Source organism: Crinia signifera, chromosome 4 (genome assembly GCF_055691185.1).
Source record: "Crinia signifera chromosome 4, ASM5569118v1, whole genome shotgun sequence".
In the NCBI taxonomy this organism is placed as follows: Eukaryota; Metazoa; Chordata; class Amphibia; order Anura; family Myobatrachidae; genus Crinia; species Crinia signifera.
In genome coordinates this window covers 12078663-12214529 of record NC_139220.1, presented here as the reverse complement: position 1 = coordinate 12214529, position 135867 = coordinate 12078663, and the positions used below count along the sequence as shown (strand labels likewise).

The 135867-nt window shown below is 49.2% G+C and overlaps 5 protein-coding genes and 1 pseudogene across 6 annotated transcripts in view; 4 read left to right on the top strand and 2 right to left on the bottom strand.

Moving 5' to 3' along the window:
• The first annotated feature begins 26356 nt into the window (after nucleotides 1-26356).
• LOC146073716 (aldo-keto reductase family 1 member C2-like) lies at nucleotides 26357-69134 on the top strand (annotated as a pseudogene). The gene is made up of 10 exons (XR_014473299.1): nucleotides 26357-26488; nucleotides 62034-62233; nucleotides 63069-63236; nucleotides 64449-64565; nucleotides 64690-64767; nucleotides 65988-66110; nucleotides 66469-66578; nucleotides 67032-67197; nucleotides 68330-68412; nucleotides 68993-69134. The product of XR_014473299.1 is annotated as an aldo-keto reductase family 1 member C2-like (transcript).
• Nucleotides 28565-56353, bottom strand: LOC146073711 (aldo-keto reductase family 1 member C1-like). The gene is made up of 9 exons (XM_083181107.1): nucleotides 56032-56353; nucleotides 54761-54928; nucleotides 54175-54291; nucleotides 42335-42412; nucleotides 41040-41162; nucleotides 38841-38950; nucleotides 31221-31386; nucleotides 29233-29315; nucleotides 28565-28768 (listed from the first exon to the last, which is right to left on the bottom strand). The coding sequence occupies exons 1-9, from the start codon at nucleotides 56116-56118 to the stop codon at nucleotides 28726-28728; spliced, it is 975 nt and encodes a 324-aa protein (XP_083037233.1). The 5' UTR covers nucleotides 56119-56353; the 3' UTR covers nucleotides 28565-28725.
• Nucleotides 69135-73452: 4318 nt separating the features above from the next.
• Nucleotides 73453-88759, top strand: LOC146073715 (aldo-keto reductase family 1 member C3-like). The gene is made up of 10 exons (XM_083181112.1): nucleotides 73453-73597; nucleotides 79858-80012; nucleotides 83267-83434; nucleotides 83755-83871; nucleotides 84004-84081; nucleotides 84719-84841; nucleotides 85585-85694; nucleotides 86633-86798; nucleotides 87355-87437; nucleotides 88605-88759. The coding sequence occupies exons 2-10, from the start codon at nucleotides 79926-79928 to the stop codon at nucleotides 88645-88647; spliced, it is 975 nt and encodes a 324-aa protein (XP_083037238.1). The 5' UTR covers nucleotides 73453-73597; nucleotides 79858-79925; the 3' UTR covers nucleotides 88648-88759.
• Nucleotides 88760-96744: 7985 nt separating this feature from the next.
• LOC146073710 (prostaglandin-E(2) 9-reductase-like) lies at nucleotides 96745-108293 on the top strand. The gene is made up of 9 exons (XM_083181106.1): nucleotides 96745-97036; nucleotides 97846-98013; nucleotides 98095-98211; nucleotides 99938-100015; nucleotides 100344-100466; nucleotides 100691-100800; nucleotides 104702-104867; nucleotides 107335-107417; nucleotides 107881-108293. The coding sequence occupies exons 1-9, from the start codon at nucleotides 96950-96952 to the stop codon at nucleotides 107921-107923; spliced, it is 975 nt and encodes a 324-aa protein (XP_083037232.1). The 5' UTR covers nucleotides 96745-96949; the 3' UTR covers nucleotides 107924-108293.
• A 1369-nt stretch (nucleotides 108294-109662) lies between these two features.
• The window catches only part of LOC146073717 (rho crystallin-like), a 50301-nt gene continuing 24096 nt past the window's right edge, over nucleotides 109663-135867 (bottom strand). Inside the window, exons 2-9 of the mRNA XM_083181113.1 lie at nucleotides 118207-118374; nucleotides 117305-117421; nucleotides 116300-116374; nucleotides 114843-114965; nucleotides 113215-113324; nucleotides 111932-112097; nucleotides 110623-110705; nucleotides 109663-109896 (exon numbers count right to left, since the gene is read on the bottom strand). Of these exons, the coding sequence (XP_083037239.1) occupies nucleotides 109854-109896; nucleotides 110623-110705; nucleotides 111932-112097; nucleotides 113215-113324; nucleotides 114843-114965; nucleotides 116300-116374; nucleotides 117305-117328 (624 nt within the window). The 5' untranslated portion in view covers nucleotides 117329-117421; nucleotides 118207-118374 and the 3' untranslated portion in view covers nucleotides 109663-109853. The remainder of the gene's footprint in view (nucleotides 109897-110622; nucleotides 110706-111931; nucleotides 112098-113214; nucleotides 113325-114842; nucleotides 114966-116299; nucleotides 116375-117304; nucleotides 117422-118206; nucleotides 118375-135867) is intronic.
• The window catches only part of LOC146073714 (aldo-keto reductase family 1 member C1-like), a 27025-nt gene continuing 13954 nt past the window's right edge, over nucleotides 122797-135867 (top strand). The window contains exons 1-3 of the mRNA XM_083181111.1: nucleotides 122797-122930; nucleotides 134671-134838; nucleotides 135364-135480. Coding sequence (XP_083037237.1) covers nucleotides 122844-122930; nucleotides 134671-134838; nucleotides 135364-135480 — 372 coding nt within the window. The 5' untranslated portion in view covers nucleotides 122797-122843. The remainder of the gene's footprint in view (nucleotides 122931-134670; nucleotides 134839-135363; nucleotides 135481-135867) is intronic.

The window sequence follows — 135867 nt, the reverse complement described above, 5'->3', positions numbered from 1 at the left end:
TGGGGGTGCGCGGGGGGTCCGTGAATTGCGGGAGGGGGGCACAGGGCGCGATAAATCACCTAGTTGGTTATATATTCTTGTAGAAGGATGGTAGGATGTTGCTGTCATTCAGAATGCATTTACATAAACAGTAATAGTAAGCAGTAAAAGGTCTGACTTAAAACACCTACAGTAAAACAGAACAGGTGTTATATATTATACAAAGAATTGGTTGGTGATGTCTAGGTTGACGTGAACATAGTTGTCACTGGAACAAAAATTGCCACAAGAAACACAGAAAGTTTAACACATGTAAATGTTGACATAAGTGTGGCACTTCATCGGTGTCCATGTCGACACATGAGAATGAATATGAAAACATTCAAAAAAAGACAAATAAATCTTCAAAAACTCATGTCAACCTTTTTCAATGTCGACCATAGCCGTGCCAGTGTTTTGCATGTGCCATTTAATCCTGGGGTTGCCGTGAATCATGCGCGGGGTGGGGGGGCAGGAGGTGAGAGGTGTCCGCGAATCATGGGAGGAGGGGTCGTGGGTGGATGCCGTGAATTGCGGGAGGGGGGGTCGCAGGGGGGGGGGGGGGTGTGGGGTGCCGCGAATCATGGGATGGGGGGGCGCGGGGGGTTGCAGTGAATCGCGGGAGGGTGGGTCACGGGGGCGGGGGGGTTGCCGCAATGACAGGAGGGGGGTCAGGGGTGGGGAATCGCGGTAGGGGGGGTCGTGGGGGGCACCGTGAACCTCGGGAGGGGGGGCCCGGGGGGTTGGCGCGAATCGTGGGAGGGGGGGTCGCGGGGTGCCGCGAATTGCAGGAGGGGGGTGTCACGGGGTGGGGCCGCAAATTGCGGGAGTCACCGGGGGTGCCGCGAATTGCGGGGGGTGTGCTGCAAATCGCGGGAGGGGGTCGCGGGAGGGGGGTCGCGGGGGGTGCCGCGAATTGCCACAACAAAAAATCAACACAGAAAGGTCAACACATGTAAATGTTGACATAAGTGTGGCACTTCATTGGTGTCCGTGTCGACACATGAGAATGAATATGAAAACACTAGGGGCGAAATGTAATAGAGTGCGATTTTTTAGACATGTGCGATTTTTGGTCAAAAACGGCCGAAATCGCACATTTTCCGAAAATCGCACATTTAATAGGTTAAAAATCGCGGTAAAAAGCGCACTTTTTACCGCGAAATCGCACATTTTAAAGATGCGATTTTCAGTCACACTGAAATCGCATCCAGATGTTTTCCCATAGGAAACTATAGAACTCGCATATGTAATAGGATGCGAGTTCTAAAGTCGCATATGGGACCTTACCAAAAACGCAAAAAAAATAGACCAGCTTCTTGCTGGCGATTTTTACAGAACCATGCACAAATCTGTGTGATCTGTGCATGGTTCTGTCCAAAAAAAGGCTAAAAGTTAAAGTAAAAAAAAAAAAAACGGCGTGGGGTCCCCCCTCCAGAGCATAACCAGCCCCGGGCTGAAAGAGCCGGTCCTGGTTTCATAAAATCACAGGAACAAACAAGTTGGGGTTCCGTGCATTTTATAAAACCAGCACCAGGCTCAAGGGCCGGTCCTGGTTCCCAAAATACGGGGGACAAAATGACTAGGGGTCCCCCGTATTTCAAGAACCAGCACCGGGCCCAACCAGCCAGCAGGGTAATGCCACAGCCGGGGGGAGACTTTTTATACAAGTCCCCCCGGCCAAAGCATTTAGCCCTCTGACCGGTCAGCATGGGCAGGGGTCCTGGGGGAGTGGGGACCCCCCCAAAGAAGGGGTCCCCCCCCTCCAGAACTTACCAGCCCATGCTGAAGCCCGGGGCTGTCCTCGATGCCCCTGGGCGGTGGGCATCGAGCTGATATTTGGTGTAAAAAAATAGATAAACTATTGTTTTTTACTGTGGCACTACAAGTGCCAGCAAGCCTCCCCAGCAAGCTGGGACTTGGAGAACCACAAGTCCCAGCCTGCTGGGCATTAAAGGGCCCGCTGGCACTTGTAGTTCCACAGTTAAAAAAATAGTGCACAAAACACACTGACACACATTTTAAATAAAACTTTAATACACACATTACACACATACTAATACTTACCTATCTTCTTCCCGTAGGTAGCCCTGGTCCTGATGTCCTCCGGTCCTGTGTCGGCGTTCCTCTTCATGTCGACGTCCTTCTTGAAGTCGACGTCCCTGTCGGTGATGGCGTCCGGTGTCCGGGTCCGACGAAATCCATGGAGGAAGCTGTGGAAGGAAACCATACTCACCTGTCCCAGCGCGACGTAGTCCAGGTAAGGGTCTTGGAAAAAAAACAAACCGAACACCCCGAAACCAGACCGGACTGACGGAGACGCACGTGTGTTTGTTTACATCGTGCGGCTCCGCCTCCCGAATGCCGCTATTGGCCGCCTTGCGGCCTAGCGGCTCCTGATTGGCCGCTAGGCCGCAAGGCGGCCAATAGCGGCATTCGGGAGGCGGAGCCGCACAATGTAAACACCGTGCGGCTCTCTGTCCGGCTGGATTCGGGTGTCGGTTTGTTTTTTTTCCAAGACCCTTACCTGGACTACGTCGCGCTGGGACAGGTGAGTATGGTTTCCTTCCACAGCTTCCTCCATGGATTTCGTCGGACCCGGACACCGGACGCCATCACCGACAGGGACGTCGACTTCAAGAAGGACGTCGACATGAAGAGGAACGCCGACACAGGACCGGAGGACATCAGGACCAGGGCTACCTACGGGAAGAAGATAGGTAAGTATTAGTATGTGTGTAATGTGTGTATTAAAGTTTTATTTAAAATGTGTGTCAGTGTGTTTTGTGCACTATTTTTTTAACTGTGGAACTACAAGTGCCAGCGGGCCCTTTAATGCCCAGCAGGCTGGGACTTGTGGTTCTCCAAGTCCCAGCTTGCTGGGGAGGCTTGCTGGCACTTGTAGTGCCACAGTAAAAAACAATAGTTTATCTATTTTTTTACACCAAATATCAGCTCGATGCCCACCGCCCAGGGGCATCGAGGACAGCCCCGGGCTTCAGCATGGGCTTGTAAGTTCTGGAGGGGGGGGACCCCTTCTTTGGGGGGGTCCCCACTCCCCCAGGACCCCTGCCCATGCTGACCGGTCAGAGGGCTAAATGCTTTGGCCGGGGGGACTTGTATAAAAAGTCTCCCCCCGGCTGTGGCATTACCCTGCTGGCTGGTTGGGCCCGGTGCTGGTTCTTGAAATACGGGGGACCCCTAGTCATTTTGTCCCCCGTATTTTGGGAACCAGGACCGGCCCTTGAGCCTGGTGCTGGTTTTATAAAATGCACGGAACCCCAACTTGTTTGTTCCTGTGATTTTATGAAACCAGGACCGGCTCTTTCAGCCCGGGGCTGGTTATGCTCTGGAGGGGGGACCCCACGCCGTTTTTTTTTTAATTTTATTTTTTTACCCAAAATCGCATATATGAAAATGCGCACATTTTCATGACTGAAAATGCGCACATTTTCATGACTGGAAATCGCGGCAAATCGCATTTTTTGCCGCTAATTCGCATCTCATTACATATGCGAATTCGCGGCAAAAAACGCGATTTTTAAAGGTGCGATTTGGTGCGATTTTTTTTTAGTCTAAAAAAACGCACCCTATTACATTTCGCCCTAGGTGATTCATCGCGCCCTACTGGCGCTCTTCACACCGTCGTAAGGGGCTGCGCCCCCTTAATTTGTGAATGTTTGTATTGTGAGAAATATGGTTAGAATTGTATGAAAGATGCCTGTATTGCAACTTGAGTTATAGGTGAAATGTGTTAAATAGAGAGCATATGATGTGGAAGGGGGTGTGTATTGTTTTGTTTAATTAAAAAGCGGTTACAGAGTAAGATGTACATTGATAGTGTGGATGGTACAGTGACATTTGTGGGGGGGCTGTGTGTGCATGTTGTTTAGGTGTGTGTGTGCAATAGTATAGTAGGGTATTTCTGAGTCAGCGGCTCCCCACTGGCGGAGGTCACGACACAGGAAGACAGGAGGCTGGGTAGTGATAGGGGTGTGTGGGCATAAGGGGGACTAAAGAGGAGGGTGGGAGATACTGTGCTGCTTCTGCCAGTGGGTGAGGGTCCAGCGTGGCAGTACAGGATGGTGGCCCTTAGTGTCTCCTCCTACTGGGTGGGAGTTCAGGTGCATGAGAGCAGGAGGCTGGGCTATGAGGCATGATAGGGGCATGTGGGCAAAAGAGCATCAGCGACTCCCCAGTGGTGGAAGTTACAGTTCAGGAGAGCAGGAAGCTGGGTAGTGATAGGGGTGTGTGAGTATACGGGGGACTAAAGAGGGGCTTAGGGGTGCCGTGAATTGCGGGAGTTGCGCGGGGGGTGCCGTGAATCAAGGGAGGGAGGGTGCGCAGGTGTCGGCGAATTGCGGGAGAGGGCGGGGGTCCGCAAGCGTGGGAGGGGGCGTGAATTGCGCGAGGGGGGGTTGCGAATCGCGGGAAGGGGGGTGCGCGGGGGGTGCGCGATTTGTGGGACGGGGCGCGATGAATCACCTAGTTGGTTATATATTCTTGTAGAAGGTTGGTAGGATGTTGCTGTCATTCTGAATGCATTTACATAAACAGTAATAGTAGCAGTAAAAGGTCTGACTTAAAACACCTACAGTAAACCAGAACAGGTGTTACAGTATATATTATACAAAGAATTGGTTGATGATGTGTAGGTTGACGTGCACATAGTTCATAGTTGTCACTGGAAAAAAATTGCTACAAGAAAAAATCAACACAGAAAGTTCAACACATGTAAATGTTGACATAAGTGTGGCACTTCATCGGTGTCCATGTCGACACATGAGAATGAATATGAAAACATTCAAAAAAAGAAAAATAAATCTTCAAAAACTCATGTCAACCTTTTTCATTGTCGACCATAGCCGTGCCAGTGTTTTGCATGTGCCATTTAATCCTGGGGTTGCCGTGAATCATGCGCGCGGGGTTGGGTGGGGGAGGGAGGAGGTGAGGGGTGTCCGCGAATCACGGGAGGAGGGGTCGTGGGTGGATGCCGTGAATTGCGGGAGGGGGGGTCGCGGGGGGGGGGGTGGGTGGGTGCCTCGAATCGTGGGATGGGGGGGCGTGGGGGGTTGCAGTGAATCGCGGGAGGGTGGGTGGCGGGGGGTTGCCGCAATGACAGGAGGGGGGGTCAGGGGTGGGGAATCGCGGTAGGGGGGGTCATGGGGGGCACCGTGAACCGTGGTAGGGGGGGTCGTGGGGGGCACAGTGAACCACGGAAGGGGGGGGCCCAGGGGGTTGGCGCGAATCGTGGGAGGGGGGGTTGCAGGGTGCCGCTAATCGCAGGAGGGGGGTGTGTCACGGGGTGGGGCCGCGAATCGCGGGAGTCATCGGGGGTGCCGCGAATTGCGGGGGGTGTGCTGCAAATCGCGGGAGGGGGGTCGCGGGGGGTGCCGCGAATCGCCACAAGAAAAAATCAACACAGAAAGGTCAACACATATAAATGTTGACATAAGTGTCGACACATGAGAATGAATATGTAAACATTGAAAAAGTGAAAAATAAATCTTGTCAACCTTTTTCATTGTCGGCCATAGCCATGTCAGTGTTTTGCATGTGCCATTTAATCGTGGGGATGCCGTGAATGGGGGGGGGGGGGGGAGGGAGGGAGGTGCATACCTCCCAACATGACCCTCTCCAGGAGGGACACATTGCTCTGTTTCTGGACTTTCTTCTTAATTTATGGGTTACCATCACCTGTGCTTAAACACCTTTCTTATCAATTACCCTGTTTAAAACAGGTGATGACAATTATAAATTAAGATGGAAGTCCACAAACAGAGCATTCTGTCCCTCTTGGAGAGGGTCATGTTGGGAGGTATGGAGGTGGGGGGCGCTCACCTGGTGTGTCTGGTGAGTCTGGTGAGTAGCTGTGTCTTTGCTGTGTAACATGCAGTAGCGCACGCAGGGGGGGTTTCTGAGTACCCAGAAACCCCCCCCCAAGAGTCTAAGTGGCCTAGGCTGAAAGCTGAGGGTCCCCTCTTTCCATGGGTACAAGAATTTTAAAAATCGGCCCTTGGGAACCGGAGATATCTGACTTCAAAGCAGTGGTCCCCATCCAAGCTTGTTAATTGCTCTTTCCAGTCAGATATTTCAGGTTCTGTCTGACTTAGAGTTTTTCTGAGGATATATTCCAAAATCTGGGACTCCCCCCCTTTGATGGACACTAGTAGCTTGTCTCTACTGTACCCAGAACCAGAGATATCAGCCTTCCAGCAGCTGGTTACTGCTCCAGCTCCACACACCTGTATGTAGTTTTATATAAGGCGCCCAATGGATTATGTTGGTTACCTTGTGTTGTTACCCTTACATTACTTCCTAGAAATAATTCACGCGGACACCTTATCTAAAAATAAGACTCAGACAACCATGGCATAAGTTTAAATTGGTCAAGTTATTTATTTAGGTGGTATGACCCTTGTTAGTCTATCAAAGGGATGGCCAAGAAAGCACTTGAGACCAGCACCAGTCAGAGGTGTATGCCAATGGCAGCGATTGCATCGCTCCAATCTAACAAACACACCCCTTACGTAAGGTACAGCCTGCACCGTGACGGCTCCCCGCCCCCTCTAAGGTAGGGCGCGGACACCTCAAGGAAGTGCCCACCGTCCCCGCTCAGTTCGGGACTCGCCCACCGTCCTGGCAAGGGGGGGTAATACCGCACGGTGACCACCTGACACCTCACCCGACTGCTGGTCAAGAGCGCCTTCTCGCCACTGCCGAGGTTCCCCAGACATAACACAAGGTCGCCCGGGACCAGGCCCGCCACCCCTCAACTAGACCTACATGCCTAACTATTGCTGAGTTACGCAAGAAAAGATGTCACCCAGGAAAACCTCCATGCCCGCGTCAGACAGGTGAACCTCGTCAGACCTAAAGAGATGGGCCGACTCCCTGACTATCGTGGGGTGCCGTACTGTGCCGTATGGCGTGTACCCTCCGGGAAACAGCATGGTTAACCTTCCGCCTTGCCCTATCCATGGCAACTGCATTCCTGCAGCCCCGCCACTGAAGCCGGGGGACAATGTCGGACCACACTATCAACACACCTGGCCAAAGGGCCGCAATGCGCTCTAGGTCCGCAGTTATGCTGCAAATGAGGGAAAGGCCCTTATTTCTAACCAGGTCGTTGCCCCCTAGGTGTATTATCAGTGTGTCGGGGCGCCCTGAGCTGCGGGCCTTGTTAACCAGGAGGCTATAAAGCCCACCCCACTGAAGTCCCCTAACCCCAAACCACTGAACTGAGTCGGCTCGGATTAGGCCTGACGCCTTGGTGGCCATGGGATGCCTGGCCGCCCAAAAAATATAAGAGTGACCCACGACCCAAACTATCCCCCGAGGTGGTGAGGAAAAGGAAGGGGCTGAAAAAGAAGAAACCTAACGTTAACATCAATGTAATATATACTGTAACACAACCGGAATACATGATACAGCCCAAATGAAGGTGAAAAACTTAAAAAACCTCCGGTGAACTTTGGTGACAGCCGAATTGAATTAGTTCCACCTCGAAGGAAAAAGTAAAAAATTCACTCCACACCGTCGATTCCAGAACGCTAGCCGTTCCAGAACCGATTGTAAACTTGCGTTTTTGGGCTGGCGCAACAGGCGCATACTACCACTTATCTACCTTATCTATCTTATCTAATCTTACATATCTCTTATAAGCCGATGACTTCCACCTCCCGACCCTCTGTATGGCAGAAGGTGGATCCCCGCCGCCGCTGCGCACGTTGCAGCCCCTATGCGAAAAGAGTGTGTCCCGTAGTCTTGCGCCCGCAGGCCTAATTCGGTCAAGCACCGCCGAAATACAGCCCCGAACTGAAACCGGGTGAGGGGCACGCCATCTGTGTGCACCAAAAACTGCATGGCTGAAACCGGCCTGCGGGACACATAGTCCCTGCTCAATGCTACGGGACAAATGGCTTGGTCCACACTGGCTCGCAGGGTAGCCCAACTGCCCCTCCCCAACTGGTCAGTTTTGGATCTCTGAATCCTACACAGGACATGGTCCTCATGGAGAACCACGTCCTCAGACCGGAGACCAGACTGGGACTTTTTACTCGCAGCTACTAATTCTCCGATCCTGAATGCCCCAAAGAAGGCGAATGAAAAAGCGACCTTCAGCAGCGCAGCCTCGAAAGCGCTATCAGCCACTTTATCCAGACAGGCTACTAATTCCCCTAGCATGCGCTCATCTATCGGCCGCCGAGTGTCAGGAGGCACTGGCCGCTGCTTAGCCCAGCCCCTTAAAGCTTTAGTCAAAATAAACGACCCTGTGGGATCCCGCTCCCCTCTCAGACGGGCGTGGAAAGCGAAACTTGCCAAAGCCGCCGCCATAGCCGACTTTGACCTGCCCCTTATGTAATGGCCCCAGACAAATGCGAGCAACCGGTCCTCAACCGACTTACCGCAAGCGTCCGGTGCCGACTGAAACTCCTCCCAGTCCCTCCAGGCCGCCGTGTAAGCCCTGCGGGTGGAGGGCGCCAGTGACAGCAGTGCCAAACTCGTCATGCCGATTCTATGATCTGCCATACAAGATTTGGACACCTAAGCCCCAGGGGTGACGCTTCAGGAGCCAGCTCCCGAAACTTTGTAAACTGAAACCTAGACAGGGCGTCAGCAATAGTGTTCTCTATGCCGGGGACATGTCTAGCCCGGAAATGAATGTTGTTCCTCAGGCAATGGAGCACGAGGTAACGTAGTAACCTAAGTGCCTCCGGGGAAGACGACCTCTGATTGTTGATAGCATGAACCACCTCCAGGTTGTCGCACCAGAACACTATGTTCCGATTCGCCAATCCTGCTGCCCATAACTGCACCGATACTATAATGGGAAACAGCTCCAACAGTAAAAGATTGACCGTGAAACCCCTGTCAATCCATGACTGCGGCCACCGCGAGACACACCATTCCCCTTGGAAATAAGCTCCAAATCCCGTGGAGCCAGCAGCATCTGTGAAGAGCTGCAGTTCCTTGCTGGATTCTTGCTCTGTGGGCCATATTAGTTCTCTATTGAATTGCCCGAGAAATGCGGACCACACTTCCAGGTCGTCCCGCATTTCCCGCGACAGCCTGACCGTGTGGTGGGGGTCCCGTACCCCCGCCGTGGCCCTCTCAAGCTTGCGGCAGAATACCCTACCCATGGGAATGATGCGGCAGGCAAAATTAAAGGATCCTAGCAGGGACTGCAATAGTCTCAGCTGTATCCTCTTCCTTTGCAAGCACTCAACGATTAACCCCTGGAGCTTTGTCACCTTATCTGCAGGTAGGCGGCAGCACCCCGCGGCCGAGTCTATTTCTATACCTAAGTACGATAGGACCCTAGTGGGGCCCTCCGTCTTGTCTGCAGCTATGGGGACCCCCAGCTCCGCCAGCAGGGAAACCGCCCGGGACAATATATTTGCGCATGTGCTGTCGTCTCCTGGTCCCACAAAGAGAAAATCATCCAGGTAATGGGCTACGCCCGCACATCCAGTACTGCTCTGTATGCACCAGTGCAGAAACGTACTGAATTTCTCGAAGTAGGAGCAGGAGACAGAACAGCCCATCGGCAGGCACTTATCAATGTAAGAGCCCCCATCCAACCTGAAACCCATGAACCTAAAGGAACTGGGGTGTAATGGGAGGAGTCTAAACGCGGACTCAATATCCAGTTTGGCCATAAGGGCTCCCTGGCCAAAACCCCGGACTATGTCCAGCACCTCGTCAAATAGCTGGTATTGCACACTGCAGAACTCGTCTGGGATGGCATCGTTTATTGACGCGCCGTGGGGGTGTGACAGGTGTTGTATCAACCTGTATTTACTTGGGGTCTTCTTAGGGACCACCCCGAGGGGGGAAAAACACATGTCAGGTAGGGGGTCCCCCTGGAAGGGGCCCGCCATCCTGCCCAGGGCCACCTCAGCCTGAACCTTCTGGCGGACCACATCGGGGAAATCCCTGGCGGACTTGAGATTCCTGATGGAGGAAACTCTGATTCCGTCGGGGATAGGGAGGGGAAAACCGAAACTAAAACCATCTAATAAAAACCGTGCGTCTGCCTTGTTGGGGTACGCCATTAACCTGCGGGCCAGTGCTTCTACTACAATTGGGGACGGGGCCTTACTTTCCGCTAGTGCCGGAGTCCCCCTGGTCACCGCCCTTGCCTGCTGACCTGCAAGATTTGGAAGGGTGCCCCCCCCCCCGCAGTTGCTGCATTCGTGACGGAAGCGGCACTTGGCCCCCCTGTCACATTTGCCCTCGTTAAATGCAAAGCACTTCCCTTTGCCGCCGGCTTTGGAACCGGGTTTCGCCGCTGGAAATGGCTTCCTGCCTGAGCTATCTGAGCTATGCTGCCCCTTCCTGATGACCTCGAGCCATATCTCCACAAGCTTGCAGCCCATGGGCATGACCCTGGACCCAGCATGGGCGAGGCGGAATTTCTCGTCGTAATTCCGCCATGCCTGACCCTTATAGTCCGTGAACGTCTTGTTCACCAGGAACAGGTAGCGCAAGACGTTCACGTGCTCACCCGGCCGTGTGCTTAGGTAACATGAGGCGAAAATCAGGAAACCTTTAAGCCAATTGTGGAAGCCTTTGAAGGCCGCCTCACTACCGCTCCCCGCCTTCTTGGCTGCTTCAAAATCTTTTTTCATGTCGACTGTCAGTGTGAAAAAGTCGACAAACTTCCCCCTCTTGATTTTGTCCTTTATTCCCTTACGCAGGCCCCGAGACACGGCGGTATTGGTGCAATGGACCATATCGCCTGCCGGGGGAACTAATTCCTGCTCCGCCTCCTTCCTAACCCGCTTAGTGCCACCCACTTTCTTAGCTACCGCTCGCGCAACCATTTTTGCAAACTTGCGCGGGCGCTTGGGGGACCCAGACTCGTCACTGCTAGCCGACGAGTGGGAGGAAGAGGATGCACACTCTGAAGTATCATCATGCTCACCGTCTCCTGAAGCCTCGCCTTGAACCACGGGGTCCACCCGCGGCGTGGCCACCGGCCTTGCGGGAGTAGATGCTTCTGGCCTGGACGTAGAAGCCGGGGTCTCGATCCGCGTGGCAGCGGGTGCTGGACCCCTGGCTGGGACTGGAGCCGCCACTGGTGTTGCTAGCCGAGATTCAGGAGCCCTCCTGGACCGCTCTGTGTCTTCCTCAAGAGACGACCCTCCGAAGACGACACTCGCACCACCGACTGAGGATACCTCGGGAGATAGAGGGGCAGTGTTAGGACCATATCCTGAACCCGTCACCCTCCCCGATCCCCCTGCTGTTGTACCAGAGCTCCCCGGGCCCCCAGTCGCATAAACCTGGTTGACCTGTTGAGCCTGGGTGTACATGTTGGGGTGTGTATAGGCCACCCCTTGAAAAGACTGCTGTTGCCCATCCGGGACCTGGGGGTTTGGTGCACCCGCACCCTGCCATGCCCCCCCAAAATACCCCCCGGGAAACCCCCCAGCAGGCCCAGCTGTTTGGGGGAAGTAGGGAAAAGGGGCCGGTTGGCTCCCTGCGTAGGGCCCGTACTGTGGGTTAGGCATGGGATACCCCGCGTACCCCCCTGTATTCGGGGCGGGAAACGCCCAATGCTGCTCCTGCTGCAAGGGGGCTTGCATATAGGCTTGCTGGGCCCTTACCGAAACCTGCATGGCCAAACCCCTGGGGTCCCCCCTGCCCCGCCGGAGCCCCGGCGAAACCCTGAGGGGCCGCAGGGAAGGGCTGCTGGCCCTGATGCCATTGCTGCTGCGAGGCCTGCCACCCCTGAAAGGGAGCGGCACCGCCATCTACCCGGCCGCCGGCGAAAGCGCCCCCACGGCCACCGTCCCAGCCCAAGGGGAGGAGCGGCCCCCTTACCGGGGCCATGATGTTTGCCAGGGAAGCCAGGGGGCCCTGACCTGCTTCGCGCTGACCCCCTGTATTCACCCGAAGAGGGCTCCATGTGGGGCCCCCTGTTATGAATTGTAGCGGGCTTCCTGGCCCCTGTGCTAACGGGGTACTGGTCCTGGGGGGCACCCCCCCATCCCCCCGCTGCGTGAAACCCCACTATCACTCACCCCGCTGCCTGATGCGCGCGGGGTGACCATTACAGCCTGCCCAGCCTGCCCTGGCGTTAGGACGCCAGCAGATGGCGCCAAAGCGCTGTCCCCAGCAGCGCTACTCGCTGATGGGCGCACTGTGCGCGCTGAGGAAGCTGCATGCTCCCCGCTCACAGCAGAGCCCTGCTGAGCCGGGGAGCCGCTTCTGTGTGTGGGGGAAACCTGCCCCCCTGTGAAAGACGGCGCAGGAGATGGCGCGCGCACCCGCGATGACGCGGTCGCGGCCGTCCTGCTACCTCCCCTCCCGCCGGCGCGTGCTGGCACAGTGACCAGCGGGCGGGCGGCGTCTGCCAACCACCGTGGAGGTGGTGCAGATCTCTTGGGGCCGCTGGACATGATTGCAGCTAGCGAGGGATACAGGCTACAAACAAGGAAAAAGGTACTTAGCTTCGCGTGCTGCACTGTGTAGATCCGGATTCCAAGAGGAAGTTCCTACCCCAGAGCTGGACCCTATATACCCCGCTTAAGCTACCTCCCCTCTTGGTGCTGATTGGCCCAGATGCACCACATGCTAACCTGCCTATGAATCATACACTGCTCTGTGCTGCATTGCATCTGCGTTTAACCCCCAAATCCCCAGGCTCTTAACTGCACTCTGGCCTATGCTGCCCTCGTTTTGCCTACTCGTTGGCAGATTGCTCTGCCTCCTGAACTCTGATCCCCTAGCAGGGGCGGATTGGGAATTTAAACCAGCCCGGGAAATATATTGAGGCAGCCCTGAGGGGGGGGGGGGGGGGGGGGGGGGCTGCTGGCCCTGATGCCATTTCTGCTGCGAGGCCTGCCACCCCTGAAAGGGAGCGGCACCGCCATCTACCCGGCCGGAATTTTTTGTTGGTGCGACCTAGCAATGAGGAGGGTGTGGCCTATTTCAATGAGGCCACGCCCCATTTTGATGCTGTGGGGCCATGGCTATTGGCTCTCTGAGCTGCTGGCTATGTCCCCAGACCCTCAGGCTGCAGATGGGAGGGGGGACTCAGGGTGGCGTAGAATGCTAGGAGGGGAGATGCAGGGTGGCTGAGTACAAAGGGAGGGAGACGTACTCTGGGTGGCATAGGATGCAGATTGTGAGGGGGACATGGTGGCACAGGATGCAGTGTAGGAGGGGGAACGCAGAGTGACAGAGAATGCAGGGAGGGGAGTCGCAAAGTGGTGGAGGATGCAGGGAGGGGAGACGCAGAGTGGCGTTGGTTGCATGGTGGCAGAGGATACAGGGAGGGGGGACGCAGGGTGGCATAGGATGTAGTGTGACAGAGGGGAGGCGCAGAGTGGCATAAGATGTGGGGTGGCGAAGGATTCAGGTAGGGACGGGGGAAGCAGGGTGGCGAAAGAAGCAGGGTGGGAGGGGGTATGCAGGGTGGCGTATGTGTATATATATATATATATATATATATATATAACTTCGTACTTGCAGCGGCACTCAGGACCAATAAAGAAACACACAAAGGCAGCCCAATGTATGCCAACGTTTCAATAAGATTTACTTATTTTCCTCAGGGCAAAGTACAGATAAAAACTCACCATTATTTGTGCTCATGCCTTCACCAAACAGTCCAATTGAGACGCAATCCCTGCAGCCGCCGGAAGCCACCCGGAAGCGTCCCACATCGGATGACGTCACCCAGTGCACCCGACACCCGTACAAAAAACATAAACAAGGAATAATGCAACTGAAAAAAATAGAAATATACATACAAGTTAGTGCAAATAATACAATAACATGTGATCACATATGTCATGTAATCATCTATGAGAGCAAGACCTGTTGCCTACAAACATGGCTATAGAAATCACAAGAAGCAGCTAAGACCCATTGTCTCATTTAACCCTTTAGGGCTCAATGAATCTAATTTAAAGATCATTTGCGCTTCACGCTGTAACAAAGCTTTGGACCTGTTACCTCCCCTGGCCAATGGTGGAATGTGGTCGATAATTTTATGTTTAAGGGCCGTTGGTGAATGCCCACTCACAGCATAATGTCTTGCTACGGGCTGCTCGCTATTGCCCTTCAAGACAGCTGCTCTAATAGCAAGACGGTGCTGTGCCATACGTGTCTTGAAAGCACAGTCCGTCTTGCCGACATAGTATTTGTCGCACGGACATACTAAAACATAGACCACATATTTGGTGGAACAGGTGACACGATGTTTGATGGAAAATGACAGATTTTTAAACGGATGCTGGATGTCAGTGCCAGTCCACATATAGCTACAGGTTACGCACCCTGTGCATTTAAAACAGCCTATTTTAGGGGCACCTAAGAACATGGAGGGAGCAGGTTTTTCAAAATTAGTAATATCACTATGGACCAGCCAATCCCTGAGATTACGACCTCTGGAATAGCTGGTGACCAGTTTTTTATCTTTAAGACTAGGTAAGTCCTTGTCACTAGTTATGATGGGCCAGAAAGTTTTGATGGCTGATTTGGCAATTTTACTGCAGGTATTGTATCTATTAGGCCAGAACATCCTATTGCTGGATTCTTTGCTACTTTTACGTTTTAATGCTTTGGAGCGGGGTATTGCTAAGTCTCTATCCTTAGTTAACAGTAGCTGTTTATGGTCATAGCCACGCTCGACAAATTTCAATATCATGTTGTCCAGTTGTACATTTAAATCAATCTCAGAGCTGCAAATTCTGCTTACTCGCAGCATCTGGGAGTATGGTAAACCCTTCACTACGGACTGCGGATGGAAACTGGAAGGAGATAATAACATGTTGCGGTCCGTGGGTTTCACAAAAAGCGAAGTTGAGAGAGAGCCATCCTTTAAGCAGATTCGGACATCCAGAAACTCAATCTGACTTTCTGATAAATTACACGTAAGTTTGATAGGGCTGGTACTATCATTTTGACGACTAATGACCTCCATAAGGGACGTCGCGGAACCACCCCAAATTAGACACATATCGTCTATATAGCGTGAATAATATATAAAATTTTTTGAGATTGCCTCATCTGAGAAAAAGATGTTTCTCTCCACTGACATCATATAGATATTGGCGTACGATGGGGCCACTGAGGACCCCATCGCACAGCCAGTAACCTGCAGGAAAAATTGTCCGTTCAAAAAGAAATAATTCTTGGTAAGAACCATTTGCAGTAAATCACAAAGAAGGTAACATCGGGTCCCCGATATTGAGGATTATTGGTAATCGCACGACGTGTAGCCGCAATACCCTCACAATGAGGTATACTGGTGTATAGGGCATTCACATCTATACTACACCGTAAACAATTCGGGGGTAAATTGGTTAACCCCTTGAGAGCAATCAACAAAGCAGTGGTATTCTGTAAAAAGTATTCTGAGCTCTGGACAATGGGTTGTAAGTACACGTCCAGATAACTAGATACCGGCTGGAAAATAGACCCCCTGGCAGAGATGATAGGTCTGCCAGGGGGTTTATCCAGCTTCTTGTGAACTTTCGGAAGAGTGTAAAGGAGCGGCCTCCTTGGACACTCACAAGACAAAACACTTTTAATTCTCCCAGAAATAACTTTAGCATCCACTGCTGCTGTAAGATAATTGTCAAGTTCTCGTTTGAAGACAAGGGTAGGGTCCGAGGGTAACGGTAAATAAGTTGTAACATCCGCCAGTTGACGTTGAATTTCGCATTTGTAATCACACAAATCTTGGATTACTATTGAACCGCCTTTATCGGCGGCTCTAATGACGATGTCCCGTCTATTGCTCAATGACTGTAAAGCCTCGAACTCAACCTGGTAAGATTTGGGTAAAAAGCAGTAGTGTCGGCATCAGTCGTGTCGATGGAATTTTCAATAAGCCGTACAAAAGATTTTATAGAGCCATTAAACGATGGCGGATCATATTTAGATTTAGGAGCTAATTTCACTAGCTCAGAAGGAAGAGGATCAGCCACTGGTGTCACAACTTTGTTCCCAAAATGTTCTTGCAGCTTTAATTGGCGCTGTAATTTAAAAGTCTCTGTTTTCCACAAAAAAGGGGTCAAAACGGGTGGTCGGTACAAAGCTAAGCCCCTTCTACAGAACTGAACGTTCGCTCGGGGTCAGCGGGGTAACCGATAAATTGAAGATTACTTCTTGTTGATTGGGGGTTTGCGTCCCCTTAACGCGCCTCCATTGTCCACCTCTTCTACAGGGTCCCCGTCGCCGGCCCGCTGTGCCGTGTTCGCACAGCTAAAGGGATGAAACGGTTCCTTGGGCCACCCCTTTGGCGTCCTCTACCACGATAGTCGGTTTCACTAGCAGAGTTTGCCGACTCATTCGAGGAACCAGACTGGGTGTTCTGCCCAAACCTAGGCCGACCTTTAAAACGTCGCTGACTCTGAGTATTGCCGGTCAACCAACCATAGATGTTCTGGCTGTCATAATCGCGGCATACCTTCTGAAATTTTTCTTTCTTATATTTAATAAGATCCCGCTTGTAATTGTCGACTTGGACTTGGAGTTTATCCATCCATTTTACTGCTGTGTCGTTCTGCAGAGTGGTTAGGTGTGTATTCTCAAACACTGATAATTTTTCTTTTGTAATATTCAATTCCTTAGTGGATTCTTCCACCACAAGTACTAACAAATCAAAAGAACACTTGTTCAGGATTGAACACCACTTTTTGCAGAAGGCGACATTATGTCGACCTATGGTCGGAATATTGTTGACCCGAAAACCCCTAGGGATTTTCTTTTCGGTGTGATACTCAGATAGAGTTGCAGCGTGATAATAAAAATCAAGTTCTCTTTTCTTAAGGTTTAATAACTCGTAGTAGAGATCTGTAGAAGAGGTATTTTCAGGGGCGGAGAAAACTTTCTCTTTCAATAGAATTTTGTCCACCTCCACATCGGAATAGGAGTGGACTTTGCCAGGTTCCAACACCACTCTCTCAAAGGTGTTCTCCATCTGGAGTAAACGATTATGTATAATATATAGGACAGTTGCAAAGAACGGGGAATAAATCCCACTAACCCACCAGTGCGGTCAAAACCTGCACAGCTTGAGTAGTTCTGATGAAGACGATGAGGTAAAGTACAATCCAGGGTGCACTGAACATAAGCGGTTCTCTCAGCTTGCATAAGCAAATAGGAACCACACACACAGTTTCTAGTTCTGGCACTCGCTATAAGGAAACCAGTATCTTGCCTGTTGCCATCTGCCAAACGGGACAGCTCACTGTAGCCACCCACACAACCTCGTACTTGCAGCGGCACTCAGGACCAACAAAGAAACACACAAAGGCAGCCCAATGTATGCCAACGTTTCAATAAGATTTACTTATTTTCCTCAGGGCAAAGTACAGATAAAAACTCACCATTATATGTGCTCATGCCTTCACCAAACAGTCCAATTGAGACGCAATCCCTGCAGCCGCCGGAAGCCGCCCGGAAGCGTCCCACATCGGATGACGTCACCCAGTGCACCCGACACCCGTACAAAAAACATAAACAAGGAATAATGCAACTGAAAAAAATAGAAATATACATACAAGTTAGTGCATATAATACAATAACATGTGATCACATATGTCATGTAAGTAAGTAGCAAAGAATCCAGCAATAGGATGTTCTGGCCTAATAGATACAATACCTGCAGTAAAATTGCCAAATCAGCCATCAAAACTTTCTGGCCCATCATAACTAGTGACAAGGACTTACCTAGTCTTAAAGATAAAAAACTGGTCACCAGCTATTCCAGAGGTCGTAATCTCAGGGATTGGCTGGTCCATAGTGATATTACTAATTTTGAAAAACCTGCTCCCTCCATGTTCTTTGGTGCCCCTAAAATAGGCTGTTTTAAATGCACAGGGTGCGTAACCTGTAGCTATATGTGGACTGGCACTGACATCCAGCATCCGTTTAAAAATCTGTCATTTCCCATCAAACATCGTGTCACCTGCTCCACCAAATATGTGGTCTATGTTTTAGTATGTCCGTGCGACAAATACTATGTCGGCAAGACGGACTGTGCTTTCAAGACACGTATGGCACAGCACCGTCTTGCTATTAGAGCAGCTGTCTTGAAGGGCAATAGCGAGCAGCCCGTAGCAAGACATTATGCTGTGAGTGGGCATTCACCAATGGCCCTTAAACATAAAATTATCGACCACATTCCACCATTGGCCAGGGGAGGTAACAGGTCCAAAGCTTTGTTACAGCGTGAAGCGCAATGGATCTTTAAATTAGATTCATTGAGCCCTAAAGGGTTAAATGAGACAATGGGTCTTAGCTGCTTCTTGTGATTTCTATAGCCATGTTTGTAGGCAACAGGTCTTGCTCTCATAGATGATTACATGACATATGTGATCACATGTTATTGTATTATATGCACTAACTTGTATGTATATTTCTATTTTTTTCAGTTGCATTATTCCTTGTTTATGTTTTTTGTACGGGTGTCGGGTGCACTGGGTGACGTCATCCGATGTGGGACGCTTCCGGGCGGCTTCCGGCGGCTGCAGGGATTGCGTCTCAATTGGACTGTTTGGTGAAGGCATGAGCACATATAATGGTGAGTTTTTATCTGTACTTTGCCCTGAGGAAAATAAGTAAATCTTATTGAAACGTTGGCATACATTGGGCTGCCTTTGTGTGTTTCTTTGTTGGTCCTGAGTGCCGCTGCAAGTACGAGGTTGTGTGGGTGGCTACAGTGAGCTGTCCCGTTTGGCAGATGGCAACAGGCAAGATACTGGTTTCCTTATAGCGAGTGCCAGAACTAGAAACTGTGTGTGTGGTTCCTATTTGCTTATGCAAGCTGAGAGAACCGCTTATGTTCAGTGCACCCTGGATTGTACTTTACCTCATCGTCTTCATCAGAACTACTCAAGCTGTGCAGGTTTTGACCGCACTGGTGGGTTAGTGGGATTTATTCCCCGTTCTTTGCAACTGTCCTATATATTATACATAATCGTTTACTCCAGATGGAGAACACCTTTGAGAGAGTGGTGTTGGAACCTGGCAAAGTCCACTCCTATTCCGATGTGGAGGTGGACAAAATTCTATTGAAAGAGAAAGTTTTCTCCGCCCCTGAAAATACCTCTTCTACAGATCTCTACTACGAGTTATTAAACCTTAAGAAAAGAGAACTTGATTTTTATTATCACGCTGCAACTCTATCTGAGTATCACACCGAAAAGAAAATCCCTAGGGGTTTTCGGGTCAACAATATTCCGACCATAGGTCGACATAATGTCGCCTTCTGCAAAAAGTGGTGTTCAATCCTGAACAAGTGTTCTTTTGATTTGTTAGTACTTGTGGTGGAAGAATCCACTAAGGAATTGAATATTACAAAAGAAAAATTATCAGTGTTTGAGAATACACACCTAACCACTCTGCAGAACGACACAGCAGTAAAATGGATGGATAAACTCCAAGTCCAAGTCGACAATTACAAGCGGGATCTTATTAAATATAAGAAAGAAAATTTCAGAAGGTATGCCGCGATTATGACAGCCAGAACATCTATGGTTGGTTGACCGGCAATACTCAGAGTCAGCGACGTTTTAAAGGTCGGCCTAGGTTTGGGCAGAACACCCAGTCTGGTTCCTCGAATGAGTCGGCAAACTCTGCTAGTGAAACCGACTATCGTGGTAGAGGACGCCAAAGGGGTGGCCCAAGGAACCGTTTCATCCCTTTAGCTGTGCGAACACGGGCACAGCGGGCCGGCGACGGGGACCCTGTAGAAGAGGTGGACAATGGAGGCGCGTTAAGGGGACGCAAACCCCCAATCAACAAGAAGTAATCTTCAATTTATCGGTTACCCCGCTGACCCCGAGCGAACGTTCAGTTCTGCAGAAGGGGCTTAGCTTTGTACCGACCACCCGGTTTTGACCCTTTTTTGTGGAAAACAGAGACTTTTAAATTACAGCGCCAATTAAAGCTGCAAGAACATTTTGGGAACAAAGTTGTGACACAGTGGCTGATCCTCTTCCATCTGAGCTAGTGAAAATTAGCTCCTAAATCTAAATATGATCCTGCCATCGTTTAATGGCTCTATAAAATCTTTTGTACGGCTTATTGAAAATTCCATCGACACGACTGATGCCGACACTACTGCTTTTTACCAAATCTTACCAAGGTTGAGTTCGAGGCTTACAGTCATTGAGCAATAGACGGGACATCGTCATTAGAGCGCCGATAAAGGCGGTTCAATAGTAATCCAAGATTTGTGTGATTACAAATGCGAAATTCACGTCAACTGGCCGGATGTTACAACTTATTTACCGTTACCCTCGGACCCTACCCTTGTCTTCAAACGAGAACTTGACAATTATCTTACAGCAGCAGTTTTACACTGACGCTGTCATACATACATACACTGACGCTGTCATACATACATACACCGACGCTGTCATTCATACATACATACACTGACGCTGGAAGGCACCCAGGGCAGATTGCATATTTCGACAAGTGCCGGTTCGACATATATATATATATAGAGGACACTCACCAGTCTTCCTAATTAGCTGAAGAATTTATTCCATCATCCCAACATTATAAAGTGCAAGACAGTGGGCCAAGTATATATATATATATATATATATATATACTTCACTGAGTCCACAAATGGTTATAATTTTGTCCAGTGCCGTTTACCTGCCGCCGGCTGTGGCTGCCCTCAGGGTAAGACGCAGACCATTTTATGTCCTTTCTGAACCTGTTGCTGCCGCCGCCGCCCGTGGGATCCGGCTCCCCAGCGCAGCGCGCAAAACAGTCCTGCGCGCTGCTGCTGCTGGGGTGGATAGGTGAACAGCCCAGCCATCCGGACCGCGGGAGCAGCTGTGTGCGCCCGCTCATGCGCACCAGCCCTCCCGCGGCCATTTTAACTTGGGGAATAGAAGAGGCCAGCCGCGGCCATCTTCAGTTAGGGCACAGTGCCGCGGGCTCTGCACGGAGGTGTCCGTGTGGTGGGCCGCGGCCCCGTTAGGGAGGGTGGGCGGCCGTTTTTACTGTAAAATGTGCCGGACCACCGGGAAACAGCCCGGTTTCCCGCCAGGCCAATCCGCCCATGTCCCCTAGTCAGGGCCGGCGCCACCACTAGGCAAATCTAGGCATTTGCCTAGGGCACCGGCCACTGGAGGGCGGCATTTTGCCCCCCCCCCCGTGCCACGGGGGTACCGGTCCTGCGGCGCTGTGTATTTAAAGCTGGCGGCGGAGGCAGCGAGGGGTCCCTGCAGTCAATTAGAAATAACGAGCGCTATCCGCCGGGCGATGCGGAAGCGCTTCTGTTGTGAAAACACTGGCAGCACGGCGCACGCTGATCTCAGCCAATCAGCGTGCGGCCAGTGTTTTCACAACAGAAGCGCTGCCGCATCGCCCGGCGGATAGCGCTCGTTATTTCTAATTGACTGCAGGGACCCCTCGCTGCCTCCGCCGCCAGCTTTAAATGCACAGCACCGCAGGACAGGTACCCCCCTCCCCCGGCACCGGACTGCGACGCAGGACAGGTACCCCCCCCTCCCCCGGCACCGGGGCGCCCCCACCCCGACTTGCCTGGGGCGCTCCGGTGCCTTGCACCGGCCCTGCCCCTAGTCCACAATACCATCTGGTAGGTGGAATTCTCTAGTTTTTAATTCCATTAAAATATAAGAAATCTATTTCTGGGAACTGGAGATATCTGCAGTCAAGCAAGCTGTCCTCCCACCAGAAAATTATGAATAATAAGCCACTCCACTATACACCCCTCCTCTGCGTATTAAACATCCTCTACCACCCTGGAAGTTATGTATCAGGGCCCCTTCATTCAGCCCAATGCCCCCTTCTCCCACCCCATTTCCCACCATCTGTGCAGTAAAGGGGTAATTAGTGGAAATTACTGATCCAGGCCCTACATGCTGAGCGGTTGATATAATACCCCCTACCACCTGTGGGACATCAAAGCTTCCCCCACCCCTACCGCTGGAGGATCGGTAGGTGCCCCAATACATTGCTGGGGCACTGCTGTTGATGCCCCTGTGTGTGTGTGTGTGTGTGTGTATATATATATATATAAATTATTGTTTATATACATTTGGTCTATCTATAATACTTTAACTGACCCGAGCTATACTGGGTCACCTAAGTGTCCATCTCCGTGCTTTGCTCCGCCCCTCTCTGGAAACCCCCTTCTGAAAATCCTGCGTTTGCCACTGCTCCTGGTGCCGATCTCAGATCTCCTGCTGCTGGAGCCCTCCTTGCTTTCTTCTGCTGCTGCTCCAGTCCCTTAAATCTCGCTGGCACTTCTCTGGATCTCTTAGGATGGTCCATTGCTTCTTTTTAACTTTAAAGCTACTGGTGAGTCACAACAATCCTTCCGGTGTGACCTCTTGCTCTCTCTGATCCTCCCCCTTTTACCTGTCCTGTCCTTAAGTATGAGTCTACTCCCATGGGGAGGTGCCTACTACCTGCTTCTCTCTTACCTTCCCCCCTTTTATCACCCCCTATCCTTTCACTTCTATTTCCCTGCCCCCATCCTAATACCAGCAAGACATTGGTAGCACTTCATGGCCTTGGGAGCCCAGACTAATAGTTTACGGTCTCTCTCGGCTAGTCGCCGCTCGCTCCTATTTAACAGAGAAGGAAAAGTACCAGTAGCAAGAGAGAGATTGCAGATTTTAGTTAAGGTTGGAATAAGCACGAAGATTGTTTCTAATGCGCGGTCCCGTGCCCATAAGATTAGAGCTGGAGATCATAGTTACATAGTAGATAAGGATGAATAAAGACTTGCGTCCATCGAGTTCAACCTGGGTTTTAATAGCTTATCCCTTGTAAAAGACAGTGTGAGTCATTTTTAAAGACAGATTATGGGGTAGATGTAGTAACCCCCCCTTAGCGCTTCTCAAATAACGGGTCCCGCTACTCCTGCATAACGAGGAGAAGCAGGCACCCGTTATTTGCTAATGTATTACCCCCCCCCCAAGCCGATAAGGAGAGCCGTTATGGCCAGCGTTAACGGCTCTCCTTATCGGCTCCCCCGGCGTCCCGCGCATGCTCAGTGCGCTTCCCCCCCCTGTCCGGCTCTAATGGGCATGCGCGAGATCTCGCAAAAACCGCGAGATCTCCTACGCAGCCCGAGCCAGAAGCAGGGCTAGCGTTGTCCCCACAGTGGGGGATAGGACAACGCTAGCCCTGAGCTGGCGAAGCGGTCGGGGTGAATTAACGCCTTGAAGGCTGTTAATACATCGCCCCGGCCGTTAATCCCTGGGGGGGATTGCAGGGGACAGCCCGCCGAGCGTAACTCGGCGGGCTGTCACTAGCGCACGTTACGTGTGCTAGTAACACATTAGCATAAACGTAATCCCCCCAGTTAACCAGCGTTAAGTGCATTTTTGCACTTAACGCTGCTTCGTACATCTGCCCCAATGTTACTTATTCGTACCCCTGGATGTTTTTATCCAATAGATGCTTGTGTGACAAAGCCCCTGGAGGGGTGACGTGCGATGGTGTACCTGGACTCTGGACTTGCCGACTTCAGATCTTCACGGCTTCTTCTCGGAAGAACCTGTGGCAGGGGATGGCCACAACCCAAGGAGAACCCCCAGAAGCGACACTACTACAATTTAGCAGTGACAAATATTTATTTAACGAAACACCTGTGCTAGTCACTGCGATGCATTTGTACACATATGCAGAAATCAATAAGAAAGAGGTGCAGCATGTAAACATTTACTTTAAGGCATTAGACACTCAATAATCACAAATACATTTAAAGAAAACCATATCAGAGAAAGCAATATTACGTCACTAAAAACACTGTACTGTACATGTGACACGGTAACACCAAATGTCCGCCAGGTGGCGCTTCACACCCTGTGGATGCTGAACTACAGTCTCTGCCTTAAGCAAAAGTCATTGACTCAGAAATGGTCCCGCGAAGGAGGATCCTCACGAATAAAGAGTTAGGCCCTATCTTAGTGTGCACACTAACTTATTAAAAAAAACGGACAAAGGTGAACAGTCCTCTCTCTCTCCAGAGGGACAGGCGAGCCCCCGTTCCCTGGGGTGGCTCCCTGTAGGGAATACAGCGAACAGGTTGTAGGGGTCAGTAGCCACAGGATGTTCTGGTACAACCACATTTATCAATGTCCTGCTCAATAGCAAACAGCTCAGTCCCTGGAGCAGGGGATAGTACCCGTGTTATTAGATAGGTGGCCTGGGTAAGGAGGGGCCTCTCCAGTGGCTCTCCTCACTGGTAACGGGGGGTAACTGGGGATTGCTGTGACAGTATAGCGTGGGTCAGACTGAGGCTAATGATGCTCTGTACTAAGGAGCAATCTGTGGGATTGACTTAATAGGGATAGTCTCTGGCGTGGTGCAGACCAATCGTTGGGGCATAGGGCACCCCGGTACCTTAAAAGCAGCTGCAGGTGCCGGCTCCGGCCGGAAGCGACTCCCGCTGTGCGGCTCCTGGCCTGGCTCCTCCTCCGGCGCTGGCAACCTCCTCTGGCAGCATTCTCCCTGGCTTCACAGCTGGCACCCTGCAGGGCCTCCCTCTTGCATTCTCTGTGTGGCCAGCACTGGCTGGACATCACTCCCCAGCGGTAGCTGTCTCTCCCTGCTCTGGGCGGCAGCTCCTTTGATCCCTGTCTCCTCTCTCTGTGCAGCTGTCAATCACTGCCATGTGCTGCGGCTGTGAGCGGCTCCTCTCTGGTCTCTCCCGGCTGCTGTATTACTCTCTCCTGCCCAGGTGCCAGAGGTCACTGTCAGCGGGTCCCGTCTCTCTGCTGCATGGGTCTTTTAGTCTGCACTCAGTCTCTCAGCTCCTGCACGTGCCAGACCTTTCTCTTCCTTCCAAGCTGCTGGGATCACCTCTGACCTCTCTCTTCCTGTCACACTCTGCTGATGCTCCTCACTAGAGTGCTCCCCCCTCAGGAATGCAGGTAGGGACAGATACAGCAGGGTCCTAGCTCCTGCTTTGGCTGTTTAACCCTTCCTGTCCTGGACAGTGGACAGGGGTCTTCTTAGGCAGCGTTCATAGTTGCCAAGTCAGCTTGAAACAAGCGGATTTGGGCTTGTTTTTTTCGTGAGTTGCTTATTTTTTTTGATGGTTGCTTGTTGCTTGTTTTTGGGCTTATAATTTTTTTTAGTAGCTTGTTTTGGGCTTGTTTTATTTTGGGCTTCTCTGTAATTCAGTTATTCAGCACAGAGATAAGGGACAAACACAGGTGAGAACTAGGCTTATAGAAATGGTAATGACTCCCATTATCTATGTTGCGGCTTGTGTGTAGTCAGTAGGGCTAATCTGATTTTAGCAATGATGCTTGTAGTAAGCTTGTTCTATCTTTTCTTAAGATGTCCACGCATGGTACAATTTATCCCGCTCACATCGCACAGCACAAAAAGTATGTGCTCACTAGATTGCATTGCAGCACATTCAAAACGCATGCGATCTAGTACAAAACGTACATCGCCTATCGCACCGTGTATGGTAAATATTTCTCAGTGTGTACAAAGGACAATGTTCACTTGGGATTTTTCTTTAGAGAAAAAAATGAAAGTAAAATATCTCATATTGGGGCAGATGTATGAAGGCGCGCTATGGGGGAGAAGGGGGAATCAGTGCATGTTAAGTGCACTGATCCCGCTTCTCCCCCATGTAAGAAGGAGCCTGTGTGCATAGGCCGATATGTAAGGTAAATGTATGAACGGTCCACAGCGCTGACTGTCCCGCCCCCTGCCGCTATCCGCTTCAACAGCTGCAAGGTGACGAAGCCCTATACCCAAAACAGTGACATCACTGTCCCTGCTGCTGGCTTCAGGCTGCGCTGGGATCTCACGTGAGTAGCGAGATCTCACGCATGCCCAGTACAGCCGGCCATGGGGAAGGAGTCAGCACGCAAGTTTGTGTTCGCCCGCTTCGGCAGACAAGATGTTAATACATCTTGTCGATGTCCCTTCCTGCTTTGCCTCATCAATGAGGCGAAGCAGGAAGTGTTATAGTATTCTTTAAAAGCCAGTTTTGTGCTGATAAAATATCATTGTAAAGACATTACATGTAGATTGTATAAATAATACGTAAAATATCTACCTATCTATAGTCAAATGTAAGTTGGGCTTGTTTTTGGACTTTTTAGGATTAGATTGGGCTTGTTTTGGGCTTGTTTTTTGGTCATCAGTTGCTTGTTTTACGTTTCAGAGTTGGCAACACTGGCAGCGTTGGCTGCCAATGTTTAGGACCTTTGGGGCACAGGGGCACACCAGAGGTACCCTGGAGTGGGGTACTACACTTGTCCAACCATATTTATTGTGTCCGCAGACACCACCTCTCCAGGAAGAGAGTTCCACAGTTTGACTGCTCTGACCGTAAATATTTTTTTTCTTTTGAGGGAACAAAATCTTCTTTCTTCTAATCTGGAGATCTATGCTGCATATAAAATCTCTGTGTTGGAGCGCCTCCCGGTGGCAGGGAATGGGGATCGCATACAATACATCACATGCTGGAGTACTGCAGGTAATGTATCACATGCGATATTGCCACTGGGGCGGCTCAAGGGGGATTGGATGCGATTTCTCAGAGAATCGCATAGTGTAAGGGGACCATTCGGGTCACACTTTGCTGTTACCAATCAGAATCCATGTTGATGGTGAAGCGTGAAAAAGTAAAAAAAAATGTAAAAAACCCCATAAAAAAAATCATGTTGACCTTTTCATGTGCTAAACTTGGTCATGTCGACCTTTTATATGTGTCGACTTTTTGGTGTTGAAAAACATTGACACCGTGAAAAGGTAGACATGGGCTTTAAAAAAAAAAAAATTGGCATCCGATGCCGATACTTATTTATTTAGCACCCTCTAGAACAGACATTTTCAACCGGTGCCTTGGGTCACGGCGACTCACCAGCGGAGTTTCACTTTGACAGGGGGGACGGGCAGGCGGCTCGGCATCATACTGGACGTTGTGTGTGGTCGCACGGCGCAGAGTGGCTGACCTGGACTATACAATGTCCGCCGTCCGGGAATGCTTCCCCACCCGCCCCCCTGTCAGTGTGCGTCCATGTGCGCACCGCCCGCCCGCTCACGGCTCCCCCGCTGTGCACTGTCCGGGACTCGAGAGACGTGCTGTGCTGCTATGCAATAATCATATATCCCGCTGGACCACTAGCCAATGGCGCTTGCGGTCCAGCAGCCAATCAACTGGTGGCTGCTGGACCGCGAGCGCTCATTGGCTAGTGGTCCAGCAGCGAGAGATATGAATATTACATAGCAGCACAGCACGTCTCTCTCCCGTACATAGCGGGGGAGCCGTGAGCGGTCGGGCGGTGCGCACATGGACGCACACTGACAGGGGGAGGGGTCGTCGGTGTGTCAGCACAGGCAGGAGGGGGGTTTGCACATGGACGCACACTGGGAGGAGGTGGGGGGGGGGTGAGGTGAGCGGGCCGGCTAACCATCGGCTGGCTAAGTATGGTGTACTCCCTCCCACCCCACTGCAGATACCCTCCCAACCTACTGCTCCAACCCTCCCTCCCTGCCGCACACTACTGGCGGTGCATTGAATTGCAAATAGCGGACGGGAGCCAGGAGTGGGCCACTGCACAGTTCTGTCCCCCTTGGCAATGAGCAAATTCAGTCCACCTTGGCATCGAGCATGAAGCCCCTGGCATTGAGCATGTAGGTAAGTGGCACTTATGTGTCAAATGTGTATGGTGTGTTATATAGTATGTCATGGGCATTACGGTGTTATATAGTATGTCATGGCTATTGCGGAGTGTTATATAGTATGTCATGGGCATCATGTGTGTGCTTATGTGTAATCGGAATTACAAAGTTCACTAAAATGTGCAATGGGCATTACGGTGTGTGGCATAACATGCAATGGCCATTATAGCATGTGGTATACTATATAATGGGTGTGCGGTGTGTTGGCATTATGTTGAAAAATTTGCTGCGCGCCTTCGCCGCGCACTGTCCATATTGTCCCTCGTTTGCAAGAAATTTGTTGAGTCCTGGCATAATGTGTAATGGCCATTGCGGTATATGGCATAGCTTGTAATTGGCATCACGATGTGTGGCATAACTTGTAATGGCCATTAATGTGTGTGATATAACATGTAACTGGCATTATGGTATGCAAAATCAAGAATGAAATTGAAGCAAAGGTTTAAAAAAATCAACATAAGGCGGGACTGGGGCGGGTCAGTGGGTGTGTCAAGGGGTGGGCCAATGTCCGGGAATCTCTCAACAAAAAGGTGGTAACCCTACTTACAAGTGCGCAATATTTATGGAATATCTGATTAAAAAATGTTGGTGTGCCTTGGCAATTTTGAAGTCTTGTCTGGTGTGCCGCGACCTGAAAAAGGTTGAAAATCACTGCTCTAGAAGATCATAGATTGTATCTGATTGGTTGCCCTAGCAACATTCCAACTATAAAACGCCCATTTTAGTAAATTTCCTCCATTGTATCCAAATTCAGATGCAAAATAGCATGAAATGTTTATTATCTGTCTATAGTGTGGTGGTAGTAATAATAATAATACGGGTCCTGTGAGAGATCCAAAGATGACGAAATACCTACACAAATGATCCTTTATTTATTTGTTAGCTATAACATATTGTTGTTATGTTATATATTCAGTGCACGAGTCCATAATAATTTATTGGAGCGTCCGCAGCCGCACAGTAATTCCATCTGCTGTCAGCTGCTTAGGCCTTTGTCGTTGGTGCAGGACAATTTTCAGATCCATTCTGTTAATATTCCTCTTTATATGGGAACTTGGGGTGATCCTGCCACCTGCGGAATACACAACACGGGGTGGTTAGTGACTGACGGCTCAGAGACCAGATCTGTAATCCCTGACACTTCCTGCGTTCCTAGACATATGTGTGGTCGTGTCTGCTGTCAGCTCTTGTGATCAGCAAAATACTGCATTATCTCTTGGCGGCCTTTCTATCGAGGATTAATGGCATCTGGAGGGGTATTAAGTATGACCGTCACCCGTACACCGTGAGGTCACCTTATAGGGGTTGTTCCAATGTTCCACAGGAATACAGATGTCACTGCGGCATCGCAGCACTGTCTCCACGTAAATGGGTTAAACAAGATCCTGAGCCTTCCTGGGCTGTGATTGTCCAAATCAGGTGAGGGAATTTTACCGCTATGATAATTTATATCCATGAAACCTATATATATGAACAAAAGGCTGCTCCACCTGATCCCCAAAATACGTACAGTTCCGGTAACACTGTGATACTTACTGTGGAATAGTTAAATAGCGCATATTCTTGTTTAAGTTGTCCAAAGTCCTAATTTCTTCATCGCTCAACTGGAAATCCAAGACCTATAATGTGCAAGAATTAGAGTGTTACATGACAGCTGCACATACCATCAGACATGACATATAGACCGTACAGGACTTCATGACCCTTACATTTCCACCAGATATCCCGGTCAGAGGCACACATGGGGGATGGAGGACAGAGAGACCCGTGGGGGATGGAGGACAGAGAGACCCGTGGGGGATGGAGGACAGAGAGACCCGTGGGGGATGGAGGACAGAGAGACCCGTGGGGGATGGAGGACAGAGGCACACACGTGAGATGGAGGACAGAGGCGCACGTGGGATGGAGGACAGAGAGACACGTGGGATGGAGGACAGAGGCACACGTGGGATGGAGAACAGAGGCACACGTGGGAAGGGGGACAGAGGCACACCTGGGATGGAGGACAGAGGCACACCTGGGATGGAGGACAGAGGCACACATGGGATGGAGGACAGAGAGACACGGGGGATGGAGGACAGAGGCACACGTGGGATGAGGACAGAGGCACCCGTGGGGGATGGAGGACAGAGAGACCCGTGGGGGATGGAGGACAGAGAGACCCGTGGGGTATGGAGGACAGAGGCACACACGTGAGATGGAGGACAGAGGCACACATGTGAGATGGAGGACAGAGGCACACGTGGGATGGAGGACAGAGGCACACACGTGAGATGGAGGACAGAGGCACACGTGAGATGGAGGACAGAGAGACACGTGAGATGGAGGACAGAGAGACATGTGGGATGGAGGACAGAGGCACACGTGGGATGGAGGACACAGGCACACGTGGGATGGAGGACAGAGGCACACGTGAGATGGAGGACAGAGAGACATGTGGGATGGAGGACAGAGAGACACGTGGGATGGAGGACAGAGGCACACGTGGGATAGAGGACAGAGGCACACGTGGGATGGAGGACAGAGGCACAAGTGGGATGGAGGACAGAGGCACACGTGGGAAGGGGGACAGAGGCACACGTGGGAAGGGGGGCAGAGGCACACGTGGGAAGGGGGACAGAGGCACACGTGGGAAGGGGGACAGAGGCACACGTGGGAAGGGGGACAGAGGCACACGTGGGATAGAGGACAGAGGCACACGTGGGATGGAGGACAGAGGCACACGTGGGATGGAGGACAGAGGCACACGTGGGATGGAGGACAGAGGCACACGTGGGGTGGAGGACAGAGGCACACGTGGGGTGGAGGACAGAGGCACACGTGGGATGCAGGACAGAGGCACACGTGGGATGGAGGACAGAGGCACACGTGGGATGGAGGACAGAGGCACACGTGGGATGGAGGACAGAGGCACACGTGGAATGGAGGACAGAGGCACACGTGGGATGGAGGACAGAGGCACACGTGGGAAGGGGGACAGAGGCACACGTGGGAAGGGGGACAGAGGCACACGTGGGAAGGGGGACAGAGGCACACCTGGGATAGAGGACAGAGGCACACCTGGGATAAAGAACAGAGGCGCACGTGGGATGGAGGACAGAGGCACACGTGGGATGGAGGACAGAGGCGCACGTGGGATGGAGGACAGAGGCGCACGTGGGATGGAGGACAGAGGCACACGTGGGATGGAGGACAGAGGCACAAGTGTGATGGAGGACAGAGGCACAAGTGTGATGGAGGACAGAGGCACAAGTGTGATGGAGGACAGAGGCGCACGTGGGATGGAGGACAGAGGCGCACGTGGGATGGAGGACAGAGGCGCACGTGGGATGGAGGACAGAGGTGCACGTGGGATGGAGGACAGAGGCGCACGTGGGATGGAGGACAGAGGCGCACGTGGGATGGAGGACAGAGGCGCACGTGGGATGGAGGACAGAGGCGCACGTGGGATGGAGGACAGAGGCGCACATGGGATGTCCGTCAGATTACAGTGGCACACATGGGAAGGCCGCCAGACTACTCACTTGAAGGTTCTGCTTAATCCTGGACGGGGTGTAACTCTTTGCCAGGACCACAATCCCCCTCTGTAGCAGGTATCTCAGTGCCACCTGTGCGGGGGTCCGACCGCACTTCTCCGCCACAGCCACTAATACCGGATCCTCCAGTAGCACAGGGGAGCTTTGATCAATCCTGCAACAGAAAAATACGTTATTTTGTAATTGTAACATTTAAAAAAAAAAAACCCGGGAATAGGGCCGTTATCGATGTGCGGGAGTGCACGGCAACGACATTGAGTGTACACAGTACACATTGTTTTTAAAAGATATTGCGTAAAGGGACCCTTCTGAGCAATATACAGGTTGCGTATCCCGAAAATGAAAATAACATTGGCAAATACATTTATAACTCCCCCCACACTGCAGATATATGTTTGCAGGTGGAATTCGTGTGTGTAAGTATGTGACGTATAGGGGGAAATTTACTAATATGGATTCGTAAAAAATAGGTGTATTCGTAGGCAGAAATACACCTATTTTTACACATTTGTATTTTCGATATTTACTATCCCGAAAATACAGCAATTCGTATTCCTAAAGATGGGACATTCGTATTTGTATTTACAAATACGAATGTCTACACCATCGATAGAATATGACAGGAATCACCATTCAAAAGAATGGTGGTTCCTGATTTACTAAGCAGCCGTATTGATAATAGGGCTTCTAATTGGCGTGAAACAGCCACGAAAATACGACAGGAAAATACACCTTGATGTTCCTGTCGTATTTGCTTTAAGCCTGCACGGATCAGTCAGATCCGTGCAGGCTGCAGTGTAATAAAAAAGGAAAAATAAATAATAAAAAAAAAAAACAGCGTGGGGTCCCCCCCACAGCCGTAACCAGCACCAGGCTGAAAGAGCCGGGGCCGGTAATTAAAAATCAGGGAACCCAAAAATAGGGGTTCCCCGATTTTTAACAACCAGCTCCAGGTCCGGGGCTGGTTCCCAAAATACGGGGGACTAAATGACTAGGGGTCCCCCGTATTTAAGAACCAGCCCCAGGCCAAACCAGCCAGCAGGGTAATGCCACAGCCGGTGGGAGACTTTTTATACAAGTCCCCCCGGCCAAAGCATTAACCCTCTTACCAGTCAGCCTGGCCAGGGGCCCTGGGGGAGTGGGGAACCCCCAATAAAGGGGTCCCCCCCCTCCAGGACTTACCTGACCAGGCTGAAGCCTGGTGCTGTCCCCGGTGGCCCTGTGCGGTGGCCACCGGGCTGATACTGGTGTAAAAAATAGATGAATAAACTATTGTTTTAAACTGTGGAACTATGAGTCCCAGCAAGCCTCCCCTGCAAGCTGGGACTTGGAGAACCACAAGTCCCAGCCTGCGGGGCATTAAAGGGCCTGCTGGGTCTTGTAGTTCCACAGTAAAAAAATTGTTAAATAAATACACACTGACACCTGTAAAATAAAAGTTTAATACATACATTACACACACACTGATACTTACCTATCTTAATCCCGTAGGTAGGTCCCAGAGTCTTGATCCGGTGCCTTGTCCTGGTTCCGGATCCATGTCGTCATTCTTCAGCATGTCGATCTTCATGTCGGCGTCCGGTCCGGGGTCCGAAGAAATCCATGGTGGACCTGTGGAAGGAAATCCTACTCACCCAGGTCCTCCATGGAAGTTCTTCAGGCTTGATCCGATGTAGTCCAGGGCTTCTTCCATCTTCTTCCATCTTCTTCAAGCTGCCGGCACCTCCAGCAAGCTCCCCGCCGCAGCAGACTGACTGAGAGGCGCAGAGATCCTTCCTCCTTGGCGTCTCTACTCAGAATGAATTCTGGCCAATCAGGAGCCGACTAGCGGCCAATCAGGAGCCAAGAAAGTCGGCTCCTGATTGGCCAGAATTCATTCTGAGTAGAGACACCGAGGAGGAAGGATCTCTGCGCCTCTCAGTCAGTCTGCTGCAGCGGGGATCTTGCTGGAGTCGCCGGCAGCTTGAAGAAGATGCAAGAAGCCCTGGACTACATCGGATCAAGAATGAAGACCTTCCATGGAGGACCTGGGTGAGTAGGATTTCCTTCCACAGGTCCACCATGGATTTCTTCGGACCCCGGACCGGATGCCGACGCCGACATGAAGATCGACATGCTGAAGAATGACGACATGGATCCGGAACCAGGACAAGGCACCGGATCAAGACTCTGGGACCTACCTACGGGATCAAGATAGGTAAGTATCAGTGTGTGTGTAATGTATGTATTAATTTTTTATTTTTCTGTTGTCAGTGTGTATTTATTTAACAATTTTTTTACTGTGGAACTACAAGACCCAGCAGGCCCTTTAATGCCCCGCAGGCTGGGACTTGTGGTTCTCCAAGTCCCAGCTTGCAGGGGAGGCTTGCTGGGACTCATAGTTCCACAGTTTAAAACAATAGTTTATTCATCTATTTTTTACACCAGTATCAGCCCGGTGGCCACCGCACAGGGCCACCGGGGACAGCACCAGGCATTAGCCTGGTCAGGTAAGTCCTGGAGGGGGGGGGGACCCCTTTATTGGGGGGGTCCCCACTCCCCCAGGGCCCCTGGCCAGGCTGACTGGTAAGAGGGTTAATGCTTTGGCCGGGGGGACTTGTATAAAAAGTCTCCCCCCAGCTGTGGCATTACCCTGCTGGCTGGTTTGGCTTGGGGCTGGTTCTTAAAATATGGGGGACCCCTAGTCATTTTGTCCCCCGTATTTTGGGAACCAGCCCCGGACCTGGAGCCTGGGGCTGGTTGTTAAAAATCAGGGAACCCCTATTTGCCGGTTCCCTGATTTTTAATTACCGGCCCCGGCTCTGTCAGCCTGGTGCTGGTTACAGCTGTGGGGGGGACCCCACGCCGTTTTTTTTTTTAATATTTATTTATTTTTTCTATTTTTATTTACACCTTGCAGCCTGCACGGATCTGACTGATCCGTGCAGACTGCCTGAAAAAATTGTATTATCGGCCGTATATATGGCCAGCTAATACGAATGAATACGACATCGGAGGGTTACAAAGCAGTCGTATGCAGTCGTAGGGAAAATACTAATACGAAAAACTAGGTTTGGTACTTGTTTCCTAGCACGGCCACAATCTTGGGCATCGTGTACCTTTAAGTTAAACTACACGCCCGCGATGGACCCGATTTCCTTTGAAATCAGGTCCATTTTGCCGGCAAAGGGAAAATCCCGAGCATCGCGTCGGTCGGGACCATTAACATTGGCCCCAACGCGACCGACGCGATGCCCGCGATTTTGCCATAGACTTCAATGTTAAAATATTAACATATATGTGGCGAGCCCGCGAGGGGCGGCGGTGCGCGTCCTCCGACCTTTTCATTCCCCTACTATCCACGGCGGCGTGGAGTTGAGAATATAAAGTGTGGCGAGCGCAGCGAGCCACCGAGCCACCGAGCCCGAAGCATGGCGAGCGCAGCGCGCCCCGCGAGGGGACGCGTATACCTGTGAAGTTATACACTTCCCCTCGCGGGGCTCGCTACGCTCGCCACGCTTCGGGCTTGGTGGCTCGCTGCGCTCGCCACACTTTATATTCTCAACTCCACGCTGACGTGGATAGTAGGGGAATGAAAAGATCGGAGGACGTGCATCGCCGCCTCTTGCGGGCTCACTGCGCTCGCCACGCTTCGGGTTGGCGTCAATCGTGGGGTGGGGTTCAGGGTGTAAAATTGGGGGTCTAGGGAATATTTTACATTGAATCCAATGTAAAATCGGGTCCCAGGGACCCTATTCACATTTGATTCAATTAAAAAATCGGGTCGGTCGCTTTGGTCGCATCGCATGCGATGCGACCGACGCGATTTTTACGACACGACCACTCCGATGGAAATCGGTGTGGCCGAGCTAGGAAACAAGTACCCTAGGTTTTTCATATTAGTAAATTTCCCCCATAGTGACATAGCAGATAAGGTCAAATAAAGACATTTGTCCATCAAGTTCAACCTGTTTCACTACTAGACTCATTAGACTAATTCCTAGATATTATCCTTCCCCCCCCCCCAGGATTGTACAATATGATACTATCATCAGTATAACCAGTTTGTCGGATATGGCCTTTTTCTAACCCGCTGATCTCCCCACTAGACCAGATCTTGCTGATTATAGCCCTGAAGTACTTGTCCAGTCTGATCTAACATGTATGTATCTGCCATCACCACCTCCGCTGGCAGTGAGTTCCAAACCTTTACTGCCCTCACCATAAATAACCCCGTCCTCCTAACAGTACGAAACCTTCTCTCCTCCAGTCTAAGTGGATACAGTGGTGTAGCTAGGTTCCACGGTGCCCGGAGCAAGGGCATTTTTTGCACCCCCCTGTATAATAAAAGGAAACCACAGGCTGCTCCCCTGTATAATAATAATAATAGGACACCACCCCCGGCTGCTGCAATAGTGAGCTGGGAGCAAAGGATGAAGCCACAGCCCACTATCCTACCCTCCACACGCTGTCCAGCCTCCAGCCGCTCACCCCTTGACCCCTGGATAGGGACTTTGGTGCCAGGGATGCGGCACCATGATGTTGACGCCCGCTGTGCTCGGCATCAGTCATCACATCACGTATACGCCGGTTTGGGATGCCGGAGGCAGGGATGCGGCACCATAACGTTGATGACGTTGTGACATCATGGCGCCGCATCCCTGCCTCCGGCGTCCCAAACCGGCGCATGCACAGTGAAAGCACTCGCCGGGTTTTAATTTTCCCCACTGACTTGATGCCGGGCACAGCGGGGATTGGGGGAGCAGGGCGGGGGTTAAAGGAGGTAGATGTACTGCACTCACCTAGTGGGTGTGTTTTTAGGCGCTGCTTAGTGTATCCCGACCCCCTGTTGGTCATAAGTGCAAAGAGAAGGGTGGGCTCAAGAGCTGCCTCTGTAATGGTCTGCTGTACTAGAAATAAATGCAGGATGGTGGTGTGAGCTGATTGTGGTTCTCTATATATGCAATAATGAGTGAGAGGTGGATGAAGTAAATGCAAGGGTGTTTATTGATGAAAATTTATGAACAACTTCCAAATATAAATGTTTTTGCTCATGTGTGCCCTTGTGCTTACACTTGCTAAGAGCCCCTCAGGGAATGAGGGCATCAGGGGGATCCCTTTATACCATAAGCCCGGATGGGGTTTATGTTCCTTAGCAAGTGTGTGTGTGGTAATGTCCCAGGGCTGAGTCCATAATGTCTTGCACAAGTCTGCATATGATAGGGTTTAAGCAGGAAGCGGCGTCCCGCTAACCTGCTTCTTACCCTGTCAGCGATGAGGAGTTGGCTCGGCTGCTTGTTGTTTGCCCGCCTGCACTGTGCAGTCTCTCAGGGAGTTCTTCCTCCCTTCTCGTTTCACGATGCCCCATGTGCTGTGTGCCGGGAGGCGCTGCAGCCACAGCGTCCCACGTCCAGCTATGCGCGGCCGCCCGGCTCCACCTGTAGTGTCCGGATCGCGGCTTCCGGGTATCAGCTCTCATGAGAGCAACAATGATACCTGGCGCCGCGCCAACAATGATGCCTGGCGCCGCGCCAACAATGATGCCTGGCGCCGCGCCAACAATGATGCCTGGCGCTAGCAGGGGAGCCGGCGGCAGAGCTCCGGCGCCAGGTGACATGTCGGCGCCCGGAGCTAATGCTCCGCCGGCTCCGCCCTAGCTACGCCTCTGAGTGGATACCCTCTTGTCTTGGTCATTGACTTTCAGGTAACGAGGGTGCTTGATAGTTCCCTTAATATACTTCTACACGTTGAGCACGTCTCCTCTTAAACGTCTTTTTTTGTGTGTAAACATTCCTAGTTTGGCTATTATGTCCTCGTAGCCCATGTTCTCCATCCCTTTTATGACCTTCTTTGTCCTACGCTGGACCATCTCCAGTTCAATATTGTCTATTTTGTAGTAAGGGACCCAGAACTGTTCCCCAAACTCAAGATGAGGCCTAACAGGTGCTTTAAAAAGTGGCACAATGACAGTGTAGTCCTTTGATTCTATACCCCTTATTATACACGCTGGTACCCTATTGGCCTTATTTGCTGTTGCTGCTTGGCATTGAGTACTGCTCCCAATTTTTGTTATCCATTTGCCCTCCTAGGTCCTCTTCTGATGTTCCGAATACCCCTTTCACACCAGAAATGCAGGGACAAACCCGGGAATTCACTTCCCGGGACAAGCAGGGACATTCCCGGGTTTGGACCCATTCACACCAGAAATGTCCCTGCATTTTCTGGTGTGTGAAAGGGGCGGGAAGGAGGCCGGCAGGAGGTGGGGAGGAGGTGGGCAGTCGGCGGGATGACGTCGGGCAGTCGGCGGGATGGCGGTGGAGGTAGGGAGAATACTCACCCCGGTTGCTGGTCCTCCGCACAGGCCAGGGATCCACACAGGCGGCGGCGCAAATGACGGGACAGGCGGCGGATGAAAATGACGCAGCTCTCCGGCGCCCTCACTGCCGCTGGAGAGCTGCGTCATCATCATCCACCGGCTGTCCCGTCATTTGCGCCCGCCGCCTGCATTAATTCCCGTCGGACAGGACACGGAGGTAAGTATACCCTACACCTTTCACACCAGCCAGGTCCCCGGGTTGAACGGGGAACAACCATGCTACCTAGCAGGGTTGGATTGCCGGCAAATTAGCCTGGTAATTTGTCCCGGGTACCTTTCACACCAAAGGTAGTACCGGGTTGTTCCCGGACTTTAGGCTGGTGTGAAAGGGGTATAACTCTACCCCCTTGAGATTGTAGTTAGCACACTGATGATGTCTCCCAAGATGCAATGTTTTACATCTGTCAACACTGAATTATATTTTCAATGTATCTGCCCACTCCCCCAATTTGTTTAAATCCCTCTGTATACATCCTGTCCTGTTTAATCACTTTGCACAATTTAGTATCATCCGCGAAGGTGGACACTTTGCTTGATATCCCATCCTCTATGTCGTTAATAAATAAGTTAAATAAAAGTGGCCCTAACACCCCACTTAGTACTGGTATCCAGTTTGAAATAGGCACCAGTTATTGCCACTCTCTGTTCCCTGTCAAGTAGCCAGTTTTTAACCCATGTTCAAATTTCCCCTAGTTACAATATATCCATTTTGTGGATCAGGCTCTTGTGAGTCACTGTATCGACGGACTTCGCAAAATCCAGGTATAACACATCAACTGCATTGCCTTTGTCTAGGATCATACCAACTTCTTTGTAGAAGCTAATCAGATTAGTTTGACACGAGCAATCCCTTACAAACCCCTGTGGACTATTGCTGATTATATTATTTTGCACTAAATAATCCTGGATACCATCTCTTAGTAATCCCTCAAATATTTTCCCTGTGACCTTTTACCCTTTTTTTAAATATTGGTACCACTTCCGTATACTGATGCCAAAAGGCTGGACATATTATTGTATGTAAAAGTTACAGAGAAGAACCCATTTTGGTGGCAGATGGGACTTGTCATAGGGGTGAAGGCACGCCATTTTTGCGGGTGATTTGTTTAAGGTGTAACTTGCTCGCATTTTGAAGCTCATGCTGCACAGCCACACTGGATGAACTGAGATAAACTCAGCAAGCTACCGACCGTTGTTGATCTTGTGATGTGTAAAATATCACAGGCCTTACAGGACGTGTGTCACCAGCTTACCATTTCTCATCCCGGCTGGACCCCAGCACGCTGTACGCCACCAGCACTATGTCATGTGACTTGAGGAATGCCAGCAATTTACTCTGGTTCAGGTAAATGTGACATTCTACCTGCAGGGGAAGCAAATCAGCAGGTTATAATAATATAATCCTATTTATAGATAGATAGATAAATAATTATTTTATGCAAATCTGGAACAAATTGCGGCATGCATTAACCCAAAACAGCTGGCACACTTGAGCATCATTATTAAACAGAAAGTTTAAAAAAATTCTAAAGGTAGTTTCATAAATTACCCCCTCTCTCTCTCTCTCTCTCTCTCTCTCTCTCTCTCTGAAATCTATGGGCCTTATTTTGGTTCATTCTTTCTGACAAAATCCTTCTTAGATGGGCAAAACCATGTGCACTGCAGGTGGGGCAGGTGTTACTTGTGCAGAGAGAATTAGATTTGGGTGGGGTTTTACTTCAAAGAGAGATCTATATTGCAGTGTAAAAATAAAGCAGTCAGTATTTTCCCTGCACAGAAACAAAATAACTTACCCAAATCTAATTCTCTCTGCACATGTTACATCTGCCCCCCCTGCAGTGCACATGGTTTTGTCCATCTAAGAAGGATTTTGTCAGAAAGAATGAACCAAAATAAGGCCCTATATTGCAGTGTAAAAATAAAGCAGCCAATATTTACCCTGCACAGAAACAAAATAACTCCCCCAAATCTAATGGTGTGTACACACTTGTACAATCTGCATGAGATCCAGATGAGATTTTGACTATATAGTCAAAATCTCATCTGGATCTCATGCAGAAAGTCTTGGCTGCATAGACTATATAGTGCAGATCTGCACTATAATGTATGCAGATAGTCTAAATTGTATACATAGTCTAAATTGATACATAGTCAAAATCTCATCTGGATCTCATGTAGATTGTACAAGTGTGTACACAGCATAAAGGGGCATACACACGTAGAGATCTGTGCTAAGCAATTTTGCTAAGCAATTTTTCTGGTGTCAAGATCTCCCATGGAGAGCACATACACACGCAGAGATTTGTGCTAAGCAGGGTAGTGGTTCAGAATGAGAGTTTGCGATCAGTATAGGGGTGTACACAAGGAGCAAATTTGTGCTATTTTCTAAGCAATCTGACTAGATTGCTTAGAAAGTAAGCACAGATCTCTCTGTGTGTATGCTCCGAGAGATTAAATATCTCTTGCTAACTAAGTCAGTGCATGCAGTCAAAATCTAGTCAAATTGCTTAGCAAATGACTGCAAATCTCTCTATGTGTACAGAATGAGAGATACTGATCACAATCTCTCATTCTGAACCACTACCCGGCCTTTTTTTGCTTAAGCAAAATTACTTAGCAAAATTGCTTAGCAAGATTCTTAGCACAAATCTCTGCGTGTGTATGTGCTCTCCATGGGAGATCTTGACACCAGCAAAATTGCTTAGCAAAATTGCTTAGCACAGATCTCTACGTGTGTATGCCCTCTATCTCTCATTCTGTACACACAGAGAGATTTGCAGTCATTTGCTAAGCAATTTGACTAGATTGTGACTGCATGCACTGACTTAGTTAGCAAGAGATATTTAATCTCTCGGAGCATACACACAGAGAGATCTGTGCTTACTTTCTAAGCAATCTAGTCAGATTGCTTAGAAAATAGCACAAATTTGCTCCATGTGTACACCCCTTTACTCTCTTTCTCTCTCTTTTTTTTATATTGCACCTCCCCACCGCCTCCAAATGGCCATTGCCTGTCAATCAGGATGTAGGCGTTGGGCGCGGCGAGTGTGATCGCAGAACTCGTTCTGCGCATGCCCATAAAAGATCTTGCGCGCCTGCAAATCGCACACCATCGGAATTGTATGTAAACCATCGGGTTTGCTTAGAGATCCGAATCAGGCCCAATATCCGCAGTGTAGGACGGATTACATTAGCAGGAGTCAATGTTAAATGTTCTTTTTTTTTCTACTTTCTGTTGTTAGTGTTTTGTCTCATTTTATGTTTCTGTAATTATTGCTTTGTGATCTGTTCCACCATTCTCTATATAAGGAATACATTGGGCGTAGTGGCGTATGTGTTTGTTATACTGCACCCATTCTCTATTTGCTCAGAACGTCAATGACCGCGCCCCAGTTGTCACATGTTGTTTCCTCTATTGGGAATCTAGCGGGAGTTAATCAGCAGAACGTTACCTGATTACAGACCGGTTTGTACTTCAGGGTCGGACTGTTAAGGATCAGTTCTATCTGGCTTTTGCTGAAATTGGAAACTCCGATGGATCTTACCAGCCCCGCGTCCTTACACGCTTCCAAGGCCTAAACAAAAAGGCGTAGGTTATGAATGATTATCGGTAAATATTATCGTGTGATGTCTGCACATGTTTATACTGCACGGAATAAAAGCACAAGTTGCCCTTTGGAATAGGGATCATTGGTCTCTTTGTTAAATAGTGTGCACAGCACAGGGTGTGACATTATGTGTAATATGACAATAATAATAGTTTGGGTTCCTGACCTCCAACTTTCCCCTCAATGTATTCTATGCATCAGTTCAGCTTAGCACTTTCTAACAGGAATAAGTTGTCATTGCTCCTCCCTCTCCAAAAGTTGTCAATGCCTCTATCTGGATAATAAGTTGTCAATGCCCCTCCCTGGCACAGAAGTTGTCAGTGCCCCTCCCTGGTATAGAAGTTGTCAGTGCCCCTCCCTGGCACAGAAGTTGTCAGTGCCCCTCCCTGGTATAGAAGTTGTCAGTGCCCCTCCCTGGCACAGAAGTTGTCAGTGCCCCTCCCTGGTATAGAAGTTGTCAGTGCCCCTCCCTGGCACAGAAGTTGCCAGTACCCCTCCCTGGTACATAATGTTTTCAATGCTGGCTGATGTTCGGCCCCTCAGCTACCCCTACGGCCATAAATTGCAAGTATTAGAATTGTATTTCTATTTTCGACACAAAATGATACCATTTTTATACTTTTGCCAGTTAAGGAGATATTGGGGCTGATACTACTGGGGGTAGCCACGCCTATATAGGACACTCCCACACAGCACAGGCCACACCTCCTTTAATTCACACTATAGGCCTTTGTACACAGGCCTTTAATACACCATCCATGATTTAATACACCCGATCAGTAAAGAGGATTAATATATATCAAAGTCTGTATGTGACTTTACATGAACTATCAGAAGTATATCAGATTAACCGTCCTATCACTTTACAGATATAAAACATATATATATAGGTAAGTGGTGATGTCATAGCCATTTATATATCATCACTGGAACATCCGTGTATTAAACTTTCTTATTGGAGGCATCAAAACTGGCATCTCTACAGTGGGCGATGACTGATGTAATGCCAAGCTGTTAATGTCATCCCTACCCCCTCGGGTTGGCCAGTGTCATTGGTGGAACCTCTGGGTCACTCATATCTATAATACCCAGCATCCTAGAACAAGTCCCTGGCACAGTCTGTATTCGTCATACTGTACCTTCCATGTATCGCGGATGTCTGTATTGTGGTATATTAATTTCCCATTCTCGTCCAGGGGGAAGGGTTCGTCTCCAGGCTGCGGAGTAATGAGACAATACTACGGCATTAATCTGAGATTTACTAATATAAGTGCTAATTGCACAGGGAGGGGAGATTTAATTCAGTGCAATGGCTGCAAATTCTAATTCCAATTCTAATTTCCCGCCATCAAGGGTGTAACTACCATAGGTGCAAGGGGTGCAGCTGCTACGGGGCCCAGAGCTGAAGGGGCCCATCTTTACTGTCTAAGTAATATGTTTTACATACATTTATCACCATCAGTTGCATTTGCAATGGGGCCTACGAATATCCAGTTACGCCACTGCCCGCCATAGACGTGCGCAGGAATAATTAGAGAATTTGCCTAGTGTAATAAGCATTCATTTGCTAATTGCAATGATGTCCAGCAACACATACGGATAACCGGCGGACGGGATGCCAGCGGTCCCGGTACTGGATACTAAACCTAATACCCCGCACCTCTTCCATCACTAATACCTGTACAACATTCATGGACTTAACTTGCAAGCTCATTGTTATTCAGACACACTGTACTTTATTACATTTCAAGAGGCTGACATACCCGGGATTCAAACCCATCACTTGTGACATTACAGTCAGACACTCTACTCATAGAGCTATCTAGGACAGTAAGCAAGATAATTCCAACTATTTGATCTTTGTGAAATAAGAATCAGTATTGCAGCTGAGCAGATCCATGTAGCGTGTGGCTGCGCAGGATTGTAGTTATAGTTAGAAAACTCATAGTTTTGGGGGTTTTTTTGTGAGCCAACATGTATTGGGTATTTCGTGCCCTACCATCCACTATGGCGTGGTGGGAGAATAAAACAGCGGAATATGCCGAAAGCAGTGCAGTACACTTGGACCTTATTCGGATCAGTGAAACGTGCATACGGTCCGTCACACCGTGCGTTTCCCGTACGTTCACGGTGAGCGTAAGTCCGCCCACAGAACAGCCGCACACGAACGGTCTCAAACACCGACAATGGGGAGTGGCGTTCACTTGAGCGTACGCCACCGTGCACGGACGGATCTCCCTCTTAGCCACCGATACCTGGCGTACATCAGAGCGTACGCCACCGTGCACGGACGGATCTCGTCCGTTTTCACACCGACACCTTCCGTATATCTGAGCGTAGTGCAAGTAGAAATTGAGTCCAAAAACATCCTTGTTGCTCCTAGATGTGGTTTATGTGTCTTTTTCCTAATAAAAAACTGGTATGTTTGTGTTACAGTGAAAAAGTTGACACATGTCGACTTCTGTGAATTGAGTGTCCTGCTTTTTAAAGTATACAAAAACACTTTCTGTGGTTATTGCAGCATTGCTTATTGCATTCAGGTGTATGTAATTTACTTGTATTCGGCATTAATTAGCAGACCCAGGCGTCCGCTCTCATGCGGTATCTCTAGGGGTGGTCAGGAGCACTCTTTGGTGTCCGCCTGTTTTTTTGTCCAAAATGCACGGTGCGTTCGCCGATCGAGGCGGTTGTGGCACCGTGCATTTTGTGTGCACACCCCCGTGTACGCCCATGTTTACACCCAGTTTTCCTCATTATTCCGGCCGCTCCCATAAAAACGCCCACATGCCGCCCACAATGACCGTGTTCTTGCGGACAGGTTTTTTCGCACGGAGAGACCCGTCCGTGAGCGGTGTGAGGTCGCCGCACCTGCGCATTGCGAAAGCTACGCATGCGCAGATGGAAAAAAACTCTGAACCGACCGCGTACGGTCCCACCGCACCAAGCAGAATAACCCCCTTGTTGTCCATGTCGACTCTTAAGTGGTGGTTGCAGCACAGTTCAAAGTTTAAATAGCGGAGCCACATCGACTTCCACCAACTGCCATTCCAAACTGACTCACTGGCAGTTAGTGTGACTCCCCTATTTGAATTTTGGACTCTGCCGCAGCCTCACCTCTGGAGCTACCACTTACTTTACTTAGCGTTCTAACACCTTAATAAAAGCACAGGGTGCAATGCAGTGGACAGTGTGACGGACCACGTGTGACGATGGAAACACCATTTGTTTGTGCCCTGGTATTTATAGTAGGGGTTTTTGTATTATTCTTGGATTCTCCCCACCCGGAGAGAATCCCTTGTAATGCAATGTGAAATGGAATCTGTGTTTATGAGGAAGTTTCCAGTGAACGGAACACAGCAGATGAAGTCAGTCAGTCTGTCAGTCATTACCTCAGAACCCCATGTGAATAAGCTCAGAAAGTTGGTGATGCTGGAATTAATAATAGGGGAATATCGCTCTGGCTGTGGGGAATTCGCTGTCTTGGCAGTCCCAGACCAAATGGTTTAATTATCAGTCAGCAGCGGGAGAGGTAACAAATGCAGCATGGATACCATAGATTAGCACAGTTGGAGTTGTCGGATTTATTTTGTTTTTATCTTTACAGGCTACTGATATAAGAAAATTCTGTGTGGGCTGAGATCTATCTTCGTCTCTCATGCATTCAGTTATACCCCTTTTCCACTAGCAACCTGGGTCGGACCCGGTAAATTGTACCCGGTTCAAACCCGGGTTGGACACGGGTTGGACACACATTTCCACTACAGTGCTACCCGGTAAATTGCCTGATCATCCCCTTTTACACTTAACCCGGGTAAGGCATTTTTTTCCCTATAGATTACATAAGGAAAAAGCCTTTTTAAAGGGCTTTACCATGGGAGGTCACAAAATAGGGCCACCATTACCATTACTCTGCCATAATGAGCAGCAGCTCCTTCACTTCAGCATCAGACCAATTGCTGGCAGCCATAATGATGTTGTGCTGCGGAATGAACAGTGTCCGCTGGGGCAGCCTGTGGTGCTGGCGGCAGAGAGGAAGGTGGCTGCTGGAGCAGCCTCTGATACAGCAGGGGAAGTCAGCAGGACAGACATGCACCACATGTGCACAGAAAGCTGTCCTCCATGCTATGTGTGCAGTCTGCGGGGCTCTGAGTGATGACATCACTCACCAGTGCCCCAGCAGCACCAATCAGTGAAGATTTTAACATGCTCAGTCAAATAACCCGGTTAGGGAGCGTTTCCACTACCCTTGAATCCGGGTGCTAACCGGGTGCTACCCTGATCACGACCTGGGTAGGATTGCCGGGGAATCCAAACCGGGTTATTTGACAGGGAGCATTTCCACTAGCAGAAAAACCCGGGTAGAAGCGCGTCCCCGCGGAGATTACCGGGTTATTTCTTCTAGTGGAAAAGGGGTATAAGGTAGACTTGAATCTGTTATGCATCTGCAAAACTGGTGTGCGCCGATTAAAATACCCTGTGATCGAGCTTGGCCTAGAGGGGAACGCAAACTGCGTGCAGTGGCGATGTATGCGTAGTTGAGCGAATATTAGCTACATGTGAAAATTAGGTACTTCTTCATCTTTGCAGCCACCGCTACACTAGTTCCGTTAGCCACTATTTAACTGCTATGTAAGGATTTTTGGTGAGGAAGTACCCTACCCTCCTGTGCCCACGCCACCATCTATTACATTTAGTAAAGCTGTGGAGCCAATGAGCCCGAAGTGTGGCTAGTGAAGTGAGCCCGCGAGGTGGACATTGGTACTACTTAAGTTCCGTAGCGTAAGCGGTGGCCGCTAAGATGAGGAAGTACCGAAAATTGTTTTGAAAAACCACCGCGGTGAATGCGTTACCGCTGGTATCAAGTGATGGGTGAGGCATCTGGGAGGTGGCCTGAAGGTAATGCAATACAATTCCATTGGCTGGGCGTGTTATGGGAGTGTCCTGGGCGGGTCACTACGTTCAGAGCCGCTTCCATATTAAGATGGCCTATAGACAGGTACAAGTGTCAATACTGGTCACAATGATGGGCTGATGGTGGACTGTCCGGGGACCACTGACGGTGCTACTGCACAGAGCCAGAAAATGTGCGTACCATTGCTCGCACATAACGTCGCACACCAGCGCATGAAGGGTTCCATAAGGAGAAAGTGCAGAGAGAGAGTAAAAAATAGAAACATGCCCCCACTCTGCCGCGCCTGCATTGTTCAGGTGACCAGCTGCACAGCTATATACTACTCTATATTAATACTAGAGGAATGATGCTGCTGTCAGTGCTGATCTGTGCAGACTGTACCTACAGCAGCACAACATGGTTCCGCTATAGGAGATCAACGGCCTCTAGAGCGAAAACATGTGGTTGAACACGTCTAGGTGGGCGCCTAAAGATAGTCGACATCGTCTAGATTGACAGTAACAGAAGTTAGATTCAAGTGTTAGATCAACCGGTAGGTGATCGACGGTAGGTCGATACAAGTTTTTCATGTTTTTTTTTAGTGTCCATTGAATACGGTCACGAGGTCCACCCACGAGTTGCATTGGCTTGACCTCTGAGGGTAGACAGGGCTTGGGTTGACGACTGAGATGGATTGACGTTGTCTAGGGTCGACAGGGTTGGAAGCTTGACACAAGCATTAGGTCAACATTGGGAAGTATTTCATGCCCTACCTTCCACTACGGAGTGGTGGGAGAATAAAACAGTGTGCCGAGCACAGGGAGGCATTGTGCCCACATGGCGAGCGGACATGGTACTCTTTGACTATGTCCATGTCGACTGTGTCTACATTCGGGACCAAAAAAACTTGAAAAACCTCATGTTGACATTTTTACTGTCGACCGTCCGACCCTGTCGACCTTGGCCACGTCGATCCATTTCAGGTGTCGATCTGGGCCCTGTCGACCTTCAGTGGTCGAATCAATGCATGTCGACCTAAATTTGGTTGACCCAATGACTCATCCCCACTGTCAAGCGTGTAACTAGACGCCGTGGAACAGGTATGGCACAACTATAGTACTGCGGAATCGTTTCCTGTTTCAATCAACAAATCTAAACTTACGATGTGATCAATCATTGGTTGGCAGCCATCAATAGTCTGGTCGCTAGTCTCATCATTGGTGGCAGAGCCCTGACAGTTAGTTCCCGGCAGTGGTCTGCGCATGAGTAGGCACCACCGTCTCGTCTTCATGAGTGCAAAATGAAAATAACTAGCAATCGTTCATGCATCGATGGTTTCAGAAGAGTCGATGGGATCAGACTTTAAAATCAGTCAATGGACGTGGTTTGTCGATTTCACGGACGGATCTCGACAATTTACAGCCGTTTCCGCAGACACGCCCCCTTTTTCGCTGCTGGACAGGCCGAACATTGAATTCCACCTGCTGATAAATTGGTGAGTTGACCGAAAACGGGACAGATCTTCTGTTCATATTTATTTCCATTTATATTGGAATTGGACAGATTATTGCAGAATTCACAAAACGTACCAAAATTGCTTATTTTAGAACGTTGGTAAGCAATAACGTGTGCAGAAAGGTTTCTGTAGTCTCGATTTTATACAGCTTTTTCCAACTGCATTTACTAGTGTATTTTAGGCTGCATAGCCTTCTGGCTGTATAGCATTCGTAGCTGTAAAGTATTTTAAGTGTTAAGTATTTCATATTAATATAACTTTGGAGATACACTGGAGAGGAACAGAAGGACAGACCATTCTTCAATGAGTCACCTGATCCAGCAACACCAACAGTCTGCACACATTAATATCACTACTCACATTTTCTCTGTAACCATTTCAGTGTGCTAGATTCCACATCAGTTCTCAGTGCTGGGGGCGGAGCTATGCTCCATATCCTGGCACCTTGGGGAATAAGGTGGGAGAGGGCGACTTACCGGCACCCCGCTCTGGTCAACGAAATAATGGAAACATGACGACATAGTTTGTGGCAATTAAAATGGTCACAGCTTTATTTCACAAATCCATAAACATAACCAAACACTTTTGCAGGGCAAGGGATAGAAAGGGGAGCGGTGCGCTCTGTTCCTGCTAATGTGGTACCCCTGGGACGTGTCCGTTCCACCGCCGTGGGTACGCGACCACGCCCCCTACCAAGTTGGTACCGCCTGGGCCGTGCCAGTCACCACCATGTGACTCACATGAACACGCCCCTTACACGCTATGGGCCGTGCCAGTCACCACCATGTGACTCACGTGAACACGCCCCTTACACGCTATGGGCCGTGCCAGCCACCATCATGTGACTCACGTGAACACGCCCCTTACCATTATGGGATCAGCTACCATCCGCACCTCACCCTACCTGGCACGCAACCCGTATGGCCCCTGCCGTATTAATGCTGGAACCAGGCGTGCGGCCGCCTAATGGTGAGTATGCGAGGCATTCTGTAACTCCCCTACATTTCCTGCCTTGTGCACCGCTCCCTTCCCGCAATACTGTGACAACATTATTATTCAAGCATCTTATACACCGTAATGACAATGACAACCAAAGTCAATGTTACAATTACACTCATAGCCAATATAGTCCTCCTATACAACATAATACAACAAGTATGCAAACAGTATATACATATATATATATATTATATAAATTTCCCTTTTTTTTTTTAATTTTGTTTTTAATTAATTTTTTATTATCATTTTTTTTCTATAATTTTTTTTTTTTATTTTAATTTTTATTTTTTTCATAATTAAATATTTTTTTTTTTTTTTTTTTTGAAATATTCTATTTTTTTTTTTTTTTTTTTTTGAAACACAACATTTTGACGTGACAACTACAACATTTCTAAACATGTCCAATACAAGATTCACAACCTGACACCTGCCAAGTGCCTTTCTCCGGCTTTTACCAAAACAACTGGGCTGGGTGGGTGGGTGTTTCTGTCCTAGCTGGGTGATGAGTGAACTCAGACCCCCTGCTCTCTGCTTTTGTTCCTGCTGCTGCTCACGCCCCCCTCAATTAAACCTGTCCTTTCTCACTGGCCCTCCTCATGGCTAGGTGACAAGAAGGGGACCGGCTACCCTGGCTGCTGCCTCCCCCCCCATCCCCCCGAACCCAGGTTTCCCTCCGTTGACCTGCAGGGTGCCTAGCGCCCCACCCCCTTATCCTGCTTCAGGGGCCATTTTGGCCCCCTGCGCTCCCTTAAGGTGGGAGAGGGCGACTTACCGGCACCCCGCTCTGGTCAACGAAATAATGGAAACATGACGACATAGTTTGTGGCAATTAAAATGGTCACAGCTTTATTTCACAAATCCATAAACATAACCAAACACTTTTGCAGGGCAAGGGATAGAAAGGGGAGCGGTGCGCTCTGTTCCTGCTAATGTGGTACCCCTGGGACGTGTCCGTTCCACCGCCGTGGGTACGCGACCACGCCCCCTACCAAGTTGGTACCGCCTGGGCCGTGCCAGTCACCACCATGTGACTCACATGAACACGCCCCTTACACGCTATGGGCCGTGCCAGTCACCACCATGTGACTCACGTGAACACGCCCCTTACACGCTATGGGCCGTGCCAGCCACCATCATGTGACTCACGTGAACACGCCCCTTACCATTATGGGATCAGCTACCATCCGCACCTCACCCTACCTGGCACGCAACCCGTATGGCCCCTGCCGTATTAATGCTGGAACCAGGCGTGCGGCCGCCTAATGGTGAGTATGCGAGGCATTCTGTAACTCCCCTACATTTCCTGCCTTGTGCACCGCTCCCTTCCCGCCACACGAGGTTCCCGGCGCGCCGGGTACCGAAGCCCCCACCCTGCCCTAGCAACACCACCTTCCTCCGCAACTTATGCACTTTGCGGCTCCTCACCTGCACTGCATGGGACTCCTCCCACCGGACTGTGACCGTTCCCCACTGGTTGCCCCCCAGTAACCTCATGCCACCCGGATCGTGCAAATGCATCTAAAACCATAATCACCATATGGCCCTTGAAATACATTTAAATGCTGCTGCTATGCTGATCTTCCCAGCAAGACACTCATTTGCCTGCAGCTCCACTCTGCCGCTCCACATTGGTTACAATGGTTCAATGGTTTGGTTCAAAGATGGCGCTGATATTACACCAGTGCAGCCCACCTCACACACAATGATTCAACATAAAACACTTCTATGCATATAGAGCCATCGACCCTACTGCACCAGCCTATATCTCCTCACTTTCCACCAAATATCTCCCATCCACTTTGTCCAGTCTGCCCTGAAAACTCCCTCTCAGGCAAACCTGCCATATTTTGTCTGCTGTTACCAGCTTGTTTAATCACTGTCTACCAGTGTCAGGTGCCACGGACACAGCTGCACTATCTATGAAACCGTAAATAAACAAATAATTAATGAACTTGCCCGCATGTTTTTCCTGCCCAGCTGTTTGCTTCTAATAAACCAGCTGTCCCAGCCTTGTGAACAATGTGTACTACTCCGCCCCCCCCCTGGAGTGACCCTGCTATCAGCGTTTGGCCTCTCCTTTCAAAGACCACAAGCTGTGTGCCTTCCTGCCATAAAACCAACAGGGCTGGGGGGGGGGGGGCGGAATTGTCCTCAATTGGTATCACTCTAGCATCAAAGTATTTCCTCACCCTATCTGGGAAGGTGGGGGCTGCCCATGGGCGCTTGTGGAACTATCTCTCCCAGCATATCTGCTGTCTAGGACACCTTCTAAACAAAAGAAAGGGACAAAATGCCATACATTTGCAGTTTGCCCCAGGTAAATTTAACGTGCCTCTGCTCGCACTGTATATACAGTGTAAGCCTGTCCAGTGTGCCCATGTCTTTACCTTAAACCCACCTTCCCCATATCATTGCATATACCATGTAACCCGCGCTGGGCCAGACGGGCTTCCTTATAAGGACCCTAAAACCCTCCAGGAAGCCCTCTGGTGCAAAAACCCTGACTTCCCCGCCTCGGCTTGCCCTATTTTACTTAACAGGGCATCTGGCCCTGGCGCGGCTAACTTCTTAGTCTTAATGTTTAATCCTGCCAATCGCAGCCTTTCCCTCAGCTCCTTGCACTTCTCATCAAGGTCTGTACCTGAGTCGCTATCTCCCGCAATGCTCTGCTTGTTACGGCTGAGCGCCCCTGTGCCTATGCCATCATCTGCGGTGCTCTGCTTGCTATTACTGCACGGCAATGCCCCTGTGCCTACCGCTATGCTCTGTCTGCCCTCTCCAGTAACCTCGGACACGGAAACATTTTTCACATTGCTACCCAGCCAAACCGCACCAATACATGCATATACATTACAAACATTGCTTATCTCACCAATACCGTGCGTTGCCAATCCGATGCTTCCTTGAACCGCGCTTTTCTGGGCAATGGCCCCAGTCTCCACTGATTGTGTTGGCACCCTGCTGGCCGAGGCATGGGTCAAACTGCTTCCACCTGGCTGTGCTGCCGCCCTGCTGGTCGAGGCATGGGCCAATGTGTCCCCAATTGTTCCGTGGCAAGATCCCCCCGCCCCCCTCTGGCTTGCTCCAACAATGCCTGCGTCTGCTCCTCATCGGCAAGACATTCTGGCCCCTGCGCCCTTGGGGTATCAAATCTCTGTGCCCGCTGCCCATTAGCAGGGGTAGTGGGGCTGCAATACTCCCTCCGGGGGAGGGAAACAAAATGGGCCGAGTGGGCGAAATTACCCTGGCTCCCGCCCCCCGCCGCTGGCACCTGGCAATCCTCCCGGCCCCCCCTACGACTTGGGGTGAAATTGGGCTGCCGAGCAGAGCTATTGTAGCTCTGGGTTTCCGCCAGGAAGACCCACTTTCCCCGCACCCCTGGAGACCCTGATGTGCTCTCCCTGCTCCCCCTCCCCCCTGTGTCCCGGCATACCTCCCTGCACCCCTTCCGGCGTGTCCAATTGGGCCTGGTGCATAAAAACACTGTCCTGGCCCTCCACCCCTGATTCGTGCCCCTCTGATCCCGCGGCCTCAGGAATCACCTCCCCCCTCAAACGCTTGCCTTCACCCTGTAGCAATGCCCCGTCTGACCTGGCCGGAATTTCCCTTCTGTGTCCCCGTGTTTCTGTCCTAGCTGGGTGATGAGTGAACTCAGACCCCCTGCTCTCTGCTTTTGTTCCTGCTGCTGCTCACGCCCCCCTCAATTAAACCTGTCCTTTCTCACTGGCCCTCCTCATGGCTAGGTGACAAGAAGGGGACCGGCTACCCTGGCTGCTGCCTCCCCCCCCATCCCCCCGAACCCAGGTTTCCCTCCGTTGACCTGCAGGGTGCCTAGCGCCCCACCCCCTTATCCTGCTTCAGGGGCCATTTTGGCCCCCTGCGCTCCCTAAAGCAAAAACGAAACTATTCGTTTAAGCTTGACATCGATGGTGGAAAACCATCTCGTTCTCCCCCATCGATGTCAAAACTATTCAACATCGGCCATCAACGATCGATTTCTAATCATCGATGGCAGTGGCGTAATTTGGGGTCCGCAGCCCCGGCGGTGGCGGGGGGGAGCCTGTGCCACCGGGGCGCAGGTTTACAGTGTTCTGATGTAACCCAAGGGCAGTGGGCATGGTGGAAGGGGGAGCGCTCTCTGGCTGTCTGTGTGAGAACGCAGTGACAGGCTCCCCCTTCCTCCATGCCCGCTACCCTTTCGGCTTGCAATGCACGCTGCTAATGTGTATTTCTGGGCTGGGCTCCCTGGCGGCGAATGTACTCAGCTATGTACGGCGGACGCGGGGATGGCAGTTAGCAGGACAGCGCTGAGACCGTTTTTCTGCCTGCCTCGCTGCTCCTGGCCACAGTGATCAGATAGGCTGTCTGATCACTGTGGCCAGGAGCAGCGCGGCTGGTGGAAAGCGGGGGTCGGAGATGACAGGACGCAGGGCGAAGAGGAGGAGAAGAGGGCAGATGAGAGAGCACCAAGCCCCAGTGCTCACCTCCGCCGGCTATCATCCCCCGCCGTGTCAGCTACCAGCTTCCCCTGATCCCCGTGTGGAGCGGCTGGTGGAAAGCGGGGGTCGGAGATGACAGGACGCGGTAAGCAGGGGGGGAAAGGAGGAGAAGAGGTCAGATGAGAGAGCACCAAGCCCCAGTGCTCACCTCCGCCGGCTATCATCCCCCCGCTGTGTCAGCTTCCAGCTTCCCCTGATCCCCGTACGGCGCTGCCGCCACTCCGCTCGATCTAAGGTGCCTGCTGGCATTTAGGGGGGGGGGGGGGGGCGGCAGATTTTTTGGGGGGCAGGGGGGAACAAAATTGCTAGTTACGCCACTGATCGATGGCCATCCCTACTTATTAGAAGGCATCTAGTGCATATCTGTACATGTGATGTATATGTGTGATGTTTATCTGTACTGCCATTGTTACTTGTTCCTTGTACTGATAACCCTTTGTATTACAGTATGTGCATTGTTATTTTTATTGTCTGTAAAGCGCCTTGAGTCCTGTTGGAGAAAGTGCGCTATAATTATAAATAAAACTTACTTGCTTGTGACATTACAGTCAGACACTCGACTCATAGAGCTATCTAGGACAGTAAGCAAGATAATTCTAACTATTTGTACTTTGTGAAATAAGAATCAGTATTGCAGCTGAGCAGATCCACGTAGCGTGTGGCTGCGCAGGATTGTAGTTATACTTAGAACTCTCATCGTTTTTATGCAGGATCAAATAGCTCAATGAGTAGGGTGTGTGTCTGCAATGCAACTCGTAATGGGTTTGGCATGAATGTGCTATATAGAGGATTTGTGTCCAAATCCATTTTATTTCAGTGTTGTAGTAGGTGCCAGGACCAGGTCGAGAAAATCTAGGGTTTGGCCTATAAAATAAGTATTCCTAATGAGCACTGGTGTGATGACATCAGAATTCATGGCTAGAAACGATGACATCACAATGTGTTTATACAGATGTTATTTACAGGAATATATGCATATATCAACCTCACTTGGTCAGCATATACAGTTAATATATTTAATCTGTTGGGCTCTGTTCTAGGCTTCGCTACAGTCCAGTATCCGGGTGAACTGACCTTAACTTCAATGGGGTTGTGGATTATAAAGAGATCGATATAATCCAGTTGCAGGTCCTGCAGGGACTTTTCAAGTGCTGGGCGGACTCTGTCCGGGGTCTGGGAGTTTGACCAAAGCTGTAATAAAATATGAACTATGCGGCATTAATGAACATATGTGCAATATACAGTAATTGGTGCCTACACCAGTAATTAATATAACCTAAATCAATAAAATTATTACAGCCCCTATTATTTCACTTCTTAGCATTGTCCCTTCAGTATTCAATATATAGTATATTGTTCTCTTAGTTAGAACTTTTTTTTTGTCAGTATTAATTTGATCCCAATAATAAATGAATGAAATATTTGTGGCCCATAAATGTATTTATTTATTGTTTGGGCAGTTTGATGTATGAATTAGTGACAGCAAATACATATGTTTAATATGCCTCGTTATTATGTTTTGCATGGAAAAACAGATGAAACTACATGTAGTTATATGAAACGCGTCAGCGTTTTAAATTTCTTCAGCGGGTTTAAAAATGGATAATCAATAAAATATCAGTTCCATTAAAAGAAAAACCATTTAGTATACGTTCATTACCTTCCCCGTGTAGAACACGTCCTCTCTCTTCACCGTCCCATCCGCAATCTTCTCCCTGATGGCCCGCCCAACTTCAACCTCATTACCGTAGATAAATGCGCCGTCAATGTGGCGATACCCAACTTCTAGAGCCACTTTTACGCCCTCTTCCGCCAAGCTCTTGGCAACCTAAGAGCAATTGGATCATTAGTTAGGACGAATAGCTTTAATTCCACTGGAATCGGAACTACAGAAACACTTCTGAAAAAAATAGAATTCAACCAACGCATTTCAGGCAGCTCCAGCCTTGGCTATAGCCATACTTAACAAAAGTAGCTGGCGAAATGCGTCAGTTTCTAATACTCATGTTTTACAGACGTAAATGAAGAGGAGACGCTTAACTTTATAAACTCAATGGTCCTGGAAGTGATGACTTTCCTATATCAGGATCACTACTTGTCATAATAATAACAACCCCAAGCTGGGTGAAAGTGCTAGCATACGTAGCAGAGACCCATAATACTGGGAGACTTGTCTGTTTATAGGATCATGTGTGTAACTAGAAGTAACGTGTGTATTTTATGTCGTGTGTGTGATGCAGTGGCGTAAGTTTGTCCCAGTTGCCCGGAGGCAAGATGAATATTGGTGCCCCCACACACACAACGTTATTCAAAATATATATAGTCTGTTATGAAATATATATTATATACTGTATGTATATACAGAAAGAGAGGGTGAACACACATATATTTCAGAACTCAGCCACAGAAGCGATTTTGAGGGCTTTCAATTAATGGATTTAAACTGGCAGTGGTGGAGAGGTGCCCCCTTGAGAGCAGGAGCCCAGCGGCAGATGACTCCATTGCCTCCCAGAGTTCTGCCTCTGGTGTGATGTATGTCAACCTTCAATGAGTTGACTCTATAACCTGCACAGTACCCCTCCAGCCGGCTCCGCCACACACTCACACTTATTCCTGGAGGTAACGTATAAGAAGGTCCAAGGTCCATGCAAGATAAATAACAACTATTCTCTCACTAACAATACATGGAATCATTAACATTCAAATTATTCTGCTGTTTATAAAATGTTACCAGACAAATGGGGGGAGATGTTTCAAGCTTTGGAAAGAGATAAAGTGGAAATGTTTTCCCAAAGGAACTCCTAACTCTTGTTTCAATGTGCAAAGATAAATGCTTTGGTCAATTGCTCTGGTTTAATCAATCCAAGATTTGGAAGATCTCCCGCATAAACAGCCATAAATCAGCACACCCTCTTTCGTCCAGTCACCCACCGTCTGCGGGGCATATGTGCCAAAGCCGATCACTGGCATCTTATTCCCATCGTTCAGCACAACGTAGGAATCTTGCTTCAGTGCCATCTTAACTCTCTGATCTGTCAGGCACTTACTGAACGCTCTCTAACTAATAGTTCTCTATCAAAGGTGACTTCCAACCCCTCCTCCGTGGTTTTGTCACTATCTGCTCTGTAACATTTCTAACCAACCACAGCGAAGAGCGAGACGCCAAAGGAACTGAACGCTTTCCCCTGTAATCTCTGGGCCTTAGTATAATGACCGCTCCCACTTACAGTCTAGTATATGAGAAAACATTAGTTATGCAGAGTCACTATGGCCCTTATTCTGATCGGTGCGGTAATATCCGCGTGCGTTCATGCTGCCGATGTTTTGTGTCTGCGCATGTGCAGAGGCGTCTCTGCGCATGTGCGAGCGGGGCGTACGGCCAAATCCCGCATGAAATGTGAACACTCCGAACAGGGGGTGGAGAGGGGCGTGAAGGGCTATTTGGGCTCATTACCATATGCATATGCCCCGCGTTTCATGGGCGTTCCCATGCAAACGCTGGGCGTACGTATGGTAATGCGGCCGTGACGCACGTGTAGGGGCGGACATATGACATCGCCGGATGTCAGCTGCCCGCCCAGATCCCTGCTTTTGCACGGAAAAATGTCCGCGTGGTCTGAGGTTGCGGGTGCTGGTGGAGCACTCGGTCCTGCATTCGATGGTCTGCGACCATCGAATGATGGGGGAGGTTCCCTTAGATGGAGGAGGCGTATTCCGTGAAAAATACACGTGCGGTCCGTTCGGCCAGCTTCTTACCGCATACGGACGGAGTTGGCGATCCGTATGGAAGGCGGGGTTTCGCACGCACGGTCCTGGCCGCATAATCAGATCCAGCCGCACCGATCAGAATAAGGGCCTATGAGTAGTCGTCCCTTGTCATCAGACAAATGATCTCCTGTCAATAATCTATTCTTTAGCCATTCCTGTGTGTTTTTGTCCTGAAAGTGATGAATGAATGTAGTATAACTGCACTCACCTTTCACCTGATGCACTGTGGCCTGTCTTCAGTCTCTTCTGTATGGGAGCTGCGATGCCGCCACATAGTCAGTAGTGGATTGTATTCATCAAAAGAGAATTGCATCATAGTAAAAACTGGGCCAGGTTGGCTCACAAAATGCAAAAGCTCTCTCTAATGGACAAAACCATGCTGCACTGCAGGAGGGCAGATGTAACAGGTGCAGAGAGAGAGAGTTACATTTGGGTTGAGTGTGTGTTCAAACTGAAAACTAAATTGCAGTGTAAGAATAAAGCAGCCAGTATTTACTCTCCACAGAAACAAAATAACTCCCTCAAATCTAACTATCTGCTCGTGTTACATCTGCCCACCTGCAGTGCACCATGGTTTTGTCCATTAAAGAAGGAGTTTGCTTTTGCGAACCAATCTGAATCTCCCCAACTATACAATGGGATATATAAACCAGCAAAAATAAAATAATAAAGGTGGAAAAACATGGATGAGCTGGACCAAGACATCATAGGACCCGATTGTTGATATTAGGAAAGAAACTCATACTACTCCATCGCCTACTGCTTACATACATTCCCCACATGTAACTCCACAGCTCTCCCTACACATTATACCAGCAGCTCTCCCTACACATTATACCAGCAGCTCTCCCTGCATATTATACCAGTAGCACTCCCTGCACATTATACTAGCAGCACTCCCTGCATATTATACCAGCAGCTCTCCCTACACATTATACCAGCAGCATTCCCTGCACATTATACTAGCAGCACTCCCTGCATATTATACCAGCAGCTCTCCCTACACATTATACCAGCAGCGCTCCCTATACATTATACCAGCAGCTCTCCCTGCACATTATACCAGCAGCACTCCCTATACATTATACCAGCAGCACTCCCTATACATTATACCAGCAGCACTCCCTACACATTATACCAGCAGCTCTCCCTACACATTATACCAGCAGCTGTCCCTACACATTATATCAGCAGCTGTCCCTACACATTATACCAGCAGCGCTCCCTACACATTATACCAGCAGCTCTCCCTACACATTATACCAGCAGCTCTCCCTGCACATTATACCAGCAGCGCTCCCTACACATTATACCAGCAGCTCTCCCTACACATTATACCAGCAGCTCTCCCTGCACATTATACCAGCAGCTCTCCCTATACATTATACCAGCAGCTCTCCCTATACATTATACCAGCAGCGCTCCCTATACATTATACCAGCAGATCTCCCTACACATTATACCAGCAGATCTCCCTACACATTATACCAGCAGCTCTCCCTACACATTATACCAGCAGCTCTCCCTACACATTATACCAGCAGCTCTCCCTACACATTATACCAGCAGCACTCCCTGCATATTATACCAGCAGCTCTCCCTACACATTATACCAGCAGCCCTCCCTGCACATTATACCAGCAGATCTCCCTACACATTATACCAGCAGATCTCCCTACACATTATACCAGCAGCTCTCCCTGCACATTATACCAGCAGATCTCCCTACACATTATACCAGCAGCCCTCCCTACACATTATACCAGCAGCTCTCCCTACACATTATACCAGCAGCTCTCCCTACACATTATACCAGCAGCGCTCCTTGGACATTACACCAGCAGCTCTCCCTACACATTATACCATCAGCACTCCCTGTACATTATACCAGCAGCGCTCCTTACACATTATACCAGCAGCTCTCAATGCACATTATACAAGTAGCTCTCCCCACACATTATATCAGCAGCTCTCCTTACACATTATATCAGCAGCTCTCCTTACACATTTTACTAGCAGCTTTCACTACACATTACACAAGCAGCTCCCTACACATTATACCAGTAGCTCTCCCTGCACCGTATACCAGTAGCTCTCCCTGCACATTATACCAGCGGCACTCCCTGCACATTATACGAGTAGCTCTACCCCCACATTATACCAGCAGCTTTCCCTACACATTATACCAGCAGCTCTCCCTGCACATTATACCAGCAGCACTCCCAGCAAATTATACCATTGGAACTCCCTGCACATTATACCAGCAGCACTCCCAGCACATTATACCATTGGAACTCCCTGCACATTATACCAGCGGTACTCCCTGCACATTATATGAGTAGCTCTCCCTGCACATTATACCAGCAGCGCTCCTTACCAGTAGCTCTCCCTACACATTATACCAGCAGCACTTCCTGTACATTATACCAGCAGAACTCCCTACACATTATACCAGCAGCTCTCCCTACACATTATACCAGTAGCTCTCCCTACACGTTATACTAGCAGCACTACCTGAACATTATACCAGCAGCGCTCCTTACACATTATACCAGCAGCTCCCTGCACATTATACGAGTAGCTCTCACTGCACATTATATCAGCAGCGCTCCTTACACATTACACCAACAGCTCCCTGCACATTATACGAGTAGCTCGCCTCTAATTTTATAGATAAAAAAATCTGTGGCTGTTTTTTTTCTCTTTTTTTCCCATTAATTAATATTTTGGGTTATCTCAGTGATTATAGCATCTGGCTGCAGTTATATAACCCTATTACTTTCTTCGATAAGTTTTCATATATTTTCTTAACTAATAGCGACACCTAGTGGTCATTTTTTTAATGGTTTCACTATTTTAGCTTAATTTAAACCAGCCTGAACATCGAGAATCCAAGTGAATTTGGGCCCTGACTCAAGGGACCAGCAACTTAGCAAGGCTTTGATTCCAAAATGAGACACCCCCCCCCCCCACACACACACACGTACTACACATACTGATTTGGGCAGCGGCGTAACTATAGCACCGCAGCCCCCGCCACCGCGGTGCTATAGTTACACCTCCCCCCAATCCCCCGCAGACTTACCTATTTCGCTGCTCCCGGTGGCTCCGTTCTTCTGCCGAGGACCACCACAAAATGGCCGCCCCCATATAGCACACAGTTCTCTGAAACTGTCTGCTGTATGGGGGCGGCCATTTTGTGGTGGTCCTCAGCAGAAGAATGGAGCCGCCGGGACCAGCGCGAAAGGTAAGGCTGCGGGGGATTGGGGGGGTTTGCATGGGCGGCGGGGGGGGGGGGGGGGGGGGGGTGCGCCCAAAACGTAGCTACGCCGCTGGATTTGGGCAACATTTTACACAGGTCGCTGGAAAACTCTGCCAAAATCTCTCACTTTATGATTCTCACACCCTATTACATTTGGCCCCAACTCTCCAAATAAAGGGGGAACATTAACTTTTGGTGCACACTGGTGCTGTAACTGCCCATAGTGCAGCCCAGAGCTCCTAAAAGGTCCCGCTACAGCTGGCTTACCTACCCTCCCTCAATGGCCAGGAGCCTCCCGAAAATCAGGTCCGCCTCACGGCCCCCCAAGGAAGGAGGGCAAGTCTCCCGCTTTCTATTCATAGCCCCAAATTGCGGGTCCATGGTGAGGGGGCGGGGCTTAAATAACACGATCACAGGTGCAGTGAGTTAAAACAGTATGTAAAAAATATAACAATTAACCCTAAAGTTCTTTTGTGGGCGTAACTAGGGCAGTATGGACGGTGTAATGGTTAGCATTACTTCCTAACAGTGCTGAGGTCATGGGTTCGATTCCCACCATGGCCCTAACTGTGCAGAGTTTGTATATTCTCCCCGTACTTGCGTGGGTTTACTCCGGGTACTCCAGTTTCCTCCCACTCTCCAAACATATACTGGTAGGCTAATTAGCTCCCAACAAATTAACCCTAGAATGTCTGTGTGTGCGTGTACATGTGGTAGGGAATATAGATTGTAAGCTCCACTGGGGCAGGGACTGATGTGAATGTTTAAATATTCTCTGTGCAGCGCTGCGGAATATGTGTGCGCTATATAAATAACTGTAAATAACTAAATGTTTAAAATAATTGGAGGCTCACTTATAAGAAGAAATTAATTTAACATATTTGTATTTTTACCATTTTTTTTTGTTTTGCTACTGTATACAGTACGTTTGGAATATCAAAGTGATAAGAGGGTGGATCTCTCTAGAAATTCAACCTATTTAAACCAAAACACCCTAGCTCCAGGGTAGTCTTGAAAAAGTCTTGCTAGGAGGTGAAACGCGTCACCGCCCTCTTAATAGCTGCCAAATATATACTTTTTACCTTCACACTGCACCGCTCACACAGGAGCGCACTGTTCCCAAAGCCGACATCAGAAAAACCGGAGACGTTAATATATCAGACAAAACATATACAGTATGGGAGAAAGCAGCAGCTGCAGGTAATTGCCATTTTCTATTACTAGCTTATGTGCCCAGTTTTAAATGGGCAAAGATTTGCTGTGTGGAACATTTTAACCCTTTTTCACCAGGGTCCCTGCTTAGTGGGTGGCTGCAAATAACTGTCACAGTTTCCAGAAAACCCAGCAGGTCACATTCCAAGAGTTCACCAACTGTTATTATTCCAGAGCACAATGGTGAGGCATTGTACATGGCAGATGGGCGTTTTGCCACATAGCTCCGAAACAAAGTTACCAATTACAACGCCAATATAATTCTTGCCCCTACTCATCAGAACCTTCCTTATGCTATCAATAAGCAGATCTTTTCTTTTATCTCATTGTTATACTGTATATATTGAATATTTCTATATTAAGGTTTTCCTTTGAGCAGTTATACAGTGCTATATATTTGGACTTTATCCCGGACATATATGGAGTCGTTACAGTATATAGTTCACCGTTATATACATGTTGGGGGAGGGGAGGTGTAGGATATTGCTCTTTGACCTGTCACATTGAGCCCCGCCCCCCAAAGAAGCTATATACCTGGGTCATTGCACTTATATATGTAATCCTGTCTTCTAGCTGCAGACTCTGGAGTTATCTCAGTAAGTTGTGGGACCGCATTCTGTGCATATAGATAGGGAAGATAATGTATCATTATCCTGTATGCAGAATGCTGATTATTTCTGGGCTCCTCTAGGTATCTGGAAGCCGGTGGCTGGAGCCTGTGATTAGGGAGAGTCACTGTGCACCCCTGGAAGTAGTCACAGGCATCACCTGGAACTTTAGGACCACCTTCAGCAGCTGGCAGCGACCATGGCACTGACTCCGGATACCCGCGTCCTACTGAATGACGGTAACACAATACCTGTGGTTGGATTGGGCACTTTCGCCCCTGAGGTAGGTTCTTCCTTCTGCTGTAACCTTCTATGGCCGGGGCCAGGGCAGATTGGGAATGAAAAATGTCAATATATAAGCTTTTAGAAGTGGCTTCATGTAGGTAGGACCAAAAACAGTGGGTGGGGCTAACACACAAGGAGGCGGGATCAGCACACTGTTAGAAGACCAGGCTAAAGCAATACACAATAGTGTGTGGCGTTACAGAAACGCAATGGGGAGCACATAACAGTAGGCCAACCTAACGCAAGAGAAATATTGTGCAATACCCCAGATATATAATTACTGTGAATGTCACATTGTATGCTGTGCAGGAGAGAGAGACAGCAGCACATGATCACACAGGATCTTTCTATCTGTGATTTAGGGTTAGTCTGTCCATCTGGTGTCCATACTGATTTGGTTTATGCTATAATAGAACGGAAAACAGTGATTCCAATAAATATAGGTATTGCCTACAAGTTGCAGTGTTCACAATAAAATAACTTCTAATACACTGAAAACATAGTAATATGCTTAGGGATGAATTCACACAAGGTCAAATTGCATTTGGAATTTATTGCATAGCCATCACATTAATCATGTATACTGTCTGTGCTGTGTGAGAAGGAAATAAATATCACAGCGATTATATAGCTGCAAACAAGAAACTCCGTATAGCAGGCAGCAATGTTAGTATCAGTACCTGCAAAATTTCCAAATATATTGTTACTAATGTTATATAGAAATATCTCGCCAACTGGCGCTCGCCTCTAACTACCACTGGTCATGCGACCTCCCCCGGTCACATTGTCAGACATCATACCTCTTGTGTCTTTTACTATTGTGATATTCCCAGAATCCCAAGGCTCGGGTGGAAGAGGCCATGAAAGTCGGCCTGGAAGTCGGGTATCGTCTTATTGACTCTGCGTTAAATTACGCCAATGAGGCTGAGGTGGGCCGCGCCTTAAAAGCCAAGATCGCAGATGGGACGGTGACAAGAGAGGACGTGTTCTACACTACAAAGGTGGCTGTAACCTAGGGGCTTATAATGGGCATCACAACTGCCGCCATCACTTATCACTTTAGAAATAATTATTCAGACAGCGCCAGCTCGTTGTCAGTGCGGCTAAGCGCACACATGGCGCGCAGTGCTCCGGGTGTGACTTAATACACCGCAGCGCTATGTATGCTGTTTCCTATGGTGACGCATGTATACATGTACAGACAGACACACTAGCCGTGCCATATTTGCTGTGACGGCGCCTGCCAGAGTCCGCGCATGTGAGGTCAGACGGACCACGCTGCACAGTGGCCACTTCTGGGGAGGGTTCTAAGGGATCCCTCTTCCCAGTCAGATATGTGATACGGTCATTTGTTCTACAGCATGATGGTCGACAGTCATTAGGTTAACACCATTAGGTCGACATGGGAAAAGGTCGACATGGTTCTAGGTTGAAAGGTCATTAGTTCGACAGGTCATTAGTTCGACAGTGTCTAGGTCGACAGTCAAAAGGTCGACATGGGGTTTTTCAGTAATTTTTGAGCCGACATGTGCCGACAGGCGGTAATTCATGCCCTACCATCCACTAGGGCGTGGTGGGAGAATAAAATATTGTGCCAAGCGCAGCGAGGCACCGTGCCCGACGCATGGCGAGCACAGCGAGCGATGCGAGGGGATGCGGTGCACTTTAAACTGTGTCCATGTTGACTGTGTTGACATTAAGGTAAAAAAAAAACTGTGAAAAACCCCCATGTCGACCTTTTGAATGTTGAACTAGACATTGTCGAACTAATGATCTGTCGAACTAACGACCTGTCGAACTAATGACCTTTCAACCTAGACCCATGTCGACCTAATGGTGTCAAGCTAATGACTGTCGACCATCATGCTGTAGACCAAATTATCCCAACCTGTCAGATATGCAGTGCGGCCATCATTGCATTTCCTATAGCATCTTATGGGAATGGAGGGATCGCAGTAGGTCCCTTCTTCATACATACGGGGAGAGAGAGATGTATATACAGTATTGTATTTAGAAACAAAGGCACTCCACGGGGGATTTTAAAATAAAACTTATCTTATGGAAAGTAGATTTTGGCCCAGAGCAGGTTCGGGAACCCAGTTCATGATGATGTCATATTTACTTAGAGGTTCAGGACCTGAGTTCCTGCAGGTTCCTGCTGAGAAATAGCGCTGCGTGTATCCCTAATCTGATCTCTGCTCCTCCTGCCGCAGCTGTGGAACAACTACCACACCCCCGAGAAGGTCCGCGTGGCTCTTGAAAAGTCTTTGAAGTTTGCGGAACTGGACTATGTGGATCTTTTCCTTGTTCACACTCCAGTTGAATTTAAGGTAATCATGAAAACGTGGCCATGTTCTTGCAGTACAGGCAGTGGCGACATCGTTTTCTCGGCTGCCCTGAGGCGGTTTCATAGAGTTTAAATTTTTTGTTGTTATCTTTTCTTTAACTTTTTAGCCCGGAGATGATCACTTCCCAACGGATGACAACGGAAAACTGATTTATCACAATACAGACATAAGAGACACATGGAAGGTACGGGATTAGGGGGGATGTGGTCATTTGGTCTACAGCATTATGGTTGACAGTCATTAGGTCGACACCATTAGGTCGACATGGGAAAAGGTTTACATGGGTCTAGGACAGTGAAAAACCGGATGTCAACCTTTTGACTGTCGACCTAGACAATGTCGAACTAACGGCCTGTCGAACTAATGACCTGTCAAACTAATGACCTTTCGACCTAGAACCATATCGACCTTTTCCCATGTCGACCTAATGACTGTCGACCATAATGCTGTAGACCAAATTGTCCCAACCCGATTAGGGACCCAAAATCTCCTCTAGAAGAGACATGGAATTTTTTTAACCCTGTTGGTCGACAGTTACCATGTTGACATCACCAGGTTGACACCACAATATCAGCATCAGAACATCAACATGATTCAAACTGATGATAGACACCTTGTCGACATTCTGAAACGGTTGACATCTGAAATGTCACCGTATAAAGTGTTGACGAGTTCAGAATGCTGGCGGGGAGGGTTAGAGGTAGGGTGTTAGCAATAGGGGTGAGATATGTACTAAGCCTTGGAGAGGTATAAAGTGGAGAGATAAAGTACCAGCTCCTAATTGCCACGTTACAGGCTTTGTTTGCAAAATGACAGTAAAATAGTTGGATGGTTGATACTTTATCTCCTTCCACTTTATCTCTCCCTGAGGCTCAGGATAGATATCTGTAGATATCTGGTGTTACAGCATCTCTTAATTACAATGGGAGTTCTACTGAAGATGGGGTGTTGCCCATAGCAACCAATCAGATTCTATCAATTATCTTCTAGAACATGGGTCTTCAAACTGTGGCCCTCCAGATGTTGTGAAACTACATGTCCCAGCATGCATTGCCACATTTTTTTCCTATAAGAGCATGCAAAAACTGTCAGGGCATGATGGGACATGTAGTTCTACAACATCTGGAGGGCCACAGTTTGAAGACCCATGTTCTAGAAGGTGCTAACTAAAAAAGAAGTAGAATCTGATTGGTTGCTATGGGCAACACCTCATCTTCAAACAACTCCCATTTAAGTAAATTAACCCCTTAGAGTAGAAAAGCGCAGGAGTACCCTCCCATAGCAACCAATCAGCTTCAAATCATCATTTTGTAAGTGGAGGTTGAGGCTAAATAGTTGCTATGGGTGATTTCGCCATTCGTTAGAATATTTGATACATTTCCCCCTTAATGTCTTATTGCGCAGGCTATGGAGGACTGTAAAGATGCCGGACTGACGAAATCCATCGGGGTCTCCAACTTTAACCACAAACAAATTGAACTTATTCTTACCATGCCGGGACTGAGATACAAGCCAGTCTGCAACCAGGTAACACTTAACCCCCCCCCCCCCCCCATGTGTCCATATTAAAGGATAATTCCACCCAAAGATCACAGTTCAGTACTAGGTGGAATATTCCATGGAAATCCCGGTTCCCAAACAACGTGGCAATCATTTAAACGGCAAAACCAACCTAGTATTTTAGATGACTGCCGATACAAACATCAGCCAAAGCTGCGGGAACTCAGAGCTTATGTTCCTGTTGGTGACGCCAATTTGATCTCATAATGCAATATGGTCCTGGGCAATAAGATCCAGGATAGATTGCATTGAATATGTGATAAATGGTCCCCTTAGTACTCTGATGCCCTCACCCCATAGTGTTATAGTGTTCTGTGTTCTTCAGGTGGAATGTCACCTCTACCTCAACCAGCCCAGCTGTTGGCCTTCTGCAAGTCACAGGACATCGCGCTGGTGGCGTACGGTTGTGCTGGGTTCCACTCGATTTGAGAAATGGTAAGAGGCAACCCTGAGACTTTCATTTGAATGATGTACAACCACCTAACTAAGAAACTACAAGGCCTCCACCCAACAGGAGCATTGGAGCTGTACCGTCCTGACTCCTATGCTCCTGGTACAGCCTTGGCCAAGAACCATGTAAGCAGAATGGCCAATCATGAGCTATTTCGGCCTCTGACGATATTTGTGGGTTATTTGTATGAAATTGCTGGTTCAGCTTAATCACGGCTTCTGATTGATAGGGGAGGGAAACCTTAGATAAATCTTTTATGTAGGTGGCAGAGTGGCACCAATTGCATTTATAGAATAGTGTCAGTACAGTGGGCACATTGTGTGAGACTTATTTGTTGCAAATATCCTGTCGCTATTTCATTTCACTGTTTAGTTTTATAGTAAAAGTGAACTACAAAAGTATACGAAAGACACATCGCTTTATCTCTCTTCCTTGAGGTATGACCCAAATTTACCGCTGCTGCTGGAAGATCCCGTGCTTACCGCCATTGCCAAAAAACATGGCCACTCCCCAGCGCAAGTGGCGATGAGACACATGCTTCAGAGTGGGATCGTTACCCTGGCAAAGAGCTTCACACCGGAGAGGGTCCAACAGAACTTTCAGGTATGTGCGAGGGACATGGTATCACCGTTATAAAGCAGTAACAGTGGCATAGCTAGCAGTGTCGGAGGGGAGGGGCTACCGAGATGCCGCCCCCTCCCCCTGCTGGTTCCTGCAGGTCCCCGCCACCTCCATCTTCTTGTCCAGATCACCGTCGTGGGACCGGCACATGCACATTGGCCTCTTCTGTACTGCGTATGCGCTGGCCCCAGCCTCTATGGGGCTGCTTCGGTAGCTGACCCATAGAATTGTATTGACAGTCTTGGGTCTGGTGCATATGCAGTATCATTCGCGGTAATGGGCTTTCGCAGAACCTGTTTTTAGGGGCTGCCCCGCAGCTGCACATAGAGAGGCATCCCGGATGGAGGGAACACCTCCCAATGGGACTGCCTTGAGTGACTGGCAGGTCGAACTTCCAATAGGAAGTCACTGTCAGTCACAGGGAAGCCAGTGCATCAGGTCAAATCCATGTGATTTGGCAATCCATATTGAATCTGCTAAAATGGCCCTGAAAAGATGGCTGCCCGCTTTGTTGGAGACAGAAACTTTTTTTGGGCAGAGGGGAACAAAATTTCTAGTCATGCCACTGAGCAGTAACACCAGATAACAGCACTTATAACATAATTTCGGATATATCTATATTTTTTCTTAGTTTTTTCAACCTATTTAACTGGGGTTGGGTATGAAATCCCACAGGGACCATCTCTATGGTCACAATACTGGTAACGGAATCCCATCGACTTCTGGTAAGAATCGTAACCCAATTCCTAACCCAACCCCCCCTTGTAGCCTAACTCTAACCCTACCCCTATTGCCTAACCAGAATTCTCACTGTCAGGATTCCAGATCTGGTATTGTGATCACTGGGATGATGAGCCCCAATATCCTAATTAGTTATTTGTAGACACCCCCTTAGTTGATGTGCAAGCTTGACTCTTCAGTGACTGTCCCTAAGTCCATGGGGAATGCTGCTAAGTGGGTGAGGCCTACATACATCAGAGATGTGTCGGGGCAATGGGACAATCTCTGACAGTGGAATCATGGGGTCGGGAATATTAAACGTGTTTAATAATCCCGATCTCTCCAATCCTGATCGGATCACCAATTGTCACTGGCTAATTATCTCATTGCCCAGGTCTTCGAATTTGAGTTAAGCGAGGATGAAATGAAAGCTCTCGATGGACGCAACCGAAACCTGCGCTACCTGACTATGGATGTGTAAGTGCCGCAACGTTATCTATTCCAAGTACTGACCCTTTGAGTGCCAACATCTCTGTGAGAGATGGGCAAAATTCCCTTTAGAAATCCCAGCGTCGCTCACATTTGTTATATAAATTCAGATAAAAAATGTTTTGTAAAAAAAAAAAAAAAAAAGATTATATTTCCTTACATAAGGTAACATTACAGGTCATTAGGATGGATAACAATGTTTTCTTGCCAATTTTCACAAATTTGACAAATTCCCTTGGCACTCAAAGAGTTAAAAAATATCATCACTGTGTCTGTCATACCATCTGGTGTTCTTAAGGTGAAAGTGTCCTTTAACCCCTTTGCCGCTGGTAGGGGGAACACCATGCAGGATTTTTCAGTACCAGACCACGCTGGTGGGTTTGGGGCTAATTATTGATTTGTAAGGGCAGAACCCCAACATTTTTTTAAATTTAAACCTCTCTCTACATTTACCCCAGAGAAGTCTGCGCAGATCATTGTAATCTGCCAAATTCAGCTGTCGCGCTCAGGTCTATTGTTTGGGGCGGGTCTGTAGGTATTCACTAAACTCCTGTTTTTGTTTCTGCAGGTGGAAGGATCATCCCAAATTCCCATTCCATGAAGAATATTAAATGACTGCATTTTTTTTTTAGCACATTTTTTTTTTTTTACATAATTTTGGATGATTGTTCCTGTGTACATTTATATAGCATTTTACTATATTTTTAAAATTTTTATCCATTATGTTACATCTTTACCTTGTGTTCAAGATTAAAAAAATGCACATAATGCACCATTTTATCAGTTATAAACTCTAACAATGTTAGTAAATACAAAACAAACAAACAAAAGGGTAAAGGGGGATCCCATTAACCCAAAAGCTTTTTTGCTAAAAAAAAAAAAAAAGCGCTTTTTGGGTACCTGAAGTATCCAACGAACAATCTCGGATAACCAGGGGCGTCAACAGGTCAGCCGGGCCCCGGTAAAATGGAGGGGGTGTGGCCACCGGGCGGTGTCTCCAGGAGGGGTGTGTCCATGCCTCCATGGGAACCCCCCCCCCCCCAAAAAAAAACGAGAAGGAGAGAGAAATGAGAGGCTGTAGCTGCAGCGTGTGCTGAGCTGGGGAGAGAGGTCGTGCTGCTTTGGCAGCCTGTCATCTCTCTCCCCACTACCCGGCTCTAATCTAACTCTCTCTGCACATGTTACATCTGCCCCACCTGCAGTGCAGCATGGGTTTGTCCATCTACAATAATTGCAGCCTATAATACAGATGGTGTAAGTAACACAACAATACACAGCCGCACAGACAGAAAGCGAAAAACCTACAGCACACAGTAAGCGTAATGCAGGTGTAGGAATTTTGGGTAATAGTTTCCCCGAGTAATGTATTCCACGGTCACCCTCATAAGGTACCAGGTGAGGCAGCCATGTTGGGCGCCTTATGAAGGTTACACTATGGGAAGCTGGCCACACTAGGGCACAATGCCTATATGGGAGAAATGACACGTGTGTAGTATGATATACACTGTATGGGAAGATCCACATGAAGCACATCCTGCCCACAGAGGAACCATCTGAAGTAACCATCTGGGGTATATAGATATATATGGGGTATTTCATGTATATTAAAAACTGCATACCATCTATTTCTATGATTTCCCCTATTGCTGAAAGGTAGATGAAGATGATAGTGTACTCACAGTAGGTTAAGGTGTCTTCAAACATATACAGGTTTCTTTAATTACAGACATGTCCCCAATCTTCATGCGCTGGGTTCAACCGATGGAGATCAATAGTATTTCTCCCGATATGGGAAAGTAAAACAAAATAATACCTTTTATATTAATTAATAGTGAATGTGATCTGAGATAGACTAGTGTATAATATGTTAAACGGCATACTTCACTCACCAGTGGCGTAACTCCTGGAGGCAATGGAGGCTTTTGCCGCCGGGCGTTAGCCACCAGGGGGGCACAGAGCAGGCACTAGCAAAAAACCCGGGCCCCCACCCCCGCTTTGAAAGGGTCTCCTTCTGCCAGTGCTGCCACTCGCCGCGGATCGGATCTCTATTACGGATCCAATCTGCACCGCTGCCCTCCCTTCTGCTGTGAGGCGTGAGTCAGGATGGTCTGCACAGTCAGGACACTGCTGAGCGACGGCTCAGCGTCCAATGATATTTAAAACTATAACCTGCAGCACCCTGATTGGCTGGTGCGCAGGCTACCTGGAGGAAGGAAGCCGCGGCCTTACTAGGGAGTGTGGACCGCACCACGTACCAGTTGCAACACACGTACCCGTCCCACACTCACACACTGATGCCTCTGCAGGTTAGGAACGGAGGACCACAGGGTGGGAAGTGGGGCTGGACCAATGCCTCAGCCCGCCCATCCTTCTATGCTGCTGCCGAAGCAAGCAGCATTGCCGGGCACCAGTTTTAACAATTATTATGGTACACCAGCGGTGCGCTGATGCACTGGCTGTCTCCTGCTCCCTGCACCTCCCTGCACCTGACTGACCCCCGCTGACTGCACTTCACTGTCCTTGGTTCCCTGCACCTCACTGACCTCGGATCCGGATCACTGCACCTCACTTTCCCTGGCTCCAGCTTCAGCTTTCTGCACCCCACTTCCTTGAAGAACCTTCTATACAAAGGTAAATAGGGAGCAGAGAGGCAAACATTATAGAAGGGCTGGCTGAATTATATATGACATGCTGAAATGTACATACACTGTATGTTAACTTATGCTGTGCATTAAACATATTAGGGGAGGGGCAGGGTGTTGATGGGCAGAAAATAGGGGGAGGGGGGTGATGGATATAAAAAATAGAAAGGGCTTGAGTAATAATGAGCATAAAATATATAAGGGGGAGTAACAAAGTTATTAACAAACAAAAAAGGGAAGGGGGATATTTAGTGGCGTCATTAGGCTAGTATATGTATATGTGTGTGTTGTGTGTTTTATATATATATATAATTTTTTTGTACTATTAGATGGCACCACTGGGGGGGGGGGGGGGGCACCACCATATCCATACCGCCTCCGGGCATCTCGTATGAACTTACGCCACTGTCACTCACCAAGATTAGTGTAATAAAGAACACATACGGGTATCTTTATATGTGAAGGTAAGGCAATAATGGGTTTACCTAGAAATAGGAATGGATGTCCATATAGTGGTTTCTTTAGGGACCGGATCACAGTAATGACAAGGGGGGGGGGGGGGGGTGACGTACCTCACTCACCCCAGAAAATGTATAGAATGTGCCCATAGCAGTTTCTTTTAAGAGTTAAACCACAGAGAATATCTCACATCAATAGATAGCCTAACTCTAGTAAGTGTTCCCCACTCACTAAGAAACAAAGGATTTCCCCACACGTAGCAGTTACTTTAGAGGTCCCACTTTATATCACAGGTGGGGTTTTTTGTAGAAAAAAATTTCCTCAAAATTTTTCTGTAGAAAAAGTTAGGGATGTGCACCGGCCACTTTTCGGGTTTTAGGTTCTGATTACCTTGAGGTTTTGGATTCTAATGGGTTTTGGCAAAACACCTCCTAAGTGTTTTGTGTTTGGAATTTTTGGGTTTTGGGTTCTGATTTTTTTTGTTAAAAAAGCATAAAAACAGCTAAAATCGCAGATTTTTTTTTTTTTTTTGCTCCTACGCTATATTAACCTCAATAACATTCATTTCCACTCATTTCCAGTCTATTCTGAACACCTCACACCTCACAATATTGTTTTTAGGGCAAAAGGTTGCACCGAGGTAGCTGGATAACTATGATAAGCCACACAAGTGTGCGGCACAAACACGTGGCTCATGTAAGAGTGGCACTGCAGCGGCAGATACGGCACTACTAGGCACCAGACAGGTAGATACGCCAGTATTAGGCAGTGAGCCCCAAAACAGACGGTAGATTGGGCAGTATTAGGCAGTGAGCGCCAGACCAGACAGGTAGATACAGCAGTATTAGGCAGTGAGCCCCAGACCAGACAGGTAGATACAGCAGTATTAGGCAGTGAGCCCCAGACCAGACAGGTAGATACAGCAGTATTAGGCAGTGAGCGCCAGACCAGACAGGTAGATAGGGCAGTATTAGGCAGTAAGCGCCAGACCAGACAGGTAGATACAGCAGTATTAGGCAGTGAGCCCCAGACCAGACAGGTAGATAGGGCAGTATTAGGCAGTGAGCGCCAGACCAGACAGGTAGATACAGCAGTATTAGGCAGTGAGCCCCAGACCAGACAGGTAGATACACCAGTATTAGGCAGTGAGCCCCAGACCAGACAGGTAGATACGCCAGTATTAGGCAGTGAGCCCCAGACCAGATGGTAGATACGGCAGTACTAGGCACCAGACAGGTAGATACGACAGTACTAGATATTGACGACAGACGAAAGATCTAGCTACAGTGTATAGGCACTTTTTGAAAGATATCCAAATTGAGCTGCCTGCATAGTTGATGAACAATCTTGATGAACAACTGGCGGGTATGCGCATCATCATTCGTTGTTTGTTTATTGTCAATATCTTTTGTCAACATCTTTCGTCCAGGACACTGGGTTCAATGGAAGTGTCTTTCAACTAAATTGGTCAAAAAATTGTATAGTGTGTATGCACCTAGTTCCACCACGTCTCATGGTGAGATGGAACATTTTAACCTTCATATTGGCCCTGAACAGTAATTCTCACAGAAAAGCATTCTAGTTTGCAGGGGGATGCCAAATACCCTACCACTGGCCTTGTCTCTGCCTAATGGGGGTAGGGGAGGGGGGTTAATTAGGTGGCATAGAGAAATGAGTTCCCCCACCTCTGCCTGGCCACTTTAAGCTGGTAGTCAGATTCTATGACCACAGGGGAAACCTGATAAATGATTCATCCACCCATTGTGGATTCTCTGTGCTAGGAAGTGCCACTGCTTTTTTGTGTCCTAAATGCAGACTTGCAACTAGATTCAGAAACTGTAAATAAATAGATTCCTTTATCAGTCATGTAGAGTCCTTGGTGCATTTTGGCCACCAGGTGGCGCTCTAGTAGTATGTTTACCAAACAGCTCAGCTGGCCTCTTGTTCCCCAAGTCCATGCTGAAATGGGCCCTCTGCCCACCTTCTCCTCCTCCCCCCCAGAATTGTGGAGATAAGGCTCTCCTCCCTCCCCACTGCCCTCTCATTTGGGACCTCCATGCTGACTCTTTCAGGTAGGATAAAAAAGCTCTCTGCTGGGCAGCCCACAGGCCCCACACAGCAGCTGAATCTCTCCTGTGCTGCGCTCTGAAATGTCTGAACTTCTCCCCTGCTTTAACCCTCACTAGCCTGCCAGGCCTATGCTGCCACAAACTGCTGATCCAGTTTTAAAAGGAAGGACAGGCCTGTGTACTTTCAAACCACCACTGGCCTTCAGGCAGCCTAATGCCCCATAGCCATAATAAACAGCTTTAGTGCTATTGTCAAGTGTCCTGTCCACTTCTCTCGAATCTCATTTTGTTTCAGGCTATCGGGTCTGGATTTAAAAATGGTGCAGGAATTTATATTTGAGAGACATTTTATAAACTTAAATCTAAATTGCAGTGTAAAAATATAGCAGCATTAGTGCACTACATGCGGAATCAGCCAGTATTTACCCCCTTTCAATGCAGCATCGGCGCTGAGAGGGGGGCTGCTGGAGGGCTCCAGGGGGGAACCAGCAGCACTCGCTACACATTATACCAGCAGCACTCCCTGCACATTATACCAGCAGCACTCCCTGCACATTATACCAGCAGCACTCCCTGCACATTATACCAGCAGCACTTGCTGCACGTTATAACAGCAGTTCTCCCTGCACATTATACTAGCAACACTCCCTGCACATGATACCAGCAGCACTCCCTGCACATGATACCAGCAGCACTCCCTGCACATATTACCAGCAGCACTCCCTGCACATGATACCAGCAGCACTCCCTGTACATGATACCAGCAGCACTCCCTGCACATGATACCAGCAGCACTCCCTGCACATGATACCAGCAGCACTCCCTGCACATGATACCAGCAGCACTCCCTGCACATGATACCAGCAGCACTCCCTGCACATGATACCAGCAGCACTCCCTGCACATGATACCAGCAGCATACCTGTACATTACACCAGCAGCACTGCCTACACATTTTACCAGAAGTTCTCTCTGCACATTATACCAGCAGCTCTCCCTGCACATTATACTAGCAACATGCCCTTCACATTATACCAGCAGCGCTCCCTACACATTATACCAGCAGCGCTCCCTGTACATTATACCAGCAGCACTCCCTGCACATTATATCAGCAGTGCTCCCTACACATTATAGCAGCAGCACTCCCTGTACATTATACCAGCAGCACTCCCCGCACATTATGCCAGCAGCACTCCCCGCACATTATGCCAGCAGCACTCCCCACACAATATGCCAGCAGCACTCCCCACACATTATACCAGCAGTGATCCCTGTAGATTATACCAGCAGAGCTCCCTACACATTATACCAACAACACTCCCTGTACATTATACTAGCAACACCCCCTGCACATGATACCAGCAGCACTCCATGCACATGATACCAGCAGCACTCCATGCACATGATACCAGCAGCACTCCATGCACATGACACCAGCAGCACTCCATGCACATGACACCAGCAGCACTCCATGCACATGACACCAGCAGCACTCCATGCACATGACACCAGCAGCACTCCATGCACATGACACCAGCAGCACTTCCTGCACATTACACCAGCAGCACTCCCTGCACATTGTACCAGAAGATCTCCCTGCACATTATACCAGCAACACTCCTAGCAGCACTCCCTGCACATTATACCAGCAGCACTCCCTGCACATTATACCAGCAGCACTCCCTGCACATTATACCAGCAGTGATCCCTGTAGATTTTACCAGCTGCCCTCTCTGCACATTATACCAGCAGCTCTCCCTGCACATTATACCAGCAGCCCTCCTTGCACATTATACCAGCAGTGATCCCTGTAGATTATACCAGAAGCCCTCTCTGCACATTATACCAGAAGCTTTCCCTGCACATTATACCAGCAGCTTTCCCTGCACATTATACCAGCAGCTCATCCTGCACATTATACCAGCAGTGCTCACTGTACATTATACCAGCAGCACTCCCTACACATTATATCAGCAGCGTTCCCTGCACATTATGCCAGCAGCACTCCTCACCCATAATATCAGTACTGTGGTTTTCCCTGCACATTATACCAGCAGTGATCCCTGTAGATTTTACTAGAAGCCCTCTCTGCACATTATACCAGCAGCCCTCCCTGCCCATTATAGCCAGCAGTACTCCCTGCCCATTATAGCCAGCAGCCCTCCCTGCCCATTATAGCCAGCAGCCCTCTCTGCACATTATAGCCAGCAGCCCTCTCTGCACATTATAGCCAGCAGCCCTCTCTGCACATTATAGCCAGCAGCCCTCTCTGCACATTATACCAGCAGCCCTCCCTGCACATTATACCAGCAGCTCTCCCTGCACATTATACCAGCAGCTCTCCCTGCACATTATACCAGCAGCTTTCCCTGCACATTATACCAGCAGCTCTCCCTGCACATTATACCAGCAGCTCTCCCTGCGCATTATACCAGCATCACTCCCTACACATTATATCGGCAGCACTCCCTGCACATTATGCCAGCAGCACTCTTCACCCATAATATCAGTACTGTAGTTTTCCCTGCACAATATACCAGCAGCTCTTCCTGTACAGTATACTAGCAGCGCTCCGTGCACATAATACCAGCAGCGCTCCGTGCACATAATACCAGCAGCGCTCCGTGCACATAATACCAGCAGCGCTCCCTGCACATAATACCAGCAGCACTCCCTGCACATTATACCAGCAACACTCCCTGCACATTATACCAGCAACACTCCCTGCACATTATACCAGCAACACTCCCTGCACATTATACCAGCAGCACTCCCCGCACATTATACCAGCAGCACTCCCTGCACATTATACCAGCAGCACTCCCTGCACATGATACCAGCAGCACTCCCTGTACATTATACCAGCAGCACTCCCTGTACATTATACCAGCAGCACTCCCTGTACATTATACCAGCAGCACTCCCTGCACATTATCAAAGCAAAGGGGGAATTGGGGGGATGGGGCATAGGTTCTAGGGCACTGGGCAGTCTGACCTTAGTGAAAGAGAAAAGGCTGACTCCACACGACAAATTAGTTTATAATATGGTCGAGGAGGTGCTCCCTGGGAGTAGGGTGAGTACAATAAGAAAGGATATGTCCAAGGAAGGACATATAGAAGTCTCCCTGTGTGGGGCACAAGCCTTGTGAAAAGATATTTATTAAATAAAATATAGCTTTTAATAGATATGTATTAAAATTTCCTCTAAATCCATGAGGAATATGATACAATCAACATAGAACATGCAGATAGACAAACATAACGTAGACAACAGTAATTATTTACAGTATAGTAAGAAAGCGGTGAAATTATTGGGGCTTTCTGAATCTATGGTATCCCAGGATATCCGAATATGGTAGTAACAAGTGTTAAATATTATCCTGGTTTAGATACAATTCTAACAGTCTGGAATTAAAGTATAAGATTGGTGTGCAGGTCGGCTCATGCAGAGGGGAATCTATCCTTGATAATTGCTCTAATAGCCATTTCCCTAAAATACATGAGCAAAACACACTCAATTAAAGCGTCTGTCTGAGTCTTTGTCTTTTAATAGGTAAGCAAAGATATTTAGGTGAGGAAAAATAGCAAGCAGTATAAGATTGTCAGATTGATCTTTACTATGTTGCAAAATGGAGAATTACAGAGAGAATTTGTAACAATTAATGTCTGCAATTTAGGCACAGTTCATGACTTCTCTGGATGGCACTTTGATATTTTTAGAGTTAGAGGCAGTGGTGAGTATAGCAGATGCTTGAGTTGTATATGCACCCTGGGTGGCTGCTACCTACGCATGTGCCCAAAATGGTTCAGTGGATGCGTAGTTGAGCGGACTCAGGATGCGTCACAAGTATAGTAATAAAGTGTAGTATAGGTTTCTGCTGTTGCCGCTGGTAACCTCCCCTGCTCTGTTGTCAGAAGGCAGAGCAGAGCAAAAATAGGGTGGAATCAGTGGGAATGAGAGAACCTCAGAAAAGAGGGGGGACTCACGAAGAGTATAGAAAAGTGGGTTTACTGTGTTCCCTTGTAAAGTGCTGCTGTCCCCTGTGTACGGTTGGAAATATACCTTCGTAGTGAACAGGGGATGAGCGACTTAACACAGGCAGCGTACCCAGTGAAATACAATAGTGACCTCTGTGGTGGTTATCAGTGACCTTTGATGTCTGTCCTGTTATCTGATTGATATTGCAGGAAAAGCGTATAAGTGGCACTGTAGGATAACACCAATTTTGAGGACAGGTAAAAGGTATAGTGGTTAAATAATACCTGGACAGATGTGAAAGTCTGGTGCCACAAGAAAGCAAGTGGGCACTGGCTGGTGCTGCAGCTATTAGCTAGGCAATCTCCGAGAGTGCTACAGTTTCTCCAGCAAGTGACACTGTCTATGCTATGGATATTGCGGCAAATTAGTGCTGATAGTAGTTGTGGCTAATATTCCTGTTGCACTGATAGGTGCTACTGATTGACACTAAGATTGACACTATCAGATGTCATTTGTATTAAGCAAATTAAATAAATGCTGCTACTGTAGAAAAATGTGTACACTGACATGTGCCACAGATGAGACATATATTGAAGTTTGCTATCCAAGGTAGTAGTAAGATATATTCAATAATAGGGTAATGAGGCAGACCCTGTCAGGGTACTGCTGACTTACGGACCGGGACTCAGTGTTATCAGTGGCGGGACCCGCTAGTAGAGATGTCTCCTGTCGACTCTGTGCAGGTAGCACACGGTTTCTGGGGAAGCTGCAATGGTGGAATTTTCAGCGTGTTCTCCTGAATGGCTAAGTCTTTAGCTGGAGGCTGCAAAGTTCCACCGGAGGTAGCAGGTGTGTTAGTCACGCCGGTCCTTGAAGTGATAGCTGTGCGGGGGGCTCAGACAGACCATCAGACTGTTAGATGGACGGAACTCCCGCTCGTGCACAGCGGGAGTTAGGTTTATTCCAAGACGTACGTTTCACCAAACGAGGCTTTCTCAATTCTCTCTGTAATTCTCCATTTTGCAACATAGTAAAGATCAATCTGACAATCTTATACTGCTTGCTATTTTTCCTCACCTAAATATCTTTGCTTACCTATTAAAAGACAAAGACTCAGACAGACGCTTTAATTGAGTGTGTTTTGCTCATGTATTTTAGGGAAATGGCTATTAGAGCAATTATCAAGGATAGATTCCCCTCTGCATGAGCCGACCTGCACACCAATCTTATACTTTAATTCCAGACTGTTAGAATTGTATCTAAACCAGGATAATATTTAACACTTGTTACTACCATATTCGGATATCCTGGGATACCATAGATTCAGAAAGCCCCAATAATTTCACCGCTTTCTTACTATACTGTAAATAATTACTGTTGTCTACGTTATGTTTGTCTATCTGCATGTTCTATGTTGATTGTATCATATTCCTCATGGATTTAGAGGAAATTTTAATACATATCTATTAAAAGCTATATTTTATTTAATAAATATCTTTTCACAAGGCTTGTGCCCCACACAGGGAGACTTCTATATGTCCTTCCTTGGACATATCCTTTCTTATCCCTGCACATTATACCAGCAGGGCTCCCTGCACATTATACCAGCAGCCCTCCCTGCACATTATACCAGCAGCCCTCCCTGCACATTATACCAGCAGCACTCCCTGCACATTATACCAGCAGCGCTCCCTGTACACTATGGGGCTGAGCCGAATCCAAAGTGACTGTATTACTTGATTCTGCAGCCTGAGTCTGAATTACTACCTTATGCTACAGATTATAAAGGACTGATGTTGACCTTGTCCCATGTCGACCTAGACCCCTGTGGACCTTGCAGTATGTCAACCTAGTGGTGTCGACCTAATGAATGCGACCATCTTTAGGTCAACCAACCGTATCCCAGGGAAGCACATGGGAGATTCGGTCTGCTGCGGCTGCAGGGGAAGGGACTGGGGGGAGCACATGGGAGATGCTGCACTTTTATACCGCTATGTGTGCTTGAGCACTGAATATATCTTTTTGAAAAAATATTTTGCAAAATAAACTAACCAATATTTTTCAATGATAACTTTTCATGTCGTTTAATTTAAATCATTGAGGGAAGGTTGGCTGGCAGTTTATCAGTCCTAAAATTTACATTTTTAATGTCATCCATAGGGAAAAGCAGGGCTGACCTGGGTATCCCTAGATGTGCCCCGCCCCCGAGGCCCCAGGGAAGATAATGTATCATTATCCTGTATGCTGCATGTCTGTGATCTGATTATTTCTGGGCTCTTCTAGGCGGCTGGAGCTTGTGATTAGGGAGAGTCACAGTGCACCCCTGGCAGCAGTCACAGCTGGCAGCGACCATGGCACTGACACCGGATTCCCGCGTCCTACTGAATGACGGCAACACAATACCATTGATTGGATTGGGCACTTATGCCCCAACGGAGGTGGGTTCTTCCTTCTGCTGTCACTCTGGCAGGGACCCATTCCTGACCCCACCACCAAAGCGCCCCCCTCCTTATTCCCCCATGTGACTAAGATGTCTATTATAAAATTCATGTATATAAATAACTATATAACACGGCAGCTGGGCGGGCTGAGCCCTTTGTCCGTACACAGTTATTCCCTAGTCTGTCCCTGGTTTTCAACCTGGTCCTCACGATGCTGTTTGGCCTCAGTCCTCTCCAGGTGTTTGCCCCACGCCAGCAGAATCCTTCTTTTCGGAAGCAGAGGATGATGACGTCACTACCAATCTTTGCTTATTTTCAGGTTCCCTTTAGGCCAATGCATTTCATGCTTGGCAGCACTTGGTCAGGGGTGCTCTATTCTCCGCTGGGATCCGTTTGTTAAAACCAGGAGTAATATTCCAGATATAATAAAAGGGCTGCATTTGACAGAGGCAGTGACATGATGTGAGGAGGGGAATGAGGGCAGCAGGAAGCCACAGACTGAGAGTTATATAGTGGGAGGAGCAGGGTCCCCAGCAGCACAGAGTATATCAGGAGACGAGGGATGTGTCAGTGAGGACAGGGCTGCATGTGACAGAGGCAGTGACATGATGTGAGGAGGGGAATGGAGGCAGCAGGAAGCCACAGACTGAGAGTTATATAGTGGGAGGAGCAGGGTCCCCAGCAGCACAGAGTATATCAGGAGGTGAGGGGTGTGTCAGTGAGGACAGGGCTGCATGTGACAGAGACAGTGACATGATGTGAGGAGGGGAATGGATGCAGCAGGAAGCCACAGACTGAGAGTTATATAGTGGGAGGAGCAGGGTCCCCAGCAGCACAGAGTATATCAAGAGGTGAGGGGTGTGTCAGTGAGGACAGGGCTGCATGTGACAGGAGCAGTGACATGATGTGAGGAGAGGAATGGAGGCAGCAGGAAGCCACAGACTGAGAGTTATATAGTGGGAGGAGCAGGGTCCCCAGCAGCACAGAGTATATCAGGAGATGAGTGATGTGTCAGTGAGGACAGGGCTGCATGTGACACGGGCAGTGACATGATGTGAGGAGAGGAATGGAGGCAGCAGGAAGCCACAGACTGAGTGTTATATAGTGTGAGGAGCAGGATCCCCAGCAGCACAGAGTATATCAGGAGATGAGTGATGTATCAGTGAGGACAGGGCTGTATGCAGGGTTATTGTTCAGCAGGCTCCAGCAGGAACTGAGTGCACAAGGTTTTGTCCATCTAAGAAATATTTTGTCAGAAAGAGTGAACTAGAATAAGGGCCTCCGTTCCTGCTGGAGCCTGCTGAAAAATAGCCCTGGCTGCATGTGACCGGAACAGTGACATCTTACTATGGTGGTAGCTCTGGAACCCAATGCGATGCAGGCAGCATCGCATCCCCTATATACAGTAAGCCTGTGGACGAAGCGGCTGGCGGCGGAGCTGCGCTCCCTCCTGATACATTCAGGTGATGCTTAATATTTGCAGCTAATCCTTAAAAATAGGTGATTTTGAGGAATTAGCCCCAATATTATATGATAAATGGGCCCTTTAGTGAGATCGTTGCTACATGTGACAGGTGCAGAGACAAAGTTCAAAATCAAACTTGTAAACACAGAGGATTCCGCAACTCCGATTGTGACATCGGAAATCCGGCAGAAATCCAATGTAATTATCCCAATATGAGCCGCTCCAGGAAGGACACAATACTCTGCTCCTGGGCTTTCTTCGTAATTTTAGGATTGCCATCTCCTGTGTTGAACAGGTAAATTGATGGAAGCGGTACATCTGTCAGAACAGACTTAGGTCTACAGTCATTAGGTCGACCCCGGAAGGTCGACTGCCCCAAGGTCAACAGGGTTAAAGGTTGACATGGGTCAAGGTCGACATGACTTAAGGTCGACATGGTTCTAGGTCGACATGAGTTTTTCACTGTTTTTTTTTACCCGAATGTCGACACAGTCGACATGGACACAGTTGGAGTTGAACCGCAGCCCCTCGCTTCGCTCGCAATGCTTCGGGCATAGTTTTTTATTCTCCCACCATGCCCTAGTACAGGGCTGGGCAATTGTGGCCCTCCAGATGTTGAGGAACTACACATCCCAGTATGCTTTGCGTTACTTTTGCTATGTGGCCATGCTGAAACTGATGCAAGACATGCTGGGATGTGTAGTTCCTCAACATCTGGAGGGCCGCAATTGCCCAGCCCTGCCCTAGTGGATGGTAGGGCATGAAATACTGCCTGTCGGCACATGTCGGCTCAAAAAACAGTGAAAAACTCATGTCGACCTAATGACTGTTGACCTAGAACCATGTCGACCTTAAGTCATGTCGACCTTGACCCATGTCGAACTTTAACCCTGTCGACCTTGGGGCCAGTTGACCTTCCGGGGTCGACCTAATGACAGTCGACCGAAGTCTCTTCTGACAGATGACCGTTTCCCAAATTGATGACAGGTGTTTCCACACAGATGATGCCAAATTAAGAAGAGCTATGACTTTAATACAGTGGTTCCCAACCCAAGTACCCCCAACAGTGCATGTTTTGCAGGTCTCCACACAGAATCACAGGTGAAATAATTAACTCCACCTGTGGATCTTTTCAAATGTGCCTGAATAATGAGTGCACCTGCCGGGTGACCTGGAAAACGTGCTCTGTTGCGGGTACTTGGGGACCAGGGTTGGGAACCACTGCTTTAATACATCCAAATGTTTTTGTTCTTTGGGGCTGATTCAGAGGTGGGCGCTATTTTAATGCTTTTCACAGTTTGGGGATGGTCATAGATCTTTGCTCGTGCAGATCTGGGGATGCTAGTCTCTCCTAGGGAGGATCTCAAAAGCAAAATCTTTCTATAATGGGCAAAACCATGCTGCAGGTGGGGCAGATGTAACTTGTGCAGATAGAGTTCGCTTTGGGGAAGTTAATTTTTTCTGTGCCGGGTAAATACTGGTTGCTTTATTTTTATACTGCTATTAAGATTTCAGTTTGAACACCCCCCCAGCCAAATCTAAAGCTGGATACACATCTAAACATTTTACATCTGCCCCACCTGCAGTGGTTTTGTCCACTAGGCTCGGGCTACATATAGCGGCCACACGGGTTACATTCAGCAGAATTGGTTCAACGCTCAGGCACTTACAATAGGATTTACATCTTGTGCTTAAAGTGACAGGGTTATAATATTTGTACAGTATATCTGTACTTATTAGAGGTGACAGAAATGTATATCAGTAACTGGTTCCTTGCTATTCCCAGGCTGAAAAGGCTAAGGTAGAAGAGGCCGTGAAAGTCTGCCTGGAAGTCGGGTATCGCCATATTGACTCCGCCTTAATGTACGATGACGAGGCTGAGGTGGGCCGCGGTATTAACGCCAAGATCGCAGACGGGACGGTGAAGAGAGAGGACGTGTTCTACACTACAAAGGTGACGGTACCCGGGCCAATCCCAGGCGCATGCAGCCCCCTGCATCCCACTCACAGCTCTCAGCCAATCCCAGGCCGGCCCCACCAGCATCATCCCACTCACCCCGCCTCCCTCACTAACTCTCCCCCCTCACACCAGAAAATGCAGGGACTAGGCTGTTGTGAAAGGGGTCAGCCCGGGAATCTCCCTGCATGATCCCTGGACTGTATTCAATGTCCCTGTATTTTCTGGTGTGAAAGGGATATAAATGAATTTATGATTTTGCTTAAAAAACACCCATGCAATGAGTCCTAATCTGCTCTCTCCTCATCTTGCCGCAGCTGTGGAGCACGTTCTTCTCCCCTGACAAAGTCCGTGTCGGCCTTGAAAAGTCTTTGAAACTTGTGGAACTGGATTATGTGGATCTTTTCCTTATTCACACCCCCGTTGAGTTGAAGGTTATTATATAATCCAAGAATAAATGGAACATAGACGATGTCATACTAATACGGCACTCCCTATATTTTCGTTGGCAGCCTTGCAAAGCTTTTATTGTGTTTTGATTTTTATTTTCTGTTTTTACCTTTTAGCCCGGAGACGACCTGTACCCAATGGATGAGAACGGAAAAATGATTTATCACAACACGGACATAAGACACACGTGGAGGGTACGGAATATGAGCACTGGATTCGGACACCAAAAGTCTCCTCTAGCAGGAGGAGATTCAATTCATTACACCTATTTAATTAGGGTGTCCCAAAATCGGGTCGCCGTTGGAAATTGACAATTAGTCACGGGGAATATAGATATTTTTTTCAGGCTCAAAAAAGGGAACTAATTAAATTTAAATAAATTGTGAAGAAAAAATTGTGAAAAACTTTTTCCGGGCCTGGAAAAATGTCAGGGCTAATTGAATTGCCCCCTCTGTCCGTTCCTTAACAATGGATGCTTGTGTACATATAAATGATTTCAATTCATCAATGCGCTGCACTGAGGGCCTAATTCAGACCTGGCTGAGAATGCCTAGCGAACAGATTAGCGCTACCCGCTGCCCCGCTGTCAGTCTGAAATTACTTTTATTACCATGGAGATTGCTGAAATGGGGGCAGGCTCTGATGTCATGTGAGCAGGCCCGTCTTCATCTCCAGGGGAACGCCAATCAAACGCTGGTCTGCTTGCTGTAGTCTATTATCTGCAAGAGACAGAGCACGATGAATGCTAGCTCGGAACTAATAGGTTGCTACGGGTGATTTTTCCATTTTGAACAAGATTTGGTACATCCCCCTTAATGTCTTATTGTGCAGGCTATGGAGGACTGTAAAGATGCCGGACTGGCGAAATCCATCGGGGTCTCCAACTTTAACCACAAACAACTTGACCTTATTCTCACCATGCCGGGACTGAGATACAAGCCGGTCTGCAACCAGGTAACACCAAACCCCCCCAACAAGGGCGTAACTACCATAGGTGCAAGGGGTGCATCTGCTATGGGGCCCAGAGCTGAAGGGGGCCCATCTTAGCTGTCTAACTAATATGTTTTATATACATGTATCACCATCAGTTGCTAAATAGGGGCCCTTACAAACTTTTGCTATGGGGCCTACGAATATCTAGGTACGCCTCTGCCCCCTAACCAGGTAACACTTGCCCCCCCATGTGTCTGTATTAAAGGATAATTCCTCCCAAAGATCACAATATAATATTTGAGGGTGATTCAGGTTGGTTTACAAAAGCAAAGTCCTTCTTTAATGGACGAAACTGTGCTGCACTGCAGGTGGGGAAGATGTAACATGTGCAGAGAGTTAGAATCATGTAACCGTTTTAGTGCCAAGGAAACTTGTCAAAAAATGCCAGCGCCGCTCATAGCGACTGTTCTGTTTTTGGGTGCAATATTTAACTAAACTTCAATGGATTGAGTCAGCTGTATCTGTATTTATTTCTACTAGAGGAACAGTCGCTGTGGGAGGCGCTGGCATTTTTAAAGGATATTTTGAGGATTGCTCACAGCAATATTGGCACGCAAAAGGTTAAACGGCAAAACCAACCCTGTATTTTAGATGATTGCCAATATAAACATCGGCCAGAGCTGCCGGCAACGTTCCGATGTCTGCAAGTGACAGGCTGCTGATTTTACCCCCGTATGGTGACATTGATTTGTGTTGTTCTTCAGGTGGAATGTCACATCTACTTGAATCAGTCCAAGCTGCTGGCGTTCTGCAAGTCACATGACATCGTGATGATGGCGTACGGCGTGCTGGGCTCCAGCCGATTTGAGAAATGGTAAGAGGCAGCCTGGTGTCCTGTTATGCCCCGATGTACACCCCCTGCCGCAAGCATTGCATCTGCATCGCACGCCTGTATTTCCCAGACTCCTCTGTTCCCGTTACAGCCCTGGCCAAGAACTGCGGAAGCAGGAAGTGGTTACAGCCTGTTGTTGGTATCGCCACCTTCTCTGATGCCATTTAATGTTGGGTAGCTCAGTGCGTTCCTCAAGGCACACTGGTATACGGTCACTAGGTCGACATGCAAATAGACCGACATAGCTTTAGGTTGACATGGTCTTTAGGCCTAATGACCCTGTCGACCATAAGCCATGTCAATCTTTTTGAGTGCCAACCTTGCTGTGAGCGTTCCTCAAAATATCTGCTAAAAAATTTTCTGCGCCGCCCACAGCGCCTGCTCTTTTAGTATAAATAAATACAAATCCGGCCGAGCCGAGTCATTGAAGTTTGGTTTAACCCTTTGAGTGCCAAGTGTATTTGTCAAAATAGGTGTAAAAATGACCAAGCAAACCTTTGTATTCATCATAATGACCGGTAATGTTACCTTATGTAGGAAATATAAACTTTTTTTTGCACAACATTTTTTATTTGAATTTTATATAACAAATGTGAGCGACGCTGGGATTTTCAGAGGATATTCTGAGCATCTCTGACAGCAACTTTGTCACTCAAAGGGTTAAAGCAAAATAACTGAAGTACTAAAGGTTGAACTGCTATGGGGTCACCCTGGCAACCAGCGACCAATGCCATAGGCCCATAGCCCTTGTCCTGCTACAGCTGCTGTCCTATCATGTCGCGTGAAACCTGCGGAGGCGTTGTAAGTCCGTATACTCTGTGCTGCTGTTTTATCCTGATTCCTTTCACTATTCAGATTGACGTTAGATGGAAGCTACAGAGATATACGTAAATCACAGCATTTCACATCTCTTCTTTGAGGTACGACCAGACTACCCCGGTCCTTCTGGAAGATCCGGTGCTCAATGCCATTGCTAAAAAACATGGCCGCTCCCCGGCGCAAGTGGCGATGAGACACCTCCTTCAGAAAGGGATCCTTGTCCTGGCCAAGAGCTTCACACCAGAGAGGATCAGACAGAACCTTCAGGTATGTGCAGGGTCACGGAGGGAGGGGGGAGTGGGTACTAATTCTCCTCGGCCTGCAGAGACGCAGGTCTGCCGCCAACACCATACTTATGTGTCTGCAAAATCCCAGCATGCTTTAGTGGCTGTGGTGGCGCCAGGGACTGGAGCTACTTTCCTCTGGCTATATGGGGGAGGGGAACAATCACAGTGAAACCCCGCCCCCTTCATACATGTGTCTGCGCAGTCCCAAACCATTGCTCCACTGTGTCAATGCGCAGGGGAGCGTATGTATTAGAATATGTAAGATAATCCTCGGTATAACACAGCTCTAGAATATACAGCGGCTCTGTGCCACATTTAGGGGACCCTTTCCTGAACCCCTTAGCCCACACTGGCATTTGCTGTGGCTAGCAACCTGGGTAATCCGGGGGCAGACCCTCGCTGAGCGTGTCTGGGCATCTGACCCCTTTCCTATGATTGATAACGTTGTGTAACACGTATGCAAATCATCTCATTAGCAATTCGTATAAATAATGAGATTTCTGAAATGCGCTCGTTATAATTATCTCATCGCTCAGGTCTTTGATTTTGAGTTAAGCGAGGATGAGATGAAAGCTCTCGATGGACGCAGCCGAAACCTGCGCTACCTGACTATGGAAACGTAAGTCCTATTCCCGGTACATCAGTATTATACAATAGCATCACTGTCTGTGTAATCCCCTGGTAGCGTGATTTATACCCCTCTGCCTCGGACGGTTCTCTCGCTCCTGTGCTGGGCCTGCTGTATGTATATGCTGGGCACAAATGATAATTCCGAATTCTGTGCGAACCCAGTGGTTGATGTACAAAGCAATGCATTTGGGGCCCCTACACCCCATTAATGGGAAAAAAATGTAAACAAAAAGCATTTATAACACGCCCCTCATGTGGGCCATTTCTCCACTTACTTCCAGCGCTCTGATTGGTGGATAGCTCCGGCCAACTACCAATCAGCATGTTTACAGCTATTCACTGTTTGGCTGCAGGTCGGGAGGTAGGTAGAGAAAGGTGGACTCTGATTGGTGGATAGCCCCAGCCAGCCACCAATCGGCATGGTAACTGCCAGTCACTGTCTGGCTGCAGGCTGGGAAGCAGGAAGTGAATGCAGCCTGGTTGCTCTGTGTGATGCACAATCAGTGTGACCAGGCAGAATTCTCTACTGCCTCCCAACCAGCTCAGGAGGCAGGTGCCCACAAACCAATCTGCCCCAGCTCGAAGGCCCCTAGAATTGGGGGCCCTTGGGCAGCTGTCCATTGAGCCGACCATTACATAAACCTGCAGAACCGATTGTCTTCTATGTATAAAAAGATCGATTGTTTGTCCGGTGCTCTAATGTGGTCGGTTCCTGGTCGGTTTGTCATCCGGTTTTGACAGTAATAAATAGTAATAGATGAAACAGTGGGTGTGACACCTGATTGGATGATCTCCTGTCCAATCATCTTGGGTCTGCATTACACACACCAAATATTGGCAAGGTACTGAAATCTACAATGGGTGGTGGTCGGCGGGGGGGATGCAGTCATTAGGTCTACAAACATTAGGTTGACACATTAATGCCACGCCCATCACGTGCCCCCCTTCACTCCTTGTGTTGACCTAATGACCATGTTGACGTAATGGATGTCGACCTATTTCATGTGTCAACTTAGTGACTGTTGACCTATACTGACCTATTTATTGACTGTCGACCTAAGTTCAACCCTGCGGCCCGTTCCTGTGGATAAAAGTTGAATGCACGCGGGAACTCTGACCGCAGGTATTTACTAAGCTGCTGTTCTTGTTTCTGCAGGTGGAAGGATCATCCCAAATTCCCATTCAACGAAGAATATTAAATCGCTGCCAGTTCTTGCATGATGATCGTAACAAGGCCTAAATTCACGGAGCTGAAAATAAATCTTAGTATGTGCAAAGTAGAAGGAGGGGGGGGGGGGGGGAGGGGGGGGGAGGGGGAGCACCGCTGTCAAAATCCCCCCCCCCCCCCTCCCCACTACCTGACACACTGGTGTTCCCTTCATGACACACAACTTAGTTTCCTGGATTTATTTGCAAGTAGATATAGCCACACCTATTTACATTAAGCCACACCCCCTTACCTGCTTGGGGCAAGCACATGACGTCAACGCCCAAAACCATTCGATGGTGAGGGACCATCGAAAATGATTTTTCCTCTGTTTCGCCTAATACGAGAGGATGTGTAAGACTATAAATCCGCTTGCATCGTGGTTTGGGGAATCGGTCGGTGAAGGGGGGCACGTGATGGGCGTGGCATTGTTTACCTGCTCGCTAGGCAGCAAAAATATATGCGGCCTAGCAAACAAGTCTGAATGACCCCGATATTTTGGATGACTTTTCCTGTGTACTATAATACGGCATTTTTATAGCACTTGTCTCTTTATGAGATAAGGCCCTGACCCATAGATGATCATGTACGTTTGTTTGTTTGTGGGACTGTGCATACACTGCCTGGGTCCCCTGTTTAACGAGAAGGTGACAGTCGATGGTTGCGCACAGGATCTGATGATGCAGAGGAGTCTAATTGCTCAAGACGCCTCCTGCGGCATTTTCACATTCCTGCGTCCTAACACACAGCGTCTGTACGCACTGCGTCCCAACACACAGCGTCTGTACGCACTGCGTCCCAACACACAGCGTCTGTACGCACTGCGTCCCAACACACAGGGTCTGTACGCACTGCGTCCCAACACACAGGGTCTGTACGCACTGCGTCCCAACACACAGCGTCTGTACGCACTGCGTCCCAACACACAGCGTCTGTACGCACTGCGTCCCAACACACAGCGTCTGTACGCACTGCGTCCCAACACACAGCGTCTGTACGGGGCCCTAAGTTACATCTTGTGGTGCTAAGGACATTAACAGAACACGGTATCCTAAAACACATAATAAAGTGTATGGTTGCAAAATTATGAATTATAACAATGAATAACACAAAAGTAATTATATTACAAGAAACAATATAATAAAGCAATAAGATACTCTGCTTGTGATCCACTGTAGTTTTATGCAACAATGTTGCAATTTAGGTTGTAACAAATTTGTAACAATAAGCAATTAAATACAATCAGTACAGTCCAGTGCTCTGCTGGAATCCATTAGAAGAGAAGTAATGTACAGCAATAGCCTGCAGCACAGCAGGAGGTTGGGAACACCCTGTTTATGCTTCTGTACTGTAAGCCGGAATATTCCCAGACTGAAAGGACCGGAACACACAGATCCTTATTTTCCCACAATGGGGCTTAGCGGCTGGCTTGCTGGCAATGTACCTGTACAGCCGTCACTTGTGTGAATGGAAAGGTATATACCAGGGGTGGCCAAATCGGTCCTCGAGATCTACCAACGGTCCACGTTTTCCAGATCACCTAGCTGCTGCACAGCTGTAGTCATTACTAACTGTCACATTTTCCAGACCACCTAGCTGGTGCACAGCTGTAGTCATTACTAACTGTCACATTTTAAAACCTGCTGCATTCATTCCTACTATAGATCCACAGGTTGCCTGGAAAACATGCACCGTTGGTAGATCTTGAGGACAGGTTTGGCCACCCCTGGTCTACACTGTCTAGGTCGACATTAAAAGGTTGACATGTACAATGTAAAAAAACAGAGGTGTAACTAGATCTTTGTGGGCCCCCTAGCAACATCTTGAACCCCCACCACAACCATGGGGCGCAGGAGAGAGGAAAGAGAGAGACAAAAAGGGTGTCAGAGGGGGAGGGGCAAGAAGAGAAAGAGGAGTTACAGGAGAGAGGATGAGAAGGGAAAGGGAGAGAGGGTTTCAGAGAGAGAGAGAGAAAGATAGAAAGGGAGAAGCAAGATATAGAGAGGGAGCGAGAGAGTGTTACAGATGGCAGAGAAAGAGGGGAACAAGAATGTGTCAGAGAGGAAGTGGGGGGTAAGAGAGGGAAGCGAGAAGGGAGTGAGAGAGAGGGAGTCCAAGATAGAGAGGGAGACCGGGGTAAGAGAGATGGTGTCCGAGATAGATAGACAGAGACTGGGGTGAGAGAGGGTAGAGATTGAAGTGGGTGAGAGATGGTGTCAGGGAGAGAGAAAGAGACAGTGTCAGGAGATAGGGAGAAAGACAAAAAGAGAGAAAGACAGTATCGCAGAGAGAGATTGTGTCAGGGATAGAGAGGGAGAGAGGGGAGTGATAAAGGGAAGAGAAAAGGGGTGAGAGAGACGGTATCAGAAATACATAGGGAGAGAAGGGCTGAGAGACAGTGTCAGGGATAGAGAGAGAGAGAGGTACTTTTTCTACTTCATTTGTATTAGACCAGTGATTTTCATCCTTTTTTTAGCTCGTGGCAAGCCAAATAAGATTTTTAAATTGCCAAGGCACACCATCAGACCCCACATGGAAAAACACATTGGCCTCCACAGGAAATAAAACCCAATCCAATAGGCCCCCATATGAAAAAATAATCGCATTGGTTCCCGCATGTATAAAATATGAAATACATTGGCCCTCACACGAAAACAAGACCAGCGAATAACAGTTGAAGTAGGGCTGGCTGTATACTGGTGCGGACATCTCTAGATCTGGATGAGAACACTTGGGTACAGCTCAGTGCACTCAATTGCGCCACGGAACTCTGTCTTAGGGCATAACTTCCCAAATGTGGTTCTTAATTCCCATTAGCTCCACCAAAAGGACAGTCCATGGGTTCCCATCATATTTTTCTGGCATAGGGAGGCGGGTGGCCTGTGGAAGCAGATTTGGTACGGTGTCATGAGCAGTAGTTTGGGATGAAGAGGTAGCCAGAGTTGCCTGGAATCCATCTTGTCGTGCAGATTTGGTTTTTGCAGGCCCATAACTATCTGTTGCTGGATTTTCTCAAGGCCTTCCAGACAAACTGCAGCAAGTACCTGAGCCGGCACTACCAACCGGATCCATTGGGCCCATGCTACTTACTGGCACAACTGGTTTGGTTTGTGAATCCAGACTAGGTTAAGATACAGGTTCCTGGCTTGAGATTCTATTCAATGGACTGTGGCTGGCTTGATGTATGGTCAACTAATGCATAGTGTAGACGAGGCCAGAAGAGGATGAATGAATGAATGGTGGGAGTGCTGTGGTAGCAGCTACAAGCAGTTACCAGTGCAATGGAGAGCTGGAGTGAGTACAGCACCGGTCTTTATAAAGATTTGAAATTGAAACGCGTTGGATGGCTATCTGGACCTGCACTTCTTTTATGTGGACTACTTTTTTGTCACTGCTATACATTTATCTAAGGTATTTGGTGGTTTTACTCACCAACATTCTTGACTTATCCGGAAGGTCTGTTTGTTGTATAGAGAGTTTTTTACATCGTTATCCACCTACTTTTGGATTTATTATTCCAGTATACTTAAGTGTGGTCCAATTTAAAAAAAAAAAAAAGTTTTTTTATGTGAATTTTCCATCATTGGTTACTTCAAAAACATTCTCCAAGCAAAAGAAACCTCGATGTGTTTGAAAACCCCCCGTGAATTGTGAGTCACTGGTACGCTTACTCAAAAGAAACCTTTATATGCTTTATATCTTCTAATTTAGAGTGAGTGGAAATGTGACGTCTAAAAAAAAATGTTCTCTGGACACTTTGGTGTATTCCGGTGAAGGTTATTATCAACATCACCACAAAGAAACCTTTATGAGTTTCTAACACACAAACTTTCTGTGAGTGTGGTACGTTCTATGTTAGTCCTAATTTATCTTCCTTTAGAAGAAATAAATAGTCCTACACATTTAATTCTTCTCTTTGGGCCTTATTCTAGTTCACTCTTTCTGACAGAATCATTCTTAGAAAACCATGTGCACTGCAGGGGGGCAGATGTAAAATGTGCAGAGAGAATTAGATTAGATTTGGGTGAGTTATTTTGTTTCTGTACAGGGTAAATACTGGCTGCTTTATTTTTCCACTGCAATATAGATCTCACTTTGAAGTAAACCCCACCCAAATTTAATTCTCTCTGCACAAGTAACATCTGCCCCACCTGCAGTGCACATGGTTTTGTCCATCTAAGAAGGAATTTGTCAGAAAGAGTGAACTAGAATAAGTTACTTTGTTCTACATAAACATCTCCTGTGAGAACTGGAGAAGAAGGAGAACCATACACAGACAGCGCTTTGGATATACAGTATCCTAAACATTTTTGTATTGTACTGTCTCACTTGTTTTTTGGTTGAACGAGTTTTTGTGAATATATTGAGCTGCTTTTCTGTGTTTTGCGCCTTGGAATCCACCAGTGTTTATACCCGATAACAGAGAGGTGATTGTGGATGATACATAGGAATTCGCTGCGTGGGGAGATGTAACTTTGTATACAGACAGATAGCTGAGACAATGACGGCGCACAGTGTCCGGGACAAGTGATGCAGCAGCTTCAGGGCTGTCTATATCCAGCACCCGATAGTCCCCACTTCTTATGTGCGGACGTCTTGTCTTTGCAGACTAAAGGGAACGGGGGTGAAGGGAGGGATACGGTCATTACGTTGACACCACTAGGTTGACATGCTGAAAGGTTGACATAGGACAAGGTTGACAGGTAATTAGGTCAACACAAGCATTATGTCGACATGGGCTTGGTCAACAATCAAAAGCTTGACATTTGGTTTTTCACTGGTCTTTGAGCCGACATGTGCCGACAGGCGGTATTTCATGCCCTACATCCAATAGGGCGTGGCGGTAGAATAAAATCGTGTGCCGAGCGCACCGAGACATGCGAGTGGACGCAGTGAACTTTATCCTGTGTTCAAGTCGACTGTGTTGACATTCGGGTAAAATAACAGTGAAAACCCCCATGTCGACCTTTTGACTGCCGACCTAGCCCATGTCGACCTAATGCTGGTGTCGACCTAATGACCAGTCGACCTAGACCCATGTCAATATTTCAGCATTTCAACCTAGTGGTGTCGACCTAATGACTGTCGACCAATTTATGGTCAACCAAATGATCCACACCCTGAAGGGAAAGGTGCAGGGCTATATCCAGGCTATATACATACAGTATCACGACCCAAATCTCATACACGTTACAGATTGACGGATTTATTAAAGTCCAGATTAGCCACAGTTCTGATCGGAAGCGGTTAGGATACCAGCAGTCAGGCTCCTGATGGTAAGTAAGGGGGGAGGGGGGGGGGAGGTTATTCTGTAGGAGGGGAAGAATAGGGTCAGGCTGTTGGAGAGGAAGGTTATGTCTAGGCTGCGGGAGGGGAGGTTAGGGTTAGGCTGCAGGGAGGGGGAGGTTAGGGTTAGGCTGCAGGAGGGGGAGGTTAGGGTTAGACTGCAGGAGGGGAGGGTTAGGCTGCAGGAGGGGAGGGTTAGGCTGCAGGAGGGGAGGTTAGGGTTAGGCTGCAGGAGGGGAGGTTAGGGTTAGACTGCAGGGAGGGGGAGGTTAGGGTTAGGGTGCAGGGAGGGGAGGTTAGTGTTAGGCTGCAGGAGGGGAGGGTTAGGGTTAGGCTGCAGGAGGGGAGGTTAGGGTTAGGCTGCAGGAGGGGAGGTTAGGGTTAGACTGCAGAGGGGGGAAGGTTATGGTTAGGCTGCGGGAGGGGAGGGTTAGGGTTAGGCTGCGGGAGGGGAGGTTAGGGTTAGGCTGCAGGAGGGGAGGGTTAGGCTGCAGGAGGGGGAGGTTAGGGTGCAGGAGGGGAGGTTAGGGTTAGGCTGTAGGAGATGATGGTTAGGGTTAGGCTGCAGGAGGGGAGGGTTAGGCTGCAGGAGATGATGGTAAGGGTTAGGCTGCAGGAGGGGAGGGTTAGGGTTAGGTTGCAGGGAGGGGAGGTTAGGGTTAGGCTGCAGGGAGGGGATAGTTAGGGTTAGGCTGCAGGAGGGGAGGTTAGGGTTAGGCTGCAGGGAGGGGATAGTTAGGGTTAGGCTGCAGGAGGGGAGGTTAGGGTTAGGCTGCAGGAGGGGAGGGTTAGGCTGCAGGATGGGAAGGTTAGGGTTAGGCTGCAGGGAGGGGAAGGTTAGGGTTAGGCTGCAGGAGATGATGGTTAGGGTTAGGCTGCAGGATGGGAGGTTAGGGTTAGGCTGCAGGAGATGATGGTTAGGGTTAGGCTGCAGGAGGGGAGGTTAGGGTTAGGGTGCAGGAGGGGATGGTTAGTCTGCAGGAGGGGAGGGTTAGGCTGCAGGAGAGGGTAAGGTTTGGGTTAGGCTGCAGGGAGGGTAAGGTTAGGGTTAGGCTGCAGGAGGGGAGGGTTAGGCCGCAGGAGGGGAGGGTTAGGCTGCAGGAGGGGAGGGTTAGGCTGCAGGGAAGAGGAGGTTAGGGTTAGGCTGCAGGAGAGGGTAAGGTTAGGGTTAGGCTGCAGGAGGGGAGGGTTAGTCTGTAGGAGGGGAGGGTTAGGCTGCAGAAGAGGGTAAGGTTTGGGTTAGGCTGCAGGGAGGGTTAGGTTAGGGTTAGGCTGCAGGGAGGGTTAGGTTATGGTTAGGCTGCAGGAGGGGAGGGTTAGGGTGCAGGAGGGGATGGTTAGTCTGCAGGAGGGGAGGGTTAGGGTTAGGCTGCAGGAGGGGAGGTTAGGGTTAGGCTGCGGGAGGGGAGGTTAGGGTTAGGCTGCAGGAGGGGAGGGTTAGGCTGCAGGAGGGGGAGGTTAGGGTGCAGGAGGGGAGGTTAGGGTTAGGCTGTAGGAGATGATGGTTAGGGTTAGGCTGCAGGAGGGGAGGGTTAGGCTGCAGGAGATGATGGTAAGGGTTAGGCTGCAGGAGGGGAGGGTTAGGGTTAGGCTGCAGGGAGGGGAGGTTAGGGTTAGGCTGCAGGGAGGGGATAGTTAGGGTTAGGCTGCAGGAGGGGAGGTTAGGGTTAGGCTGCAGGGAGGGGATAGTTAGGGTTAGGCTGCAGGAGGGGAGGTTAGGGTTAGGCTGCAGGGAGGGGAAGGTTAGGGTTAGGCTGCAGGAGGGGAGGGTTAGGCTGCAGGATGGGAAGGTTAGGGTTAGGCTGCAGGGAGGGGAAGGTTAGGGTTAGGCTGCAGGAGATGATGGTTAGGGTTAGGCTGCAGGATGTGAGGTTAGGGTTAGGCTGCAGGAGATGATGGTTAGGGTTAGGCTGCAGGAGGGGAGGTTAGGGTTAGGGTGCAGGAGGGGATGGTTAGTCTGCAGGAGGGGAGGGTTAGGCTGCAGGAGAGGGTAAGGTTTGGGTTAGGCTGCAGGGAGGGTAAGGTTAGGGTTAGGCTGCAGGAGGGGAGGGTTAGGCCGCAGGAGGGGAGGGTTAGGCTGCAGGAGGGGAGGGTTAGGCTGCAGGGAAGAGGAGGTTAGGGTTAGGCTGCAGGAGAGGGTAAGGTTAGGGTTAGGCTGCAGGAGGGGAGGGTTAGTCTGTAGAAGGGGAGGGTTAGGCTGCAGAAGAGGGTAAGGTTTGGGTTAGGCTGCAGGGAGGGTTAGGTTATGGTTAGGCTGCAGGAGGGGAGGGTTAGTCTGTAGGAGGGGAGGGTTAGGCTGCAGGAGAGGATGGTTAGGGTTAGGCTGCAGGGAGGGTAAGGTTAGGGTTAGGCTGCAGGAGGGGAGGGTTAGGCTGCAGGAGAGGGTAAGGTTAGGTTAAGGCTTCAGGATGGGATAGTTAGGGTTAGGCTGCAGGAGAGGATGGCTACACAGGAGCACACCATGCACACACACAGCCACCATCGGACACAAATACAGCAGCGGTGGGCCAGTCAGGAGCTGTTCGCGGGCCGCATGTGTCCCGTGGGCTGCATGTTACCCGATATGACGGTTAGAGTTAAGTCTGAATTAGGCCCATTGTAGAAAAGGGTTAATTTCTTGCCTCGCTGGGCAGATATTTGTATGCGGGAACCGGCTCTGTGTTTTCAGCTCCGCTATAAATAAATATAGAGTTGGAAACAGGTGGAAACCGAAATTTTTTTTTATTTCAAAATCGTTAAAAACTGGGAAAATGATACATTGAAAGCTTGTGAGACAGATAATGGACTGTAACCCTGGACTGACAGAGAGGCTCATTGTTCCGCGGCCGCGGGGAGCTAGCATTAGCCCAATTGGGGACTGGACAATGTGATGTGTCCTATTTAGGTTTTTGGGGGAGGAAAGGGCATATATTGATGGGAACAGAGGTGTGTACTAAGTCTATAAAAGCCGACAGTCTTACAGAAACCGACAGAAATCCCAAATACCGCGAAGTACAGATACATCGAACATGGACCTGCACGCAGAATCCGCCATCGTCATGAATAACGGACGCAAAATGCCAGTAATCGGGTTTGGCACCTACGCCCCAGAACACGTGAGTGCATATGAGTATTACTCTGATAGAAATATAATGTATAATATAATTTATATATATATTTTTATTATTTATTATATAATATAATTAAATATATGGGATACGGTTATTTGGTCTATAACATGATAGGCAATAAGCATTGGGTCGACACCATTAGGTGGACATGGGGAAAGGTGGACATGGGTCTAGGTCAACATGGGTCAAGGTGGACATGGGTCTAGGTAGACATGGCTTTAGGTCGACAGGTCATTAGGTCGACACAAGCATTATGTCAACATGGGCAAGGTCGGCAGTGAAAAGGCCGACATAGGGGTGTTCACTGTTTTTTGAGCTGACATGTGCCGACAGGCAGTATTTCACACCCTACCATCCACTAGGGCGTGGTGGGAGAATAAAATAGTGTGCTGAGTGTAGCGAGCCATGTGAGGGGACGTGGTGCACCTTAACCTGTGTCCATGTCGACTGTGTCGACGTTTGGGTAAATAAAAACAGTGAAAACCCCCAATGTCGACTGTTTGACTGTCGACCTTGCCCATGTCGACCTAATGTTTGTTCGACCTAAAGTCATGTCGGCCTAGACCCATGACGATCTAATGGTGTCAACCCAATGCTTGTCGACCAACTTCTTGTAGACCAAATGATCCCAACCCATGTATATCATCTCTCTCTCTCTCTCTCTCTCTCTCTCTCTCTCTCTCTCTCTCTCTCTCTCTGTGTATATATATATATATATATATATATATATATATATGTATGTGTGTCTAGTGTCTGCTGCTTGCTTTTATTGATGCTGTTCTCCTTGTGCCCAGTTCCCTAAGAGCCTGGCAGAGGAAGCGACCAAGGTGGCCATTGAGATTGGGTATCGCCATATTGATTGCGCCTACATTTACGGCAATGAGGCCGAAGTTGGTCGAGCCATCCGGGAGAAGATCGCAGATGGGACAGTGACGAGGGAAGACCTGTTTTACACGGGGAAGGTACAGGAAGGTCTATTGTCCTCATGACTGGCGCTGTACAGGTGTAATGTCTTATTAATAGTGTCCTTACTATTTCGGCAGCTATGGAGCACGTACCACACCCCCGAGCTCGTCCGGCCGGCCCTGGAAAAGTCTCTGCAAAATCTCCAGCTGGAATACATGGACCTGTTTATCATACACATGCCTCTGGAAATGAAGGTACTGCACCTATCAGTGTAAGACTGACATGTTTGTAGCACAGGGGGAACCACAAGTTCAGTCCTGTTGCATAAAGAGGACTTTTTGGGTGCCTGTACAGATTTAGGCTGGTTAGTCTATTGGTCCTGTACATGGTATGCGGTCAAAATACCGACTGTCAGAAACTGAAAAGTCTCAGGGGCAGATTTATTAAGCTCGGTGAAGTGATAATGTGGCTGGTTTTTATCACCGGCCAATCAGCTCCTACCTGTGAAGTTACAGGCTTGGTTTGAAATATGACAGTTAGGAGCGGATTGGCCGGTGATAAAAACCAGACACTTTATCACTTCACCAAGCTTAATAAATCTACCCCTGAGTACCGACAGCAGGATTCCGAAGGTCAGAATTCCGACACAGCCTGCAGGTAAGTACAGGGGTTAGGGTCAGGGCCCTCTTAACATCAGCGTGGGCCCCTGGGCAAAACAATTCACTGCACCCCCAACACGCAACCCCCCCCCCCCCACACACACACACACAGACACCCCACACACACCCCACCTATGTGCAGCAGCAGGTCCAGGCAGCAGCATCCAGGCAGCGGGTATCCGGACAGTGGCGTCCAGGCAGCGGGGATCTGGGCAGCAGCGGCGAGCAGCTTGTAGCGCTATTTGCCAGGTGGCGGGGCGGGCAGCGCTGCTGAATTTGAAAACATTTTAAAAAGACTTGCCGGACGCTGATTGGCTTAGAGAATTCAGCCAATCAGCATCTGGCCGGCCTCTACCTGGATCCCTGCTGCCTGGATGTCAGTGCCCAGACCCTGCTGTTCGCCACCCCAGTCACCGCAGCCGTAGCTCCCCGTGGCAGTGCTGTCTTTCCCATTGGGTTGGGCCCCTAGAATCCTTGGGACCCTGGGCAACTGCCCATTAAACCCAATGGGAAAGACGGCACCAGGTAGGGTTAGGGATAGACACTAGGGGGAGGATTCGGATTAGGCTGCAGGTCGATGAGGATGAGGGGTGGTTAGGGTTAGGCTGCAGGAAGTGGCATTTATGGTTACATGTGTGTGTGTATGGGGGGGGGTCAGAATAGCGCTATGATAAAAATACTGGGATGCGGTTGGCAGGCCGACAATAAATAGGTCAATAGGTGACCACTGTTGATCGAGATATGACAAATTCGACATACTTTAAGTCGACATGATCAAAATGTCAACACATACATGTGAAAGGTCAACATGAAAAACGTTGACATTAGGTTTTTTTGTTTTAAATTCCAAAATAGCTATACTTGGAGGAAGAATATAATAGTGTTCCAAGCGTAGTAAGGCGCCGTGCCTCAAGCGAGGGGACGCGGTACACGTAGACGGTGTCCATGTTGACATTAGTCAACACCAAAAAACGTGAAAAACTCATGTCTGCCTTTTCCATGTCGACCTATTGCTTGTGTCAACCTTTTGACCCTGTCGATCTAAGCCATGTCAACCTTTTTACTTTTGACCCTGCATATTAGTCGACAGTAAAAAGGTTGGTCGACTTAATGACTGGTGACCTAATAGTTGACTCTATGACCCATACCGAAAATACTTACCAGGTTGAGCCGGTATTCCACTGTCGACCTACTTTGTGTCGTCACTTCTTACCTAACCCCTGTATACAGTCCACATTACAGATTTCCATCTTCAAGTTTTCCGGAATTCTGTATTCCCCATATAACACCCACCTCTGTGTGTATGGATTGTGTTTGGCAGCCAGGAGATTGTCCTTTCCCCACGGATGAGAACGGTCAGCTCATTTTCCACAATACCGACTTACGGGACACCTGGGAGGTGAGTGACACAAACACGTATGTTGTGATATACATACACATGTATTGTATGGTATAGCCAGTGACGGTCCTTATTCTGGTTCACTCTGCACATTCCTTCTCAAATGGTCAAAACCAAATCTAAATCTCTCTGCACATGTTACATCTGCCCCCCCCCCCCTGCAGTGCACATGGTTTTGTCCATTAGAGAAGGAATTTGCCTTTGCGAGTGAACCAGAATAAGGGCCATTGTCCTTTATTCTAAGTCATTTGTTTTCCACCATTCACCGGCTAAAGATGGGATGGAAGGCAGACAGGTGTAGATAACTTCCGTCCTTCGGCTATTCCAGGCTATGGAGAGGTGTCAGGACGCCGGGCTGGTGAGGTCTATCGGAGTGTCCAACTTTAACCGCAGACAACTGGAGCGGATTCTCAGCAAGCCGGGACTGAAGTACAAGCCGGTCTGTAACCAGGTATTAGGAGTATTTAGGGCCTGATTCAGCCCAGTGTGTATGCCCCTGTAGAGTGGTGATTTAGAGTTGCCTGTTTGCAGCATGGTTTTGTCCATTAAATAAGGAGTTTTCTTGTGTGTGCCAACCTGAATCACTCCCATACTTCCTGACCCAGCTGCTGCCTGTGATAGTTTTGCTGGTAGTCTCTGGGCCTGGATTGATCAGGTGACCTCTGCCCCCTACAGGTGGAATGTCATATTTACCTGAGTCAGAGGAAGCTGCTGGAGTACTGCACATCCCAGGATATCGTCCTGGTGGGATACAGCTTGCTGGGGTCCAGCAGGGACAAGAAATGGTAAAGGATGGCGTCGGGATAAATGTATCACCATTACCCGTTACCATTGGTGACGGGTTATCACTGTCACTATAGACCATCATTCCTCAGTGATCTCCACCAATCACTGAAAGGCAGAGAAAGGTATTTTTATAAAAACAAAAATAAAAAGTGAAGAGGTCTATATTATTCTATTTACTAATTTCCCCTGAGAATAAAAATGTACTAATTGGTTGCCCATGGCAACAGCCTGTTTCACATGGGGTGTTGCTATGGGCAACCAATCAGATGCTATCTATTATCTTCTAGAAGGTGCTAAATAAATACTAGTTGATTCTGGTTTGTTGCCCATAGCAACATCCTATGTGATATAGAACTCTCATCTTAGTAAATTCCCCCTGATGATCTGGTTATGGTTATTTATCATTTCTCCTGCGTTATGTTCTCAGGATTGGAATAAAAAAATGTAAATGGATAATTCTAAGAAATAACGAGAGAGCAACACAGGGTAATGGTCCTGCAAATGTGTGTCTCATAGTCATAGCTAATACACTGGCACACTGACACCTGGGACACCGGAACAGTGGCACACCGACACCTGGTACATCGGAACAGTGGCACACTGACACCTGGGACACCGGAACAGTGGCACACCGACACCTGGTACACCGGAACAGTGACACACTGACACCTGGGACACCGGAACAGTGGCACACCGACACCTGGTACACGGGAACAGTGACACACTGACACCTGGGACACCGGAACACACTGACACCTGGTACACCGGAACAGTGGCACACCGACACCTGGTACATCGGAACAGTGGCACACCGACACCTGGTACACCGGAACAGTGACACACTGACACCTGGGACACCGGAACAGTGGCACACCGACACCTGGTACACGGGAACAGTGACACACTGACACCTGGGACACCGGAACACACTGACACCTGGTACACCGGAACAGTGGCACACCGACACCTGGTACATCGGAACAGTGGCACACTGACACCTGGGACACCGGAACAGTGGCACACCGACACCTGGTACACTGGAACAGTGGCACACCGACAACTGGTACACGGGAACAGTGACACACCGACACCTGGGACAGCAGAACACACTGACACCTGGGACACTGGAAATAGTGACACACTGACACCTGGGACACCAGAAAACACTGACACCTGGGAGATTGGAAATAGTGGCACATTGATACCAGGGACACGGGAACACGGACACGGGAACACTGACACCTGGGACACCGGAACACACTGACACCTGGGACACCAGAACACACTGACACCATGGACACCGGAACACACTGACACCATGGACACCGGAACACACTGACACCTGGGACACCGAAACACACTGACACCTGGGACTCCAGAACACACTGACACCTGGGACACTGGACCACACTGACACCTGGGACACCAGAACAGTGGCACACTGACACCTGGGACACCAGAACAGTGGCACACTGACACCTGGGACACCGGAACAGTGGCACACTGACACCTGGTACACGGGAACAGTGACACACTGACACCTGGGACACCGGAACACACTGACACCTGGTACACCGGAACAGTGGCACACCGACACCTGGTACATCGGAACAGTGGCACACTGACACCTGGGACACCGGAACAGTGGCACACCGACACCTGGTACACTGGAACAGTGGCACACCGACAACTGGTACACGGGAACAGTGACACACCGACACCTGGGACAGCAGAACACACTGACACCTGGGACACTGGAAATAGTGACACACTGACACCTGGGACACCAGAAAACACTGACACCTGGGAGATTGGAAATAGTGGCACATTGATACCAGGGACACCGGAACACGGACACGGGAACACTGACACCTGGGACACCGGAACACACTGACACCTGGGACACCAGAACACACTGACACCATGGACACCGGAACACACTGACACCATGGACACCGGAACACACTGACACCTGGGACACCGAAACACACTGACACCTGGGACTCCAGAACACACTGACACCTGGGACACTGGACCACACTGACACCTGGGACACCAGAACAGTAGCACACTGACACCTGGGACACCAGAACAGTGGCACACTGACACCTGGGACACCGGAACAGTGGCACACTGACACCTGGGATACCGGAACACACTGACACCTGGGACACCGGAACACACTGACACCTGGGACACCGGAACACACTGACACCTGGGACACCGGAACAGTGGACACCAGAATAGTGGACACCGACACCTGGGATACCATAGCAGTCACACACTAACATCTGGAACACTGGAACAGTGGCACACCGACACCTGAGACAGCAGAACAGTGGCACACTGACACCTGGAACACAGAAAACACTGACACCTGGGAAACGGGAAATAATGGCACACTGACACCTGGGACACCGGAACAATGGCACACGGACACCTGGGACCCTGGAACACACTGACACCTAGGACCCCGGAACACACTGACAACTGGGACCCCGAAACACACTGACACCTGGGGTACCAGAACAGTGGCACACTGACACCAGGGACACCGGAACACACTGACACCTGGGACCCCCCCCAGAACACACTGACACCTGGGGCACCAGAACAGTGGCACACTGACACCAGGGACACAGGAAATAGTGGCACACCAACACCTGGGACACCGGAACACACTGAGACCTGGGACACCGGAACAGTGGCACACCAACACCTGGGACTCCGGAACAGTGGCATACCGACACCTGACACAGCATAACAGTGGCACACTGACACCTGGGACACCAGAAAACACTGACACCTGGGACACCGGAACAATGGCACACGGACACCTGGGACCCTGGAACACACTGACACCTAGGACCCCGGAACACACTGACAACTGGGACCCCGAAACACACTGACACCTGGGGTACCAGAACAGTGGCACACTGACACCAGGGACACCGGAACACACTGACACCTGGGACCCCTCCAGAACACACTGACACCTGGGGCACCAGAACAGTGGCACACTGACACCAGGGACACAGGAAATAGTGGCACACCAACACCTGGGACACCGGAACACACTGAGACTTGGGACACCGGAACAGTGGCACACCAACACCTGGGACTCCGGAACAGTGGCATACCGACACCTGACACAGCATAACAGTGGCACACTGACACCTGGGACACCAGAAAACACTGACACCTGGGACACCGGAACAATGGCACACGGACACCTGGGACCCTGGAACACACTGACACCTGGGACCCTGGAACACACTGACACCTGGGACCCTGGAACACACTGACACCTGGGACCCCGGAACACACTGACACCTGGGGCACCAGAACAGTGGCACACTGACACCAGGGACACCGGAACACACTAACACCTGGGACCCCCATGGAACACACTGAGACCTGGGACACCGGAACAGTGGCACACTGACACCAGGGACACCGGAAAACACTGACACCTGGGACATGGGAAATAGTGGCACACTGATACCTGGGACACCGGAACAGTGGCACACTGACACCTGGGACACCGGAACACACTCACACCTTGGACACCGGAACACACTGACACCTGGGACACAGGAACAGTGGCACACTGACACCTGGGACACCGGAACACACGGACACCCTGGACACCGGAACACACTGACACCTGAGACACTAAGAAATGCACATTATGGATTGATTGATTCATACACAGGTACAGCATCACATCAGTAGTTATGTCACAGCAACTTAGTTTCAATGCAACCCGGCAGTTGGGATGTCAGCGTTGCTATTGGGACTGAACGCTTCCCATCCGACAGGATGCTGAACACATCCCAGTACCCGTTACCATAGCACAATTTGTATATTATCACTGGGATAATGACATCATTGTCTTAGGATTGACCAGAATGCACCAGCTGTCCTTGAGGATCACGTTTTGGTGGCTATTGCCAGGAAACACAACAGGTCTCCAGCTCAGGTGGCGCTAAGATATTTCCTTCAGCTGGGCGTGGTTGTCCTGGTGAAGAGCTTCAGCCCCACAAGGATCAGAGAGAATTTTCAGGTCTGTTATCCAATGAGGAGAGGGTATGGGGTGGTGGCCGGGTGGTCCTGGGGGGCTACATGGCAATCTGTTACTGCACAGGAGAATGTATGCTAAAGATCAATGTGAAAAGCAAATCTCAGGTGTCCAATAACTGCAAATTCCACAACATTATCTGGGAAATGTAAACAATTAAGATGTTGCGTTGGATGTACAGTCAGAAATATCAGACAATTTGACCACCGTTATTCAATCTCCCGACTGTCGGAAACGTTCAGACAGTCGGAAAGGCCGTGGATTGGCGGAAACGGACGCAGATTGTCGAAAACAGCTACGGATTCAACAATCTAGCGCTCGTTTTTGACGATGCAGATTTGACTTTTTAAAAAGTCACATTTGCGTGCGCTTCATGTTCGCATTATAAAGCCGATATTGCTGACTCTCAGAAACCTCATCACCCATTGATTACCCTCCTATACTGTATGTAGAAGCTGTCTGGTTGCTAGTGGCAACTTCTTCACTGGCTCACTACTTTACTTTGCCTGATACATCAACCCCATTGTTTTATATTTGGATGTTCTAGACCAGGGGTGTCAAACTCAAATTCATCGGGGGCCGCATCAGCAGTTTGGTCACCCTCAAAGGGCCGGTTGTATCTGTAGGACTATGTGTCCACTCTTTATTATCATAAATTATTGTCACTGCATTCAATTATTGTATACTCAGCAGTAGCATTTCCCTCCTGCTATTGCTGTGAACTGCAGTGCATTAGGGCACACGCTGCCTGCACAGGGGGGCAGCACTCAGTCTTAGGGCATATGTCCTGTTATTATCATGGGACACAGCAATTAATGATGGGCTGCAATGTGCCAGTGCACACACACACACACATAGGCAGAGAGTTTGACACTTACCCGCTCTGATGCGTCCACTCCAGTCTGAGCTGCTCCACCACCAAGGACACAGCTGCGCTCTCACACAGGCGCATTTCCCCCTCCCTCCTGTGAGTAGCGCTCCTCGCACTATCTATCCAGGAGTGGGGGGCAGCGTGCTCCCGGTCACTGTGCAGTGCACACTCAGCAGTAAGTGACCTGGAGCACACAGCAGCAGCAGCACCATTCACCACGACGGACCTGCTCTTTCCTCTCTCTGGCTCCTATACAGCAGGTGGGAGCGGAGGAGGGGTTGACGACCGGCGGCACTGCGCTAGAGGCCAGACGTTCTCTGGCTTGTAGGCTGCCGCGCATGCGCTGAAGAGGCGGCTTTCTTGTTTAAAAAAAAAAATCGTGAATAAAAGGTGAAGGCTGGCGGCGGCTGCGCGGGCCACATGAAGAGGTCTGGCGGGCCGGATTTGGCCCGCGGGCCTTGTGTTTGACACCCCTGTTCTAGACGCTTCCTAGCAACCCATAATGACCACAGAGGGCCGATTATCCTTTGCACAGTAAACCTATTATTCCATATATATCAAGCCAACTGTTCCGAGTCCTCAAAAGGAAATTAATAGCTTAATTTCATCAACCCGTGGCACATTAAGTGAACGCCGGATATCATGGATCTCTCCGGAATTCTAGAACAATTATTTCATTTTGGCACAATCCTGGGAGAACATCGCTTTTCTCTCGTACTCCTCTTTAATAAATAGGCCCCAGAGGAGATACTTCTCGTTCTCTTCTCCTGATGGTCTCGTCTTCAAGTCCGGAAATGACACCAAACAATTATTCCCCTGATACTCCTTACTACATCAGGAACATGTAACATCCAATGAGTGGGATTGTGTCATCTATCACTGTCTGTAGCAGCAAAATGATTGGACTGTGCGTATTCTGGTTCACTCTCAGATGCAAATTCCTTCTCATATGGACAAACCCATGCTGCACTGCAGGTGGGGCAGATGTAACAGGTGCAGAGAGAGTTAGATTTGGGTGGGGTGTGTTCAATCCGAAATCTATATTGCAGTGTAAAAATAAAGCAGCCAGTATTTTCCCAGGACAGAAACAATATAACTCACCCAAATCTAAAACTCTCTGAACATGTTACATCTGCCCCACCTGCAGTGTACAGATGTAGCCGGCTTCATCTTTGCAGGGGCTGGCGAAACTAACGCCAGCTCCTGTCAGTGTTACGCGCGCAGGAGACGCTCGCGCACCCCGTGGCAACGGAGCTCCCCCAGGGTCCCCGCCGCCAACGACGGTCCTCCTCACCACCCCGACCCCCCACCCTAACCCTGCCCGTCTCCCTAAAGTAGAGATTGGGACACGCATGCAACACACGCGTGTCCCAGTTTAATGGAGTCCCTCCACGCCGGCGCTCGCCAGAGAGGAGGTTCTGGGGGGCGCCGGGACTGAATGAGAGGGGCTAAATCTGTACATGGATTTGTCCATTTGAGAAGGAATTTGCCTCTGAGAGTGAACCAGAATAAGGCCCTATCTTGGGGAGATGACTCAGGTTGTCTGATGATTCTAGCTCATTGTTCTGGGATTTGTTACAGATCTTTGACTTCCACTTATCACCGGACGACCTGAAAGAACTGGAAGCTCTTAATAAGAATTATCGCTATGTCGGAGCCAAGCAGTGAGTAGAACGCGTTGGTTGCGCATATTACACTATGTTCTGTACTACAGCCTGTATCAGGGTGTGATATAACATAACGCACTAAGGGGGGGGGGGGGGGGTAGCAAAGTCAGATTACAAGAGAACAAGAACCACTGTCGTGACTATGAAAGAACATAGATCCTGATTCAGACTTATTCGCTAGGGCAGCATATACTCACAGGCTACACCTACCTATATACTATTATCTATATACACGTACACAGCTCCGCCTCTCTGCCAGTGCAGGAAATGGCCAGATTCCCTTAGCTGCCACGGGCTGGAGGAGAGGTGCTACATCAGACGGGCCAGTATGTAACTTGTAACTCAAAACATCGGAACGTGAATCTGGCCCATAATGACTGGATACCGCTGTTCAGTGTAGCAGCTGACCGACCGCTAGGGCTGCTGGGAGATTAATACAATCACTTATGTTCCCTTTCAGGTGGATTACCCACCCCGAGTACCCCTTCCACGATGACTACTGAGACCCATAAGACCAGTCCTGTCCCAGCATATGCGGCAGATGGCTCAGATCTCTGAATAACGCTTCACCTGTAACCTGTATGATTACCCAGAATGCATTACCCCGGCGTAGGTTCCTCTGGTTATTTGCCCCCCCCCCCCCCCCCCAGTGTTGTCTCCTCAATTCCCTAGATGCCATATTTCAAGCTACTATATTGTGTGTGTGTGACCCCAAACTCTGCGCTCTCCTAATCCCAGACCCCACAAACACGTATCTGTCACTGTATTTGGCTTATACATATGCTTCTAGGTTATATGATGTTTTCAGATATACTGTCGTGTACCAGAACTATATCACTTGTGGCTGCTGCAAATAAAAACCTATAAAAGCAACTATGTATTCAATGTATAAGTAACGCATATGCCGCAGCCTAGAAACCATCACAGACATATACCAGGTCCTCTGCGCTGGCTGCGCTGACATCACTGGGGGCTTCCTTCTACTGTGTAACATCCTTTCACAAGCCCTGTGTTCGAATCCACCTTGCGAATGGGTGACGGCCGGCCAACATTCGCAAGGTGGGATTTGGTTGACTCGCAAGGGTGCGAATTCGCATCCAAATCGTTAACCAGAATAACCCCCTTAGGCTCATATATAATCACTGTGCGTATACCATTTGTCGACGACATGATTATGTTTTTACAGGTAAGGTAATGAACTCATGCCAAGAAGGTGGTACATGCTGGGTGAAATGTTAGTACGGCGGGACCGAAAAGGTTGGATCCTCGGGTACCTGTAATTCACACTTACGGAGCCAGTGAAGCTAGGTCCAGGGATGTAGCCGCTGGCAGTGGCGGATTCAGGGGTGGGGGGGGGGGGGGGGGCTGCAGCACAGTTCAAAATTGAAATGGAGGAGGAACAACCACTGCCTATGAGTCAGTTTGTAATGGCAGTTGGTGATGCTCCCCTATTTGAATTTGGAACTGTGGTGCAGCCCCCCACCCCTGGATCCACCACTGGCATTTGCTTACCCAGAAATGGGGCTGACACGCCTCCATTTTCTGTAATGGGCGCAGCATGTCAATCATACTGGGGGAGACCAGGTCATTGCAGATCTACAAACACTAGAGATGTGAGGAAACTATTGGCTTTGTGTAAATCACCAAATTAGACCCCTAAGGTGCCCGTACACGGTGCGATGATCGCACCCGTTATGGGCTGGATTGCATCGCAACGCATGCGTTTTGCATGCAATGTGATCAGAAGGCAGTACAAAAAGTACATGCAGCACATACTTTTTGTACTGTGCGGTGAGATGCCGCCGGAGCGCGCATGGCATCGCACGGTGCAAACGCACCGTGTAGGGGCACCTTTAGTCCGATACCTGTAGTGCCATGCATGTTTCAGTTGCACTATGATGTCACAGTCCAACGCCTAGCGTGTGCTGGGCTGCTGACGCAGAATGCAGGCTGGCTGAAAGTGGGGCGAGCAAGTACACTGGTCCTGCCCACTCCTTGAATCTGACCCTGGCAGAAGGGCACATGGCACCGCCCTGCACAGCACATAAAAGCAATTTTCTAATATTATGTTGTATAAAGGGTGCATGGCCACGCCTCCGTAATTATGCCACACCCCCTGTTCAGTATTGTGGCCCGGGTGGTATCCTTTCTGCAGCCCTGTACACGCTGACATATTATTATGATCGCACCGTCCGACCATCAATCCAGCATTACACATCTAGAAGTGAGAAATAAAATCACACTCGTTCCACTTCTCATTTATTGCAAAAACATGACCGGTCCCTAAAGGGGATATGTCCTAGAACACTAGGGCTATGTCCCATACAGTAAAAGCTGTTCCCCGTCGCTCCCAGTGCACCTACTGCGTTACAGACACCACACAGAAATGGGCTGGTTGGTTAGGGACTACCGGCGTCATCTCCATTCCGGAGATCAGTACTCGTCATGGAAGGGGTATTCCGGGTGCTGCTTCATCCTGCAAGGGGCGAAAACACAACATTACATAAAGACCCACCTGTGTTCAACGCCCATCTTTTGCCCATCGTTGCCATTGCCATTGATGGTTGCCATCGATGGCAATTCTGCAACTGGCCATCGATAGTGCTAAACTATGCAATGGATGACCATCAATATTTTTACATATCGATGGTCTACCATTGTGTTTGATTGATTGTCCTGTGGGCCAATCAAAATACGGGGGGGCTTCATGGGTGTCGGGGGGCGGAGCTATGCTCCGTGTCCCGGCACTTTAAAAAAAAACCATAGTTTTACTGTTCCGTCAATGGATGGAAACCATCTGGTTCTCCCCCATCGATGGCAAAAGTATTCGACATCGGCGATGAACCATAAATGATTTTGAATCATCGATGGTCGATGGCCATCCCTACACTAGAGGGCAGATGTATCAAACCTTTTAGAAAGATAAAGTAGAGGGGTTGCCGTAGCAACCTATCAGCTCCAAACTACCATTTATCTCGCTCACACTGTAAAAATGGCAGTTTGGGGTACATTTACTAAGATGTGAGTTGTATGGAAGATGGGATGTTGTCCATAGAAATTGGTTGCTACGGGCAACATCCCATCCACTACAGAAGTCCTATCTTAGTAAATGTCCCCCTAATACAAGCTGAGATATCAGGTGCGGCTCATTATTCCCGGTACCACCGGTATATTTTGCCTGTGATCGGAAGGGGAGACTTACTCCTTGAAAGGTCCGTAATGAAGGTTTTTGTCCAGACCGTCCAGTGTCACCATGTCCTCGGGATTTATCTCAAACTCAAAGACCTGCGATGGGAACGAGGAGATCTCATGTTAGGGAACAGCACGTAGAATAATACTGACCAATCAGCGCTTGGGATCATTCAGTCAAAATCAGTTTCAGGGGCAGAGGATTCAAATCTCGGAGAGAGAGAGAGAGAGAGAGAGAGAGATAAAGTACCAATCAATCAGCCACTAACTGCAATTTTATGGGCTACAGGGGAGATGTTAGATCTTAGGCCAAGTGATCAATGGGAGGAGATAAAATAACAACCAATCAGGTCGTCACTGCGATGTTACTGGCAATAGAGGAGATGGGATACATACAGATCACGCCGGGATAAAGATGGAGGGAATCCCAACAGGGATCAGGTAAGTATACGTACCTTCCCACTGTCCCCCGCTTACACTGTCTCCTAACCCCCCAGGCCCACATCCCACCACCTAACCCTCCTTCTAAGTGCCTAACCTTCCCTGCCTGCAGCCTAACCTTAACTTACCCCCCCACAGCCTGGCCCTAAGTGGCCCCCTTCCCATAGTGCTCCTAACAGCCCCTTTCATACCCAGCCTGTAACATTGCAGTTAGGAGCTGATTGGCTGGTCCTTTATCTCTCTCTCTCTACGGTATCTCTCTAAGATTTAATAAAAATGCACCTTTATCTCTCTCCACTTTATCGCTCTGTCAGATTTGATGAATCTTCCCCTCAATGTGCCCCAACTATTTGTAGTCACTAAAAAGCGAATTCTGAATGTAAAGCGAATTAAAATTGAGCAGAACGGAGGAATCCAATTTATGGGCCTGATTCGGAGGTGATCGCTGAGAATGGAGTGATTATCGAATGACTGTGTATGCATCGCGTATGCGCGAGTGACTAGGGATAGAAAATGCGTAAGCCTCTTTATTGGGGAACACATGGAGGCTCCTGTAGGTTTTAACCCAGAAATCTGTACGACTGCGGTAACGAGGGGGCAGTGGGCGTACTGGCATTGGGAAGCGGCAGCTCCAGAAGACTTGCCCAATCGTACAGGTGAGCGGGAGTGCCACCAGAGATCCGGGAGCCTCCCAGCCATTCTGGAGGTGTAGGAGAATATGTAATTATGCAGGCCGTCCAACCACACAGGTAATGAGCCCAACTGCACCGGGCAGGGCTACTGGAACCATTACAATAAATATTCCTGGTAACACTTATGATGGTATAATACACATCCGCTGACAAAGACATAACACACAGTAATAACGTAGCTGTAGTCACCCCGAGGTTTTGCTTGAGGCGGGCGGCGCTGAAACTTTTGGCTAAGACCACGATTCCCTTCTGGAGGACATAGCGCATGGCAATCTCCGCCGGGGAGCGGTTGTACTTGGCAGCCACGCTGGCCAGGACTGGATCTTCAAGCAGGATGGGTGTGCTCAGGTCCACCCTGCAGACAGCGGGAAGGTAGAGCGGGTGGATAAGTATGTAAGCTTTTACAGGCAGGGCCCTCCGTCCTCATGTACAGCTCCTAGCGCTAGCCATGCCACCTGGTCTCTTGTCCCATTCAGTGACTCTGATACTCTGTGCCCGGCTTCACACTTGGTACAGGTTTGTGGGGTACAGTACTCCAGCCCCCCGCCTTGGTCCTCCGCACCTCTTATCCTGTAACAGCGGTTCTCAACACCAGACCTCAAGGAGCCCCAACAGGTCACACACATGTCAGGATTTCTATGTGTGGGCGCAGGTGGGATAATTACTAATGCACAAAATAGATTAGCTCACCTGTGCATGATTAAAGAAATCCATAACACATGACCTGCTGAGGTTCCTTGAGGTCTGAAATTGAGACTCATTTGCCTATGAGTTAGACTACCCTCGCCCCTCACCCACATTCTAAGATCGCCATCGACCATCGATGGTTTATGGCCGATGTTGAATACTTTTGTCATCTATGTGGGAAAACCGATGTTTCCTTCTTTTTTTCCCCAAGGTGGGACACGAAGCATAGCTCCACCCCCCGACACCCGGAAGTCTCCCCCCCGAGTTCTGATTGGCCCGCAGGCCAATCAGTCAAAGATAATGTATGGTCATCGATAGCTAAAACTATCGATGGTTATCCATCAGACTATCAATGGGATGGATGCAGAATCACCATCGATGGCAAACATCGATGGCAACTGCACCGATGGCCATCCCTACATTCTACCTCCTCTGTCAATTTATTGTCTTTTATTTTCTACTAAAGGTTGAGTTTTTCATGGGTTTTTTTTGTCCGGAATTTCGACGTAAGTCGACATGGACACCGTATTATTGTATTGCGCTCGACACACTATAATTTACTCCCTCCATGCCGTCTGTCACCACATGTCGGCTCAAGAAATCCTCACGTCGACCTTTACACTGTCAACCTAATGCTTGTATCAACCTTCCGAACCTGTCGATCTTAGCCATGTCAACATTTAGCGGTCGACCTTATGCATGTCAACCAAAAGACCATATCCCGCTTTGGGGCACGTCCGCTGTAGTAGCGACGGTGGTGACATGATTTGCCCGATGGCACTTACCAGTTCTTGTCTCGGTGTGACCCCAGGACGCTGTACGCCACCACAACAATACCCTTGGATTTGCAGTACGCGTGCAGCTTGCTCTGATTTAAATACACATGACACTCCACCTGCGGGCACAAGGCATGCTGCTGTGAGAATGGAATATCGTCCAGGCAATGAGGTGTTCCTGGTTAAGGTTGCATGAGGGTGAGTACAATATGATAAACTCAAGTAATCTGGAGGTGGAACCTACCTTACAGAAACAGCCGTAAACTGGTTACACGCAACAGTGCCTGTTGGTGAAAACCCGTCTGCGAATTAATGCAGACTGCACCCAATGTGTTCTTTAAACACGACACCGCAACCCCCGGCTCACAGCAGGGATGGCCATCGACCTTCAATGATCCAAAATCATCGATGGTTTAAGACCGATGTAAAATAGTCTTGCATCGATGGGGGAGAACCTGATGGTTCTCCTCCATCGGTGGCACAGCATAACCAAATAGTTGGGGGGGGGGGTTCTACCAAAGGTGCAGGGACACTTGCTGTAAGACTACGCAGTGGTCACTGTACTGAGTGCTCAGCAAATTTGAGAGGCGTTACTGTTACTTATTAAACGGAACTGAAGCTACAAAGCTTCCGTGTCCTGAATGGAAACAAAACATTATATATACAGGGTGAGGCAAATATCAATCCCAGATGTTACAGGTTAACAGAAACCCATATTCAAAATGCTAGTACATAATGGGGTGATTCAGGCGGGCTTGAAAAGCACATTTGGGCCCAGTAAGCTGCAAATCATCTCAGCTTACCGAGAGCCTGAGACGCCGCCTGTCAGAACGCATGACACCCCCCCCCACACACACACACTTTTATTAGCGTGTGCCTGGACAAAGACGGGGTCGAGTCGACGTCCTGTTAGCCACCCACCCCTGGCACACCTCAGCCTGAGACACTGGGCGAGCCCCGTTCCCGCCGCCGCCTGCCCCCGCACCCCACGGCGCAGACCCCCAGACATTGGAACGGGCCCGAATTCACCCTGTTCTGAATTAACTAGAAATAGGCCCTTGGTTTGCAAATGGACAAAACCAATGCTGCACTGCATGTGGGGCTGATGTAACAGGTGCAGAGAGAGTTAGATTTGGGTGTTATTCTGTTTCTGTGCAGAGGTGCTTTATTTTTACACTGCAATTTAGATTTCAGTTCGAACACACCCCACCCAAAATCTACTCTCTCTGCACCTGTTACATCTGCCCCACCTGCAGTCCACACATTTTTGTCCATTAGAGAGAGAATTTGCTTTTGCGACCCAACCTGAATCAGGCCCCAAATGTGCTTTGCGAGCCAACCTGAATCACCCTAATCTACCTCATTCTACATTTCATTGGGGCACGGGTTGGTGCATCGGGTCGGATGGAATGTCAAACACATGAGATTTGGTCCAATTTATAAGCCCGAACCGTCAGAATCGGGTCAAATAGGACCAAATCTCACTAGTGAATGAGGGGTCTATAGAGTGCAACCTCTTTGGGACAGGGCCCTCTCGTCCATGACGCTGTACGTAACACGTTTGTCCTCTCAATATACAGTTATATGACAGCACTTTATGTATAATATAATGAGAGCAGTCCCTGCAGCAATGGCACCTGATTACAGACGGGCTGGTACTTTAGTCCTGGTTTGCTCAGTAGACGTTCCAGCTGCCGCCGGTTGAAGTTTGACACACCGATGGACTTCACCAGGCCGGCATCCTTGCACGCCTCCAGTGCCTGCAGGAAGACGGAATAACAAAGCATCAGCCAACGGCTTTCTGTGCAGTCAGTGGCGTAACTATTAATTTGGCGCCGCCCTGCCGAAAATGTTGGCAGCGCCCCCCCCCCCCGTAGGGTAAACAAACCCGTCCCGTCCCCCCGCTGCCTTCTCTAGCAACCTTAAAAACGGTCTGCTGTATGGGGGCAGCCATTTTCTGAGTGTCACTTCTCATTAGCAGCAGTAGCCAGGAGAGCCAGGACCCGGCGCAGACAGAAGCGCCGGCGGCAGGGGCAGAAGGCAGTGGGGTTACTATAGTCCCGCAGCCCCACGGCACCCACACCCTCTCAGCACCCGCCCGCCGCCGCGGTGGCTGTGGGACTATAGTTACGCCACTGTGTGCAGTGTCTCCTGAACGTGACAGAGAGCAGTGTGAGCCGGGTGTGGTACAGGGGTCCGACAGTCGGGATCCCTACAGTCATTAGCCCGACGTTGTGATCCCAGCTGGCCGGACCGAGACAGCATGGCCAACGCAACAAAGCCCCTTGCAGGCACGCCACACCTATTCTATTCTCCCTCTATGGGGGTCGTGGACCCCCACAAGGGAAAATAGCAGGTGGCCGTCGGGAACCCGGCTGTCAGTGTTTTGACAGTCGGGATCCCGACGTCAGGTAAATGCCTGTCGGGACCCTGTCCGGCACCCGTGTGAGCCACCATTTCCCCAATCCCATAGAACGACCTGATAATGCATGCAGGGCAATACACCTTTGTACCACTGACACACAGTATTACCTGTGACACCCACGAGTAATCTACCACATGCCAACAGTGAAATAATCCCCTTGGGGTCATTGAATTACAAAGTAACATGATCCATATTAATTAATCAGCAATTAACAAATCGATTAAGCGCGTACTTATCTCCTCAGGGACTGGCACGCGATGTGGTATACGTAATCATGGCGTGGCATTCCCACAGCTCGGGATTCACGTTTCATGGCTACAAACCGCAGGAATGGATCTCTACAGTATATATAAAAGGCTAACTACTCCTCACCTCTATGAGGTGAAGTACCGCCAGTGACCCCTAGAGCCCACTTGATGTGAAAAAAAAAAAATATGGCATAACAGAAAGTGAAAGCAATTTTTGCAGGGACATTGATCTGTTTTAAACTTGCTGCATATGGAGAGAGGGAGCTGTGAAGACAGATACGAGGTAGGAGCAGATAGGGACTGGGGGTGGGGTGGGGAGTTTGTGGGCTAAAGACTGTCACAGCTCAAAGTGAAAGAAAAAACTGTCACAGCTCATAGATAAAGTACATTGCAGAAGCGTATTTATCACTGAATAACTCACCTCCCAAGTAGAACAGAAGTCCACATTATCGTACTGGAAAGGATCGGGGCTGCGGGGCGTCTCGGCACCTGCGGGCTGTACGACAGGGGACAGTAATAGTATAGGCGGAATTCATACATATTCAGGATGCAGCGGAATGTTACAGATTTCTATTTTACTGCAGTTTTTATTGCTGTGGCCTCATCTACACCTCCCAGCCGGACAGACTTAGGAGGGGATTCATCAGAACTGAGAAATAAATGAAATTCATTAGGCGCAGAATAGCTTTTAATTGGGGACAGATATTCCGCAGCTGTCACTACAAGGACAAAGGACAAATGTGCAAAGCAGACAATGATGATTTATATAACAAAATAAGTAACATGTGTCAGACAAGGGGGTCATTCAGACCTGATCGCAAAGCTGCCTTTATGGAAAATGGTAAAAACCAGTCTGCACCACAGGTGGGGCAGATGCAACATGTGTAGAGAGAGATATGGGAGGGTTACATTGTTTCTGTGCAGGGTAAATACTGGCTGCTTTATTTTTACACTGCAATTTAGATTTCCATTTGAACACACCCCACCCAAAAAAAGCAGCTTTGCGGTCAGGTCTGAATAACCCCCAATGTTACTAAAGGCAAATGTGAGATGTCTACTGTCACGCCCACGGCAGCTTTGCCAGACCAGCGGCTGCGTACATAGGGCCTGATTCAGACATGGTCGCTGTATATTCGCACATGCGCAAATCCCAAACATTGGCCTGGGTAGCAAATCTGGGCTGCACCAAGCAGGTATAAATCGCACCAATCGCATCAGTCAATCATTGAACTTCTGGAGAGGCCATCGGTCGTGTAGGAAGTACGATGCCGAAACCATCGCGGCTGTGAATGGGATCGCGGTCGCACACCCCATAGATGGTCACAAGATACTAGGCCACTACCATTCCACCTAGACAGTCCGATCGCCATCGCTAGACCATTGCGGCGCACGTATAGTTGCTCGATAGTCGTTCGATGTCACATACCTTGATAGAGAAAGGCCAGTGCATTATGAACAGGTCCAGATACTCCAGCTGGAGATCGCTCAGAGACTTTTCCAGAGCTTTCCGGACAAGCTCCGGAGAGAAGAACGTGCACCACAGCTGGGAAATAACGGTCAGAGAATTCGGTGTCAGTAGAAGACTCAGCGATGATGTTTGTAAATATAAAGGTGCCCAATCACACGGGGCGATTCCAACCAGCACGTGGATGAAAAGTGACCAAATAGCAAATATTTGACACCAGGGACCGCGCATCGCATCGGAGCCTGAGGATTGCACCTGCTGGGCCATAAATTTATCATGTCCCCAAGCATTTTGGCAGGCTTGGCTGGGATTGCATACGATACATCGTACAAGCGGTTCAAGGGGGGATCATGGGTAACTTCTATCCTCTGGGACTCGCCCTATTGCATGGGCAGCTTAAGTTTGATGTTCTGCTGTCATTAAGATATACGCTGATGGTCCATACAATAGTTATCGCTTACATAATTATACTCTAGTATCTGTTATATTTTCATGGGGGTCATTTTCCCATTTAAATGAGTACAAATGGACAATGAGTCAGATATGCCTTAAATACTGCGCTGAAGTCATGGGTTCGATTCCCACCATGGCTGTAACTGTGTGGAGTTTGTATATTCTCCCCATACTTGCGTAGGTTTCCTCCGGGTACTCCGGTTTCCTCCCACAATCCAAAAATATACTGGTAGGGTAATTGGCTCCCAACAAAATTAACCCTAGAATGTCGGTGTGTGCGTGTACATGTGGTAGGGAACATAGATTGTAAGCTCCACTGGGGCAGGGACTCATGTGAATGTTGTACTACACTCTGTACAGCGCTGCGGAATATGTATGCGCTATATAAGAAACTGTTAATAAATAAATACCTTCCCCGTATAGAATATGTCCTCTCTCCGGACCGTGCCGTCATCAATCTTTGCGCGGATGGCGCTCCCGATCTGAACCTCATTGCCATAGATATAGGCGCAGTCAATGTGTCGATAGCCGACATCGATGGCGACCTTGGTCGCTTCTTCTCCGACACTCTTAGGGACCTAAACAAAAAAACTAAATACATAAATATATATACATATAAAAAGGCAGGAAAAATCCAAGTAAAAATAACGCAAATAAATATAGGCAGCCTAGCGAGCAGGCCTGAATTACCCCCATTGTGTATTTGTTGCACCTGGAAGGAATTGTCTATAGAAGCAATTACCTGTAATTATTCCTCAGGCTCCCTGGACTTTGTTATCAGTGCAGCCTGGGAGATAGCAGTATTGCCTGACACTATACATTCCATTATTGCCTGATCCGGTTTCCTGACCAGCCAGTGACATATGGATAAGATCTATATATATTATATATTTGTCATTTATGGATTTGGATCCTGTGTTTGGATCCCTACAGAATAATGTAGCAATGTCCAGCCAGTAATTGCACCAGATACCAGCATTAAGCAGCGATTGGCTAATGAAAGTCATTCTGATTGGTGGGCTGTGGCACTCGTGGCTAATCAGCTGCTAACTGCCATGTTACAGGCTGCGTTGGATAAATGCCAGGAGCTGATTGGTGAGTACTTTATCTCTCTCCGAGTGAGTACTTTATCTCTCTCCAAGTATGTGATCCCGTACAAGCTGCAATGGCTCTGGTGCATAGGCATTTCTATAATGGGTGCAAGGTGCATCCAAATATTATACTTACCCCTCTGGTGTCTTGTGGTGGAGTCCCTGCACTGCAGACAGATGTCACTTGGAAAATGGCCGAGTGGTTTGAGCATGCACACCGGAGAAGTCCCTGTGAACAAGGCGCGGGCGCTATGTTTCCAGAGACCTGCTGATCCAAAAGGCTACCCATAAACCCAACAATCTTCTTGCGTCTTTGTACGCAGCTGCTGACATTTACAAAGACGCCGGTGTGTATGACATTTGCATGTTTGCTCACTGTAGCTGCGTACGGGATCATCCAGCGCCGCCACTAGTAATTTTGAGGCCCGGGACTGACCTTCAGTCCGGGCCCTCCCCTGCGCTGCTCCCACAACACCCGCCCCCCACCCTGCCGCGCCCGGAACTCACTTCAGCTGACCTCGCTCTCTGTGAACAGTGCACAACACAGGCACAGTGCTGCCTGCAGAGCGCCGAGCCCCTCTGTATCCTAGGCTCGGCGCTCTGCAGGCTGCACTGTGTATCGTGCATGCCTGGCTGGGCTGCCGCCAGGTGGGGGAGGCGGTGTGCGGGGTTGGGGGGGGGTGTCACTGTGGGCAGCTGTCCGGGCCCCCCCAGGGGCCGAACCCCAGGACAGCTGTACCCCTGGCACCCCCTGTCGGCGGCCCTGTCCAGCGCACATCTCTGGGTCACTGTCACTCTAAATCCACGCTTCGATTTTGACAGGTTTTCGATTCTATTTTGCTTAGAAGCAAAATCCAATCGAAATCGAATCGTTTTTAAGATGCATTCGATTCGACGCACGCTCCCATTTTCTCTATATCGAAAAGAAAAATAGACTGTGCAGGAAAGGAAATATCGAATTCGATCCAGTAAATCGAATGTGTACAATGTACCTTGAATGTAAATCGAATTTCGATTTTGAAATCTAATGCAAAAGAACAGATCTAATGCCAAACAGAATGCAAAGATGTAATGCCAAATCTAATGGAAAATCGAATCTAACATCGAATCTAAAGCAGATTGAAGCGTGTGGACACAACTTTATGTTCATTTTCATTCATTGTATCATTCGGGTAATAAAAAAAAAGTAGTGACTATCAAAATAAATCCCTGTTTCCTAATAACAGCCGATCTCATCTCCCATTGGCCATTACACTATGACAACAGGGGAACCCAGCCAACCAGATGTAGATTACCATAGACTAGAAGTTACTGGTCCCCCTTACTCGCATGGAAGTTCGGTTTCACATCGGATGTTGCTATGGGCAACAAATCAGAATCTACTTCTATTGTTTTAGCACTGTGGGGCTTATTCTGATTCACTCGGAAAGGCACAATCACTCTCTAATGGACAAAACCATGTGCACTGCAGGTGGGGCAGATGTAACATGTGCAGAGATAATTAGATTTGGGTGGGGGGGGGGGGGTGAACTTCAAACTGATATCTATATTGCAGTGTAAAAATAAAGCAGTCAGTATTTACCCTGCACAGAAACAATAAAACACCCAAATCTAAGATAAATATGAAGATAACTCCGGAGAGACTTACGTCAGGAGATGCGTAGGTGCCCAATCCTAAAATGGGCATGGTGTTGCCATCGCTGAGGGTGACACGGGTGTCCTTGGTGAGGGCCATGCTGGGAGTGTGAGGGAAGTGTCCTGCTTACCTGGCTGTATATATACTTACTGCTGTATGCAATGGGCTGATAACAGCGGAGGGAGTTGCCGCTGACGATAACTAATCCTTACCTGAGATTTCACATCTGGAGATTGTACGGGGAGAAAACACTACATAGAGTTACTGAGTAATACGGCAAACTGGTCACAGGATCCATGGAAAGAGTCCAATAGGTCCACCGCTATTGGTCGTCAGGCCATACTGTATGTTGACACATGAAATAGGTGGACAATTAGTTTTTCACATTTTTTACCAAAACAGGTGGTTTTTCATACTTTACTATCCATGTGGACATAGGGCCTTTTTCAGAACTGAGCTCAGTATAAATTTGTTTGGAAAATGGGCAAAACCATGTGCACTGCAGGTGGGGCAGATGTAATGTGCAGAGTGAGTTACATTTGGGTGGGGTGTGCTGAAACTGAAATCTAAATTGCAGTGTAAAAATGGGATGCAGTGTAAATCCCGGCGGTCGGAATCCCGGCGGTCAAAATCCTGACGCCGGAATCCCCCATAGAGGGAGAATAAATTAGTGTGCCCACAAGGGGGGGGGGGGGGGATTTTGACCGCCGGGATTTCGTATCAATCCTGTAGAAATAAAGCAGCCAGTATTTACCCTGCACAGAAACAAAATAACTCACCCAAATCTAATTCTCTGTGCACATTCTCTGTTACATCTGCCCCACCTGCAGTGCACATGGTTTTGTCCATTTTCCGAACAAATTTGCACTGAGCTCAGATCTGAATAACTCCCACAGAGTTAAATTTTGCGCCCGAAGCGAGCCATGCGAGGGGCGCGGAACACTTATACGTGCCCAGGTCGACGTATGTTGACAAAGACACTGGTAAAAGTGTAAAATTTATGTCGACATTTTCCATGTTGACCGATTGCGACCCTGTCGACATTTCTCACGCACCGACCTATGGCCTGTCAACCAATAGTGGTCGATCTATTGACTGTCGAACTTCTTATTGTAGACCCTATGACCCGGAATACAAAGGTCGACATGGGTCTAGGTCGACATGGAAAAAGGTCGGCATGGTTATAGTTCGACGGGTCATTAGTTCGACAGGTCATTAGTTCGATATTGTCTAGGTCGACAGTCAAAAGGTCGACATGGGGTTTTTCACTGTTTTTTTACCTGAATGTCAACACAGTTGACATGGACACAGTTGGAGGTGAACCGCAGCCCCTCCCATCGCTCGCTGCGCTCGGCACACTATTTTATTCTCCCACCACGCCCTAGTGGATGGTAGGGCATGAAATACCACCTGTCGGCACATGTTTAAAATAAAGTGAAAAACCCCATGTCGACTGTCGACCTAGACAATGTCAAACTAAAGAACTGTCGAACTAGAACCATGTTGACATTTCCCATGTCGACCTAGACCCGTGTCGACCTTTTCCCATGTCGACCTAATGGTGTCAACCTAATGACTATCAAGCATCATGCTGTAGACCAAATGACCGCATCCCGTCTCCTCTGCCCACATCTGAATGAGAGGCCTCGTGTGCCCTGTATCCACACGCCCAGACCAGTCTCTGCATCCCCGTACTAGTTACACAATGCTGCTCAGTATTATTTACCTGCCGAGAGTCTTATGTAACGTCTTATATAACGTGTCAGTGGAGCCCTGAGAACAATAAGCCTAGTGCACACCTGATCGCAGGACAAATGTGTTCTCACAATGGGCAAATACATGCTGAGCTGCAGGTGGGGCAGATGGAACAGGTGCAGAGAGAGAGTTAGATTTGGGTGGGGTGTGTTTAAGATACAATCTAAATTGCATTGTAAAGATAAAAACAGCCAGTATTTACCCTGCACAGAAACAAAACAACTCCCCCAAATCTAACTCCCTCTGCACCTTTTACATCTGCCCCACCTGCAGTGCAGCCTGGTTTTGCCCATTTTGAGAATGAGTGTGGGGGGAGGGGACAGGCCTGTTCTGCTGACTGCAGCTTATATAACACACTCGCTATGTTACAGGAACACCAGTGTGTATAATAGTGAGGACACCTGCAGGCACTGGTAGTCTGGTATAATAACCCTTGTTTATAGTTTGTGTGTTGTGGAGCCTCTCCCCCTCCAGCTGTACTGTCACACCTCCTCCATACCCCCCCCCCCCCCCACACACACACACATACTGTACATTTCACACACACGGTGACTCAGCTACAGACATGGCAGCCGGCTCAGCCTCTTCTCTCCTGATGAACGATGGAAACAGGATCCCAGCCATTGGCTTTGGGACCTATGCTCCAGAATACGTGAGTATATAGGGACTAGGTGATTCATCGCACCCTACGGGCGCTCTTCACACTGGCGTAAGGGGCTGCGCCCCCTTAATTTGTGAACATTTGCATATGAGAAAGATGGTTAGAATTGTATGAAAGATGCCTGTATTGCAACTTGAGTTATAGGTGAAATGTGTTAAATAGAGAGCATATGATGTGGAAGGGGGTGTGTATTGTGTTGTTTGATTAAAAAGCAGTTACAGAGTAAGATGTACATTGATAGTGTGGATGGTACAGTGACAATTGTGGGGGGGGGGCTGTGTGTGCATGTTGTTTAGGTGTGTGTGTGCAATAGTATAGTAGGGTGTTTTTGAGTCAGCGGCTCCCCACTGGCGGAGGTCACGACACAGGAAAACAGGAGGCTGGGTAATGGTAGGGGTGTGTGGGCATAAGGGGGACTAAAGAGGAGGGTGGGAGATACTGCGCAGCTTCTGCCAGTGGGTGAGGGTCCAGCGTGGCAGTACAGGAGTACAGGATGGTGGCCCTGAGTCAGTGTCTCCTCCTACTGGGTGGGAGTTAGGGTGCATGAGAGCAGGAGGCTGGGCTATGAGGCATGATAGGGGCATGTGGGCAAAACAGTGTCAGCGACTCCCCAGTGGTGGAAGTTACGGTTCAGGAGAGCAGGAAGCTGGGTAGTGATAGGGGTGTGTGAGTATACGGGGGACTAAAGAAGGGCTTAGGGGTGCCGTGAATTGCGGGAGGGGCACAGGGGGTTCCGTGAATCAAGGGAGGGAGGGGGCGCAGGTATCCGCGAATCGCAGGAGAGGGTCCGCAAAGCGTGAGAGGGTGCGTGAATCGCACGAGGGGGGGGTTGCGAATTGCGGGTGGGGGTTGCGCGGGGGGTGACGTGAATCGTGGGAGGGGGTGTGAATCGCGGGAGGGGGGGTGCGCGGGGGGTCCGCGAATTGTATTATATATGTAATATATTGTAGCAGAATGGTAGGATGTTGCTGTCATTCAGAATGCATTTACATAAACAGTAATAGTAGCAGTAAAAGATCTGACTTAAAACACCTACAGTAAAACAGAACAGGTGTTATATATTATACAAAGAATTGGTTGATGATGTCTAGGTTGACGTGCACATAGTTGTCACTGGAAAAAAATTGCCACAAGAAAAGTGGGAGGGGGGGCGCTCACCTGGTGTGTCTGGTGAGTAGCTGTGTCTTTGCTGGGCAACATGGGGAGGCAAAGGGTGTCTCACTGGGCTGGTTCTCTGTCATGTGAGTCAGTCATGTGAGTAAGAGGCTCCACCCAGTGTTAGAGAGTCAGACACACTTTGAGTGACAGATGTAGCCAAATATATAAGAGATTAATTCAGCTGTGTTAGCAAAGCATAAAAGCACACAACTGGGCAAAGACAAGCTGCACTGCAGGTGGGGCAGATGTAACAAATGCATAGAGCAGGGGTGGCCAAACCTGTCCTCAAGATTTACCAACAGTTCATGTATATCAGGCAACCTGTGGCTCTATATTAGGAATGAATGCAGCAGGTTTGACAATGTGACAGTTAGTAATGACTACAGCTCTGCAGCAGCTAGGTGATCTGGGTCATGTGACAGTTAGTAATGACTGCACCTGTGCACCAGCTAGGTGGTCTGGGTCATGTGACAGTTAGTAATGACTAGAGCTGTGCACCAGCTAGGTGATCTGGGAAATGTGGACTGTTGGAAGTTCTCAAAAACCAGTTCGGCCACCCCTGGCATAGAGTTAGATATGGGTGGGGTTTGTTTGAACTGATATCTAAACTTCAGTGTAAAGGCCCCCATACATTAGTCCGACTTGTCCTAAGGACAAGTCAGACCTGATTTCACCTTGCAGCTCCCCGGGAGGGGGACACACGATTAGGCACTTGATGTGCCAAGGTTTGCATATGATAAATCGCATGGATTTAGCATATGCGGTCCCCGGGGAGCTGCAGGAGGAGGGAGCCGTGCGGGGGGGGGGTCATCAGCGGGCGGGGGATGCCGGCTAATAGAGAGCCGAGCAGGGGGAGGCTGCATAGGGAGCTGGGCAGGAGGAGGGCGACAGCGGGAGCAGGATGCCGGGCAGGGAGGGAGCCGGGAGGAACACAGATATCGCTGATTGGCTGAGAGAGGTCTCAGCCCATCAATGGCTTGCTAGTCATCTGTATGGGCTTTTTTTTTCAAGTTAGTGTGTTCCTCCCGGTTCCCGCTGCTGCCCAGCAGCCAGCGTCATCCTCCCTGCCCGGCGCGCTGCTCCCGCTGTCACCCTCCTCCTGCCCGGCTCCCTATGCAGCCTCCCCCTGCTCGGCTCTCTATAGCCGGCATCCCCCGCCCGCTGTCATTCCACGCACGGCTGCGGGGCTGCACATAAGATTTAGCAAATCTTATGTGCAGCCCGTCCGACCTCCCGACCCCGATCCGATGCGCACGGGACCGCGCATCGGATCGGACATGGTGTCTGCAAGTGCGATTTGGGCTGATTTCACGGCCCGATTCATCCGAATCGGGTGAAATCGTGCCCAAATCGCATAGTGTATGGGGGCCTTAAGGATAAAGCTGTCAGACATCTGTGGGCTACATGCAAAAGCAGACAGTATTTACCCTGCACAGAAACAATATAAATGCATTTTCTCTCCTTGCACATGGTTTGCTCGAGACACAAAGTTACTTGCTTTTTTGAAGTGCTGTGGGGACGTGACCTGCACTACGGGAGGGGGGGTAACGAGTGTTGTGGGGCGTGACCTGCACTACGGGTGGAGGGGTGACCAGTGCTGTGGGGGGTGTAACCTGAAGTATGGGAGGGGGGGGGGGGGTGACCAGTGCTGGGGGCGCTTTACCTGCACTACAGGAGGGGGGGTGACCAGTTCTGTGGGGGGCGTTACCTGCACTATGGGTGGGGGGGTGACCAGTGCTGTGGGGACTTGACCTGTACTACGGGGGGGGGGACCACCAGTACTGTGTGGCATGACCTGCACTACGGGGGGATGACCAGTGCTGTGGGGAGCGTGACTTGCACTATGGAAGAGGGGGACCAGTGCTGGGGGCCGTGACCTGCACTATGGGAGGGGGATGACCAGCGCTGTGGGGGCGTGACCTGCACTACGGGAGGGGGGACCAGCGCTGTGGGGGCGTGAACTGCACTATGGGAGGGGGGAGACCAGTGCTGTGGGGGCATGACCTGCACTACAGGAGGAGGGGGGGGGAATGAGCTGTACGCAATCTAACAGACATTACAGATATGTCCTCATACATCTCTGCTGCAATCACGGCAAACAGCCGTCCTGGCGCGCCCTGTCCTATGGGACCAGCGTCTTACAGTAATGTGGGATTAGGATTGGACGTGACCCCAGGATTTGGTATGCGCAGTCTAATGCCGGGCAACGTCTGAGCAAACTGTTCGGCTTCTCCCGTCCTGGAAGTGCGGCTCTGCGCAGTGTGATGAGGTCAGAGGTCACACTGCACAAGCCCGCTTCGTTCATTTCCATCCTGCTCCCAGACAAAACAGCCCGCCCACCCAGCTCCCAGCCGCACCGCCCGCCCACCCAGCTCCCGGCCGCACCGCATGCCCACCCAGCTTCCGGCCGCACCGCGTGCCCACCCAAGCTCCTGGCCACACAGCCCGCCCACCCAGCTCCCAGCCGCACCGCCTGCCCACCCAGCTCCCGGCCGCACCACGCGCCCACCCAAGCTCCCGGCCACACAGCCCGCCCACCCAGCTCCTGGCCACACCGCCCGCCTACCCAGCTCCCGGCCGCACCGCCCGCCCACCCAGCTCCCGGCCGCACCGCATGCCCACCCAGCTCCCAGCCGCACCGCATGCCCACCCAGCTCCCGGCCACACAGCCCGCCCACCCAGCTCCCGGCCGCACCGTGCGCCCACCCAAGCTCCCGGCCACACAGCCCGACCACCCAGCTCCCAGCCGCACCACCAGCCCACCCAGCTCCTGGCCGCACCGCGCGCCCACCCAGCTCCCGGCCGCACCGCACATGTAAGTAAATAATATGCGGGGCAGCCGGGCGGGTTTTTGTATTAGAGAAGCCAATCTCGGGATTGGCTTTCCTATGCCTGATGTATTGGTCCTATAACATTGTTTCAATAATATCCCCCAATTAGACAAATAACAGGTCTCCACTGAGGGGGCGGGGCTAAATGGTGGCATTTTAGCCCCACCCCTCCCCCTCCCCCAAAGCCGTTAATCGCGGTGTTCAAACCGCGTCGAAATATTTAAACAATAGGACAAGAGTGAGTAGGTGGGCGTGGGGGAGACTGGGACAGGGGGACCGATTCCTGGGATCCTCCAGGCCATTCCGGGAGGGTAGGAAACCCAGCTTAGCCGGGTGTCGGGGAGGAGTTCTATTGAAAATGAGATGTTGCCCATAGAAACCAATCTACTTCTTATTTATGTAGCAACTTCTAGAAGATAATAGATAGAATCTGATTGGTTGCTATGGGCAACATCCTTTCTTCAATAGAACTCCCACCTTAGTAAATGTACCCCATCAGCGGCGTAACTATAGCACCGCAGCCCCCGCCACCGCGGGGGGGGGGGGGGGGGGGCGCTGTGCATGTGGGGGCGCCGGGGGCTGCGGTGGTATAGTTACACCCCCCCCCAATCCCCCGCAGACTTACCTATCTCGCTGGTCCCGGCGGCTCCGTTCTTCTGCTGAGGACCACCACAAAATGGCCGCCCCCATATAGCACACAGTTCTCTGAAACTGTCTGCTGTATGGGGGCGGACATTTTGTGGTGGTCCTCAGCAGAAGAAGAACGGAGCCGCCGGGACCAGCGCGATAGGTAAGGCTGCAGGGGATTGGGGGGGGGGTTTGCATGGGCGGCGGGGGATTGGGGGTGCTTGGCGGGGCGGCGGCGGGGGGGCGCCCAAAACTTAGTTACGCCACTGTACCCCATAGTGTGTAATCATGTTCTATAGTATCGCATAGTGTGTACGGGTGACCGATGTTCGCTATCGTTTCATCCTAGGCCATCCTAGTCTGGTGCCAGCCTTACCTACAGTACGTGACCTGCTGCCAACTCCACGGCTGTGAATTCTGGAGGTGTTATAGTATTGATGACACTAGTGAGCCCGATCAAAGCAAAAGCTTCAAAAGCTAGTCTGCTGCTTCATGTGTTTGTGCATGTGTGAGAAAGAGATGTAGTTTCACTCTCTGTCAGCAGATGACAGTGTTTCGGAGACTCACGGACACCAGACATATATTAAAGACTAGGTGATTCATCGCGCCCTACGGGCGCTCTTCACACCGTCGTAAGGGGTTGCGCCCCCTTAATTTGTGAACATTTGTATATGAGAAATATGGTTAGAATTGTATGAAAGATGCCTGTATTGCAACTTGAGTTATAGGTGAAATGTGTTAAATAGAGAGCATATGATGTGGAAGGGGGTGTGTATTGTTTTGTTTAATTAAAAAGCGGTTACAGAGTAAGATGTACATTGATAGTGTGGATGGTACAGTGACATTTGTGGGTGTGTGGGGGGGGGGGCTGTGTGTGCATGTTGTTTAGGTGTGTGTGTGTGTGCAATAGTATAGTAGGGTGTTTCTGAGTCAGCGGCTCCCCACTGGCGGAGGTCACGACACAGGACAACAGGAGGCTGGGTAGTGATAGGGGTGTGTGGGCATAAGGGGGACTAAAGAGGAGGGTGGGAGATACTGTGCAGCTTCTGCCAGTGGGTGAGGGTCCAGCGTGGCAGTACAGGATGGTGGCCCTGAGTCAGTGTCTCCTCCTACTGGGTGGGAGTTAGGGTGCATGAGAGCAGGAGGCTGGGCTATGAGGCATGATTGGGGTATGTGGGCAAAACAGCGTCAGCGACTCCCCAGTGATGGAAGTTACGGTTCAGGAGAGCAGGAAGCTGGGTAGTGATAGGGGTGTGTGAGTATACGGGGGACTAAAGAGGGGCTTAGGGGTGCCGTGAATTGCGGGAGGGGCACAGGGGGTGCCGTGAATCAAGGGAGGGAGGGGGCGCAGGTGTCTGCAAATCGCGGGAGAGGGCGTGGGTCCGCCAGGCGCGCGAGGGGAGGTGCGCGGGGGTGACGTGAATCGTGGGAGGGGGGCGCAATTTGCGGGAGGGGGGGGGGCACGGGGCGCGATGAATTAACCTAGTTGGTTATATATTCTTGTAGAAGGATGGTAGGATGTTGCTGTCATTCAGAATGCATTTACATAAACAGTAATAGTAGCAGTAAAAGATCTGACTTAAAGTACCTACAGTAAAACAGAACAGGTGTTATATATTATACAAAGAATTGGTTGATGATGTCTAGGTTGACGTGCACATAGTTGTCACTGGAAAAAAATTGCCACAAGAAAAAATCAACACAGAAAGGTCAACACATGTAAATGTTGACATAAGTGTGACACCTCATTGGTGTCCATGTCGACACATGAGAATGAATATGAAAACATTCAAAAAAAGAAAAATAAATCTTCAAAAACTCATGTCAACCTTTTTCATTAGCCGTGTCAGTGTTTTGCATGTGCCATTTAATCCTGGGGTTGCCGTGAATCACGCGCGGGGGGTGGGGGAGGGAGGAGGTGAGGGGTGTCCGCGAATCACGGGAGGAGGGGTCGTGGGTGGATGCCGTGAATTGTGGGAGGGGGGGTCGCGGGGGGGGGGGGGTGTGGGTGCCGCGGTTCGTGGGAGGGGGGGGCGCGGGGGGTTGCAGTGAATCGTGGGAGGGTGGGTCGCGGGGGCGGGGGGTTGCCGCAATGACAGGAGGGGGGGTCGGGGGGGGGGGAATTGCGGTAGGGGGGTACCGCGAACCGCGGGAGGGAGGGCCTGGGGGGTTGGCGCAAATCGTGGGAGGGGGGTCGCAGGGTGTGGCGAATCGCAGGAGGGGGGGTGTGTCACAGGGGGTACCGCGAACCGCGGGAGGGGGGGCCTGGGGGGTTGGCGCAAATCGTGGGAGGGGGGTCGCAGGGTGCGGCGAATTGCAGGAGGGGGTGTCACGGAGTGGGTCCGCGAATCGCGGGAGTCGCTGGGGGTGCCGCGAATTGTGGGGAGTGTGCTGCGAATCGCGGGAGGGTGCCGCAAATCGCCACAAGAAAAAATCAACACAGAAAGGTCAACATGTAAATGTTGACATAAGTGTGGCACTTCATCTGTGTCCATGTCGACACATGAGAATGAATATGAAAACATTCAAAAAAAGAAAAATAAATCTTCAAAAACTCATGTCAACCTTTGTTCATTGTCGACCATAGCCGTGCCAGTGTTTTGCATGTGCCATTTAATCCTGGGGTTGCCGTGAATCACGCGCGGGGGTGGGGGGGGAGGGAGGAGGTGAGGGGTGTCCACGAATCACGGGAGGAGGGGTCGTGGGTGGATGCCGTGAATTGCGGGAGGGGGTGTCGCGGGGGGGGGGGGTGTGGGTGCCGCGAATCGTGGGATGGGGGGGTGCGGGGGGTTGCAGTGAATCGCGGGAGGGTGGGTCGCGGGGGCTTGCCGCAATGACAGGAGGGGGGGTCAGGGGTGGGGAATCGTGGTAGGGGGGGTCATGGGGGGCACCGTGAACCGCGGGATGGGGGGCCCGGGGGATTGGCGCGAATCGTGGGAGGGGGGGTCGCGGGGTGCCGCGAATTGCAGGAGGGGGGGGGGTGTCACAAAAATCAACACAGAAAGGTCAACACATGTAAATGTTGACATAAGTGTGGCACTTCATTGGTGTCCATGTCGACACATGAGAATAAATATGAAAACATTGAAAAAGTGAAAAATAAATCTTGTCAACCTTTTTCATTGTCGACCATAGCCATGTCAGTGTTTTGCATGTGCCATTTAATCGTGGGGATGCCGTGAATGGGGGGGGGGGGGGGGGGAGAGGTGCATACCTCCCAACATGACCCTCTCCAGGAGGGACACATTGCTCTGTTTCTGGACTTTCTTCTTAATTTATGGATTACCATCACCTGTGCTTAAACACCTTTCTTATCAATTACCCTGTTTAAAACAGGTGATGACAATCATAAATTAAGATGGAAGTCCACAAACAGAGCATTCTGTCCCTCCTGGAGAGGGTCATGTTGGGAGGTATGGAGCGCTCACCTGGTGTGTCTGGTGAGTAGCTGTGTCTTTGCTGTGTGGAGAGGCAGAGAGGGTGTATGGCACCGTCTGTGGGCTCACTGGGCTGGTTCTCTGTCATGTGAGTCAGTCATGTGAGTCAGAGGCTCCAGCCAGCGTTACAGCTCCAGACACACTTTGAGTGACAGATGTAGCCAAATATATAAGAGATAAGTTTCTGTGCCTGCAGTAACCTTTATTCAACACAAGATGGCAGCAAAGGTCCTATGGCTGCAAGAAGTGGATTAATGCAGTGCAAAATTCTATGCATTTAACATCAAGGAGGAATAAGAAAATCTCATGTAATGTCCCAAACAGACTGTGTTGTGCAGATATATGAATATTATATATAAAGCAGCACAGAAGCACTGAAAGCAGGGTGTACCGCCTCTCTGTAGTGCCTCTCTGTAGTGCTTCTGTGCTGCTACCATCACCTCTTCTCTTCTATCCTTAAAAATGATCTCTTTTGTATTGTAAGTGAGTGCGTTGCATATATACTGATGGTATATACTGATGGGGATAGGTGTGTACAGCTTGGATAATGTGGTACAGTTTCTGTACACACCAGTGGATGCTTTACAACTACAAACAAGTCAGTTACTTAACCAATGGTACGGTTTTATTGAAGTTAAGCAGTTACAGCCGTACTCACTGTTATATCCACTGGTAGAAGGAGCAGTGAGTCAGTGAGTGTATGTAGGTACCGGGTAGTGATACTGGAAATGCTGTTATATTGCAGGGGCTGATTGGAATGCTGCTGTCTCCAACTGATGCACTCCAGCACTGTACCAAGAAGGCACTGCACATTCTCAGTAGTAGCCTTGGTGGCCATCTTGGTACGGGATGCAGTCATTTGGTCTACAGCATGATGGTTGACAGTCATTAGGTCGACACCATTAGGTGGGAAAGTTCGAAATGGTTCTAGGTTGAAAGGTCATTAGTTCGACTATGTCTAGGTCGACAGTTAAAAGGTCGACATGGGGTTTTTCACAATTTTTTGAGCCAACGTGTGCCGACAGGTGGTATTTCATGCCCTACCATCAGCTAGGGTGCTGTGGGAGAATAAAATAGTGTGCCGAGCGCAGCGAGGTACCGTGCCCGACGCATTGCGAGCGCAGCGATCGTTGCGTGGGGATGCGGGGCACTTTAACTTCAGGTAAAAAAAAACAGTTCCCTTCCCCGCAAGAGGAGCAAAATGGATTCTGTGCAGTATTATATTCCAGTTTCAGCACAGAAGCATTGTGTAAGATTCTCGTCACCTGTTAATAGAATACACAGCAGCATATGGCATCACAGGGCAGAATATGGCATCGCAGGGCAGCATATGGCATCACAGGGCAGAATATGGCCTCACATGGCAGCGTATGGCATCACATGGCAGAGTATGGTGCTGTAAGATGATTGCTTACTTAACAACATGACGGTATAACAGTAACGTGATGATATGGTGTCACAGAGCAGTATGTGGCGCGGTATATGGTGTCACAGAGCAGTATGTGGTGCAACACTAAATCGTGTACTAGGATATCTGGGTTCCTGATTAGGACCCACAGGCATTAGTCTGGTCTTACCCAGTGTTCCCCAAACTGGGCCCTTAAGCAAGCTCGTGTTGGCCTCATCGTGTTCCAGGTTCTTCTGTGATGTTGGTTTTACAGTGTTCATATCTTCTGACACATGTAAGGATATTCCAAGGGTTCCTGCCATAATCTCGCCACCTAGGATTTTCTTCCTCCATTGTTGCAAGATCTTCTGTCCTACGACCAGCGTTCTAGGCTGTTCTCCCATTCTCTCATGTTCTAGGCTACTCACAGCTTATCTCTGCTTCCTCCAGTGTTCTAGGCTACTCACAACTCATGTCTGCTTCCTCTGATGTTCTAGGCTACTCACAGCTCATGTCTGCTTCCTCTGATGTTCTAGGCTACTCACAGCTTATCTCTGCTTCCTCCAGCGATCTAGGCTACTCACAGCTCATGTCTGCGTCCTCCAGCGTTCTAGGCTACTCACAGCTCATATCTGCTTCCTCCAGTGTTCTAGGCTACTCACAGCTCATGTCTGCTTCCTCCAGCGTTCTAGGCTACTCACAGCTCATATCTGCTTCCTCCAGCGTTCTAGGCTACTCACAGCTCATGACTGCTTCCTCCAGTGTTCTAGGCTACTCACAGCTCATGTCTGCGTCCTCCAGCGTTCTAGGCTACTCACAGATCATGTCTGCTTCCTCCAGCGATCTAGACTACTCACAGCTCATGTCTGCTTCCTCCAGCATTCTAGGCTACTCACAGCTCATGTCTGCTTCCTCCAGCGTTCTAGGCTACTCACAGCTCATGACTGCTTCCTCCAGCGTTCTAGGCTACTCACAGCTCATGACTGCTTCCTCCAGTGTTCTAGGCTACTCACAGCTCATGTCTGCTTCCTCCAGCGTTCTAGGCTACTCACAGCTCATATCTGCTTCCTCCAGCGTTCTAGGCTACTCACAGCTCATGACTGCTTCCTCCAGTGTTCTAGGCTACTCACAGCTCATGTCTGCGTCCTCCAGCGTTCTAGGCTACTCACAGATCATGTCTGCTTCCTCCAGCGATCTAGACTACTCACAGCTCATGTCTGCTTCCTCCAGCGTTCTAGGCTACTCACAGCTCATGTCTGCTTCCTCCAGCGTTCTAGGCTACTCACAGCTCATGACTGCTTCCTCCAGTGTTCTAGGCTACTCACAGCTCATGACTGCTTCCTCCAGCGTTCTAGGCTACTCACAGCTCATGTCTGCGCCCTCCAGCGATCTAGACTACTCACAGCTCATGTCTGCTTCCTCCAGCGTTCTAGGCTACTCACAGCTCATGTCTGCTTCCTCCAGCGTTCTAGGCTACTCACAGCTCATGACTGCTTCCTCCAGTGTTCTAGGCTACTCACAGCTCATGTCTGCGTCCTCCAGCGTTCTAGGCTACTCACAGCTCATATCTGCTTCCTCCAGTGTTCTAGGCTACTCACAGCTCATGTCTGCTTCCTCCAGCGTTCTAGGCTACTCACAGCTCATATCTGCTTCCTCCAGCGTTCTAGGCTACTCACAGCTCATGACTGCTTCCTCCAGTGTTCTAGGCTACTCACAGCTCATGTCTGCGTCCTCCAGCGTTCTAGGCTACTCACAGCTCATGTCTGCTTCCTCCAGCGTTCTAGGCTACTCACAGCTCATGTCTGCTTCCTCCAGCGTTCTAGGCTACTCACAGCTCATGACTGCTTCCTCCAGTGTTCTAGGCTACTCACAGCTCATGTCTGCGTCCTCCAGCGTTCTAGGCTACTCACAGCTCATATCTGCTTCCTCCAGCGTTCTAGGCTACTCACAGCTCATGACTGCTTCCTCCAGTGTTCTAGGCTACTCACAGCTCATCTCTGCTTCCTCCAGTGTTCTAGGCTACTCACAGCTCATGTCTGCATCCTCCAGTGTTCTAGGCTACTCACAGCCCATTTCTGCTTCCTCTGATGTTCTAGGCTACTCACAGATCATGTCTGCTTCCTCTGATGTTCTAGGCTACTCACAGCTCATGTCTGCATCCTCCAGTGTTCTAGGCTACTCACAGCCCATCTCTGCTTCCTCTGATGTTCTAGGCTACTCACAGCCCATTTCTGCTTCCTCTGATGTTCTAGGCTACACACAGCTCATCCCTGCTTCCTCTAATGTTCTAGGTCCCAGTGTCATTGAGTGAGGAAGCCACAGAACTTGCCATCGAGGTCGGGTTTCGCCACATCGATGGGGCTCATTTATATGGCAATGAGAAAGAAGTCGGTCGGGCTATTCAGAAGAAGATCGCAGACGGTACGGTGAAACGGGAAGACCTGTTCTACACTGGGAAGGTGAGGTCAACATCGATAAAAGGCCGACACAATGAAACGTTTGACACAGAAATGGTCCAAACCCCCTACGTCTTTGGGCTCTATAGCAACGGCACCCCTTGGACCCATTATATTTAAGCCCATGGGTCGATGTATCAAATCTTGGAGAGAGATAAAGTGCCAACCAATCAGCTCCTAACTGACATGTTTCAGGCTCAGTTTGAAAAAAATGCCAGTTTGGTACTTTATCTCTCCACAAGCTTTGATAAATCTCCCCACTATGTGATATAATCTGACACAGAACTGTAAGAGCCTGCTCAGGTTTAGGAAGATAGAACACTAAGTACTTAAATGAGTAGAGAATGGTTTTGGTATAAAGGGGCGACAAACAAGTAGTTTGACACCAAATGGTGTCGGCCTGGAGGTGGGGAGTGCGCCATGCACACGAGGTGTGAAGAGAAAAGATTTTAATAAACCTACAAAAATTGCATTTCATTATTCCGACACACAGACAGAACCGCTCTGTTCTTTATTTTCATTATTCAGTTGTGGTCAACGTTCCACCAACCGGAATTGGTGGAACCAAATGTGAGACAGTCTCTGGAAAGCCTGCAGCTGGAGTACATGGATCTCTTTCTCATACACTGGCCCTTTTCCTGCAAGGTATGTCATGTATGTATGTATGTATGTATGTATGTATGTATGTATGTACTTACTTATTTATTTATGTACTTATTTATGTTTTTATTTTTTATGTATTTATTTCATTTATGTATTTATTATTTATGTATTTTGTATGTACTTATTTATCTACAGTATTGATGTATTTATCTATTATTATTTATTGATGGGATAATGCTTCCCCTCTAGCAATGTATAAGGATGTTACAAGCTGCATTTCTAAAGCCTATAACAAATACTGTTACCCAGGTCACCAAACTATTAATGGGCCAGATGCACTAAGCTTCAAAAGTGATAAATATGGAGTGTTATAACAACCAATCAGCTCCTGGCTGACATTTTTCAAACACAGTCTGTGACATGGCAGGT

What these genes read in the sequence shown, in the direction of transcription:
- LOC146073711 (XM_083181107.1), bottom strand. Translation starts at nt 56,118, where the DNA reads ATGGCACTGAAGCAAGATTCCTACGTTGTGCTGAACGATGGGAATAAG. An exon ending in ACAACCCCATTGAAGTTAAG is followed by an intron (nt 42,413 to 54,174) that starts GTCAGTTCACCC and finishes ATTACTCCGCAG; the next exon opens with CCTGGAGACGAACCCTTCCC. An exon ending in GGATTAAGCAGAACCTTCAA is followed by an intron (nt 29,316 to 31,220) that starts GTGAGTAGTCTG and finishes TGCACATTATAG; the next exon opens with GTCTTGGATTTCCAGTTGAG.
- LOC146073715 (XM_083181112.1), top strand. Translation starts at nt 79,926, where the DNA reads ATGGCACTGACACCGGATTCCCGCGTCCTACTGAATGACGGCAACACA. An exon ending in GGATCAGACAGAACCTTCAG is followed by an intron (nt 86,799 to 87,354) that starts GTATGTGCAGGG and finishes CTCATCGCTCAG; the next exon opens with GTCTTTGATTTTGAGTTAAG. An exon ending in CGCTACCTGACTATGGAAAC is followed by an intron (nt 87,438 to 88,604) that starts GTAAGTCCTATT and finishes TTGTTTCTGCAG; the next exon opens with GTGGAAGGATCATCCCAAAT.
- LOC146073710 (XM_083181106.1), top strand. Translation starts at nt 96,950, where the DNA reads ATGGACCTGCACGCAGAATCCGCCATCGTCATGAATAACGGACGCAAA. An exon ending in ACTTACGGGACACCTGGGAG is followed by an intron (nt 100,016 to 100,343) that starts GTGAGTGACACA and finishes CGGCTATTCCAG; the next exon opens with GCTATGGAGAGGTGTCAGGA. An exon ending in TCCAGCAGGGACAAGAAATG is followed by an intron (nt 100,801 to 104,701) that starts GTAAAGGATGGC and finishes TCATTGTCTTAG; the next exon opens with GATTGACCAGAATGCACCAG.